We start from the raw sequence: 144,179 nt of genomic DNA, 5'->3' as shown, positions 1-144,179 counted from the left end.
GTCCCCCTGTTTGGGGCATTTGTTTTGTGTGCGCCCTGTGTTTCGTGGGGTGGCTTATGTTCACCGTTTGTGCATTAAATAGCACTACCCTGAACTCTCTGCTTCCTGCGCCTGACTTCGCACCCACTACACCCAGATCGTTACAGGAGGGAGATACATGTGTGTGCCTAAGAAATTACCAAGAACAATTAAACTGTGTTTGAACCGACCTGGCTAGAACTCTGAGAAACTTATGATAGGACAGGGAGTACTTCTCAAGGTTTCCCTAATCTCGGGGGAATGGAACTGTCGGCTGGGTAGTGATACACAGTGTTGAGAACTATGGAGAAGGATAAAACTCACCTACTGTTTGTGTGTATGTATGTGCGTAGGATATCTACTGTTTGTGTGAAAGTATGTGCATAAGTAAGGAGCAAGTATAAAATGGATGTTTTTGTATAATGGACTTCAGAGTGCTCTCGTGAATAAACATTTTGATTATTGTAAGCTGGGACTCTCGTCTGTTTCATTCAACCAGAATCTTACACACTCTGGGTTGCAGACTGAGTAGATTAATTGAAGTTTATGAACATTGATAACGAAATTCTCATAACACAGCCCCAGACCATTATGGCTCCTCCACCAAACTTTACAGTTGGCACTATGTATTTCGCATTTAGCGTTCTCCTGGCATCCGCCAAACCCAGATTGTTACGCGCTACGCATTTCCACTTCACAATAACAGCACTTACAGTTGACCGAGGCAGCTCTAGCAAGGAAAAAGTTTGATGAACTGACTTGTTAGAAGGTGGCATCCTATGACGATGCCACATTGAAAGTCACTGAGCTCTTCAGTAAGGCCGATTGGTCATATTGGTACCATAGCCGCGGGAAGTAGGGGTGCTGAGGGTCCTCCAGCACCCCTTGAAAATGTTGAATTACAAAATTATATATATTTTTTTATAAATTATAAAAATAAAAATAAAGTAGTGCACTGGGCCTTTACTAGTCCTGTACTAGTAGACCAGCATAGCGTCTGTAGCAAGGGATACTTTTTTTGATAGCACCCCTCTTCACCCGGTGAGATTTTTTTTTTTTTTTTAATCACGGCACCCTTAGCCCCAAACTATATACAGTGCATTCAGAAAGTATTCAACCCCTTGACTCTTTCCACATTTTGTTACATTACAGCCTTATTCTAAAATGTATTAAATTGGTTTTCTCATCAATCTACACACAATACCCCATAATGACCAAGTAAAAACAGTTTTTTAGAAAAAACTGAAATATCACATTTACATAAGTATTCAGACCCTTTACTCAGTACTTTGTTGAAGCACCTTTGGCAGCGATTACAGCCTCGAGTCTTCTTGGGTATGGCACACCTGTATTTTGGGAGTTTCTCCCATTAGTCTCTGCATATCCTCTCAAGCTCTGTCAGGTTAGATGGGGAGCATGGCTGCACAGCTATTTTCAGGTCTCTCCAGAGCTGTTCGATCGGGTTCAAGTCCGGGCTCTGGCTGGGCCACTCAATGACATTCAGAGACTTGTCCCGAAGCCACTCCTGCATTGTCTTGGCTGTGTGCTTAAGGTTGTTGTCCTGTTGGAAGGTGAACCTTCACAACCAGTCTGAGGTCCTGAGCACTTTGGAGCAGGTTTTCATCAAGGATCTCTCTGTACTTTGCACCGTTCATCTTTCCCTTGATCCTGACTAGACTCCTAGTCTCTGCCGCTAAAAAACATCCCCACAGCATGATGCTGCCACCACTGAGCTTCACTGTAGGGATGGTGCCAGGTTTCCTCCAGATGTCACACTTGGCATTCAGGCCAAAGAGTTGAATCTTGGTTTCATCAGACCAGAGAATCTTGTTTCTCATGGTCTGAGAGTCTTTAGGTGCCTTTTGGCAAACTCCAAGCGGGCTGTTATGTGCCTTTTACAGAGGAGTGGCGGCTGTCTGGCCATTCTACCATAAAGGCCTGATTGGTGGAGTGCTGCAGAGATGGTTGTCCTTCTGGAAGGTTCTCCCATCTCCACAGAGGAACTCTAGAGCTCTGCCAGAGTGACCATCTGGTTCTTGGTCACCTCCCTGACCAAGGCCCTTCTCCCCCGATTGCCTAGTTTGGCCGGCGTCCCAGCTCTAGGAAGAGTCTTGGTGGTTCCAAGCCTCTTCCATTTAAGAATGATGGAGGCCACTGTGTTCTTGGAGACCTTCAATGTTGCAGAAATGTTTGGTACCCTTCCCCAGATTTGTGCCTTGACACAATCCTGTCTAGGCGCTCAACGGACAATTCCTTTGACATCATGGCTTGGTTTTTGCTCTGACATGCACTTTCAACTGTGGGACCTTATATAGACAGGTGTGTGCCTTTCCAAATCATGTCCAATCAATTGAATTTACCACAGGTGGACTCCAATCAAGTTGTTGAAACATCTGAAGGATGATCAATGGAAACAGGAGGCAACTGAGCTCAATTTCAAGTCTCATAGCAAAGGGTCTGAATACTTATGGTATGTCATTATTTATTTATTTTAATTTTCAAACATTTCTTAAAACCTGTTTTCGCTTTGTCATTATGTGTATTGCTAAGGAAAAAATGCATGTAATCAATTTTAATCAATTTTATAATAAGGCTGTAACGTAACAAAATGTGGAAAAGGTCAAGAGGTCTGAATACTTTCTGAAGGCACTGTACTTCCCACGGCTATGATTGACACTCCCCAGAAAAAGCAGTCCTCTGCAATATTTCAATGACATTTTTCAAAAACAAAATAACATGTATTTAAGTATGTTTTTGATGTAGATGGGAGATTAACATTAGAACTTTAAAAAAATTATACTTTAAGGAAATGTTTTAAACATAGTGTAACGTCCTGACCAGAGTTCTTATGTGTTTTGCTTGTTTAGTGTTGGTCAGGACGTGAGCTGGGTAGGAATTCTATGTTGTGTCTAGTTTGTCTGTTTCTGTGTCCAGCCTAATATGGTTCTCAATCAGAGGCAGCTGTCAATCGTTGTCCCTGATTGAGAATCATATATAGGAGGCTTGTTTTGTGTTGGGACTTTGTTGGGTGATTGTTTCCTGTCTCTGTGTTTTGTCTGCACCAGATAGGGCTGTCTCGGTTTTCACATTTATTGTTTTGTTGTTTGTAGTGTTCACATATTCTTTATTAAATTATGTTCCTCTCCTTCATCCCAGGAAGAAAACCGTGACAGAATCACCCACCAAACTCGGACCAAGCAGCGTGGCAACGGGCAGCAGCGACAGCAGCAGAGAAAGGAGGAATGGACATGGGAGGACGAGCTGGACGGTAAAGGACCCTGGGCAGAGCCAGAGGAGTATCGCCGCCCCAAAGCAGAGCTGGAGGCAGCAAAAGCGGAGAGGCGGCGTTTTGAGGAGCTAGCTCGGCAGCGGGAGCCGGATCTGGGTTACACCACTTGGGAGGAAATAAACAGGTGGTCGGTTGACCCAGGGAGAGTGCCGGAGCCCGCCTGGGATTCCATGGAGCAATGTGCAGAGGGACCAGCCTTACGCATGGTGTCCCCGGTTCGCCAACACAGCCCAGTGCGGGTTATTCCACCTCCCCGCACTGGACGGGCTACGGGGAGCATTCAACCAGGTAAGGTTGGGCAGGCTCGGTGCTCAAGGGAGCCAGTACGCCTGCACGGTCCGGTATATCCGGCACCACCTCCCGCCCCAGCCCAGTACCACCAGTGCCTACACCACGCACCAGGCTTCCAGTGCGTCTCCAGAGCCCTGTTCCTCCTCCACGCACTCTCCCTATGGTGCGTGTCTCCAGCCCAGTGCCTCCAGTTCCGGCACAACGCACCAAGCCTCCTGTGCGTCTCCAGAGCCCTGTACGCACTGTTCCTTCTCCCCGCACTCGCCCTGAGGTGCGTGCCCTCAGCCCGGTACCACCAGTGCCGGTACCACGCACCAGGCCTGTAGTGCGCTTTGAGTATTCAGTGTGCCCTGTTCCTGCTCCCCGCACTAGCCTTAAGGTGCGTGTCCTTAGCCCGGTACCTCCAGTTCCGGTACCACGCACCAGGCCTACTGTGCGCCTCAGCAGGTCAGAGTCGGCCGTCTGTCCAACGCCGCCTGCACTGCTCGTCTGCTCAACGCCGCCTGCACTGCTCGTCTGCCCAGCGCCGTCTGAGCTGCCTGCCTGCCCAGTGCCGTCTGAGCCATCCGTCTGCCCAGTGCCGTCTGAGCCATCCGTCTGCCCAGTGCCGTCTGAGCCATCCGTCTGCCCAGTGCCGTCTGAGCCATCCGTCTGCCCAGCGCCGTTAGAGCCGCCCGTCTGTTCCGAGCCGTTAGAGCCGTCCGTCAGTCAGGAGCCGCTAGAGCCGTCCGTCAGTCAGGAGCTGCCAGAGCCGCCAGCCAGTCAGGAGCTGCCAGAGCCGCCAGCCAGTCAGGAGCTGCCAGAGCCGCCAGCCAGTCAGGAGCTGCCAGAGCCGCCAGCCAGTCAGGAGCTGCCAGAGCCGCCAGCCAGTCAGGAGCTGCCAGAGCCGCCAGCCAGTCAGGAGCTTCCAGAGCCGCCAGCCAGTCAGGAGCTGCCAGAGCCGCCAGCCAGTCATGAGCTGTCCTCCAGTCATGAGCTGCCCTCCAGTCATGAGCTGCCTTCCAGTCATGAGCTGTCTTCCAGTCATGAGCTGCCTTCCAGTCATGAGCTGTCCTCCAGTCATGAGCTGCCTTCCAGTCATGAGCTGCCTTCCAGTCATGAGCTGCCTTCCAGTCATGAGCTGCCCTCCAGTCATGAGCTGCCCTCCAGTCATGAGCTGCCCTCCAGTCATGAGCTGCCCTCCAGTCATGAGCTGCCCTCCAGTCATGAGCTGCCTTCCAGTCATGAGCTGCCTTCCAGTCATGAGCTGCCCTCCAGTCATGAGCTGCCCTCCAGTCATGAGCTGCCCTCCAGTCATGAGCTGCCCTCCAGTTATGAGCTGCCACTCAGTCATGAGCTGCCACTCAGTCATGAGCTGCCACTCAGTCCGGAGCTGCCACTCAGTCCGGAGCTGCCACTCAGTCCGGAGCTGCTACTCTGTCCTTAGCTACCTCTCTGTCTTGAGATACCTCTCTGTCTTGAGCTACCTCTCTGTTTTGAGCTACCCCTCTGTCTTGAGCTACCTCTCTGTCTTGAGCTACCTCTCTGTCTTGAGCTACCTCTCTGTCCTGAGCTATCTCCTCTATCTAGGGGGGGCCTTGGTGAAGGTTCCTAGACCAAGGTCGGGGGCGAGGGTCGCCACTCAAAGGACGCTAAGGAGGGGGACAAAGACAGTGGTAGAGTGGTGTCCTCGTCCTGCGCCGGAGCCGCCACCGCGGACAGATGCCCACCCAGACCCTCCTCTTGAGTTTTAGGGGTGCGTTCGGAGTCCCCACCTCAGGAGGGGGGTACTGTAACGTCCTGACCAGAGTTCTTATGTGTTTTGCTTGTTTAGTGTTGGTCAGGACGTGAGCTGGGTGGGAATTCTATGTTGTGTCTAGTTTGTCTGTTTCTGTGTCCAGCCTAATATGGTTCTCAATCAGAGGCAGCTGTCAATCGTTGTCCCTGATTGAGAATCATATATAGGAGGCTTGTTTTGTGTTGGGATTTTGTTGGGTGATTGTTTCCTGTCTCTGTGTTTTGTCTGCACCAGATAGGGCTGTCTCGGTTTTCACATTTATTGTTTTGTTGTTTGTAGTGTTCACATATTCTTTATTAAATTATGTTGAACACTAGCCGCGCTGCGTTTTGGTCCTCTCCTTCATCCCAGGAAGAAAACCGTGACACATAGTTCTTATTTGTTTTTATGTTTAGCTCACATAATATAATTTAAAAGTGTCTGTAATAGAATACATTTGTCAAAAACAAATGTAGACAGTAATAAATGCATCTCTATATCTTCCACCTCCGAGATGGAGGTGCGGTGTCTTCAAAACCCCTATCAGCCATAGTGTATATACAAATCATTGGTTATTAGCAATTGCAGGCGGGTGCGTGTGAAAAGCTGACCCGTGCACCACCATTAGTTATTTCATTTTCATTTTCTGATGCAGTGTATATTTATGCAATAAAACACAGAAATACAGTATTTCATTCAAATAAAATATTAGAAAAATAAACCATAAAAAAAATGAAGAATATAGGATACTGTCACGTTCTGACCTTAGTTCCTTTGTTATGTCTTTATTTTAGTTTGGTCAGGGCGTGAGTTGGGGTGGGCATTCTATGTTTTTTCTATGTTTTGTTCTATTTCTATGTGTTTGGCCTAGTATGGTTCTCAATCAGAGGCAGGTGTCAGTCGTTGTCTCTGATTGGGAGTCATATTTAGGTAGCCTGTTTTTCATTGTGTTTTGTGGGTGATTATTTTCTGTTCTGTGTTTTGTTTCCCCGTACAGGAGTGTTCGTTTGTCGTTTTATTGTTTTTGTTCAGTGTTCATTATTCGTATTAAAACAATATGGACACTTACCACGCTGCGCATTGGTCCTCCTCTTCTTCCAACCACGACAAGCGTTACAGATGCAGATGTAGTACACATTTAGATCAGTACAAAATTGTGTGCAGTACAAAAGTGTGCAGAATCTTTAATTTAAAAAGTCTGGTCATAACTGACTTGAACATAAGCTACGAATATAACCTAATAGTTACAGTTGATAATAAACAAATTATATTTTCGAGATAAGGCGGTGTGTATAGAGGAATTCAGCAGTTTCTGTTCACTACTTTATAAAGTAAAAACTTTTGCTATTTCTTCTTCTGTTTGCATTCTTTCACACAATTCAAATACATGACAATTCTTACAGCACTCCTTGATTTTTTGTCATAGAATAAATCAACAACACCTAAAACACCAAATTATCAGTTTGCAGAATGCAAAGAAATCTCTTTAAAATCTTGTTAAAATGACAATAGGCCTTACTACTGTAGTTAATTGACCTTGACCAGCTACAAGGAGGGCATCAGATTTCCTGAGAATCAGCTGGCTGACGGAAGGCCATTGACACAACTGATTGTTACGCCACAGGTCAGCGCTATGAACCGCTGTGCAGAAGAAGGGAAAAGTGGTAGATACCAGGTATTGTGCTGGTGGTTAATAACGCCCCTGACTCTGTGTTGTAATGGTTCCACCTGTTGTAGACAACCTGACAGAAAACTGTAAGTGTGAGGAAGGGGTCGGCCAGCTGGACAGAGAAGACAGAGAGCTGCTGGGTCCTTGGGGTCCGGGGGGCCTCACATCAGGGGATCTAGAAAGGAATACAGAAAAAGAGGGTGATGTTTGGAGAGAGTGGTGGATGGGTTATGGATGTATTAAATGTCACCTTGGTGCAGAAGTATTGAGTTATTAACGGATGTTGAACCAATTACCTCGTTGTCCTGGTCCGACTAGCACTGATGCTGTTGTTGTTGCTGTTGCTCCTGATCCTCCTCCTGGTTCTGGTTCTGCTGTCTCTCTCTCCAGGCTTGGAGGTTTAGTTGCGGGATACTGTTGCAGTTAATGAGTTTGTTCTTGCCTTGGATGAATTGGTCATTGGACACGACTGTTATGCCAGTGTTGTCACAGATGATCCGAGCCAAAGAGACACGACTCAGGGCAGCCCTCTGTGCTGAGGTAAAGACACCTGTGTTTTCATACCAGAGCCTGGGAATCAACAAACAAGAAGGGATATGAGAGACACGTTCATACATACTCTGATAAACATGCTGGAACAACCACTCTCTCTATTTCTCTTGATTTTCTCTCTCTTTCTCTTTATTTTTTCTTTCTTTCTCCCTCTCCTTCTATCTATCTTTCTTCCTTTCTTTCTTTCTTTCTCGCTCTCCTTCATTCTTTCTTTCTTTCTTTCTTTCTAGCTCTCCTCTCTCTCTCTCCATTCAATTTCAATTTAAGGGGCTTTATTGGCATGGGAAACACATGTTTACATTGAAATAGATAATAAACATAAGTGAAATAAACCATAAAAAATGAACAGTAAACATTGCACTCATAAAAGTTCCAAAGAATAACGACATTTCAAGTGTCATATTATGATAATATACAGAGTTGTAAAGATGTGCAAATAGTTAAAGTATGAAAAGGAAAATAAATAAACATAAATATAGGTTGTATTTACAATGGTGTTTGTTAAAACGGACAGATTCAGTCAGCTGATTCTAGCCATCCCTTCTCGTTAGTTCTAGTCGGATATCTTAGTCTCCCATTCAGAGGACCCCTACTTTTGTTAGAGTCTTATTGGTCAAGGTCACGCCAAATACTTATCACCACATCTCCTTCAGCCTATTAGTGGCCTGATTCCCAGGACTTCAGTGTCAGTTAGTCTATGACCCCAGCAAGCTGTGTGGTCAGAAAGTGCTAACCCAATCCTAATGAGCACTTCCACAGTTTTCCTCCTGCTGAACGTTTCCTCCTGTGGACTGAATCCCTGCATGTCTGATGTTTAATTGTGTGTGCATCAAAACGACCACATAGTTAATGTCAGTTATAACTGGACATGATTCTCAGTTATCTGAACCATGAGTGGTCAGATGTGTGTGTGATGTGTGTGTAAGTGTGGACATCTTCCATTAAACTCCCATTAACCTGGACATCCGCCTCATCCTTGTTCTGATCGGACATTCTGTAGTGGTTGCTACCGGCCTTGAGGTTTCTTAAAATATTCATGGTCCTTCGATTCTCTACAACCCCTATTTTTCAGTGTTTGTTCTTCACTGGTTGCACTTTTCTTGTGGCAACAGGTCATACATCTTGCTGCTGGGATTGCACACTGTGATATTTCACCCAATAGATTTGGGAGTTTATCAAAATTCGATTTGTTCCCAAATTCTTTGTGGGTCTGTGTAATCTGAGGGAAATATGTGTCTCTGATATGGTCATACATTTGACAGGAGATTACGAAGTGCAGATGAGTTTCCACCTAATTTTGTGTGCAGTTTGCACATAGCCTGTCTTCTCTTGAGAGCCATGTCTGCCTACGGCTCATGCTCTGCTGCGCAGTACAGTCATATCTGACTAGGGCTGTGGCGGTCACAAAATTTAGGATCGGTAGGATAGTCCGTTTTACGAGGGTATGTTTGGCAGCATGAGTGAAGGATGTTTTGTTGCAAAATAGGAAGCCGAATTCTAGATTTAATTTTGGATTGGAGATGCTTAATGTGAGTCTGGAAGGAGAGTTTAGAGTCTAACCAGAGACCTAGGTATTTTTAGTTGTCCACATATTCTTAGTCAGAACCGTCCAGAGTAGTGATGCTGGACGGGCGGGCAGGTGTGGGCAGCGATCGGTTAAAGAGCATGCATTTAGTTTTACTTGCATTTAAGAGCAGTTGGAGGCCACGGAAGGAGAGTTGTATGGCATTGAAGCTCGTCTGGAGGTTAGTTAACACAGTGTCCAAAGAAGGGCCAGATGTATACAGAATGGTGTCGTCTGCTTAGAGGTGGATCAGAGAATCACCAGCAGCAAGAGCGACATAATTGATGTATACAGAGAAGAGAGTCGGCCGAGAATTGAACCCTGTGGCACCCCCATAGAGACTGCCAGAGGTCCGGACAACAGGCCCTCCGATTTGACACACTGAACTCTGTCTGAGAAGTAGTTGGTGAACCAGGCGAGGCAGTCATTTGAGAAACCAAGGCTATTGAGTCTGCCGATAAGAATGTGGTGATTGACAGAGTCAAAAGCCTTCGCCAGGTCGATGAATACAGCTGCACAGTATTGTCTCTTATCAATGGCGGTTATGATATCGTTTAGGACCTTGAGTGTGGCTGAGGTACACCCATGACCAGCTCGGATAATGGAGAAGGTACAGTGGGATTCGAAATGGTCGGTGATCTGTTTGTTAACTTGGCTTTCGAAGACCTTAGAAAGGCAGGGTAGGATAGATATAGGTCTGTAGCAGTTTGGGTCTAGAGTGTCTCCCCCTTTGAAGAGGGGGATGACCGCAGCAGCTTTCCAATCTTTGGGGATCTCAGACGATACGAAAGAGAGGTTGACCAGGCTAGTAATAGGGGTTGCAACAATTTCGGCAGATAATTTTAGAAAGAGAGGGTCCAGATTGTCTAGCCCGGCTGATTTTTAGGGGTCCAGATTTTGCGGCTCTTTCAGAACATCAGCTATCTGGATTTGGGTGAAGGAGATATGGGGGAGGCTTGGGCGAGTTGCTGTGGGGGGTGCAGGGCTGTTGACAGGGGTAGGGGTAGCCAGGTGGAAAGCATATCCAGCCTCCAATGCTTATTGAAATTCTCAATTATCGTGGATTTATCGGTGGTGACGGTGTTTCCTAGCCTCCGTACAGTGGGCAGCTGGGAGGAGGTGCTCTTATTCTCCATGGACTTTACAGTGTCCCAGAACTTTTTGGAGTTTGTGCTACAGGATGCAAGTTTCTGTTTGAAAAAGCTAGCCTTTGCTTTCCTAACTGCCTGTGTATATTGGTTCCTAACTTCCCTGAAAAGTTGCATATCGCGGGGGCTATTCGATGCTAATGCAGTATGCCACAGGATGTTTTTGTGCTGGTCAAGGGCAGTCAGGTCTGGAGTGAACCAAGGGCTATATCTGTTCCTGGTTAAAAAAAAATTGAATGGGGCATGCATATTTAAGATGGTGAGGAAAGCACTTTTAAAGAATAACCAGGCATCCTCTACTGACGGAATGAGGTCAATATCTTTCCAGGATATCCGGGCCAGGTCGATTAGAAAGGCCTGCTCGCTGAAGTGTTTTAGGGAGCGTTTGACAGTGATGAGGGGTGGTCGTTTGACTGCGAACCCATTACGGATGCAGGAAATGAGTCAGTGATCACTGAGATCCTGGTTGAAGACAGCAGAGGTGTATTTGGAGGGCAGGTTGGTTAGGATGATATCAATGAGGATGCCCGTGTTTACGGATTTGGGGTTGTACCTGGTAGGTTCATTGATCATTTGTGTGAGATTGAGGGCATCAAGCTTAGATTGTAGGATGGTCGGGGTGTTAAGAATGTCCCAGTTTAGGTCACCTAACAGCACGAGCTCTGAAGATAGATGTGGGGCAATCAATTCACATATAGTGTCCAGGGCACAGCTGGGGGCTGTGGTCTATAGCAAGTGGCAACGGTGAGATACTTGTTTCTGGAAAGGTGAATTTTTAAAAGTAGAAGCTCAAATTGTTTGGGCACAGACCTGGATAGTAAGACAGAACTCTGCAGAATATCTCTGCTGTTGATTGCAACTTCACCCCCTTTGGCAGTTCTATCTTGTCGGAAAATGTTATAGTTAGGGATGGATATTTCTGGGTTTTTGGTGGTCTTCCTAAGCCAGGATTCAGACACGGGTAGGACATCCGGGTTGGAAGAGTGTGCTAAAGTAGTGAATAAAACAAACTTAGGGAGGAGGCTTCTAATGTTAGCATGCATGAAACCAAGGCTTTTACGGTTACAGAAGTAAAAAAATGAGAGCGCCTGGGGAATGGGAGTGGAGCTAGGCACTGCAGGGCCTGGATTAACCTCTACTTCACCAGAGGAACAGAGGAGGAGTAGGATAAGGGTACGGCTAAAGGCTATAAGAACTGGTCGTCTAGTACGTTCGGAGCAGAGAGTAAAAGGAGCAGGCTTCTGGGCACGGTAGAATAGATTCAAGGCATAATGTACAGACAAAGGTATGGTAAGATGTGAATACAGTGAAGGTAAACCTATGATGAGAGAGATTTTGTCTCTAGAACCATCATTTAAACCAGATGAGGTCACCGCATGTGTGGGATGTGGAACTAAAGGGTTAGCTAAGGCGTATTGAGCAGGGCTAGAGGCTCTACAGTGAGATAAGGCAATAATAATTTACCAAAACAGCAATGGACAAGGCATATTGAATTTAGGGAGAGACATGCGTAGCCGAGTGATCATAGGTCCAGTGACTAGCTAGGCGGGCTGGAGACACGGCGATTCAGACAGCAAGCGGGTCGGGGCTAGCAAGCTAGCAGAAGGGCCTTAGAAGGATGTCGCGACGGAATCAGTCTGTTGTAGCCCCCTCGTGCCGTTACGTCGGTAGACCAGTCGTGATGGATCAGCAGGGCTCAGTGTAGTAAAAGGGTCCAGGCCAATTGGCAAAATAGGTATAGTGGCCCAAGAAATTGGCCGATGGGCCTCTTCAGCTAACAGTCCGATATGCTCTAGACAGCTAGCGGGCCGTGGCTAGCAGGCTAGCAGATGGGCATTCAGGGGATGTCGCGACGGAGGAGCCAGTTGAAAAAACCCCTCGGGCAGATTAGGTTGGTAGTCCAGTCGTGATGGATCGGCGAGGCTTCGTATCGGCAGTAAAAGGGGTCCAGGCCAATTGGCAAAATAGGTATTGTTGGAGTTGCTGATGGACCTCTTCAGCTAGCCGGGAGATGGGTCTAGCATAGGCTAGCTCCAGGCTAATTGGTGCTTGCTTCGGGGCAGAGACGTTAGCCAGGAGTGGCCACTCGGATAGCAGCTAGCTAGCTGCAATGGTCCAGGTGAAAAGGTTCAGAGCTTGCGGTAGGAATCCGGAGATATGGAGAAAAATAAGTCTGATATGCTCTGGTTTGGATCGCGCTGTGCAGACTGGCGAGTTGTCTGGGCTAAGGTTAGTTGATGACCGCTAGCAGTGGCTAGCTGACTACTAGTTAGTTAGCTGGCTAGCTTCTGTTGGGGGTCCCGGTTCAAAAGTAAAGAAAATAGCATATCCATACCACATTGGGTGAGGCGGATTGTAGGAGAGTATGTTGAAGGTGAGGTTAACTTCTTTGGGCTGCAAGCCCGACGTCGGTACACTTATGACAACAGCCAGGCCAAGTGCAGGGTGCGAAATTCAAAATATATTTTTTAGAAATATTTAACTTTCACACATTAACAAGTCCAATACAGCAAATGAAAGATACACATCTTGTGAATCCAGCCAACATGTCCGATTTTTAAAATGTTTTACAGCGAAAACACCACGTATATTTATGTTAGCTCACCACCAAATACAAAAAAGCACAGACATTTTTCACAGCACAGGTAGCGTGCACAAAACCAACCTAACTAACCAAGAACCAACCAAACTAACCAAGAAACAACTTCATCAGATGACAGTCTTATAACATGTTATACAATAAATCTATGTTTTGTTCGAAAAATGTGCATATTTGAGGTATAAATCATAGTTTTACATTGCAGCTACAATCGGAAATAGCACCGAAGCAGCTAGAACAATTACAGAGACCAAATTGAAATACCTAAATACTCATCATAAAACATTTATGAAAAATACATGTTGTACAGCAAATGAAAGACAAACATCTTGTGAATCCAGCCAATATTTCCGATTCTTTAAGTGTTTTACAGCGAAAACACAATATAGCATTATATTAGCTTACTACAATAGCCAAAAACACAACAGCATTGATTCAAGCCAACAGTAGCGATAACGAATAAACCAGAAAAAGATATTAATTTTTTCACTAACCTTCTCAAAATTCATCAGATGACAGTCCTATAACATCATATTACACAATACATATATTGTTTGTTCGAAAATGTGCATATTTAGCGGCACAAATCGTGGTTATACAATGTGAATACTAGGCAAAATGCAATAACAATGTCCAGAGAAATCTTGGAGAGGCACCTAATCTAATCAAATAACTATTCATAAACGTTACTAAAAAATACATGTTGGACAGCAAATTAAAGATAGCTTAGTTCTTAATGCAATCGCCGTGTTAGAATTCAAAAAAAAACTTCAGTACGACATCCAGCTTACGTTATTGCGAGAGAGCGCCCAAAATCAAAGCGGAAAACACAACGACACATTTTCCACAGAAATAGGAAATAACATCATAAATGGGTCCTACTTTTGCTGATCTTCCATCAGAATGTTGTACAAGTGGTCCTTTGTCCAGAACAATCGTTGTTTGGATTTAGAATGTCATTTTTCCCACTCGAATGAGCAAGCAAAACTTGCCAAGTGGCGCGAAGCTGTCCATCGTGAACAAACGCAAAGAACGGAACACGCCAAAACTTCCGAAAAAAATTCAATATTCTGATTAAACTATATTGAAAAAACATACTTTACCGATGATATTGTCACATTTATCAAATAAAATCAAAGCCGGAGATAGTAGCCGTATATAACGACAGCTTTTCAGAAGGCAATCCCCGGTTCCTTCTCGCGCCTTCCTGAAAACAGGAAATTGGTGTCACGTCATGCCAAGAGCTCTTATTCGACCTCAGATCAAGCTATACACTCCATTTCTTCTCTCACTGCTTATTGACATCTAGTGGAAGGCGTATGAAGTGCATGTATACTAATAGATTTCAAGCAAAAGATTAGGTAGGCCCTGGAACAGAGCCTCGATTTGAGATTTTTCACTTTCTGACAGGAAGTTTGCTGCAAAATGAGTTCTGTTTTACTCACAGATATAATTCAAACGGTTTTAGAAACTTGAGAGTGTATTCTATCCAGTAGTAATAATAATATGCATATTGTACGAGCAAGAATTGAGTACGAGGCCGTTTGAAATGGGCACCTTTCATCCAAGTTACTCAATACTGCCCCTGCAGCCCAAAGAAGTTAAGGAAAATATTTTAAAAATATATATGCGAAGAAAAGGAACAAAAATATATATACACGGGACACGACAAGACGAAGACAAAGACGTCTGCTCCGCCATCTTGGATTAATAGGTTCTTAGCCGAAGGAATATAAGGGAGTAAGGTCAGAGGGAACCTGAGGGTTACAGGTTCCATGACGGACAAGGGCCACGGTTGGTCGGAGGGCCTACATTTATTTTTAATTATAATTTAGTTAATAAAAAAAAATGATCTGGCTATGCCATATGGCTGTGGGCTACATTAGTTCAATTAGCAGACAAGATTTGCTTAGCCAGAGCATTGTTTTATTGTATGAAGTATACAATTGAACACAGCTGAATTAAATACAAAGGATATTTTCTCCAAACAATTTGAGGGAGTGCGCACATGCGGCTATTCTGTGTTGAGCAGTTAATTAACAAAGAAACAGCTACTTCTATATGCTTAATTTAGAGTTATTTATTTAAGTTGTGATACAAACGTTGGGCTAAATGTTTTGATTTTTTATACATTCCAAGGTTGCATGATGCAACTCTAATGATGATTTGAAAAAGTTGCATGAAAGGCATAAGCTCTGCTTTGCTTTTTGTGCAGGCCGTACACATTTCAGTCTCTCATGAACATTTTGACAAGCACTTGATAATGCCTCGAATTTCCCAGCGGCATCGCCTTTGTGTGGCTGTAAATCCCCCTAAAAAAATCCATGCCTTTTGCGGCCAGTGGCCCTTGTGCCCTTGGGCTGAATCTAATAATTGTAATTCCCTTCTCCCTGCGTGCTGCGTGCTCCGAAGCACCTCTCACTCGCATGGCTCTCTGTCACTTGATCGGGTCTTTCTCACAGGCAACAAGACAGACACATCAGCGACGCAGCTACACACACCCTTATCCAATACCGAGGCGCAAATGGAAGATATTGGAAGAACTGTCCACATTTACTTTTCGGCAGCCAACAAGATGAGTAGGCCTAACGAAGAGCAAAAGCACTAACCTATGTCAATCTACTATCCCCCATAGCACCAAAGTTGACCTATTCTATTCTGTGCGAGAAATAAATATTTCAAACACAGTCTGGGACAGTTGTGGGATGCGATAGATTCCAAATTAAGACAACCACTAGCATCAAAAAAACTTTTTTATGCAATGAGGCTGACGCAACAGATCCGAAAGTTTAGCTTAAAATGTTGATAAACTATTAGGCTATTTCTTCACATTATAAGCGTAGCAATGCACACACAGCAGTAGGCTATAAGAGAAAAAAAATCCCATTAGCGGAAAACACCATTATCAAAAGTGACTGCAAATGTGATTATCCTTGTAATGTTTTTATTATAAAGGTGCATTTTTATGATGAAAATGATCTTCCCCAAACTTGAAACTCACGCGCTGCTTATGTATACCAGTTAGGCTCTACACCCCTTGTAAAGCGGATTAATGTGCTTCATTTTAAGAAGTTACTAGGCCACTTTAGTTGTGATACAAACCTTATTTAAACATATAGGCCTATGGGCTAGGCTACATGAGGTCTGGGACTATGATTAGAAAAACAAGCAAAAAAAAGGTATGCATTGTTTCTTGCCTTATGCTGGGCATTATTCACAAGTGATAATATATCATTCACGTGATAGGCTAATATTATCACCCAACAGACTATTATTGAATTCATCTTGTCTTTACATATACTAAATAATATATGTGTGAAATTTGTTTTGATTTAGAATAGACCATTATCATGCACCTGTCTTGAAACAAGGGCAGGGGGAAAAATGTATGTAATTTATGCACTTAAATAGCGAATAGAGGATGCTTTTGACGTGGTTCATTTTCATGCCAGCCAGGTAGGCTATAATTCTGTTGTAAAGAGAAGCAATGTGCTTAATATTAGGAAAGTTGAGAAATAAATATAGTAGGCCTAATATTAGGAAAGCTGATGGGTTCCTCCTCTTTTCAATAGAGGCCATCACTCTGTTTTCTCACTCAATTGCATAGCCTATAGAAATGTTGCGCAACATGAGCTCATGGGCTCTTATGAAGTGTTTGATTAGATTTTCGATTACATTTGCATTGATGTCAGAGTGATTACAGGGACAATAGAGTGCTGAGTAGGCAGTTATCAAGTTTGGTAGGCTACTAATGACCATCAGCAGCATCAGAGCTCGGAGAAGCCTAATTACCATGACTAAACGGTCACATGGAATTTGACTGCCTTCATGACTGCTGGTGTGGTGGTAATACAGTCAGCTCTATATCTGACCATGATCAAAACATGGTGTCAGAAGTGCTTCAACCTCGTCAAATATAGGACATGAGATATAATTTCACAGAAAATTATAATGTTCCTTGAGTTTTGCTTCGTCATTGAGTAGAGCAGCACAAGCGGAGTCGTTGCTCCTGGATTACTGCAACTCGCTGTTGGCTGGGCTCCCTGCCTGTGCCATTAAACCCCTACAACTCATCCAGAGCGCCGCAGCCCGTCTGGTGTTCAACTTTCCCAAGTTCTCTCACGTCACCCCGCTCCTCCGCTCTCTCCACTGGCTTCCAGTTGAAGCTCGCATCCGCTACAAGACCATGGTGCTTGCCTACGGAGCTGTGAGGGGAACGGCACCTCCGTACCTTCAGGCTCTGATCAGGCCCTACACCCAAACAAGGGCACTGCGTTCATCCACCTCTGGCCTGCTCGCCTCCCTACCTCTGAGGAAGTACAGTTCCCGCTCAGCCCAGTCAAAACTGTTCGCTGCTCTGGCACCCCAATGGTGGAACAAACTCCCTCACGACCCCAGGTCAGCGGAGTCAATCACCACCTTCCGGAGACACCTGAAACCCCACCTCTTTAAGGAATACCTAGGATAGGATAAAGTAATCCTTCTAACCCCCCCCCCCCCCTTAAAAGAGTTAGATGCACTATTGTAAAGTGGTTGTTCCACTGGATATCATAAGGTGAATGCACCAATTTGTAAGTCGCTCTGGATAAGAGCGTCTGCTAAATGACTTAAATGTAATGTAAATGTTGCTATGGATAATCACAGAAGCAGAGCCGCCATGAGCAGCGCGCATGCAGAGTGAGCAGCGCGTAGGGAGCAAGTGACAGAGAGGAGCAGCTTATGGATTTACTAACGAAGGAAGTTATTTCTGATTTTGGGTTTCGGGCAGGGCCTTAAATTATTATAATTTTTTAAAATATATATATATTTTTTAATTTGATCCCCTTTTCTCCCCAATTTTCGTGGTATCCAATCGCTAGTAATTACTATCTTGTCTCATCGCTACAACTCCCGTACGGGCTCGGGAGAGACGAAGGTCGAAAGCCACGCGTCCTCCGAAGCACAACCCAACCAAGCCGCACTGCTTCTTAACACAGCGCGCCTCCAACCCGGAAGCCAGCCGCACCAATGTGTCGGTGTTGAGGAAACACCGTGCACCTGGCCCCCTTGGTTAGCACGCACTGCGCCCGGCCCGCCACAGGAGTCGCTGGAGCGCGATGAGACAAGGATATCCCTACCGGCCAAACCCTCCCTAACCCGGACGACGCTAGCCCAATTGTGCGTCGCCCCACGGACCTCCCGGTCGCGGCCGGCTGCGACAGAGCCTGGGCGCGAACCCAGAGACTCTGGTGGCGCAGCTAGCACTGCAATGCAGTGCCCTAGACCACTGCGCCACCCGGGAGGCCCGCAGGGCCTTAAATTTGATGGAAGCAATCGGGCCTGGGTAGGGTAGGGCCTGACCGTCTTGGGCATGGGTAGGCGTCAGGCTTAAAATTCATACCCATGCAGGGCTCTAACACACACACACACACACCTGTCTCCCTGGCGGATCCTCTGGAACTGTGTGGCTATGAGGCAGGCGAAGAGAGGCCCGACGTGGCCTCCTCACACAAAAGGTTCAGCCACGCCCCCCATCCACACGTTAATGTTAGCTGTGGTGCCGTAGAGATTCAGTAGTCTGCTGGCCAGGTCTTCGTTGTTCAGAACCACAGCCTGCTCATCCTGGTTCCTTGGCGTTGAGAGTCCACAAAATGCACGCCAAGCATTGTAGCCTAGGTTGAGGGACAGAATGAAAAGAATGAGTGCATGGAATCAATCAATCAAATGTGTTTATAAAGCCCTTTTTACATCAGCTGATGTCACAAAGTGCTATACAGAAACCCAGCCTAAAACTCCAAACAGCAAGCAATGCAGATGTAGAAACACGGTGTTAAAATATTTTATCAAGGTTTAAGATAAATGATTAAATAATTCTACCCGGAAACTTAACCATTAGGATTAGAGGTTATGTAGCATGGACAAGGAGTAATTCAAGCTGATAACCATTGGGGAAGAAAGGAATGTATGTGTGTGCCGAAAGAAAGCAAAGAGACTCCTTAACCTATGTTTGAACCCAGCTATAACTCTGGGGAGATAAGATAGGACAGGCAGAGCCCCTCCAGGTTTTCTGTATCTGGGGGGGACTGGAACTGTCAGCTGAGTGGTAATAAACTGTGGTGAGACTTCAGGAGAAAATCCAAATATTAGTGTGTATGTATGTGCGTAGGTTAAGAGAATAGTATAAAATGAACGTTTTTGTATATGCACGGGAGAGCTCTCGCAAATAAAATTGGATTTGACTAATTGTGAGATGGGAATTCTGTCTGTTTCATTTAAACCAGAACTTTACAACCTCTGGGTTTCAGACCTAAAAAGATAATTGCAATTTATGAACATTAATTACTAAATTACATAACAACGGTGGCAAGGAAAAACTCCCTAGAAAGGCAGGAACCTAGGAAGAAACCTAGAGAGGAACATGGCTCTGAGGGGTGGCCAGTACTCTTCTGGCTGTGCCGGATGGAGATTATAACAGTACATGGCGAAGTTGTTCAAATGTTCATAGATGACCAGCAGGGTCAAATAATAATAATCACAGTGGTTGTAGAGGGCGTGACAGAGGGTGCAACAGGTCAGCACCTCAGGAGTAAATGTCAGTTGGCTTTTCATAGCCGAGCATTCAGAGTTCGAGCAGGTGCGGTAGACAGAGAGAGTGGAACAGATTGATAGAGCTATATTGAGGCAGAGAAAAATGATTTTTTTTTATCTTGAAGGCAAAATGTATTTCCCAACAGATTTGGTGTCAACAGACCTACTCTGCTGAGAAAAACATCATAGACTGGTCAGTGTGGTCACCAACCGTTGCTGTGTTTTGGACACTGGTGAAATAAAATGTAAATTAAATAAAACATTTGTTTGTCACATGCCGAATACAACGGGTGTGAACTTTACCATGAAATGCTTGCTTACAAGCCCATCCCAATGACGCAGAGTTAAAAAATTATATAACAAAAAAAAAAAGTGTTATCAGAATGGCGGTATGTGGACGTGCGTACCAGACCATGGTCACGTCCCCGCTGCATGTTGAGGGAGCCCAGGTCCAGTGCCAGGGCCAGACGGATTACCAGGATTTATACTCTGAGCACGCTCTGACCAACTGGCTAGTGTCTTCACTGACATTTTCAACCTGTCTCTGACCGAGCCTGACCAACATGTTTCAAGCAGACCACCGTAGTCCCTGTGCCCAAGAACACTAAGGTAACCTTCCTAAATGACTACCGACCTGTAGCACTCACGTCTGTAGCCATGAAGTGCTTTGAAAGGCTGGTCATGGCTCACATCAACACCATTATCCCAGAAACCCTAGACCCAATCCAATTTGCATCCTGCCCCAACAGATCCATAGATGACGCAATCTCTATTGCACTCCATACTGCCCATTCCCACCTGGACAAAATAAACACCTACGTGAGAATGCTATTCAAACAGCTCAGCGTTCAACACCATAGTACCCTCAAAGCTCATCACTAAGCTAAGGACCCTGCAACTAAACACCTCCCTCTGCAACTGGATCCTGGACTTCCTGATGTGCCGCCCCCTGGTGGTAAGGGTAGGTAACAACACATCTGCCACGCTGATCCTCAACACGGAGGGCCCCTCAGGGGTACGTGCTCAGTCCCCTCCTGTACACCCTGTTCACCCTCGACTGCATGGCCAGGCACGACTTCAACACCATCATTAAGTTTGCTGATGATACAACAGTGGTAGGCCTGATCACTGACAACGATGAGACAGCCTATAGGGAGGTCAGAGACGTTGCCGTGTGGTGCCAGGATAACACCCTCTCCCTCAACGTGATCAAGACAAAGAAGATGATCGTGGACTACAGGAAAAGGAGGACCGAGCACGCCACCATTCTCCAAAGTGGAGGAGAGGTTGACTTCATCACTACTTGTATTTGTGAGAGGTATTGACATGTTGAATGCCCATGCATACCCCACAAAACATGCCACCAGATGTCTCTTCACAGTCCCCAAGTCCAGAACAGTATATGGGAGGCGCACAGTACTACATAGAGCCATGACTACATGGAACTCTATTTCACATCAAGTAACTGATGCAAGAAGTAGAATCAGATTTTTGAAAACAGCACAGACACATGCATACACACACACGATAATATACGCACTATACACACATGTGGATTTTGTGTTGTAGATATGTGGTAGTGGAGTAGTGGCCTAAGAGCACACACTTAATGTGTTGTGAAATCTGTTGTGAATGTATTGTAATGTTTTAAAATGGTATAACTGCCTTAATTTTGCTGGACCCCAGGAAGAGGGGATCCATAATAATTACAAATACCACTCAAAGGACATCCAGCCAACTTGACACAACTGTAGGAAGCATTGGAGCCAATGTGGGCCAGCATCCCTGTGGAAAGCTTTCGACACCTTGTAGAGTCCATGCCCGACGAATAGAGGCTAATCTGAGGCCAAAATGGTGGGTGCAAATCAATATTAGGAAGGTGTTCCTAATGTTTGGTGTACTCAGTGTACATCCTTTCTTTGATGGCCTAATTATACCCTAACACAGTGGTGTTAGAAATCTCCTGCTTTACAGGCACATCAGGCCTGGAAGTCACATTATCATGGCTTGCAAAGTGATGTATAATTCCTATTGGAATCGAGACAGAGTTAGGATATCCAACAAGTAGAATTGTTAATCACCCACAACCTGCATTCAGAATGATTGCCAGGGTAGGGACGATTGAATACTGAGACTATCTCAATCATCTAAATCCAATTACTAATAGATTGGATTAGTTTAGAAAACTGTATGTTATTTATCTTTGTGTAGCATCAAATTAATCTACCAATCAATGTACTTGCAAAAACACAGACATTACAGTAAAACAGCAATTCTGAAAATCTCCCTGCAATAGAGCATGCTGGGAAATATTATATATGGTTCTATGTAAAACCCTCGTTCCAAACAATCCTTCTTGCCTTCCAAAGAATCATCAAAGAACCCGTTTTTCTGACCAAAACGGTTCTTGGTAGAACCATATCCCTCTGCAAAGAACCCATTTGTCGTAACAACTGTTGTTGTGAAGTCTTGTTGAAGATGTGTGGTGCTCTTCCTAACAGTTCTATTCATAGTTAATGTTGCAAAGCCCCGCCCCCTGTCATCTGTCATTTTTCAGATATGTCTGAAAATATATTTCCTTCTTCCTTCTTCCGACAAGTCTGCCCTTGCTTTGAATGATAATGTGGAGCAAATTGCATTTGATTGAGCATAAATAAATAAATAAATAACTTTACCCTCACCTATCTTTGCTTACTCTATATTCTGTCCTGTTTTTTCCTGCTGCAACTCTTTTGCAGTATCATGAGTTATATGACTGTGATGATTATGTCTGCATGGTCTGTGAATGAATTACTTTATTTTGAGCTGTGTACTCAGAGCCTCTTGATATTGGCACACTTACAACCAGCACAGGTTATAAATAGTTCACCACTCTTGTTTGCTTTCCATTTCTTCTGTGTAATGTCTTAATGAACAGTTATACAATATTTAAATTATTTAGGGAAATTGACATCATGCAACAGACTTGTGCATTGTGACAGAAACATCTGTTTTAGGATTTTATCGTAAAACACTTATCTCAAGTCACAATTAAACTTCACTTTTGTCAAAGTAAAATTGGTTCATTGGGAGCAGCTCTCCAGAGCTAGCTATAATAGTCTGTTGAAATCAGTCTTTAACACAAAGAGATTTCTGTTTGGCTTTTTGCCATTGCATACTGTATACAGTCACGTAAAAAATTATTGGCACCTTTGATAAAGATGAGCAAAAAAAAACTGTATGAAATAAATAATAGAACTACTGCTAAAGTGTTTTGGAAAATTATATTATTTTATTGTAGTACAATTGTTAGAGAAGGAGATTTTGTTTAACAAGACATATTTTTCCCCCAAAAAGACAGGTAAAATATTTTGGCATCCCTGTTCTCAATACCTTTCAATACCTCACCTTGCAAGGATAACGTGACTGAGACTTTTTCTAAAAGGTTTTATGAGATTGGAGAACACATTCGGAGTGATCGTAAACCATTTCTCCATACAGAATCTTTCTAGATCTTTCTGCCCTTCTCAGTTCAAACCACATGTGTTGAATGGGGTTCAAGTACGGAGACTGAGATGACCATTGCAAAATGTTGATATTGCGGTCAATTAACCATTTCTTTGTGGATTTTTATGTGTGCTTGTGGTTATTGTCTTGCTGGAAGATCCACTTAGCAGAGGCAACCAGGTTTTTGGCAAAAATGTACTTGTACTGGGTAAAGTTCAAGGGCCCCAGGACCAGTGGAAGCAAAATAGTCCCATAACATCAAAGATCCATCACCATTGTTTACAGTAGGTATGGGGTTATTTTCTGCCTATGCATCATTCTTTCTACGCGAAACCCACCACTGGTGTGTGTGGCCAAAGAGCTTTATTTTCGTGTCATCTGAACATAGCACTGGTTCCAGTCCAAGTGCCAATGGCGTTTATCAAACACCAGGCATTGACATTTGTTGGATGACATGAAAATGAAGCTCTTTGGCCACGCACACCAGTGGTGGGTTTCGCGTAGAAAGAATGATGCATAGGCAGAAAAGAACCAATAACTGTTTCTTGAGAAAGCTCCATTGGGAAGATTCTGAGTAAAAAAATTAGGTCATTAGCTCTTAACATGACTCATGTGTCATTTGAAATAAAATAGCCACACTAAAGCTTGGGATCTGGTTTACAAACTCACCATCATTCTTCCTTGTTTCAGGGAGTGACACTTTATTGATGTTATCTTAGGTCACAGTAACAATGTGTCGATGCAGTGCATTTGCATAGAAACATTTCTGGTATGCAACACAATTTGAAAACTATTTTGTGTTGTTCTTTGTGGAATAAGGGAAGGGAACAAAAAAAAAGCCATTGGTAATATTTTATCTGTGATGATGTTTGTTCCATGGTTAATCGTCCGAGTATAGGGTTTGTGTCTGGTCAAGGCATGAACGTTCAGACCCATCTCAAACAATGATACTGCAGTATTATCTGTTTCTGAACACATAGACCAACATAGAGTTTTGTTTTGCATGGCTGATTCCTAATTGCTCGGACCTGCCCATGTGACAGACACATAAGAGCATGGTTGCAACACACAGTGTTTCCTGAGGTATGCCGCTCTGTCATGTTCACCAGCCTCTATGGCACCATGCAGTCATGAGTCTTTTGTGTCACTGTTGCATTCGGGATCCTCAGAACACATGTTTTGCATAACCACTAACAGAAATATCTCTGGGGAAACTATGAGTCATTTTGTGATAGCCTACATGGCCCACACTGGAACGTGTTTAGCCAGTCAGGACCGGAAAGTTCACTTTGAGGTTTTAGTCAGATTTACCAATAAATTATTTATCTTTGGCCAATACCATGACACAGCGAAAACGAATTAGAGGCCACATGATTGCACCAGTGGTGAGAGGCTGGCAGACTGTGGAGCACTTAGGTTCCTCCTAGCCCCTACACCTTAGGCCGTATGCTTCCATGGCCTATTCAGTCCTCTCAGCATCCAGCCATCAAGAATCAATGTAAATACCTTGAACTATACTTGAGGTATGGCCCAAGAAGTGGGTCATTAGTGAGATAAAATGTATTCCGTTGCACAACATGGATAATCACCATATAGACCATATAGGTTCTACAATAAGGAAGTGCCCCTGAGAACAGCCTTAAAAAATGGACATCAACTATAATAGTTTATATTCTAATCAGACCTGGGTTCAAATACTATAAAGGGTATGTCAATTACATTCGAAGACATTCGGTAGTAATTATTTTGATATTTCTTCTTTGAAAATACAAGTAGTTGAGTATTGGAATGTATTTGGAAATTAACTTTGAAAGTATTGGCATGTATCAGAAAATACTCAAATACACAGACAAGTGTATTTTAAAATACAAATATGTAAACACTCCATCCATTTGAACCCTGGTCTGTTTGGTATGTGAAATAACATATTTGGAAATGGTTTCAAATAGTATGCTATTTATAGGACATTATTTTAAAATACAAAAAAATACTTCCAATAGAAATAGTTGATTCGGGCAACATTATTTGAAAAAACTCAAATACACAGAAAATAAGTATTTCAAATACAAATAATCAAATACAAATGTATTTCTATTTTAATATCATAACTGAATACATTTCTTATCGTATTATGCAAATTGTTAAAAAAGAAGACAACCTCCCCTGCAATGTCCACTATCGTTCAAAAGTTTGGGGTCACTTAGAAATGTCCTTGATTTGTAAGAAAATACATTTTTTGTCCATTAAAATAACATCAAATTGATCAGAAATACCAGTCTCAAGTCATCAGTGAAGAGGAAACTCCGGGATGCTGGCCTTCTAGGCAGAGTTCCTCTGTCCAGTGCCTGTGTTCTTTTGCCCATCTTAATCTTTTATTTTTATTGGCCAGTCTGAGATATGGCTTTTTCTTTGCAACTCTGCCTAGAAGGTCAGCATCCCAGAGTCACCTCTTCACTATTGACGTTGAGACTGGTGTTTTGCGGGTACTATTCAATGAAGCTGCCAGTTGAGGACATGTGAGGCATCTGTTTCTCAAACTAGACACTCTAATGTACTTTTCCACTTGCTCAGTTGTGCACCGGGGCCTAGCACTCCTCTTTCTATTCTGGTTAGGGCCAGTTTGCGTTGTTCTGTGAAGGGAGTAGTACACAGCGTTGTACGAGATCTTCAGTTTCTTGCCAGTTTCTCGCATGGAATAGCCTTCATTTCTCAGAACAAGAATAGACTGACAGGTTTCAGAAGAAAGGTCTTTGTTTCTGGCCCTTTTGAGGCTGTAATCAGACCCACAAATGCTGATGCTCCAGATACTCAACTAGTCTGAAGAAGGCCAGTTTGATTGCTTCTTTAATCAGGAATACAGTTTTCAGCTGTGCTAAAATAATTGCAAAAGGGTTTTCTAATGATCAATTAGCCTTTTAAAATGATAAACTTGGATTAGCTAACACAAAGTGCCATTGGAGTGATGGTTGCTGATAATGGGCCTCTGTACGCCTACGTAGATATTCCATAAAAAATCTGCCGTTTCCAGCTACAATAGTCCTTTACAATATTAACAATGTCAACATTGTATTTCGGATCAATATGATGTTATTTTAATGGACAATTTTTTAAATGTTCTTTCAATAACAAGGACATTTCTAAGTGACCCCAAACCTTTGAACGGTAGTATACGTCTGAAAACGAATAGAGCGAGATACTGAGGTCCAACCACCATAGCTGCTGTGATTTTAGTTGTACCGCATTCAGTGACGACCGAAAGGAATGTCTTTGTTCAGGGCCAGTCGAAAACAATTCCTCTTTATTTTGAGCAAAACATTGTGGAGAGTACAAGAATGTCAGTGTAGGAGCTCCTTGAGTTTTTATCCTCCATGCAACTGGAACTACATAAGGTGTGTAAACAACCTTATTGTAAGGTGGTGCGGTAGGTCTATTTTGAATTCATTATTTTGGTCTCACATAAAAGTTCCATAAGAAATTCTCCCCAATAGCAAATACTATAAATCAATAGACTTCAAAGAACATCAGGCATCAAGTGAGACATATCCATTCATTGTAATATCTTATATCCTTTGAAGTTCATACTCACTTTGCCTTTACCTCAATATAAAATAATAGAAAAAACAGAATATACTGCCATGTTGGCATTGTTACTTGACATGTCACATCAATGGTTTATGACCTTTCTGGAACTGATTATGGCTTTATTGCAGTACAAAGCATTACTTAGGAACAAGTAGTATTCCTGGTGCACTACTAGTAGTGATCCCCACTGTGCACATACCTTTCATCAGACCAGCAGAGAGCGCCACTTCAGCGCTCTGCAGCCAACCTTAACCAAACACAACATCCAAGCTGTGGCAATAATATCATATGGCACTGAGGTGCTGTTGAATATGCTAAATTGACCCTAATTGAACCTACCACCGGCATTAGTCAACGATGCTCCTATGCATCTGTTGTAAAACTTCTTATAAAAAAATGTGAAGGTTATTATATTTGCGTTTGTCATGGCAACTAGAGAGGATCAAAGTTCAAACAAGACAACATTTATTTACCTTAATTGTATGCACTTCAAGGGCCATCTCCAATTCTTAAAGGATTCAGTTATTCCCAACAAATGATTCAACAAAATGAAACATTTGCAAAATTCACAAACTTCCACAATCGTATTCACCTTACCTAAATCTAACCTTGACCCTATCCCTTTTGATGGATTCTGGGTTCTGACTCCTAAACTTGGAATAGTGTTAATTATCAGGTATCCTATTGAAATATTGAGTGCTATGGCCTAGGGCAGGTATTCCCAAACTGGGGTGTAATGACGTCGGGGGTACGCCAAATAAAAATGGGATTCACATAAAAAATGTTTTTTTTAAATAACCTTCACATTTTTGGACAGTCCATTTACACTACCGTTCAAAAGTTTGTGGTCACTTAGAAATGTCCTTGTTTTTGAAAGAAAAGCAAATTAAAATAAAATAACATCAAATTGATCAGAAATACAGTGTAGAAATTGTTAATGTTGTAAATTACTATTGTAGCTGGAAATGGCTGATTTGTTATGGAATATCTACATAGGCGTACAGAGGCCCATTATCAGCAACCATCCCTCCAATGGCACTTTATGTTAGCTAATCCAAGTTTATAATTTTAAAAGGCTAATTGATCATTAGAAAACCCTTTTGCAATTATGTTAGCACAGCTGAAAACTGTAGTCCTGATTAAAGAAGCAATACAACTGGCCTTCTTTAGAATAGTTGAGTATCAGGGGCATCAGCATTTGTGGGTTTGATTACAGGCTCAAAATGGCCAGAAAGAAAGCCCTTTTTCTGAAACCTGTCAGTCTATTCTTGTTCTGAGAAGTGAAGGCTATTCCATGAGAGAAATTGCCAAGAAACTGAAGATCTCGTACAACGCTGTGTACTACTCCCTTCACAGAACAGAGCAAACTGTCTCCAACCAGAATAGAAAGAGGAGTGGGAGGCCCCGGTGCACAACTAAGCAAGAGGACAAGTACATTAGAGTGTCTACTTTGAGAAACAGACGCCTCACATGTCTTCAACTGGCAGCTTCATTGAATAGTACCCGCAAAACACCAGTCTCAACATCAACAGTGAAGAGGTGACTCCTGGATCCTGGCTGGGATTATTTTTTTTTTTATAAAAAAAAGTTAAAAAATATAAATATAGGACAAAACACACATCACGACAAGAGAGACAACACAACACTACATAAAGAGTGATCTAAGACAACAACATAGAAAGGCAGCAAAACATGACAACAACATGGTAGCAGCACAAAACGTGGTACAAACATTATTGGACACAGACAACAGCACAAAGGGCAAGAAGGTAGAGACAACAATACTTCATGCAAAGCAGCCACATGTCACGATCGTCGTAGTGAGGAGACCAAGGCGCAGCGTGTGAGAAATACATCTTCCTTTAATTTTGAAGAATACGTAACACGAAACAAAACACTCTTACAACAAAACTAACAAAACAAAACAAACGTGAAGCTATAAACGAAAGTGCACACACACAAGCTACTAACGTTCAACATAGACAATTACCCACATAAACCTAGTGCCTATGGCTGCCTTAAATATGGCTCCCAATCAGATACAATTAATGACATCTGTCTCTGATTGAGAACCATTCAGGCAACCATAGACACAGCTAGACAACTATACTAAACACAAACCCATCTACTCTATTTAACCCCCTAAACCATACAACCACCTAGACACTACAAAAACACATACATTCCCCATGTCACACCCTGACCTAACTAAAATAATAAAGAAAACAAAGAATACTAAGGCCAGGGTGTGACAGTACCCCCCCCCCCCAAAGGTGCGGACTCCGGCCGCAGAACCTGAAACAGAAGGGGAGGGTCCGGGGTGGCCCCCATCATGGCGGCGGCTCGGGCGCGGGACGAGGCCCCCACTCCACCATTGTCAATACCCGCTTTGGTGGTGCCTCTGGAGCGGCGACCCTTGTAGCAAGTCCCGGACTGAAGACCATCCCAGAGGGCGCCACCGGACGGATGGGTAGCTCCGGACTGAGGGGTAGCTCCGGACTGAGGGGTAGCTCCGGACTGAGAGGTAGCTCCGGACTGAGGGGTAGCTCCGGACTGAGGGGCAGCTCATGACTGGGGGGCAGCTCATGACTGGAGGGCAGCTCATGACTGGAGGGCAGCTCATGACTGAGGGACGGCAGCTCCGGACTGAGGGACGGCAGCTCCGGACTGAGGGACGGCAGCTCCGGACTGGCTGACGGATCTGGCTGCTCATGGCTGGCTGACGGATCTGGCTGCTCATGGCTGGCTGACGGATCTGGCTGCTCATGGCTGGCTGACGGATCTGGCTGCTCATGGCTGGCTGACGGATCTGGCTGCTCATGGCTGGCTGACGGATCTGGCTGCTCATGGCTGGCTGACGGATCTGGCTGCTCATGGCTGACTGGCGGATCTGGCTGCTCATGGCTGACTGGCGGATCTGGCGGATCCTGGCTGGTTGGCGGCTCTGGCGGATCCTGGCTGGTTGGCGGCTCTGGCGGATCCTGGCTGGTTGGCGGCTCTGGCGGATCCTGGCTGGTTGGCGGCTCCTGGCTGGTTGGCGGCTCCTGGCTGGTTGGCGGCTCCTGGCTGGTTGGCGGCTCTGGCGGATCCTGACTGACGAACGGCTCTGACGGCTCCTGATTGACGAACGGCTCTGACGGCTCGGGACAGACGGGCGGCTCTAATGGCTCGGGGCAGACGGATGGCTCTAATGGCTCGGGGCAGACGGATGGCTCAGATGGCGCTGGGCAGACGGATGGCTCAGATGGCGCTGGGCAGACGGATGGCTCAGATGGCGCTGGGCAGACGGATGGCTCAGATGGCGCTGGGCAGAAGGATGGCTCAGATGGCGCTGGGCAGACGGATGGCTCAGATGGCGCTGGGCAGACGGATGGCTCAGATGGCGCTGGGCAGACGGATGGCTCAGATGGCGCTGGGCAGACGGATGGCTCAGATGGCGCTGGGCAGATGGATGGCTCAGATGGCGCTGGGCCGATGGCAGACTCTGGCCGGCTGAGGCGCACTGTAGGCCTGGTGCGTGGTACCGGAACTGGAGGTACCGGGCTAAGGACACGCACCTTCAGGCTAGTGCGCGGAGAAGGAACAGGGCATACTGGACCCTGGATAAGCACCTTAGACCTAGTGCGTGGTGCCGGCACTGGTGGTACCGGGCTGAAGACACGCATCTCAGGGCTAGTGCGGGGAGCAGCAACAGGACGCACAGGACTCTGGGAACACACAGGAGGCTTGGTGCGTGGCGTAGGCACAGGTGGTAATGGGCTGGAGACACGCACCACAGGGCTAGTGCGTGGAGGAGGAACAGGGCTCTGGAGACGCACTGGAAGCCTGGTGCGTGGTGTAGGCACTGGTGGTACTGGGCTGGGGCGGGGAGGTGGCGCCGGAAATACCGGACCGTGCAGGCGTACTGGCTCCCTTGAGCACTGAGCCTGCCCAACCTTACCTGGTTGTATGCTCCCCGTCACCCGACCAGTGCGGGGAGGTGGAATAACCCGCACCGGGCTATGTAGGCGAACCGGGGACACCATGCGTAAGGCTGGTGCCATGTAAGCCGGCCCGAGGAGACGCACTGGTGGCCAGATGCGTTGGGCCGGCTTCATGACATCCGGCTCAATCCTCAATCTAGCCCTACCAGTGCGGGGAGGTGGAATAACCCGCACCGGGCTATGAACACGTACAGGAGACACCATGCGCTCTACTGCGTAACATGGTGTCTGCCCGTACTCTCGCTCTCCACGGTAAGTACAGGGAGTATGCGCAGGTCTCCTACCTGACTTCGCCACACTCCCTTTCAGCCTCCCCCCAAGAAATTTTTGGGTTGTACTCACGGGCTTCCAGCCTTGCTTCCGTGCTGCCTCCTCATATCGCCTCCTCTCGGCTTTAGCTGCCTCCAGCTCTTCACGAGGGAGGCGATATTCTCCCGGTTGTGCCCAAGGTCCCTTACCATCCAGTATCTCCTCCCATGTCCAGAAATCCTTAGTAGGTTGTTCCTGTTGCTGCTTAACACGCTGCTTGGTCCGGGTTTGGTGGGTGATTCTGTCACGATCGTCGTAGTGAGGAGACCAAGGCGCAGTGTGTGAGAAATACATCTTCCTTTTATTTTGAAGAATACGTAACACGAAACGAAACACTCTTACAACAAAACTAACAAAACAAAACAAACGACCGTGAAGCTATATTGATGCTGACATCAACATGCTCAGGAAGGTCACACGCACGCACACACACACACACACACACACACACACACACACACACACACACACACACACACACACACACACACACACACACACACACACACACACACACACACACACACACACACACACACACACACACACACACACACACACACACACACACACACAAGCTACTAACATTCAACATAGACAATTACCCACATTAACCTAGTGCCTATGGCTGCCTTAAATATGGCTCCCAATCAGATACAATTAATGACATCTGTCTCTGATTGAGAACCATTCAGGCAACCATAGACACAGCTAGACAACTATACTAAACACAAACCCATCTACTCTATTTAACCCCCTAAACCATACAACCACCTAGACACTACAAAAACACATACATTCCCCATGTCACACCCTGACCTAACTAAAATAATAAAGAAAACAAAGAATACTAAGGCCAGGGTGTGACACCACAACTGTCAGTAAGAGTGTCCATGATTGAGTCTGAATGAAGAGATTGAGATAAAACTGTCCAGGTTGAGTGTTTGTTGCAGCTCGTTAGTCGCTAGCTGCAGCGAACTGAAAAGACGAGCGACCCCAGGGATGTGTGTGCTTTTGGGACCTTTAACAGAATGTGACTTGCAGAACGGGTGTTGTATGTGGAGGATGAGTGCTGCAGTAGATATCTCAGATAAGGGGGAGTGAGGCCTAAGAGGGTTTTATAAATAAGCATCAACCTATTGAGCTGTTGTGGGAGCAGCTTGACCGTATGGTACGTAAGAAGTGCCCATCAAGCCAATCCAACTTGTGGTAGGTGCTTCAGGAAGCATGGGGTGAAATCTCTTCTGATTACCACAACAAATTGACAACTAGAATGCCAAAGGTCTGCAAGGCTGTAATTGCTGCAAATGGAGGATTCTTTGACGAAAGAAGGACACAATTATTATTTCAATTAAAAATCATTATTTATAACCTTGTCAACGTCTTGACTATATATCCTATTCATTTTGCAACTCATTTCATGCATGTTTTCATGGAAAACAAGGACATTTCTAACTGACCCCAAACTTTTGAGCGGTAGTGTATATTTTTCAACGGGGCTATACATTTGGGTGAGGTTTTCTTCTCTCCTAAGTAGCCTCGTTTCACTGCCAAAAATAAAATGAAACCATTTAGTGTTCATCGAAATAACAACACAATGTCAAATACAGGTAGCCTAGTCAAATAATTAACATCCAATCACATTAATCGTTACTCTTTCGCGGGAATTCCACCAACGGTCCGTATGTAGCTGCTGCTCATTCCGTTTGCTCAGAAATTTACAAATGGTTCAAAAAAGTAAGGCCCGCGTCCATAGAGACACATACCAGCTCTACTGGTAATACTGCTACTACCAGCAGTACTACACCTGTACCTGTCAACGACCCAAGTTGTTCTGCTTCCACGAGCACATTCAATGCTAGCATCAGTAATTCTACATTTGTTGTTAGCCCAGCTAGCATGGACACTGACAGTTGTGAATCTGAGCTACTGCCCCCTTACCCGGGAAAGCACCGAACAACAGACAGGGATGTTGGACCATCGAAGAGGTGCAAATATGATGAAAACTACATTTATTTGGGGTTCACTTATATTGGGAGTAGTGCCTTTCCTCAGCCACAGTGTGTTATATGTGCAAAAGTACTATCTCACAACTTGATGAAACCTTCACTCTTGCGCAGACATTTAGAAACAAAACATGCCAATTTGAAAAATAAGCCGCAGGAGTTTTTTGAGCGAGAACCAAGACGACTTTCGAGTAGTAAGACATGTATGAAAGCAACAGATACCATTAATAAGAAGGGGCTAGAAGTGTCTTATATGGTAAGCTACCGAGTGTCTAGGACAGGCAAGCCCCATACTATTGTGGAGGACTTAATTATTCCTGTTGCCGTGGATATGGCTGGGACAATGGTGGGGGGAAAGGCCCAAAAAACTATACAGACAATGCCTTCATCAAACAACACTGTTTCACGACGCATCAGTGACATGGAAGGAGATGTTATGAAACAATTACTGCTTCGCATACAAGCCACCGAACACTGTTTGCTCAAAAACACGACTGGCCTATCTGGGTGATGTTTTTTCTCGCCTGAATGATCTGAATCTAGGATTACAGGGACTCTCCGCAACTATATTCAAAGTGCGGGACAAAATTGAGGCTATGATTAGGAAGTTGGAGCTCTTCTCTGTCTGCATTAACAAGGACAACACACACGTCTTTCCATCATTGTATGATTTGTTGTGCGCATATGAACTCAAGCTTACGGACAATGTCAAATGTGATATAGCGAAGCACCTGAGTGAGTTGGGTGCGCAATTACGCAGGTACTTTCCTGAAACGGATGACACAAACCACTGGATTCGTTATCCCTTTCATGCCCTGCCTCCAGTCCACTTACCGATATCTGAACAAGAGAGCCTCATAGAAATTACAATAAGCGGTTCTGTGAAAATGGAATTTAATCAGGAGCCACTGACAGATTTCTGGATTGGGCTGCGCTCAGAGTATCCTGCCTTGTCCAATCGCGCTGTTAAGACACTGATGCCCTTTCCAACCACGTACCTATGTGAGAGTGGATTCTCGGCCCTCACTAGCATGAAAACTAAATACAGGCACTGTATTTGGAAAATGTGTGGGAAATGATTTAAGACTGAGTCTCTCTCCAATACAACCCACCATTGCAAAGTTATGTGCATCCTTTCAAGCACACCCTTCTCATTAACCTGTGGTGAGTTAAGAGGGTCTACACCAGAAGTGAATGGTTATCTGTAGGAGGAATGTATATGGTGGAGGCAATTAAGCTTGGAATGTACTGAGTGCAGGGAAGATGATCACATGTTGGCAGGCACTGATAAGGGTGGAGAGCTGTGGATTAGTGAGGAAGGGGGTCCATATTAAGGGAGAAGGAACAGTTTATTGCCCATATCACTTAACTTCCTGCCAAGCAATAAAGATGTAATGTTGAGAGAAAAGGAGGAGACCACCCAAATCGGCGTATATACAGTATATTACCACTGGTGGAAATATGTTTTTGTCTTTTGCAGCTGTATTGACACAATGGGTGAATAAACTTGGTTTAAGTTTTACTGATTGTCCGTGAGATTTAATAGGTTCATTTAGAACCTAACACTTTCAAGCGTTCAGTCAGGGATGTCTAGTTGTAAATTAGTTTTGTTAGAGGATCCACATACTAAAATTACAGCTTCTATTGAATTGGGACCAACATTATGTTTGTACAACTCAGTTCCGCAATACCAAAGAGAATACAAAAAGCTTATCACACTTTTCTGTCAAGCTCTGATTGGTGAGGGCTTTATGTGGCAGGTGGACCCTGTCTATACCCCAGTTCTACATTGAGCGGGTATTCATTTTTCAAGTAGAGTCTTTAAGGGAGAGACTGACTTATGATGGCATTGTTCAAGCTTGTATTCGTTGTCTTCATTGCTTACCAGACCACAGGTACGAGTCCGCTATACAATTGCACACATTTTAGGTTGTTTACTCTATGAATGTGATGTTATAGTATTTTTTATTCAATGGACATTATTGACATATTAATTAATGTTTTAATTCAATTAAACATGTAATTAAAATGTGTAATCTTGTTCATGAGACATTTAGAACCATAAATGGAGTGCTCAATTATTTAATCATCTTTTAATATTTCCACAGCTCTGGCGAGGGTTGTCACTGGGGAGGAAACACAAAACGCCTGGGACAAGCTGAACGTAAGAACTATTGTTATTTTGGAACAATGATTCCCCCATTTAACCCCCAAAATATAGCCATACTAGTGTATGCAACATATTGTGCTGCCTACTGTACTAACAACCAACTGGCAAGGTTCAAAGCAGATTCAGAAAGCTAACAAATATGGTGAGAAAAAACAGAAATGTGTTTTACCGGTAGAAACTTACCAGATAATGTGCTCTCTCTCTCTCTCTCTCTCTCTCTATATATATATATATATATTTATGGGTACTTGTATATACATATAATTCAAGAAATATACAGTACCAGTCAAAGGTTTGGACACACCCAGGTTTTTTCTTTATTTGTACTATTTTCTACATTGTAGAATAATAGTGAAGACATTCAAACTATGAAATAACACATATGGAATCATGTAGTAACCGAAAAAGTGTTAAACAAATATATTTTAGATTATGCAAAGGAGCTCCCTTTGCCTTGATGAGAGCTTTGCACAGTCTTAACATTCTCTCAACCAGCTTCATGAGGTAGTCACCTGGAATGCGTTTGAATTAACAGATGTGACTTGTTAAAAGTTAATTTGTGCAATTTCTTTCATTGTTAGTACATTTGAGCCAATCAGTTGTGTTGTGACAAGGTAGTGGTGGTATACAGAAGATAGCCTTAATTGGTAAAAGGCCAAGTCCATATTATGGCAAGAACAGCTCAAATAAGCAAAGAGAAATGACAGTCCATCATTACTTTAAGACATGAAGGTCAGTCAATCCGGAAAATGGAAAAAACTTGGAACGTTTCTTCAAGTGCAGTCGCAAAAACCATCAAGCACTATGATGAAACTTGCTCTCATGAGGACCGCCACCGGAAAGGAAAACCCAGAGTTACCTCTGCTGCAGAGGATAAGTTCATTAGAGTTACCAGTCTCAGAAATTGCAGCCCAAATAAATGCTTCACAGAGTTCAAGTAACAGACATATCATCAACTGTTCAGAGGTGACTGCGTGAATCAGGCCTTCATGGTCAAATTTCTGCAAAGAAACCACTACTAAAGGACACCACCAACAAAAAGAAGAGACTTGCTTGGACCAAGAAACATGATGAATGGACATTCGTCTGGTGGAAATTTGTCCTTTGGTCTGATGAGTCCAAATTTGAGAATTATGCTTCCAGCCGCTGTGTCTTTGTGAGACGCAGAGTAGGTGAACGGATGATCTCCGCATGTGTGGTTCCCACCGTGAAGCATGAGGTGGGATGGTGTGGGGGTGCTTTGCTGGTGACACTGTCAGTGATTTATTTAGGATTCAAGGCACACCTAACCAGCATGGCTACCACAACATTCTGCAGTGATACGCCATCCCATCTGGCTTGCGCTAAGTGGGACTATAATTCATTTTTCAAGAGGACAATGACCCCAAACACACATCCAGGCTGTGTAATGGCTATTTGACCAAGAAGAGGGGTGATGAAGTGGTGCATCAGATGACCTGGCCTCAAAAATCACCCGACCTCAACCCAATTGAGATGGTTCAGGATGAGTTGGACTGCAGAGTGAAGGAAAAGCAGCCAACAAGTGCTCAGGATATGTGGGAAGTCCTTCAAGACTGTTGGAAATGCATTCCGGGTGAAGCTGGTTGAGAGAATGCCAAGAATGTGCAAAGCTGTCATCAAGGCAAAGGGTGGCTCCTTTGAAGAATCTAAAATCTAAAATCTAAAATATTTGTATAAAGATATAAAGAATAGTTCATCTCTTTTTTGGTTACGACATGATTCCATATGTGTATATTTCAATTTCATTTCTGTATTCTTGTTAAAGAAGAAGGTAGAAAACAGTCAGTTTATAAAATACGGAAATGTTTTGCAACACGAAAGAACAGTTAATCAAAATCAAGCACTGTTTTTCAGGCAGTACATTTTCAGGAATAATATAAATGTCCACTTATATACTGAGTAGAATAAATGGAGGTCTTTTCCTCAGTATCCCACCACAACTTTGTGTTAGCATTCTTCTCTTTTCCTCTCCTCCGCTCAGAAATGGGACAGCTGCCAGGACTGTGCCCAAATAATTGAACTCCTTACAGCCCTTCTCTCCAATCCAGACATGCAGGTGAATACATCAGCAGAACACCCCTGAACCATACATTTAATAATTCATAAAAACACCAATAAACACTCACAACCACCCATAAACACCCATAACAGTCTATAACCACCCATAAACACCCATAACCATCAGATCGCTACTATTTGCATGATGTCCATTCACCTGGTTCAGTTTTTGTTCCTGGTTGTCGAAGTAAGGTTTCTTTTGAGCAAACCAGAAGGTAACACAGACTTTCAGTTCCTGATATGGTTTTCACCTGTAACACCCCTACAACGGCCATCTCAAACCCTCACTCTACACTATAAGTGTACGTATGTGCATTTCTGTTCTGCACTGCTGTGGAATTAGAGACACCCTGTTTTCTATCTAAACATGAAAAGAAACTACTAAGTATTTTACTGTAGCTTTTGATACTTTCTTTAATACGTGTTAATGATTGTAGAACCCAATAAATATACTTAATGCATTTCAAAGTGATTTCAGGATCTTTCTCAAACTCTGCCACTCCTCCATCCCCAGACCAAGATCAGGAGCGAGCTGGAGAAACTGTGTGACTACATGCCAGGTCCTGCAGCACCTAAACTGTGCCAGGAGCAGGTGGATAAGAACCTCCCCCTGTCCTTCACCTTCTTGACCAGCTTCGTCGTAAGTGTTAGTGGGAGGTTGAGAAAGATCCTGGTTTGTACTTCTTCAAATACTTCTGACTGAATGTGAGCCTAAATTAAGCTTCTCTCCTCTCCCACAGAAACCAGCTCAGGTGTGCTCCGTGTTGGGACTGTGTGGCTCCCAGTCAGAGGGCCAGCAGCATAACCTGCTGACCAATCACATTCAAGACACTCTGAAGTCAGCCATGACAATGACAAAGGTGAGACAGAAAGAACAAGACTAATGCTCTCTCTCTGACCTATTCTGTGTCCTGCTGACTGTTTTTGTCTGTCTGAACCTGACGGTGTTTGTCTGTCTTCATCTTGTTTTCTTTCTCCTTGTCTACCAGGTGCAGTTCTCACCACAATGTACCTTCTGCGTTTATCTCATCAAGTTACTGAAGAGTATGCTGCCAAAAGTAAGGCATGCCTTAGAAATATAATTACTGTAGTGATTCCATTTATTTAAGGCATGCGTACACACAAACAGACACATGCCCTGTATCTGTTTCCCCTCCCAGATGGCTGTGATTGATATGCTGGGGAAGGTGTGTGGCATTCTGCCCTCATCTTACAGAGATCAGTGTGTGAACCTGATAGAGAAGTATGGTAAGATGCTGATGGACATGCTCCTGAGCTACATCACCCCTGAGGCCATCTGCACCCTCATCCAAGTCTGTCATGGCATGGAGACGCTTGTCAGTGGTGAGTTCATAACCACTTCCTCGTTCATCTCTCCTGCTCTGCACCACCACCGTATAGTCACTTTTCTCTCTATCCATTTCCTCTTTTATATTTCCTTGTTTTGAAATGACTTTCTCTCTCTCAGAGAGTGCTCCTCTGTCTGACTGTGAGTCCTGTCTGACCCTGGCGGTTTTGACTCATCTACAGTTGGGCTCCAACGCTTCAGAGCCCCAGACCGCCTCCTTCCTGGGCTCTGTCTGCCAGCTCCACCCCAACGCCCTCCCCAAGGTCAGCCCTGCCCCCTGGTCTACATCGCCCCTCATCTCACATAGGAGCCTTATAGAAGCCTCTGGGCTCATGTCTTATTTCTCTCTTTTCAGTGTGACGGCTTCACCCAGCTCCATGGCCACCAGCTGAAGGGGGTTCTGGGTAAACCAGAGTCTGCCCTTAATGTGTGTGAGGTATGTCATATTTAGATTCACTCAACTACATACAGTAACATAACATGAAAGTCACTTAAATCCAAGTTTCTATGGGTTGGGTGGGGATGTACTGTAAGTGGCTGTGAGAGTAACTCGAGACATTTGTTTCTCAGAGGGTGGGTCTGTGTGGGGGAGTGAGAGAGGCAGGAGAACAGAGAAAGGACCCATGCATTCTGGGCACCAGCTACAGGTGCAGAGACCTCAAGACTGCCCTGGAATGCGGGGTAAGGCCACCAAACAAACATAGTTTTATTTGACCTTTCGTTTAGCAGGGAGTCCGATTGAGACTAAGGTCTCTTTTTCAAGGGAGCCCTGCATTATATAACAAATTACACAATATAAAATACAAAAAGTATAGTACTCATTTCATAACAGAACAAAGGTGTTTAAATCTTGGCATACAATTTGTCTCATGCAGACAGTGTCCTTCTGCCAGAAGTTTGTGTGGAAGTAAGAACCTTCGCCCAGCACCTACTCACAAAGTGGATGGTAAGTTGATTTGACATACAATATTTGTTTCAGAAAACTGGTTGTTACACACAACTCAGGTAAATGTGGGTCCACTCTCTTTTCAGACTGATGATCCAAGATTTAGAGAGCCTGCAGCCTTTGCTACAATGAATGACCCCAAAGCTTTCATCAAATTGTAACTACTTGATATTTACTGTGTCAATATCAGATAACATTTCCTGCAGACATGGACATTGATTGCACTGAGTATTTTGCCAATGATATTTTATAAAGCTCTTTTGTCCTTTTATTTGCTGTACACAACATACTCTATATGAACCATACAGAGCAAGTCAATGAATTCCTAGGGCTGGGGATTTCTCAAGAGGACACAATAAAGATATTGAAACTAGACATTCTTTATATTAGCAGTAAAGGTGGCCTAGAAAGGTAGTGGGGAAATTATTAGATCAAACAAGAGCTGAGGTGTTGACACACCAACGTGTATGCTTGCAATTTTAGCTGTAGATGGTCATAAAATCCTTCTCAAATATATTAGCTGTGGTCATGCCCATTCTCTTTGTTACTGAAATGTTAAAAATAAGGTGTGATCAGAGCTAAACTACTATATCAAGTAATTTACTCAAATAAAAAACAGTTTCCTTTACAGCTACTGACCCTTTTGTTTAAATGGTGCAGTGCAATCCAAACACTGTACATTACATTGTCCTCATTAGGGACATGATATTCTACCTCTCCCAATTCAGTTGCTTCTCTGTTACAGTGCCCATGGAGGTTAGTGCTACAAGAGTAGCATGTTGACGAGAACAAACAAAGAGACACTTACATACAAAATGCCAGAATAGACTTTTATTCAAAGACTCCCCATGTGGGACAGCGTTTCAGGTCTTTCGGAAATGGAACATTTGAGACAAGGGAAGGGGTGTTTAGGGGTCAAGAGACGGGCTATATCACATGTGATGGGTTGGGGATGGTAGCAGTAGGCAGGGTTTGGGTGGCGAGGGAGGGAAAACACTAGAAAAGGCACTTTTTCACCTTCAGTAACCAGACTGACAAGAAAGCAGAGAAAACAAGAAAGACACAGTCCACACAGACCCACTAGAGAGCATTGTAAACAAGGCCGGTTTCTCTGTACAACACCAGCCAGACTTTTGCTTCCATCTGTAGGCCTACGGGAACAAAAATATTACATTTGTTTTACTTCTGGGAGGTCAGTCATCTCACAAACCCTTGTCGCTGAAATATAAATAACACTGGCGAATGCTTAGAGCACCACCTTGTGGCCGCAACCCAAAGTTTTTCTGTAGAACACTTCAGGAACCAGGCTAAAGACAGCCCCTCATCAGGAGTGACAAGCTGAGTTTCTCTGTAACCACAGTCTAAGGAGGGGGAGTGCCTCACATTACATCTTCAAGTGACAAAGAACACGATAGAGAACTAGAGATATGGAAGGTATATCCCAACAAGCCAGAGGTCATTAGCAGCTTCTGACTTCTCTGTAACACATCAGAAAACATGGTCTGAAGGGATTACGCTTCCAAACAAGGTACCATGTTTTACGACAAACTCACGTTCCTCTTCCCCAATTACATGTTTGGTTATGTCTAACAAAATGGCAAAAAGTTTAATTTTTATAAAATAGCTAAGGGGGACAAGAGTTGCATCCTAACTACCCAATTACTCCTAGCAATCTTCAACCCTAAATGTGCCATGACTTATTTGTCCCAATGGAGAAACATTGTGTGGGGGTTAGGTACAGAGAGGAGGGAAGGGGGTAGTCTTTAGCTAACATTCCACTCCTTGGCACATGACATGGAGTACAGGGAGTGGATTAGCTAAAGATATGGGTAGACAGGCTAGGGTGAGAATATATTTCTGTGAAGTCAAATCACTACAGAACAGTCAGAGGGAAAGACAGGGAAATGGATTTCAAGGAGTGTGCAAGCAATTTCAAGTGGGTAAAGAGGAGGGGACAGAGGTGTAACATTTTCAATAAGGGAGTAGATAGCGTTTTGGGGGGGGGGGCATTCTTCCCTCCCAGAGTGTGTTGGTTTTTCTGTAGTACACCTACAGCTCTGGGTGGGAAGGTTGGGGTTCAGTATTTGAGCTTTTTGGGGACCTCCCAGGGGAAGGCCTCCCGCCCAAAGTGGCCATAGGCAGCGGTCCGCTGGTAGATGGGCTTTTTCAGGTCCAGCTCCCTGGAACAGAGAAACACAATAAGGTGTTGGGTAAATAAATAAATGCATAGATTTACCAGAGGGCAAACCAAGCCGTCATCGCCATTTAAATGTAGAACCCCTCCACCAACGAGGACCAGCTTTGACCCCATGGAACCCCTTGCTGACAAAAAGTGTTGCCGGCAGCCACCATTGTTCCACACTACCTGACAATGACACCAGGGCGGAGGTCAAAGTTCTTCTTGACAATGTCCAGCAGCTCCCTCTCGCTCTTCTGGGAAGTCCCATAGTGGAAGATGGAGATGGACAGGGGATGGGCCACTCCAATGGCATAGGCTACCTGACAACACAGCCACTTATTAACAAAGGATCAAGATTTACATGACAGGTAACTATAACATATGCTACCTTTACTTTTCATCTCATTGCAATGCATAACAGCTAGAAGTGAATGACTTATATAGCATTCAAAACATGACTCCACATGCTGAAGACCACAAAACAAAAAGACAAACCGTTAGGTAACAGCCATTAGCTCATTCCTCACCTGGACCAGTACACGCTTGCAGAGCTCAGCTTTCACCAGGGACTTGGCCACCCAGCGGGCAGCATAGGCAGCAGAGCGGTCCACCTTAGTGTAGTCTTTCCCAGAGAAGGCCCCTCCACCATGGGCCCCCCAGCCTCCGTAGGTGTCCACAATAATCTTACGTCCTGTCAGGCCAGCATCACCCTGTGAAGGGGAGAGGAAGAGTAAGCCAAGTAGCCCAGGACAGCCTTGGAAGTGTCTGTATCTCGTGTTGATAAGAGTGCCTACTTTTTAATATCTGACTGACAATGTACCTACTTAATCACATCTCTATGGATCATTTTTTTCTTCCCCTACATCGTCTATGGGTCTAGAAAATATCTCACCTGAGGACCGCCGATGACGAAGCGGCCGCTGGGCTGCAGGTGGTAGATGGTGTCGTCGTCCAGGTACACGGTGGGCACCACAGCCTTCACAACCTGCTCCTTCAGCGCGTCCCGCATCTCATCCAGGCAAATTACCTCGTCGTGCTGCACAGACACCACAACAGTGTGCACACGCACTGGAAGCATGGCCCCACGGTCCTGCCTGTACTGAACAGTCACCTAGAGAGGGGGAGACGAGGTATGAAACGTAATTCAAAGTGTACAAACATGTCTTACAAGGTAAGGCACTAGGATATCTGCATACAAGTGGAGATAGCTGTGCCTCAAGTGTGCCTGAAAGGACTGCTTTATAACATACTTCCGGAAAAGGAATTTCCATGAGTTGTCAGGAGATAATTGTTTTACTTGATTACAACCAAAATGAAAAGAATTCCACCAGAATAGTCTTTCTGGTTCCACCCCTGTGTACGTACATCATTTTTTAAATTATTATTATTATTTTAAAAATATGTCCTTTTCCGCCAAGTGAACATAATCTTCTGGTAACCAAAGAAATACTCCTGCCTTATTCAATGGGTGAGTGCATTTCAGACCTTAACCCATAAGAGTCTAAACCAGGAGGGGTGGGGGTACTACTAAGCTATATGGAATGGTTTTAAGGTCATACCAAGGATAATTTTGCTATTTGATTAAGATTTGTAAGACTCCTTTAGTACATTTAAAAAATATATCTAAAACAATTATTTGATGAAAAACTATTTATGGCCTTACTGCTATTAGCCCATACCAACACCTTAAATAACACATTCCCTAAATGGAAAAGATAGTGTGGTGGATGAATCAGAATTAGTTGGGTAACATAGATAATTAAGATGTCTTATCTGCATAATATGCTTATGTGATAAGAATGTATCCCTTCGGACTCTGGTGTTGGCAGTTGCACTTCTTCCCTCAGCTGGGGCTCAGTCACCTGGGGCCCAGAGAGGGGAGAGGTCAGGCTTGTCTTTCACATGTCCCTGGTGCTATATGCAGAATATCAGAAAGGGAAGAGGACAGGAGGGAACATTGTCTTCATATGTGAATGTATCTGTTAAACCATGTGAAGGGATGGTGTTATTAATGGGAACCAATTACTGGTTTCCACAATGTCTGTGCGCCAGTCAGTCCCTCCTTTGGCCTTGGGGGATGTGTGGTAGTGTCTAGAGTTGACAATTTATTTATGCCATTGGATGAGTTGGTGTTTTTGTGTTGGAGTAACAGGTACAAGATAGCAACCTCGTCTTAGGGGCCAAACTGAACGATAATTTATAGCGAATGCCATCTGGCTACAGGATACTCCTTTCTCATTTATAAAGTCTCACTTTGTGAACTGTTCCTAATATCTGTGGTTTGTTATGTCGACTAGGGGGTGGATCTTTGCTATAACAGATCTCAGTAGCCATTGTGTTGCCACTCAACAGATCATTAGAAATGGTGAATCGTTGAAAGTCATTGCTATTGCAAAGCACTTATTATTAAAGATGTAGTTTAAGTATAACTCTGACTTGTGTGATAAGTTTGTCTCTCCTCATTTGATAATACAGAAATTAACCACCACAATAGCCCCCCAAAAAAGTATTTTCTGAAGAGTCTGTCCTATATCTGAGAGGTATAAGATCAGGAATGTTTTTCTACATGTATTTAACCCCTTATTTTTGGCACTAAACAATCTAAGCAGAGGGTTCTACTAAGCTATATAGAATTGCTTTAAGAAGGTCATTCCAAGGACAATTTTTCCATTTGATTTTGAATTTTAAATGTCAATCCCTGCCGTATTTGGTGTATAGACTGCGGTGCTGAATCTAACCTGAGTTTTGGAGTCTGGCCTCAGCCAGGGCAGGGTTCCGTTGCGGCGCAGTTCAGCCATCTTGGCATTGAGCTTGTGGGCGAGGACGATGGTGAGGGGCATACACTCCTCAGTCTCATCAGTGGCATAACCAAACATCAGACCCTGTAACGCAAAACACAGTCAAGCACTTGGTGCGGAAACAAAAACCATAAACACTAATATGCAGTTGAGCATGAGGTCCAGTCAATTAGTCACTGACTCAAACGGTCAATGACAAGAGCCTTCTAACCTGGTCTCCAGCCCCCACATCCTCCTCTTTGCGGTCCAGGTGAACACCCTGAGCGATGTCAGGCGATTGCTGCTCCAGGGCCACCAGGACATTGCAGGTCTTATAGTCAAAGCCTATGAGAAGGGAATAGAGTCAAACCTCAGTGTTACTTACTGTCTGTATCGCTTTGCCAAAGCTAATCCTGTGACTTCTTAAAACCATGTATTCAATTCAATCAAATTTGCCATAATACCCTTGGATGAGTCATCATAGCCAATGTGCTTGATGGTGTCCCTGACAACCTTCTGGTAATCTACGTTGGCCCTGGAGGTCACCTCTCCTGCCAGCAGAATCATCCCAGTCTTAGCCACTGTCTCTGAAAAGATGCAGACAGAAAGATAAAGCATGTGAGCAAAAGACTGGGGACAGATGGAGGGAAATCAAGTGAAGGAAAGTGAGTGAGACTAAGGTAAACGTGTGCATTAGCTAACTAGGATGACGAAGGGGGGGCAGAAGCAAGGGCATGTTACAGCATCAGACAGTGCAACATGGACAAACCTACATACAAAAACAGTAAAAAAATTTATAGACGTGATTGATCCTTACCGCATGCCACTTTGGCATCAGGGTCCTGTTTGAGATGCGCATCGAGCACAGCATCGCTGATCTGGTCACAAAGCTTATCTGTCAAACAAGAGAAACGAGAGTTATGGACTGTATCCTGCAGCAAAAAAATATCCTGTTAAACAATTCCCCAGACAGGTTATTCCTGCAAAACCAAGAACCTTATGGACCAAACTTGCAACACAAGGCAGACTCCGCAGCCAAGTATACAGTGCATTCGGAAAGTATTCAGACCTCTCCACATTGTTACATTACAGCCGTAATCTAAAATGGATTAAATTGTTTCCCCCCCCCTCATCAATCGACACACAATACCCCATAATGACAAAGCAAAAACCGGTTCAGACATTTTAGCCAAAAAAACTGAAATATCAAATTTACAGAAGTATTCAGACCCTTTACTCAGTACTAGAGGTCGACCGATTAATCGGAATGGCCGATTAATTAGGGCCGATTTCAAGTTTTCATAACAATCGGTAATCGGCATTTTTGGACACCGATTGTGGCCGATGTAAAAAGATTTTTTAAACACTTATTTAACTAGGCAAGTCAGTTAAGAACACATTCTTATTTTCAATGACGGCCTAGGAACGGTGGGTTAACTGCCTTGTTCAGGGGCAGAATGACAGATTTTTACCTTGTCAGCTCGGGGATTTGTTTTTGCAACCTTCTGGTTACTAGTCCAACGCTCTAACCACCTGCCTTACATTGCACTCCATGAGGAGCCTGCGTGGCAGGCTGACTACCTGTTACGCGAGGGCAGCAAGAAGCCAAGGTAAGTTGCTAGCTAGCATTAAACTTATAAAAAACAATAAATCTTAACATAATCACTAGTTAACTACACATGGTTGATGATATTACTAGTTTATCTAGCGTGTCCTGCGTTGCATATAATCGATGCGGTGGCTGTTAATTTCTCATCGAATCACAGCCTACTTTGCCAAACAGGTGATGATTTAACAAGCACATTCACGAAAAAAGCACTGTCGTTGCGCCAATGTGTACCTAACCATAAACATCAATGCCTTTCTTTAAAATCAATACACAATATGTTTTTAAACCTGCATATTTAGTTAATATTGCCTGCTAACATGAATTTCTTATAACTAGGGAAACTGTGTCACTTCTCTTGCGTCCCGTGCAAGCAGTCAGGGTATATGCAGCAGTTTGGGGCGCCTGGCTCGTTGCGAACTGTGTGAAGTCCATTTATTCCTAACAAAGACCTTAATTATGTACAATTCTGGCAAATTAATTATGATTTACATTGTACAACCTTCAATGTTATCAGTAATATTTAAACTTAGGGATGCCATCCGTTAGCTAAAATACGGAACGGTTCCGTATTTCACTGAAAGAATAAACGTTCTGTTTTCGAAATGATAGTTTCCGAATTCGACCATATTAATGACCAAAGGCTCGTATTTCTGTGTGTTATGTTATAATTAAGTCTATGATTTGATAGAGCAGTCTGACTGAGCGATGGTAGGCAGCAGCAGGCTCGTAAGCATTCATTCAAACAGCACTTTCGTGCGTTTGCCAGCAGCTCTTCGCTGTGCTTCAAGCATTGAGCTGTTTATGACTTCAAGCCTATCAACTCCCGAGATCAAGCTGGTGTAACCGATGTGAAATGGCTAGCTAGTAGCGGGGTGCGCGCTAATAGTGTTTCAAACGTCACTCGCTCTGAGACTTGGAGTAGCTGTTCCCCTTGCTCTGCAAGGGCCGCGGCTTTTGTGTAGCGATGGGTAACGATGCTTCGAGCGCAGGTAGGGGCGAGGAGAGGGACGGAAGCTATACTGTTACACCGGCAATACGAAAGTGCCTATAAGAACATCCAATAGTCAAAGGTTAATGAAATAAAAATGGTATAGAGAGAAATAGTCCTATAATTCTTATAATAACAACAACCTAAAACTTCTTACCTGGGAATATTGAAGACTCATGTTAAAAGGAACCACCAGCTTTCATATGTTCTCATGTTCTGAGCAAGGAACTTAAACGTTAGCTTTCTTACATGGCACATATTGCACTTTCACTTTCTTCCCCAACACTTTGTTTTTGCATTATTTAAGCAAAATTGAACATGTTTCATTATTTATTTGAGGCTATATTGATTTTATTGATGTATTATAATAAGTTAAATAAGTGTTCATTCAGTATTGTTGTAATTGTCATTATTACAAATACATTTGTTTGTTTCTGGTCCTCCAATAATCGGTATCGGCGTTGAAAAATCATAATCGGTCGATCATAAAATCATAAACCATCTCTGCAGCACTCTACCAATCAGCCCTTTATGGTAGAGTGACCAGACAGACACCACTCCTCAGTAAAAGTCACATGACAGCCCACTTGGAGTTTGCCAAAAGGCACCTAAAAGGACTGACCATGAGAAACAAGATTCTCTGGTCTAATGAAAACAAGATTGAACTAATTTGCTTGAAAGCCAATCTTCACATGGAGGAAACCTGACACCATCCTTACGGTGAAGCACGGTGGTGGCAGCATTATGCTGTTCTCACATCAACACCATTATCCCAGAAACCCTAGACCCCACTCCAATTTGCATACTGCCCCAACAGATCCACAGATGACACAATCTCTATTGCACTCCACACTGCCCTTACCCACCTGGATAAAATGAACACCTATGTGAGAATGCTACATTGAACCCTGAGCTGTAGTCAACACCATAGTGCCCTCAAAGCTCATCAACAAGCTAAGGACCCTGGGACTAAACACCTCCCTCTGCAACTGGATCCTGGACTTCAACGGGCCACCCTCAGGTGGTAAGGGTAGGTAACAACACATCCGCGACACTGATCCTCAACACAGGGGCCCCTCAAGGGTGCGTGCTCAGTCCCCTCCTGTACTCCCTGTTCACTCATGAATGCATGGGGGGGGGGGGGGGGGGCACGGCTCCAACACCATCATTAAGTTTGCCGATGACAACAGTGGTAGGCCTGATCACCGACAACGACGAGACAGCCTATAGGAAGGAGGTCAGAGACCTGGTCGTGTGGTCCAGGACAACAACCTCTCCCTCAAAGTGATCAAGACAAAGGAGATGATTGTGGACTACAGGAAAAAGAGGACCGAGCACACCCCCATTCTCATCAACGGGGCTGGAGTGGAGCAGGTTGAGAGCTAAGTTCAGGAGACTGAAAAGATATGGCATGGGTCCTCAGATCCTCAAAAGGTTCTACAGCTGCACCATCGAGAGCATCTTGACTGGTTGCATCACTGCCTGGTATGGCAACTGCTCAACCTCCGACAGCAAGGCAAGGCACTACAGAGGGTAGTGCGAACGGCCCAGTACATCACTGGGGCCAAGAGGCTTCTAAACAGCTTCTATCCCCAAGCAATACGACTCCTGAACACCTAATCAAATGGCTACCCAGACTATTTGCACCCCCCCTTTACACTGCTGCTACTCTGCTGTTATCATCTACGCATAGTCACTTTAATAACTCTACCTACATGTACATATTACCTCAACTAACCGGTGCCCGTGCACATTGACTCTGTACCGGTACCCCTCCGTATTAAGTCTATTGTTATTTTACTGCTGCGCTTAAATTACTAGTTACTTTTATTTCTTATCCATATAATTTTTAACTGCATTGTTGGTCAGGGGCTCGTAAGTTAGCATTACACTAATACCTGTTGTATTCGGCACATGTAACTAATAAAATTTGATTTGATGTTTTTCAACAGCAGGCACTGGGAGACTAGTCAGGATCGAAGGATAAGTTAATGTAGCAAAGTAGAACGATCCTTGATAAACACCTGCTCCAGAACGCTCAGGACCTAGTCCTGTTGGAAGGTGAACCTTCGCCCCAGTCTAACTCCCCTAAGCACACAGCCAAAATAAAGCAGGATTGGCTTTGCGACAAGTCTCTCTGAATGTCCTTGAGCTGCCCAGCCAGAGCACGGTCTTGAACCCAATCGAAAATCTCTGGAGACCTGAAAAAAGCTGTGTAGCAACACTCCCTATCCAACCTAACAGAGCTTGCGAGGATCTGCAGAAAAGAATGGGAGAAACTCCCCAAATACAGGTGTGCCAAGCTTGTAGTGTCATACCCAGGAAGACTCGCAGCTGTAATCGCTGCCAAAGGTGCTTCAACAAAGTACTGAGTAAAGGGTCTGAATACTTATGTAAATAAGGCCTAAGTTTGTTATATTTTCATAAATTTGCTAAAATGTCTAAAAACTTGTTTGCTTTGTCATTATTGGGTATTGTGTGTAGATTGACAAGGGGAAAAAACTATTTAATACATTTTAGAATAAGACTGTAGCATTACAAAATGTGGAAAAAGGGAAGGGGTGTGAATACTTTCCAAATTACCTGTATTTCATAGGCTTTGGTTATGTACAAAAGCTTCAAACAGCATAACATACAATATGTTTGGTTATGGAAAATATATTTCACAGCGGTTTAGATGGTATAGTGATTCACTATACTTGCTTTTGTTGTCAAACTGAAATTAGGCTAACTATTAGAATTGTAGCAATTAGAGGTCGACCGATTACGATTTTTCAACGCCGATACTGATTATCGGAGGACCAAAAAAGCCGATACCGATTAATCGGCCGATTTTTATTTATTCGTAATAATGACAATTACAATAATACTGAAATAGCACTTATTTTAACTTAATATAATACATCAATAAAAATATATTTAGCCTCAAATAAATAATGAAACATGTTAAATTTGGTTTAAATAATGCAAAAACAAAGTTTTGCAGAAGAAAGTAAAAGTGCAATATGTGCCATGTAGAAAAGCTAACGTTTAAGTTCCTTGCTCAGAACATGAAAACATATGAAAGCTGGGGCTTCCTTTTAACATGAGACTTCAATAGTCAAAGGTATATGGAATAAATATGGTATAGAGAGAAATAGTCCTATAAATACTTTATTAACTACAACCTAAAACCTCTTACCTTGGAATATTGAAGTCTCATGTTAAAAGGATGTTAGGTGGGACGTTCTTTGAAAAACTGGACATGTATGCCATATTGTTTTTATATATTCGTTTCTTACAGTAAATGTATTCGTACATTTGCCCGAGTCGAACACAGGTGTTGCATCAATAGACAGCGAGCTCGTTCAAGTGACACATCTTTCACGACTACGCGTGAAGAGTACAGTAGGTTGTTATCCGGTCACTGGGTTAGCTGAGCTTTCCAACTGTCAATACTAGGTCATTACAGTGCGGTTCAGTTGTGTAAGTGATATTTTGATTGGCAGAAGCAAGGGGCCGCATAACATATAATAACAACGCTGGTGTATTTACACGGCAAAATTGCTCCCTATTTAGGATATCCGTTCAAATACGCATACTCCTCTAAGAAAACCAATGGTCATAACTGCATGTCTCTATCATAATCCGTCAAACGTTAGTGGAGTTTTTATCCTTGTAGGGTGTCAAAATTAGAGTGACTAATTTAACAATCCAGACAAGTAATTTAGTGACCTACTTTTGAATTAGCATTATCTGCTACTAGCTAGCTAACTAGACACCACACGCTAGGGCAAAGGCATCCCGCGTGGCCTGAACATAAACTGTAAAGAAATGGGCCTGACCCTATCGCGTGTTCCCCATTCATAATATCGTCCGTCTCAAAGATCAGAAAATGTGAAAACATTGTCAATTAGCTAGCTGGCGAGCCATACAAACAGTATACTAAGTAACGTTATGCGTGTTCGTAAAAATGACTGGCACCCATTTTTTAGCAATTTGTTACTGTAGTTGTTACTGAATCTACGCCATGACCTTGTGTCGAAAAATAGAAACTAGCTAACGTTACCTAGCTAGCTAAAATAAGACCGACGCATTGCGAACTCACCTGGATGACCTTCTCCAACAGATTCAGAGGTGAACAAAAAGCAGTCTTCATCAATGAGCGAGTTATGGAAACCGTTCAATTGCCGGTTCATTTTAAAGGAATTGTTATTTGCCGAGTTATAACTAGCTGGCTACCTAAAATGTGTCAACTGTGGTTTAAGAAAATATGATTTATCTGATAGTAATTATAATTCCCAATTTAAAAAAATACCAATACCAGCCTCTGAAGACTAGTTATTTGCCCGGTGTTCTCAAAAAGAAAATAATTGGTGGTGGTGATAGTGATATTTATCCTTTTTCGCGCGTCTTCTTCTTCGGGTTTGGGTTGGCGGATCGCATTCAACTTTCAAAGTGCATACACTGCCACCTACTGGAGTGTGAGGCCAATCACAGCCTAACTACATAAAATTATCTTCTTTAATCATGTTCCTCTAAGAAAGTAAAATAGAGCCCTAGACACCACTTCCCTACACCACCCAAACCCCAATCCAGCCTCTCTAACCCTTTCACACAGTCTCTCCCTATCTACGTCATACAATTCACAAATATCAACACGTGCTCCACCGTTTCCTTCTCTAAACACTCATCACACAGACCTGTTTCATGTCTCCCTATCATCCACAATGTGGCAATCAAACCTGTACTCCCAAACCATAGTCTACTCCACACAACGTCCTCTCTAGTACATCCCATACTGACCGATGCATGCAATACAATTGCCTCCCCTTACTACTAGTATCCCATTCCCTGCCAAAGATCGAGCCCTTTTGCCCAGATTAAGGACATGACTTCCCTACGACCCAGCGGGACCTGAATAGCACAGGAGGTTGATGGCACCTTAGTTGGGAGGACGGGCTCGTGGTAATGGCTGGAGCGGAATGAGTGGAATGGTATCCTGGTTTCCATGTGTTTGATGCCATTCCATTCGTTCTGTTCCAGCCATTATTATGAGCCGTCCTCCCCTCAGCAGCCACTGCTGAATATCTACCCCTTCTCTCCTCATAGCACTCTTAGCCACCACATTGACCTTCTCATTACCCTCCACACCCACATGGGCAGGAACCCAACAAAAGCTAACCTCCACTCCCATCCTCTCCAATCCCATTAACAGCACCATCATCCACAACCAAGTCTCCCCTATTCAACCTGCGCTTCTTCACACTACTCAACACTGCAGCCGAATCAGAGCAGATCACCACTCTGAGTGTTTTCACCTCCTCTACCCATCTCCAACCTATAATCATGGCCATCAACTCTGCCGTATACACTGACACATAATCAGTTAACCACTTACATACTCTAATGTAAACACCCCAGCCCCCACCCTTCCACTGACTGGATCCTTTGAACCATCTGTACATATCCTTAAAAAGGAATAAAACCGATGATCTATATATCTCTCCACACACCATCTCATGTCCTCACCCCATTCTCTCCTGCCCTCAAACATGTCCACATCTACACTTGGTTTTGGAAACAGCCACAGAGGAATGTTCCCCAATGCAATTGCCAGCCCTATCTCTCTCTCCCCCAGTCCATATTCTACAACCGTCTGTCTGATTGTCCATCTGTATGCTTTCTGCTTACCCCCTCCTCGCTCCCAGTATTCCCTAGTTGCCGTGACTGCAGGATGTCATTCTAATTTCCCTTTCAACCTCGCCCAGTACGGTGATGCAAGTTTGTCCCACCTTATCCTCAGTGGCAGTTCCCCACTATCCACCTGCAATCTATCAACAGGTGTCGTCCTGAAGGCACACACAATCTCAGGGCCCTTGACTGTATCCTATCCAGGCTCTGTAGTACCGTTTTGGCTGCCGATCCATATACAAAGCACCCATAATCCAAAAATGTCCTGATCAATGCCTGCTACATATACAACAGTGTTTGTCTATCTGACCCACAATCATATCCTGCCTCTGCCCCCATGAGGTTCAGCACCTTCCTACACTTAATTTCAATATACGCAATGTCTCTTCCACATAAGCCTCTCATCAAACCACATACCTAAATACTTGAACTCAAGACACCCTACCTATATCCTGACTGTATATTTGCAGCTTAACATCTTTAACCTTCCTCCTAGAAAACACCATAAGCAGGACTTGGCCACTGACATCCTAAACTCCCACGTTAAAGACAAATCTTCCACAACTCCCACAGCTTCTTGTATCTTCCTCATCACATATTTCACATTCCCACCTCTCTTCCATACAGCCCCTTCATCAGCATACAAGGCCAGACCCACTCCCTGTCCCAACTCCTTAAATATGTCATCCATCATCAGGGTGAACAACACCGGACTAACTACACTTCCCTGAGGAGTACCATTGTCCACTTCAAACCGCATTGACAATTCTGACCCACCTTCACCCATATGACTTGATTGAACAGGAAGTCCATGATCCAGTTATACAGATGTCTCCCAATACCCAATGCACTCAACTTGATCAACAACCCTTCCCTCCACATGGTATCGTAAGCTTTCTCAACATCAAAATACACAACACTCATCACCTCTTTTATTGTCAAGGCCTTGGCTATCTCTGTACTAACTGTCACCAGGGCATCCATGGCAGAACTCCCTCTCCTGAAACCACTCTGTGCTCTGCTCATCAAACCCCTAACTTCCAAGAAATACATAATCCTACTCACTATCATCTTTTCATCAACTTACACATGTTGGATGTCAGTGCGATAAGCCTATAACTGCCCGCCCTAGCGGAATCTTGGTTTTACAAACGACAACACCACCGCACGTTTCCACCCAGCAGATATCACCCCAGTCCTCCACACTTTATTATACAACCCTAACACTGCTTCCAACTCACTGTTCGGTGCATGCTTAAACATCACATAACCCACCCTATCTTCTCCAGGAGCCCTTGTCATCTCAAACATAGAAAACTCTGCATCCATAGCTTCTACTGACTCCCCTTCTTTCTTTAAAACATTTCCATGCTCCTTTAACTTTTCCCCACGTCTCCTCCTACTCTCATCACACAGGTGATAACATATTTGAACCGCTGCAAATGCACCACCTAGGACATTTTCCTTTCCTTTACTTGATACAGCTGTGACGTTTCCTTCTACAGACACTGAAATTCCAGCAGTTTTACTGTTCCCCATCATTTTTTGAAACGTTTTCCAAACCTCACCAATTTCGGTCCCTCTACCAATAGTGGAGTAAAATTCCCGCCATGCCTCCCTTTTAGCCCTCTTAATCGTTCTTTATCGCTCTCTTCCTCTGATACTCCATGAGATTCCTTTTCTGTCAATCAATTCACTCTTAAGTACCCGTAGAGCTATATACCCTTCCTGCACCACATTTGAGCAGTCATCTGTCCACCATGGCACCACCCTCCGTCTTCCTCCCCCCGAACACACTAGAAAAGTCACATCTGCAGCTGATATAATTACAGACGGTTACTGCCTCAGCGTTCTCATCCACAGACCCCTCCATTGATAACGTTTGCCGCTCACACAGGTACATGAACATCTTCCAGTTAGCGTTCTCAAAGCACCACCTAACGTAATTGCCTCTACTCTGCACACACACACCCATATTGACCTCACATCGAACCGGAAAATGATCACTCATCACTTCCCATTCACACCTCCCTGCCTCCGCCACAGGTACCAACATCAAGTCCAAGCATGACTCCGCATTGATTCTTGTCCCCCTCCCATCATTAACACACACTAATCCCCTTTCACCCATAAATTCTTCAGCTCTACTCCCATTGTTATCTTTAGGCGTACTTCCCTAGAATTCATTATGGGCATTAAAATCACCACACCATATTACCTTCCTACCCCTACATGTCCTATCAATCCCTTCTAACTATGCTAACATGAACGGTTTGCAGGGGTTATAGAAATGAGCTATTACAATCTTACCCCTACTCCTACATACTTCTATTCCCACACATTCCAATTCCTGTAGCTCCAATACTCTGTACGCCATCCCCTCTTTAACGAACGTAACACAACCCCCACCCGACCCCTCCACTCTATTATACCATACCGAACTGAATCCCGGAATCACAAACTCCAGTTGAGGTTTGAGCCATGTCTCTTGTATACACACTACATCTGGTACTACATCAATGTCATATACAAACTTCTTAAACTCCTGCCCGTTAGCTATTAAGCTTCTAGCGTTTCACTGAAGGACCTCAAAAACCATACCAAAAAGGATGTTCCAACCATCACCTCTTGGCTGATTCAACATCTCATGTATCATTACTCCAGTTGCTTCTGTAATTCCCAGGAAATCTTTAGCCTAGCGTACCACCACGTCTATGCGTGCAGACTGTTCCTTAACCTGATCACTCATATTCATCACCCTACACATGAACGCCAAGAAATCAACCCTGTTCACCACCAACGATTATTTTGTAACCGCACACTGATATTTCATGGAAACCAAGTTTGTGCGACTCTCTCACCTCCCCCTTCCATCGGACGCCCCTGCGCCAATTTCTTCACAGATTCTGTACTTTGAAATCTCCGTGCTGCTTCAGCATATGCTACCTTGTTTGTGATCTTATATCTCAGTATCTCCGCTTCCTGCTTCAGTACTATACAGCACCCAAATGCAGCACTATGTTCCCCGACACAGTTACAGAACCTTGCCTTAACCTCAACTCCACACTTGCCATATTCATGCGGTCCCCCACACTTCGCACAACGTCTCTGCCCCTTACAGACGCCAGCCACATGTCCCATGCGTTGGCACTTAAAGCACCGAAGCGACTCTGGCACAAACTCCATAACATACAAGCTGATGAATCCTAGATGTGCTCGTCTCGTAAGATTCACTTCAAACTCTAGCAGCATCGTAGTGCGCATTTAAGAAATGTATGGGCATAACAGGCCCGGCTCTGGACGTTCTGCTGCCCTAGGTGAGATGCAAAATTGCCACCCCCTCCTATCCCCGCTAAACTAGAACAGGTAATAATTGGCAGAACAGAACATACTAGCAATACATTTTTAACACATCTGGATAGTAGGCTATATATCAGATCAATGTCAATAACATAACATATACAAATATTTGTGTTAACTTAATTTATTCACTTATAGCACCACCTGAACCTCCTGCCTCCCCTCCAACTGCACGACGGGGTAGGAAGAAAAAGGCCGAAATGGCTCTTCTGGCTCCCCTGGTGGCATATCCAAACCCTCAGCCACGGCTACACACTAACAACGCGGCAGCCTATACAGCATGGGACCCCGTGCTGTGGATTCAAAAGACTTGGCAACATGATGAAATTAATGACATTGCAAAAGATCTTCCCGATCCCAGTCAGGACTCTGTCAAATTCTGTGTTGATTGTGAACAATTGATGAGACAATGCAAAGCCTCTTCCGCTGAAATTGCCCACATCTGTCGAAAAAATAAGGGTTTGAGATGGGGTGATGTAGAGGGTGGGTTTGACTCCAATTTATTTTGGCAGAATGACGGTGAGTTCCAGAACCAACTGGGACAGTTACTTCAGAGGATAAAATATCAATATCCCCCTAAAACAGACTGACCAGCGATTCAGACATGTACACAAGGTGACGAAAAGTGCCTGGAAGATTACAGGAAATGCCTGGAAACCTGCTTTCGCCAATTTAGCATGTTGAATAGGCAAGAAGCTGGGTATGAACATTTGTTAAAAAGCGCCTTGGTGTCTGGCTTGCGCTCTGAAATAGGGAAGATGGTGAAAACAACCTGTATCAGATGGGAAACTACGTCACTTACAACAGTGGTGGAACCTTGCAAGCACGCCGAACGACAACTGACACAAAAAACGAGTGAGACGCAGAAAGCTAAAACTGATAAACTACATGTGGCCAAACTGACTTTTTACCAGGGTAAAGTAGAGGGGAGAGGGAGGGGACATGAAGGAAGAGGAACGTACAGATGGAGAGGACGTGGAGGACCAGGGGGAGATCGGTGCTGTTTCAACTGCGGGAAACCAGGACACTTTGCTGTTCCTTGTAATGAGCAACCAGCCACAGAAGATAGAGCCTGGCAGAACAACCAACAACCAGGCAGAGGATGAGGGGCGCCGAGGGGAAGGGGAGCCTATTCAACCTGGCAGACGGGACCACCTGCCCAGAGAGACGGAGGACGAAAAGCAAAAAAAGGCAGTTGGAAAGAAAGAAACAGGGGAAGTAGAGAAAACTGGACACAGTCATGAGGAGCACACTATTTTCCTTAGTAGTTGTAGTTCTTTGTCTCTGAGTGTTTGTTAGACTGAATACATCAGACGTACCACAATGGTGATGATAGGGAAATGTTATTCTTTTCTCGTCTTCGGTTGAGTTTCCTAGACTACGTTACATGCAGAGCTGCAGGCGGTGCATGTCTTAGTCTAGTCTTCTTCTTCTCTGTTGAATGTTTCAGAGTTTCTAACAATTTTGTAACGTATTCAGCTCGCGCTGCACGTATACTGGTCTTGTAGTTTTAAACCATTTCAACGTGTAGCCACCGCTCCACGCCTTCTGGTCTGATATGTTAATTCTTCAGCGAGCCCTTTTAACTTCTTACGGATCATTGGGACGCTAGCGTCTCACCTCGACAACATCCGGTGAAATTGCAGAGCGCAAAATTTCAAATGACAGAAATCGTAATATTAAACATTCATGAAAATACAAGTGTCATACATCATTTAAAAGATGAACTTCTTGTTAATCCAGCCGCGTTGTCAGATTTCAAAAAGGCTTTATGGCGAAAGCACACCATGCGATTATCTGAGGACAGCGCCCCGCACACAAAAGCATTACATACATTTTCCAACCAAGCAGAGGCATCACGAAAGTCAGAAATAACGATAAAATAAATCACTTACCTTTGAATATCTTCATCTGGTTGCAATCACAAGGGTCCCAGCTACATAACAAATGGTTTCCCTCGTTCAAAATGCATACAAATGAAGTTACCAATAAACGTCTTCCAAACATATCAAACAACGTTCCTAATCAATCCTCAAGTACCCTAATATGTAAATAAACGATAAAATTTATGACGGAGAACACCGGAGACCATTACCGGAGATAAATAACGAAGTACGAGCATTCACCGGAACGCGCAACAAATACTACAGCCAAAATGGGAGCCACTTACTAAAACTACAAATTTTAGCTAATTTTTTGCGCGTAATAAACAAACCTAAAACTCTTTTTAAAGACTGTTGACATCTAGTGGAAGACCAAGGAACTGCAATCTGGGAGGTCTTCCTTTTATATTCCCATTGACAGCCATAGTAATCAAGGGTGAGCTGAATTTTTTTTTCCTGGATGGATTGTCCTCGGGTTTTTGCCCGCCATATCAGTTCTGTTATACTCACAGACATATTTTAACAGTTTTCGAAACTTTAGAGTGTTTTCTATCCAATACTACCAATTATATGCATATCCTAACTTCTGGGCCTGAGTAACAGGCAGTTTACTTTGGGCACCTCATTCATCCAAACTTCCGACTACTGCCCCCTAGCCCGAAGAAGTTAAGCACTCGCCTTGGAAGGCGGTTCCATCATGTTGCCACAATGTCTGTGGTCACGTGGGCATGGTCACTGACTCGGCAAAAGCTTACATGAAAAACTATTCTCCTCTAGAAGGCTAAAATCACATTTAATCTTTACAGAAATAGTTTAATATTTAATCATATAACTTTTACAACATTTTGATGTAAATCTGATAACTGGGATGTATACATTTGTAGAGTTACAGTTATTTAGTTATACAATCCTTAATGATATCACAAAACAATACATTTTTGACAGGATTTATTGTTTGGATCCCCACCAACCATTCCAGACATTTGGATTTGAAAACTAATGTTCCAATTCCCAATCTTTTGATGTTTGAAGTTTTGGCAAGATTTTCTCTCTACACACAAAGGATTTTTGACTCCTCCATACTGCAATGCAAAAGAGAGAAAGTTTACGACCGGCCATTAAAGTCATACAACCGGCCCCACTCCCCCCTTCCTCTCTGGTGGGAGAGAGGGGGGGGCTCTCTTTGATTCTCACACAGGAGGGAAAGTTATGACATGATGCTGTGCATGCGAGAACCCCAATTGTTCCAAACCAGACTACACTGCTATCAGCGGTACCAGCAACAGCAAATTGGTTTTCAGTTGTTGACCTGGCTAATGCTTTTTTCAGCATTCCCGTCGCACCAGAGTCACAGTTCTGGCTTGCATTTACGTTCTTAAATCGCCACTGAACTTGGACGGTGGCGCCGATGGGGTACACCGAATCCCCCGCATGTTTTCTGCTGCATTGGCACAACATTTTGAGGGTTTCATGCCCCCCGAGGGGAGCAAGCTGATACAGTACGTCGACGATTTGTTACTGTGCTCTGAAACCTTTGAAGCATGCGAAATTGACACCAGAGCTCTGTTCATGTTTTTAGCAGAAAATGGCCATAAAGTCTCATAGATAAAGTTGCAACTTGTCTCCCAATCAGTACAATATCTGGGGCATGACATTATTCCAAATGGTAGGCAGCTGGGCTCAGAGAGAGTCAATGCAATTCTGTCTGTGCCACAGCCAGTAACAAAGCAGCATATGATGACACTTACTGGAATAGCAGGGTACTGCAGGGCATGGCTGCCTGAATATGCAGAGGTTGTCCAGCCATTGTCTGATCTAATTTACGGTCACAAGATGACAATGAATGACAAGATAAAATGGACCCCTGAAGGACTGGACTCTATTGACAGACTGAAACAATTGTTGACTTCTTCTCCCTGTTTAGGATTGCCTAACCACTCTAAACCTTTTAACGTTTTTGTTTGGGAAAATAATGGGTTCATGTTGTCTGTCCTTACACAGGAACATGGTGGAAAGCAGAGACCTGTGGGATACTACTCCAAGAGACTTGACAGTGTGGTGAGGGGGCTGGTGTGTTGTCTTAGGGAAGTAGCAGCTGCTACAGAAGTGCCTACTAACTGTTCATGTCCCCCATGCTGTTCACACTCTGATTTCACAGCCCAAGACTGCTCACTTGACTCCTGCACGGTTGCTTCACTATCCGATGTGTTGTTAACCATGTCTCATGTTACCCTAAAGAGATTTTTTTCGTTTTGAACCCAGCAACTCTGTTGTCTACCGCGGTACCAGCAGTACCAGCAACAGCAAATTAGTTTTCAGTTGTTGACCTGGCTAATGCTTTTTTCAGCATTCCCGTCGCACCAGAGTCACAGTTCTGGCTTGCATTTACGTTCTTAAATCGCCGCTCTGATGGAGCTGGTGTCAAAACCATGTTCTGACCTATCGGATATGCCACTACTTAATGCTGATTTAGATTTTTTTGTAGATGGCTCTGCACAGCGATCAGATAATGGACAGCCATTGGTGGCATATGCAGTAACATCTGCTTCCACTACACTGGAGAGCGTTAACCTTTTTCAGCTAGGGGGCAGAATTTTTATGTTTGGAAAAATAACGTTCCCAAGGTAAACGGACTATTTCTCAGGTGCAGATGCTAGAATATGCATATAATTGACAGATTAGGATAGAAAACACTCTAAAGTTTCCAAAACTGTCAAAATATTGTCTGTGAGTATAACAGAACTGATTTTGCAGGCGAAAACTTGAGGAAATCCAACCCGGACGTGCCTTTTATTTTGAGAAATCCCTGTTCCATTGCCTGCCCCTCCTCCATTTAAAGGGGTATCAACCAGATTCATTTTCCAATGGCTTCCTCAGGCTGTGACCAGGCTTTAGACATAGTGTCAAGCTTTTATTTTGAAAACTGAGCGAGATTTTTCAAAAGTAGTCAGGTGTCCTTTGATTAGTTCCTGCGCGCGAGAGGGGTAGCTCTCCATTTTCTTTCTCTCTTTTATTGAATAAGTTACGGTCCGGTTGAAATTATTGAAATTATTGCATTCTTTGCCAGCCTCTTCGTCTCGATGACTGTTTGGACCCTGCAGAGATGGGAACAGGCAAGAGGGGAGGAAGGCCTAAATGCTACCGCAGTCCGACAGCGGGAATTAAATAACAGCCGCTCCAGCTCGAGCCAAAGCCAGGCTCAGGACAGGAGTCCAATAAACAATAGCCGCTCCGATACCAGAAGAAGCAGGAGGTCGATGCATCCTCCTGTTATGTATGTAGTCTTTTTCCACACTCAGAGATCTCGCCGTTCTTACAGTGTTCAGTAGAGGCCAGCATTAATGACACTCTATGTGCACTGGAAGTGCTCTCATTGAATGAAACTTCGTGGGGTAAACCTTCACAGGGTTAAACTTTGAAGGAAAAATGCCTTAATGGTGATTTGGCATCGACAAAAGATATGAGAGACGGATTTGAATGTAAACGTTGGTGTACCAAAATTATTTTAGAACCTAGACACCATGTACCAGAACCAATTCTAATCCAACCCCGGGGAACCCCATTCCGAACCTGCCATTGTCACAACCCAAGTAATACCTCCATACCACAATCTAATGAATCCCATTTGTGTCACGGTCGTTTGTATAATTAACGGACCAAGGCGCAGCGTGCGTAGAGTTCCACATGTTTAATTAAAGAAACTCACCAAAACAATACAGAACAGAAACGAAACGTGAAGTCAAATGCAGTGCAACTGGCAACTACACACAAACAAACAAGATCCCACAAAAACCCAGTGGATAAAGGCTGCCTAAATATGATCCCCAATCAGAGACAACGATAAACAGCTGCCTCTGATTGGGAACCATACCAGGCCAACATAGACAAATAATAACCTAGATAACCCACCCTAGTCACACCCCGACCTAACCAACATAGAGAATAAAAGGATCTCTATGGTCAGGGCGTAACAATTTGGGAATGTCAACATATGTTAGTTATAGAGTCTTCCCAATAGGATGTAGCTGGATAAATGGAACATGCGATTCTAACTGGCCCGGTAAACTGAATGTGGGGCAGACCACTATTTGGACAGAAACAGACAAGTGATCTCCACATCAATACGGCTCAGCCACGTTTACTGATCATTATTGGATCTGTGGTGATAAGGCATACCTTTATTTAGCAACAATTGGACAGGGTGCTGTGTTTTTGATAACTAAATATCTCCATTGTTGTAATGCATAAAACGAACTATCCCATTCAAAGCAGATTAAGACGGATTAGGAGGAGCATTTCACAATTGAATGACGTTTCAATTGAGTCCCGACAATCCTTGAAACTTGAGATGTTTTGGCGTGGGTTAATTCCTTGGTAGGGGGCATCGGAAAATGCACGTGAGTTAGACCAATTGGGATATAATTTAGAATCATTGGTAAATTTAACCACTTCAGGATTTTCAATAATGAGACTGGAATTGCAAGCCGCTCGCCTCACGGCTATACAGAATAGAGTAGCGCTTGACATGTTACTAGCACGAGAAGGGGGTGTGTGCCAAATGATACGTGAACATTGTTGTACATTTAACAATGAGGGTAACTTCACAATTGTAGTGGAACATCTGAAAGAGCTCAGTGGAGTGGCAATCTCGCAAAGGAACACCAACCAGACAACGATTGGAATCCGTTTGGATGGGTTCAGTCATTATTTGGTGTTATGGGAGCAACAGTTTTCCATTGGCTCATTTATGGACTAGTAATCTTTTTTGCTGTGCTATTTCTCATTGTCAGTGTTAAAAATCTTTGTTGTGTCAGTGTTAAAGTGCTGGATACTGCCCTCACTATGCCATTGCTTGATGATCATGCTTTATCTGAGGATGATGATGAGAATAATGATGATGTATCTATAAATGATAGAAGGCCTGATTTTCAAGACCAATTTCCTATTCCTGATTACATATCTGATGATGAGGACCCCAACCCTGATTTTAGGGCTGAGGGTATTGAACGAATGGTCCACTCAGTTTATAGAAAATGTCCCAAGAAAGGTAGATGTTCTTGGTGTAAAAACTCAATGAATGTTAAGGATGGACATTTTCATCATGCTGACCCATACCATCGTACCAGTGTGATGACTGTCCTATTTGCTATTTGCTTGTGTGTGAGTTTTTTAAATGTTTACTTTTCTGTTCCAGATTGACTGTGTTTTGATAAGAAAGGTCTAAAACTCAGCAACCCAAAGGAAGGTTGTTTACCATGGATGAAATGTCAGGCGCCAGAAATATGTATTTGGTTTGTTTAAATGTATGTTTAACAATAATTATGTAGTGCTTGTACCCTTACATTTTTATAGAAGAAACTGACTTTCTTGAGAGGGGAATGTGGGAGAAAATGACGTATTTACCAGATTTGTTTGATATTAATAGTTAACAATTATATACTTAACAAATAGTAAGACATTTCTATTCTGTTTAATTCTGTGTTTCTGTAAAGGGATGGATTCCACTCTAGCTTCCTGAAATTGGGTTTTGCTAGAGATAGCTTGTTTCATTATTGCAATAATTAATCGATATTAAATGAAGATGATTGTTCGAAGTCTCTGTCACTTGGTTAGAATTTCCACCACAAAGTCTGATTTAATTTGATACTAATTTTAGAATTTCAATTGAAATATTTTCAATGTTATGTTTAACTCAGGCCTTTTCATTAGGGGAGCAATGCTAAAAAGTATTAGAAATATTGATTTGTTTATTACTTTTTGGACTTCGAAAACTGTCACGGTAATGGAAATTTAGTGAAAATGTTTTAGTGAATATTTGAAATGCATAATATCTGATCAAAAACATAAAAATAATTATGAAACAGATAAGCACACATCTTAATTAATATCAGTGATTCAAGAGAACATTTCGTGAAAAATTACACTTTTTTTTACAGTTTCGTGAGAATGACCGATTTATCTAGGCTAGCTACACATACAGATATAGAATTAGAAAAAAATATGTGCTTGTGTTACAATGCATAATTGTCCCTTGATGTCATGAAGTCTAAAGAGTCTTAATGAATTGACTTGGAACTGAGAGGAAATAATGCCCAAATATTCTAATATACTGAATGAGAGGTAACATCTGAACAGCGCCTGTCCTGTGCCATTAAGGTCCAGACCCCAATTGGCTGGGGTGGAAGGCCTACTTAAAGCTTTGATGCTGTTTCCCTACTCCACGAGTAGGCAGGCTACCCTTTGTTATTGTGAGATATCATCAATCATCCTGTTTTCATCAACATCTCCTGGTACCTTCTAATCCACACAAGAAAATCTGCCCTTGCCTTTTCCTACTAGCACTGACTTTGCTGATAACTACTTTGTTGAGGGAAAATGTACTTGCTACAACTGTAGTGTTGTCAACAAATCACAATTATTACTTTTGTAATAAAGTAAATAGCCTAGTTAAGGCTATCGTACAAGTTAAGGCTATCGTACAAACTAATGCAACAGTACTTATTCAACTTCAAAATGAGTAACACATCCTTGGCCACATTCTGAGGTTACTGTAACATTGAATGTCTTCTTATGTAATCATAGAAAGTGTGCATGTTCAAGATAGAGTATAAATGTCACAGATTTGTTGAGATATTCACAATTACTATAATAATCTGCGTAGAATCTCTAACGGCATTGACCACTAGCACCATGTACATTACATAATCTCAATTGCGATCAAGGTAATTTGGCTGTGCTAGTAGATGATCACAGTGATAACACATTAAGATGTTGTATAAATAAACAAAATATCTAACATTGTATTCCCATTTTAACTTTGTTGAGCTTTTAAATGTTTGGAAGTGCAGTGATAACACATTTAAGTGACAACTAAACCAAAAATCTGACATTGATTTTCCATTGGAATTTGGTGGTGCTTTTAGATGGTTGAAAGCATGGTAATAACACATTGGGAATTCAACAAGCTTTCGACTGTCTTTTTGAGTGGGACCAATGGTATGTGGACACCTGCATATCAAACTTCTCATTACAAAATCATGGGCATTAATATGGAGTTGGTGCTATAACAACCTCCACTCTTCTGGGAAGGCTTTCCACTAGATGTTGGAACATTGCTGCGGGGACTTGCTTCCATTCAGCCACAAGAGCATTTGTGATGTTGGGCACTGATGTTGGGCGATTTGGCCTCTGTGCAGGCCAGTCAAGTTCTTCCACACCGATCTCGACAAACCATTCATTTATGGACCTCACCTTGTGCACGGGGGGATTCTCATGCTGAAACAGGAAAGGGCCTTTCCCAAACTGTTGCCACAAAGTTGGAAGCACAGAATCGTCTAGAATGTCATTGTATGCTGTAGTGTTAAGATTTCCCTTCACTGGAACTAAGGGGCCTAGACCGAGCCATGAAAAACAGCCCCAGACCTTTATTCCTCCTCCACCAAACTTTACAGTTGCCACTATGCATTGGAGCAAGTAGCGCTCTCCTGGCATCCTCCCAACCCAGATTCGTCCGTTGGGCTGCCAGATGGTGAAGAATGATTCATCACTCCAGAGAACACGCTTTCACTGCTCCAGAGTCCAATGGCGGCAAGCTTAACAACACTCCAGCCGACGCTTGGCATTGCGCATGGTGATCTTAGGCTTGTGTGTGGCTGCTCGGCCATGGAAACCCATTTCATGAAGCTGCCGACGAGCAGTTATTATGTTAATGTTGCTTCCAGAGGCAGTTTGGAACTTGGTAGTGAGTGTTGGATGATTTTTACGCACTTCAGCACTCGCCGGTCCCGTTCTCTGAGCTTGTGTGGCCTACCACTTTGTGGCTCAGTTGTTGCTCCTAGACGTTTCCACTTCACAATAACAGCACTTACAGTTGACCGGGGCAGCTGTAGTAGGGCAGAAATTTGACCTACTGACTTGTTGGAAAGGTGGCATCCTATGACGGTGCCATGTTGAATGTCACTGAGCTCTTCAGTACGAGCCATTCTACTGTCAGCGTTTGTCTATGGAGATTTCATGGCTGTGTGCTCGATTTTATAAACCTGTTAGCAACAGGTGTGGCTAAAATACACTATTTTGAAGACGTGTGCACATACTTTTGGCCATGTAGTGTAGGTTGTAATCTCATTATGAATCAACATATCAACCAAATATTACCCAATTCTCCACGTTGAAATTACGTGGTGTGCCGAGTGGGTAGCTACTCTAACTTCATTGATATGTGACTATACACCCAATTATGTCTCTTGCCGCTTGGTCTACTAGATTAAGATTCATATATGTAAAGAACATTTCCCACCCTCAGTGCACATTAAGTTCACATTATTTGTCAATTGCACAGAAGGTCTAATCGAAATGAGATTTTCACTTTTAACCCAACCCTCCCGAAAGACACAAATGTTTTGGGGAGGTGCAGGGGGCTGCCACATTGGGCACCCAGGGAGCTGTTGTGGGGGTTAAGTGCCTGGCAATGGCATCTAGGATTTAATACAAGCAACCCTCCGGTTGCCAGTTCACTTCCCATCAGATTTTTCTTGTTGGACCTGGGATTCGAACAACAACCCTCCAGCTGTTGGCTCAACTCTCTAACAGCTAGACTACCTGTCACACAGAGCTCAGAGTTTTAGTCTCAGTTGATAATCTTTCTAATCCTCAGAGTAATTATTCTGATTGCTAAAGAACAGGGGAACCTACGGCTACCACACAGCTTGTGTGCATGTATCTCTCAGTCATGGAGTCATGACAGTGACTCCTTTCTCTGCTATGTGTAACACCTGGGGCTGCAACTGTCAGATTCATTTTGACTGTCTGCCATGTCAAGGTGTGACTGTGTAGCCTACAGTAGCTTTTTAATTGGGAGACAGTACGTGTGTTTGTGTTTGTGGGAGAAGCCTTCTCAGCATATTCATCCTCCAGCATGACCGGTTTGGCGGTGGGTCAGTCATGGTGTGGGGTGGCATTTCTTTGTGGGGCCGCACAGCCCTCCATGTGCTCGCCAGAGGTAGCCTGACTGCCATTAGGTACCGAGATGAGATCCTCAGACCCCTTGTGAGACCATATGCTGACACATGCACATTTGTGGCCTGCTGGAGGTCATTTTGCAGGGCTCTGGCAGTGCTCCTCCTTGCACAAAGGCGGAGGTAGCGGTCCTGCTGTTGGGTTGTTGCCCTCCTACGGCCTCCTCCACGTCTCCTGATGTACTGGCCTGTCTCCTGGTAGCGCCTCCATGCTCTGGACACTACGCTGACAGACACAGCAAACCTTCTTGCCACAGCTCGCATTGATGTGCCATCCTGGATGAGCTGCACTACCTGAGCCACTTGTGTGGGTTGTCGACTCCGTCTCATGCTACCACTAGAGTGAAAGCACCGCCAGCATTCAAAAGTGACCAAAACATCAGCCAGGAAGCATAGGAACTGAGAAGTGGTCTGTGGTCACCACCTGCAGAACCACTCCTTTATTGGGGGTGTCTTGCTAATTGCCTATAATTTCCACCTTTTGTCTATTCCATTTGCACAACAGCATGTGAAATTTATTGTCAATCAGTGTTGCTTCCTAAGTGGACAGTTTGATTTCACAGAAGTGTGATTGACTTGGAGTTACATTGTGTTGTTTAAGTGTTCCCTTTATTTTTTTGAGCAGTGTATAAAGATCCAGTCCATTAAAAAAATTGGAGGCCCCTTACACCTCAGTGTTGTGATGGGAAAATTATAGCAAAGTGCATAGTACTTATAATTCAAAAAGTTATGTTATCATCCTAATCTGGAAACAATAGAACACTGGAAACAGTACTGGGAACAATAGAACACTATGAAAAATCTGGGAAACCAGGCCTGGTATTCATAGCCGACTTTGAAAAGGATTTTGATTAAGTACGACTGGATTTTATATAGAAATGCCTGGAATATTTCAATTTTGAAGAATCTCTTATACAATGGGTTAAAGTTATGTATAGCAACCCTGGGTGCAAAAAAAAAAATAATGTCTACTTCTCAGAAAGTAGCCACTATTGTCAAGAGGAGTAAAACATGGTTGTCCGCTATCGGCATATCTATTTATTATGGCCATCTAAATGTTAGAAATAATATCAAGGGCCTAGAATTCCAGGGCTTAAAAACAAATGTGTCATTGTATGCTGATGATTCATGTTTTATTTTAAATCCACAGCCTCATAGATGGTCTAGATACTTTTTCTAACCTCTCTGGATTACAACCAAATTATAAGTGTACTATATTACGTATTGGATCAATAAAAAATAAAACTTTTACATTACCATGTAGTTTACCAATAAAATGTTCTGATGGTGAAGTGGAAATACTCCTTATTCATATCCCGAAAGAAAGAAGTTATCTCATTACAATACATTTGAATAGAAAGTTAGCAAGAATAGATAAGATGTTGCTTCCGTGGAAAGGAAAATCCCTGTCAATTTGTGGAAAAATCACCCTGATTAACTATTTAGTCATAGCCCAGTTTACCATTTGTTTATGGTCTTGCCTAGACCTAGCGACTTGTTTTTTAAATTATATGACCAAAAAAATCAACGAGATCTTCAGTTTCTTGGCAATTTCTCGCATGGAATGGCCTTGATTTCTCAGAACAAGAATAGACTGATGAGTTTCAGAAGAAAGTTTTTTTGTTTCTGGCCATTTTGAGCCTGTAATCGAACTCACAAATGCTGATGCTCCAGATACTCAACTAGACTAAAGAAGGCCAGTTTGATTGCTTCTTTAATCAGAACAACAGTTTTCAGCTGTGCTAACATAATTGCAAAATGGTTTTCTAATGCTCAATTAGCCTATTTAAAAAGATAAACTTGGATTAGCTAACACAACGTGCCATTGGAACACAGGAGTGATGGTTGCTGATAATGGGCCTCTGCACGCCTACGTAGATATTCCATATACAATCAGCCGTTTCCAGCTATAATAGTAATTTACAACATTAACAATGTCTACACTGTATTTCTGATCAAATTGGTGTTATTTTAATGGACAATTTTTTAAATTTTCTTTCAAAAACAAGGACATTTCTAAGTGAACACGAACTCTTGAACGGTAGTGTATATATATACAGTTGAAGTCGGAAGTTTACATACACTTAGGTTGGAGTCATTAAAACTTGTTTTTCAACCACTCCACAAATTTCTTGTTAACAAACTATAGTTTTGGCAAGTCAGTTAGGACATCTACTTTGTGCATGACACAAGTAATTTTTCCAACAATTGTTTACAGACAGATTATATCACTTATAATTCACTGTATCACAATTGCAGTGGGTCAGAAGTTTACATACACTTAGTTGACTGTGCCTTTAAACAGCTTGGAAATTTCCAGAAAATGATGTCATGGCTTTAGAAGCTTCTGATAGGCTAATTGACATCATTTGAGTCAATTGGAGGTGTACCTGTGGATGTATTTCAAGGCCTACCTTCAAACTCAGTGCCTCTTTGCTTGACATCATGGGGAAATCAAAATATATCAGGTAGGTACCACATTCATCTGTACAAACAACAGTAAGCAAGTACAAACACCATGGGACGACGCAGCCGTCCTACTGCTCAGGAAGGAGACGTGTTCTGTCTCCTAGAGATGAATGTACTTTGGTGCGAAAAGTGCAAATCAATCCCAGAACAACAGCAAAGGATCTTGTGAAGATGCTGGAGGAAACAGGTACAAACGTATCTATATCCACAGTAAAACGAGTCCTATATCGACATAACCTGAAAGGCCGCTCAGCAAGGAAGAAGCCACTGCTCCAAAACTGCCATAAAAAAGACAGACTACGGTTTGCAACTGCACATTGGGTCAAAAATCATACTTTTTGGAGAAATGTCCTCTGGTCTGATGAAACAAAAATACAACTTTTTGGCTATAAAAAACATGTTATGTTTGGAGGAAAAGGGGGAAGCTCGCAAGCCGAAGAACACCATCCAAACCGTGAAGCACGGGGGTGGCAGCATCATGTTGTGGGGGTGCTTTGCTGCAGGAGGGTCTGGTGCACTTAACCACAATAGATGGCATCATGAGGAAAGACAATTATGTGGATATATTGAAGCAACATCTCAAGACATCAGTCAGGAAGTTGAAGCTTGGTCGCAAATGGGTTTTCCAAATGGACAAGACCCCAAGCATACTTCCAAAGTTGTGGCAAAATGGCTTAAGGACAACAAAGTCAAGGTATTGGAGTGGCCATCACAAAGCCCTGACCTCAATCCCATCGGAAATTTGTGGGCAGAACTGAAAAAGCGTGTGCGAGCATGGAGGCCTCCATCACTACTCAGTTACACCAGCTCTGTCAGGAGGAATGGGCCAAAATTCACCCAACGTATTGTGGGAAGCTTGTGGAAGGCTACCCGAAACATTTGACCCAAGTTACACAATTTAAAGGCAATGTTACCAAATACTAATTGAGTGTATGTAAACTTCTGACCCACTGGGAATGTGATGAAAGAAATAAAAGATGAAAGAAATAATTCTCTACTATTATTCTGACATGTCACATTCTGAAAATAAAGTGGTGATCATAACTGACTGAGTTTAAATGTATTTGGCTAAGGTGTATGTAAACTTCCGACTTCAACTGTATTTCCCAAAGAATATATGTGTCACGCCCTGACCTTAGAGATCCTTTTTATGTCTCTATTTGGTATGGTCAGGGTGTGATTTGGGGTGGGTATTCTATGTTCTTTAGTTCTATTATTTTGTTTTTCTATGTTTTGGCCGGGTAGGGTTCTCAATTAGGGACAGCTGTCTATCGTTGTCTCTGATTGAGAACCATACTTAGGTAGCCCTTTTTCACACCTGTCTTTGTGGGAGGTTGACTTTGTTAGTGGCACTTATGCCCTGTAAGCTTCACGGTCGTTTTTGTTATTTATTGTTTTGTTGACGACATTTTAACAAATAAAAAGAAAATGTACGCCTACCACGCTGCACCTTGGTCCACTTCCTTTGAAGGCCGTGACAATATGGGGGATTGGAAATGATGCAGACAATTACATTGATGGAATCCATAATCTATCTGCAATATTGAAGTTGATCTCCTGAAAAAAGAAGAAGAAAAATCCTAATAACATCAGAAAAATTTGGAACATGTGTAGGTTACACCAAACATTGTGTGACAGACTGTGTGAAAAAGAAGAAGCTGACCAGGAGATGGCATTTACAGTTACATATTAACCTTCTAGTTTGCTGAAGATATGATGACAAAGAGTTGAACCTCACATGTGCAATATGAAAATATATAGATCATTGTTACAAAACCTGTGGACTCTTTGCACATAATGATTATGAGCTGTCCAATTGAATGTTCTGTGCATGATAATACAAAATCAAGTCTCTTTTTCATGTTGTTCATTTTATTTTCTTCACACACCCTCACACAACCAATATTTCAACAACCAAAGCAAACCACTAAACCATTAGAGGTCTTTACTCTCTGAAAATAAGACAATATCTTTTTCTCAAACATGTACAGTGCTACACATACACACACAAGATGGGAAGATTCAGAAACAAACCACTTTAATATAAGTTGGAGCTTGGGAGTATAGAAAGACAGATATCATACCACACCAAGTGATCCAGGCCGATAGGTAGAGCATATTTATAGACATCCCTTCAACTTACTATATAACAACAATAATGTACATTGCAGATTTACTCTTGCTTTGGTTTTACATTTGTGTACGTACAGTATTGATACGAGTCTGTATAGCACTTCTTGGGGTAACGCTTCAACTTTTAGCGATTTGGACTAGCCCCCTACAGGATGGAGTCACTGATAAGTAGATTGCTCTTAGATGTAAAGTCTCATATTTAGGGGACTTTGAGCAGTTCTGGACCGGTTCCGAGCAACATTTTTGTGTACAGAGCGCTCTGTGAACGGCGCAACATCAATTGCTGTGCACTCCGTGAAAGCTCTGGTTGTCCCTCTTCTCATGCCGCTCTCTGCCCTCAGCTGACATGCAGTATGTGAAATTGCATATTAAACGGAGAGCCTAGCGATTGCAGATAAAGCGGTCTCATCTTGCTGTTATGTTCTAAGATGGATTTAGAGCTCACAACATTAAAAAATACAAAATAATTTAGTAGATTTTAAATAATGGCACTTTCTCTTGGTCACAGAGGGACGAAATCACTTTGTGCTTAAAGCTGGCGTCACGAGTCTGCTGGAATTTGCATGGCGTCTCTGCGTCGCTCAGGGGATGTTTGTGTGAAAAGTCTCTGTCGTCAGTTATTTGAAATGGTGCCAATTTTGTATGATCATATTTATTTTAGTTATAAGGTGAAATCTTAGAGTAAGTCGTTTATAATTTCATTGTTACTATATTTTGAAAGCATTTCAATAATTAAAATCCACATTCCCCCACTTTTGTTGAATAGGAAAACAAATACACACATATATATATATACATGATGTTTCATATTTTCATATTTGCACTGTGTACTTGAGCTTGTATCCTCAGTGACTACACCTCAGCAATTTATAACTATTTTTACCAGAATGGTGAGATTGTAATCTTTCTGGCAGTATAAGCATTAGCTGGTATTGTTTATGGCCCTCTCATGATAAATAATTACTTTTGGGTATGTCTATTTAGGCGGAAATCTACATTTTGACATTAGATTTAACAGGTTTTAAGAAATAGAGACAACTGGTTGACCACCATGTGGAATGTTGCAAACTACAACTCGTACAATGCACTGCTTTTATGAGTGCAGTGACAGTGTGAGGTCAGATCAGCATAGAAATAATGGACCATATCAGCCCTAGATACTATCATCATATGGTCTTTACTGGCCTCATTTCAACAGTCTTATCTTAGGGCTAGATTCAATCTGTATCGCAGAAACAAATTTAAGGGTCATTTCCGATTGAGCCGACATATGCAGCGTTTTCCGTGAACACAGTCTCCGTGAAAGCGGGAACATTGCCTTTAAATTTCGAGCAATAATGCTACAATAATTCTTCAATATGGATTGAATTCAACCTTTAATGTCTCTGCATATTCATGACACCACAGATATAGTTGGTTGGGCTCCTCATAAACTTGTCTCTCCAGTCTTGCCTGGTGACCTGCCCCCTGTGGGGGTGACCTGAGTTTGTCTATGCTCCCCCAGGATGGCAGCGATTAGAGCCTCTGGGGCTGAGACCCCGCCTCCAGGGGACACAGGGCTGCGGGGGGTGAGCGGGCTGATGGGCGACGGCAGGGTGTCCTGGGGGGACACCAGGCGCTCCTTCTTAGCAGCAGAGCAGGGCGAGCGGCTGCTTGGGAGCCCCTCTAGGGGACGAGGATGCAGGCTGAGGCCCTGAAGGGAGGGCATGGGGGTGTTGGAGTGAGCAGGACTACGGCTGCCGCGGTGGCGATGGTGGTGTTTTCTTTTTCCAGGGCTTGGGCTGCGGGAGCTAGCAGGGGCCAGCAGGACCAGTGTGCTGTCATCCTCCGAGCTGACGTCAGAACTGTCTGAGCGGCATACTGGTGGGGCTGTCGGGCTGCGCACAGGAACATGGATCTATGGGAGATGGGAGAAGAGAGTAAGAGAAAAGGAGAAATATCCAGCAGAACTGAATGGCAGACAGCAACTGCTATATTCTCTGTTCATTGAACAACACAGGAAGGAAAATGTCAGGAAGGGTCCTTACCTGAAAGGGCGATGTCACACCGATAATAGTGTTCATGTTATTACTGTAGAAACCCAAAATGTATTCCCCTTCATCCCTGGGTAAATCCTCCTCTGTAAATGTCACCTGAGAGAAAGGGGAAGAGTGAAGAAAAGTACAAATAGAGAAAATGGAAACATAGTAAGTAGATGTGTGGATAAATGTTTTCTCATCTCAATGGATAAATGTTTTCTCATCTCAATGGATAAATGTTTTCTCATCTCAATGGATAAATGTTTTCTCATCTCAATGGATAAATGTTTTCTCATCTCAATGGATAAATGAGGTTGAGTTTGTGGGAGTATGTTTGTCAGGCTTTGTATCATACCTGTGACCCATGATCTGCTTTGGCCCACATATATGTTACATAGTCCTTGTGATGTTTGAACCCAACCTGTGTAGACAAATCACAGACTTCAATTGACCATGGAACAATTACGCATAGCCCTAATAACCTATAGATATTGTGTGAGAGAAGATATGAAATCTCACTGCTTTGAAGTTGAAGTCACAGTTACCTTGTATATTGCAACCCAGTCCCATGAGCTGCGCTGGAAGTTGGACATCACAGTGAATCTGACCGTAGCGTCAGAAACCTTAGTCCACTCCTTCACATACTCTAACGTTACAAGAGGAAGGTCCACTTTAAATGGGAACTGAGGGAGAGAGCATGAGAGTGAAAAATAAACAGAGAGATAGAAAGATAATTTCAGAGGGTGATTCTTATGTGATGAATTTCTAAGGCTATAATGTAACAGTAACTGTGAAGCTTTTTCACCATATCTGGATAAACATCAAACAGTGACTGCTGGGGTGAGAGTCCAGGGGTCACAGGAGGTTGGACTTACATGTAATGAGAAGACAGCAGAGACAGGCTTGTGGTCGCTGCAGGTGTAGCCCATGTGACTGCGGTAGGAGTGTTGCACCACCTTGGTTGCCCCACCCAGCCAAGAGGTCAGGCCGCGCTGCAGCGCCGCATTGTGGGTAGGAACAGGGGAGCCCGTACAACGCAGACGCCACAGGATACGGTCTGTCCATGCTGGCTTTCGCTTCTTACTGCTGTGAGAGGAACAGAGAGAGAGATAATAGTGGGAATTGGAGGTCAGTGAATCAGTCAATAGAGGTGTTATTATGAAACCAATAACTTGCCAATTTTGCTGCACTCATTATGTCTAAGGCCTAGCTACAAGGTCTGTAACCTGATTTGATGTGTGCATAAATGTGAGAAGTAAGCGTATGCAACCAGGTGTTGAATGCATGTACCCGGGATACAGAAACCTTCCCTTAGGTTCAGGGCCACCTCAGTCATGACTCCCATAGTCGGCTAATCCAAGCAGATTAGTATACGTTCAAAGTGGTAACCCAAAATAAATAAAAACAAAAGAAAACTACAAAGAATGTATGAATGTTTATATACATATGTATATGGGTATGTGTATGTATGTATATAGATATATATATTTACCCCAAAAATATATGGGGGATTGGAAATGATGCAGACAATTACATTGATGGAAGCAACAATCTATCCGCAATATTAAAGCTGATCCAACCCCCCCCCAAAAAAAAACTACAAAGAGGCATGCCTAAAATAAAGAGGCTAACTAACACAAAACACTGACAGGCCGAGAAGCATCTGGTCACACACACACACACACACACACACACACACACACACACACACACACACACACACACACACACACACACACACACACGTCATCCTGATTGCTCACACCTGTCAACTTCTCCAGGCTTCCTGGCAGAGAAAAGCCCTTGACCCGGTTGGTGCTGCCACCTGGGGATGGAGTGTGGACGTGTATCCTGGTAGTGCGTTGCCTAACTGTGTCCTAACACTAAACTACCCCCCATATCATAGCAAGTCAGTAAAAAGGGAGCATCACATCAATCACAAACCATTTATTGCTCTACACAGTATCACGTACCTGGTGTCGTATGTGTGTGTCCCCACATCAAACTTATATGTGGGGGGGAATTTGAGAGGGCCTTCTAAGAAACCGTCTAAGATGGACTCACTGTTTTTGGCTATGTTGAGCTGCAAAACAAACATGTGAGAATGAAGAGAGAGAGAGCGAGAGAGAGAGGGAGAGACACAGACAATATAATTGAATCATCAAAGTAGCTTGCTTGACTTGATGCAGCCACTGTGTGATTGAATATTATTGGGTGTAGGTTCATTTTTGTTGGTGCTATAGCTATCTCTGCAGGTAATTAATCAACAGTCATTGTTTTCAAAGATAAACATGACTTCCATTTGGTACTCTGTTTTCAAAGAAAATTCCATTTGGACTCTTTTTTTAAATGTCAAATAACTGGCAGATTTCTCACCTGGTCTCTCTCCCACAGCAAAGGTAGTTTATTGCTGTCAATGGCACTCTTCACCACATGAATGTCATAGTCCTCTATGCGGAAGTTAAGATCTCCAAACCAGAACACCACGCTGGGAGAAGAACACAGGACCATTTCACCACTCTATGAGCCAACAACTGATCATCAGAACACCAGGCTCAAAGATGGCGCCGGAGGGTAGGGCTGCCGTCTTTTCGGCTCTTAAGCAACCATGCTATTTTGTTAGTTTTTTCCGCGTAGTTCGTAACTTGTTTTGTACATAATGTTGCTGCTACCGTCTCTTATGACCGAAAAGAGCTCAGAACTGGGATTACTCACCTCAAATTGGACAAGGAGTTCTTCTTCAACGAGTCGGTCGCGAGGGATATACTATGGACACCCGACCAGGCCCAGATCCCTGTGATTCGCTGGAAAAGGAAACGTAGGTTTCGCGGAAAGAGATCAGGATGCCTTGTGAGGATCAGGCGACGAGTGGCTAATCTGCCCTTCCATTCTGCTAGCTAACATTCAATCGCTGGAAAATAAATGGGACGAACTGAAAGCACGTATATCCTACCAACGGGACATTAAAAACTGTAATATCTTATGTTTCACCGAGTCGTGGCTGAACGACGACATTAAGAACATACAGCTGGCGGGTTATACAGTCTATCGGCAGGACAGAACAGCAGCCTCTGGTAAGACACGGGGCGGGGGCCTGTGCATATTTGTAAACAATAGCTGGTGCACGATATCTAAGGAAGTCTCAGGGTTTTGCTCGCCTGAGGTAGAGTATATCATGATAAGCTGTAGACCACACTATCTACCTAGAGAGTTTTCATCTGTATTTCATCTGTACACTAAAACCGCACTGAGCTGTATTCCGCCATAAGCAAACAGGAAAACGCTCATCCAGAGGCGGCGCTCCTAGTGGCCAGGGACTTTAATGCAGGGAAACTTAAATCAGTTTTACCTCATTTCTATCAGCATGTTAAATGTGCAACCAGAGGGGGAAAAATTAGAGACCAGCTTTACCCCACACACAACGACACGTACAAAGCTCTCCCTCGCCCTCCATTTGGCAAATCTGACCATAACTCTATCTTCCTGATTCCTGCTTACAAGCAAAAATTAAAGCAGGAAGCACCAGTGACTCGGTCTATAAAAAAATGGTCAGATGAAGCAGATGCTAAACTACAGGACTGTTTTGCTAGCACAGACTAGAATATGTTCCCGGGATTCCTCCGATGGCATTGAGGAGTACACCACATCAGTCACTGGCTTTATCAATAAGTACATCGAGGATATCGTCCCCACAGTGACCGTATGTACATACCCCAACCAGAAGCTATGGATTACAGGCAACATTCGCACTGAGCGAAAGGGTAGAGCTGCCGCTTTCATGGAGCGGGAGCTTATAAGAAATCCTGCTATGCCCTCCGATGAACCATCAAACAGGCACAGCGTCTATACAGGACTTAGGTCGAATCGTACAACACCGGCTCCGACACTCGGCGGATGTGGCAGGGCTTGCAAACTATTACAGACTACAAAGGGAAGCACAGCCAACAGCTGCCCAGTGACACAAGCCTACCAGACGAGCTAAATAATGTCTATGCTCGCTTCGAGGCAAGTAACGCTGAAACATGCATGAGAGCATCAGCTGTTCCGGACGACTGTGTGATCACGCTCTCTGCAGCCGATGTGAGTAAGACCTTTAAACAGGTCAACATTCACAGGCCATTGGGCCAGACGGATTACCAGGACATGTACTCCGAGCATGCACTGACCAACTTGCAAGTGTCTTCACTGATATTTTCAACCTCTCCCTGTCTGAGTCTGTAATACCAACATGTTTCTTGCAGACCACCATAGTCCTTGTGCCCAAGAACACTAAGGTAACCTGCCTAAATGACTACCGACCCGTAGCACTCACGTCTGGAGCCATAAAATGCTTTGAAAGGCTGGTCATGGCTCACATCAACACCATTATCCCAGAAACCCTAGACACACTCCAATTTGCATACCTAATCCAACAGATCCACAGATGATGCAATCTCTATTGCACTCCACTCTGTCCTTTCCCACCTGGACAAAAGGAACACCTATGTGATAATGCTATTCATTGACTACAGCTCAGCATTCAACACCCTAGTGCCCACAAAGCTCATTACTAAGCTAAGGACCCTGGGACTAAACACCTCCCTCTGCAACTGGATCCTGGACTTCCTGATAGGCCGCCCCCAGGTTGGAAGGGTAGGTAACAACACATCCGCCACGTTGATCCTCAACATGGGGGCCCCTCAGGGGTGTGTGCTCAGTCCCCTCCTGTACTCTCTGTTCACTCATGACTGCACGGCCAGGCACGACCCCAACACCATCATTAAATTTGCTGATGACACAACAGTGGTAGGCCTGATCACTGAAAATGATGAGACAGCCTATAGGGAGGAGGTCAGAGACCTGAATGTGTGGAGCAAGGACAGCAACCTCTCCCTCAACGTGATCAAGACAAAGGAGATGATTGTGGACTACAGGAAAAGGAGGACCGAGCATGCCCCCATTCTCATCGATGGGGCTGTAGTGGAGCAGGTTGAGAGCTTCAAGTTCCTTGGCGTCCACATCACCAACAGACTAACATGGTCCAAGCACACCAAGACAGTCGTGAAGAGGGCACGACAAAACCTATTCCCCCACAGGAGACTGAAAAGATTTGGCATGGGTCCTCAGATCCTCAAAAGGTTTTACAGCACCATCGAGAGCATCCTGACCGGTTGCATCACTGCCTGGTATGGCAACTGCTCGGCCTCCAACTGCAAGGCACTACAGAGGGTAGTGCGTACGGCCCAGTACATGACCTCTATACCAGGTGGTATAGACCTCTATACCAGGACCTCTATACCAGGTGGTGTCAGAGGAAGGCCCTAAAAATTGTCAAAGACTCCAGCTATCCTAATCATAGACTGTTCTCTCTGCTACCGCACGGCAAGCGGTACCAGAGCGCCAGGTCTAGGTCCAAGAGGCTTCTAAACAGCTTCTACCCCAAGCCATAAGACTCCTGAACAGCTAATGGCTACCCAGACTATTTGCATTGCCACCCCCCCCCCCCCCCCCCCCCCCCACGCTGCTGCTACTCTCTGTTATTATCTATGCATAGCCACTTTAATAACTCTACCTACATGTACATAATTACCTGAATTACCTTGACACCGGTGCCCCCCGCACATTGGCACATTGACTCTGTACCGGTACACCCTGTATATAGCCCCGCTATTGTCATTTACTGCTGCTCTTTAATTATTTGTTATTCTTATCTTTTACTTTTTTAGGGATTTTCTTGAAACTGCATTGATGGTTAAAAGGGCTTGTAAGTAAGCATTTCACTGTAAGGTCTACACCTGTTGTATTCCGGGCATGTGACAAATAACATTTCATTTGATTTGATAATTAGGACCAGGAGTATTTCCTGACCACCTGACCTGACCACATGACCTGAACAAGAAAAAATTGTGACACTTTACTTGAAACCCAGTGTCATAGCATGTTATGACACGGGCATTACCATGTCATAATATGTCATAACAGCTGATGTAACTTGTCATAATCTGTCATAATATCGTCCTAACATTGTCATTACATATATTTTTACACATATATTGCGTTATTTTATGGCTGGTTATGACACCTACATAAGAGTGTCAAAACCCATATTTATTCAAATTATTTTTTTCCCTGCCAAGAAGTTTCCTTTCATTTGAAAGTTTGTTTCTTAAATAATTTCTTGTTGTAATTAATGTTTTTTCATTATATTTTAAATAACTTGTAGAAAATACACTTTATGACACTGTCATGAAGCATTATGACCATCCTGTGTCATTTTACTTAGACAAAGAAAATACACTTCATGACACTGTCAAGAAGCATTATTACATATAATCCTCTTTAGGTTTCTTCCTAAATTCCTGCCTTTCTAGGGAGCTTTTCCCAGCCACCGTGCTTCTACTGTACATCTGCATTGCTTGCTTTTTGGGGGTTTTAGGCTGGGTTTCTGTATAAGCACTTTGTGACATCTGCTGATGTAACATTTATAAATACATTTGATTGATTGAGATAGGCCTATCTCGTACATGCTCTTATGTCAGTCATCAGTCAAAAAGAGGATGTCTTGTCCTGCTACTGAAATATACTCCTGTATTCATCCCAGTCATCAGCAACAGTGCATTGGGGTAGGTGAATGTCTGATATCAATGTGTGCGCATATACAAAGCTAATTTAATATGGTCAAAAAAATAATAATGGTATAACATAAACATACTGTTGACACGTAGGCTGTGGTGTAATGGAATGTTTTGCCTTGTGTGGTAGGTTTTGTGGGTTTTGCCACTCTTATGTAGGTGTCATAACCAGCCATAAAAAACGCAATATATGTCACAACAGGTTTAAATATATATCTTATGACAAGTTATGTCAGCTTTTATTACATGGTTATGACTGTGTCATAACGTGATGATGCTGGGTGTCAAGTAAAACGTCACCAAAAAAACTCCCATAGGTGGCCAGGTGGGATAAACTCCTGGCCCTAGACATACTGTTTACATCAGCCCTCCCCCATCCAAATGACCCACTCGTGGTCCAGCACACCCGAGGCGGTCCCGCCCTCAAACTGCTGTTGATGCAGAATGCTCCCAAAGTCCTCCATGCGCTGCTCCAGGTTCCGCATGTGAGCCGGCAGGTGACAGTTCAGGAAACACACCGGGTGGCCGAACATCGTCATCCTCGCACTTACACCCCCTTTATTACCCTGGGGGAGGGGAATAGAGAGATAGTATGAAAATGTAACACACACTGATGGATAAAAGATGGATGCTCTACCAGCCTTTGTAATCAAACATCCACTGTGATAAGGATGAAAGGACAGATGGCATTTTGGTATCGTCTGTATCAAAGAGCCAGGCAGTCAGACAGTCCTGCTGCACTGACCTCAGAGAGAAGGAGACTGCTCCGGCAGCCAGTATTGATGCTGACATCAACATGCTCAGGAAGGTCAACACGCACGCACACACACACACACACACACACACACACACACACACACACACACACACACACACACACACACACACACACACACACACACACACACACACACACACACACACACACACACACACACACACACCTCTTTTCTCTCTCCCTGGCATATTAACATATTTTGATGCAATTTAAAAGCTACAGTGCATTCAGAAAGTATTCAGACCTCTTAACTTTTTCCATATTTTGTTACGTTACAGCCTTATTATAAAATTGATTACATTTATTTATTTCCTTATCAATCTACACACAATACCCTATAATCACAAATCAAAAAATGTTTTTTAGGAATTTTTGCAAATGTATTACAGATAAAAAACCGAAATACGTTATTTACATAAGTATTCATACCCTTTGCTATGAGACTCAAACTTGAGCTCAGGTGCATCATGTTTCCAATGATCATCCTTGAGATGTTTCTACAACTAGATTGGAGTCCACCTGTGGAAAATTCAATTGATTGGACATGATTTGGAAAGGCACACACCTGTCTATATAAGGTCCAACAGTTGACAATGCATGTCAGAGCAAAAACCAAGACATGAGGTCGAAGGAATTGTCCATAGAGCTCTGAGACAGGATTGTGTGGAGGCACAGATCTGGGGAAGGGTATCAAAAAATGTCTGCAGCATTGAAGGTCCCCAAGAACACAGTGGCCTCCATCATTCTTAATGGAAGAAGGTTAGAACCACCAAGACTCTTCCTAGAGCTATTCGCCCGGCCAAACTGAGCAATCGGGGGAGAAGGGCCTTGGTCAGGGAGGTGACCAAGAACCTGATGGTCACTGACAGACCTCCAGAGTTCCTCTGTGGAGATGGGAGAACCTTTCAGAAGGACAACCATCTCTGCAGGACTCCACCAATCAGGCCTTTGTGGTACAGTGGCCACTCCTGAGTAAAAGGCACATGACAGCCCGCTTGGAGTTTGCCAAAAGGCACCTAAAGGACTCTCAGACCATGAGAAACAAGATTCTCTGGTCTGATGAAACCAAGATTGAACTCTTTGGCCTGAATGCCAAGCGTCACGTCTGGAAGAAACCTGGAACAATCCCTACAGTGAAGCAAGGTGGTGGCAGCATCATGCTGTGTGGATGTTTTTCAGCGGCAGGGACTTGGAGACAAGTCACGATCGAGGGAAAGATGAACAGCTCAAAGTACAGAGAGATCCTTGATGAAAACCTGCTTTAAAGTGCTCAGGACCTCAGACTGGGGCAAAGGTTCACCTTCCAATAGGACAACAACCCTAAGCACACAGTCAAGACAACGCAGGAGTGGCTTCGGGGCAAGTCTTTGAATGTCCTCGAGTGACCCAGCCAGAGCACAGACTTGAAACCCGATCAAACTTTTCTTGAAAGACCTGAAATAGCTGTGCAGTGACGCTCCCCATCCAACCTGACAGAGCTTGAGAGGATCTGCAGAGAAGAATGGGAGAAATTCTTGAAATACAGGTGTGCCAAGCTTGTAGCATCATATCCAAGAAGACTCAAGGCTGTAATCGCTGCCAAAGGTGCTTCAACAAAGTTCTGAGTAAAGGGTTTGAATACTTATATAAATGTCATATTTAAGTTATTTATTTTTTATAAATTTGCCAAAATGTCTAAAAATCTATTTCGGCTTTGTCATTATGGGGTATTGTGTGTAGATTGCTGAAAAAAACAACAACAATTTAATACATTTTAGAAAAAGGCTGTAACATAACAAAATATGGAAAAAGGCAAGGGGTCTGAATACTTTCCTTATACACTGTACGTATTTAACAAGTGTTTTTGGACTCTGCATTTACCAACAAGCTCCTATTTTAGAGCAGGGGTTGCCAGGGTGACACTCACCCAGTAGCCCCCGAGGCCTGTGCGTGTTTTCTCTGTCTGCAAACCCCTCAGAAATGGAAGATGACAAAATTTTGAGAACACCAGCAACAGCACCCCCTGCATACGCTGGGACGTCACCTACAGCGATAGAGGGGGAGGTGAGAGCGAGAGAGAGAGGGAGAGAGAGAAATAGAGAGTAACTGTATCCACAGAGATTGAGACAGTGACTGGCCTGGCACAACATTGCGAGTTAACTCTTTACTGACCAGCACATATCCAAATCGACTCAGTGTGTCCATGCAGAGTTCACTCCACTGGTCGGTGAAGAGAGCATCCTTCAGCCGCTTGTTAATCATAGAGTTCACTTCCTGTAGCCTGAGTGGGGAGGAAAAGAGGAAGAACAACTCATAACTCAGTGGGAGGAGAAGAGGAATAAGAAGAATGTTTGGATGATAAGATGTGGTGACATCAGTAGTAGAGGAGAGATCAGAACAGTGATAGAGGTATGATGGAGGAGACATTGAATGCTGGCACCGTTTTGATTGGAGCAGAAGCTCACCCAATGATAAACATGTCTGTGCTCCCATCGCCAGCATGCGGCCCAAACAGAGAGGTGATGTCATCAGGAGGAAGAGCAGAGCCCACATTCCATGTGACAATGTGAACCCTATTAGAGGACGACACAGGGGGTAATGCACATCCTACATTATCAGTAAAACTACATACATTAGTTAAACTTTACATACATTACATGCCCAAAATTATGGGGACACCTGCTCGTCGAACATCTCATTCCAAAATCATGGGCAGTAATATGGAGTTGGTCCCCCCTTTGCTGCTATAACAGCCTCCACTCTTCTGGGAAGGCTTTCCACTAGATGTTAGAACATTGCTGCAGGGACTTGCTTGGGCGATTAGGCCTAGCTCGCAGTCAGCATTCCAATTCATCTCAAAGGTATTCGAAGGTGCTGAGGTCAGGGCTCTGTGCAGGCCAGTCAAGTTCTTCCACACCGATCTCGACAAACCATTTCTGTATGGACCTCGCTTTGTGCACGGGGGCATTGTCATGCTGAAACAGGAAAGGGCCTTCCCCAAACTGTTGCCACAAAATTAAAAGCACAGAATCGTCCATAATGTAATTGCATGCTGTAACGTTAAGATATCCCTTCACCTGAACTAAGAGGCCTAGCCCGAACCATGAAAAACTGCCCCAGACCATTATTCGTCCTCCACCAAACTTTACAGTTGGCACTATGCATTGAGGCAAGTAGCGTTCTCCTGGCATCCTCCAAATTCAGATTTGTCCGTTAGACTGCCAGATGGTGAAGTGTGATTCATCACTCCAGAGAACACTGCTCTAGAGTCCAATGGTGGTGAGCTTTACACCACTCAAGCCGACGCTTGGCATTGCGCATGGTGATCTGAGGCTTGCATGCGGCTGCTTGGCCATGGAAATCCATTTCATTAAGTTCCCGACGAATAGTTATTGTGCTGAAGTTGCTTCCAGAGACATTTTGGAACTTGGTAGTGAGTGTTACAACCGAGGACTGATGCTTTTTACATGCTACGCGCTTCAGCACTCAGCGGCCCTGTTCTGTGGGCTTGTGTGGCCTACCACTTCGCTGCAGAGCCGTTGTTGCTCCTAGACGCTTCCACTTCACAATAACAGCACTTACAGTTGACCGGGGCTGCTCTAGCAGGGCAGAAATTTGACGAACTGACTTGTTGGAAAGGTGGCATCCTATGACAGTGGCACGTTGAAAGTCACTGAGCTCTTCAGTACGGGCCATTCTATTGCCAATGTTTGTCTATGGAGATTGCATGGCTGTGTGCTCGATTGTATACACCTGTCAGCAACGGTTGTGGCTGAAATAGCCGAATCCACTAATTGGAAGGGGTGTCTACATACTTTTGTAGTGTAGATTTGCAATCATAACTGTGTAGTAATGTAATGATTATGTAATAATGTATAGCTCAATGTTATGGAGACTATAAACTGCACCTACAGGAACAATCCAATCGAATATCAGTAAAAGTGATTTTAGTGGTTGTGAATGAACAGAAGGAGAGAGAGAGAGAGGTCTGGGACCTCTGTCAAGGAAATGTGCAGCCTGTATGCATTCTGTCTAGTTCAGATGGTTCTTACTGAGATGTATGGCATTTAATTCACATGACACATTCTGGCTCATATCAACCCATCATCCTGCAAATGGCTTCTATACCTGAGGCTGGGTTCTGCCTAGCTCGTTTGTCATGCCAAGGACGGAAAGAGAGAACAATCTCCATGGAGACAACAACATGTTACTGTATTTAGTCAAGGAGTAGAAAGAAAAACTGGAACAAATGTAATATATGGTTGGCATGCTACTGAAATAGTACTTGGCGTCATCATTCGTGATCTGTCTCACCTAAAGCCGTAATCTGTTTCTCCTTCAGTCTTGTCAGTCTGTGGCTGGTTCTTCACAGCGCCCCCAGGGGATCTGGTCCTCTGGGGTTGTGGACTGGAGCCTGGTTTGGGGCTGAGGCTGGATGGCGGGGTGAGGCAAGGCTGAGGCAGGTTAGGCTGTGGGATGAGGTAAGACTGGCCGGTGTAAGGCTGAGTGCTATGAGGACTCTGAGGGCTGCGGGACAACAGGGAAGACTCTGTGGGGGACTGGGACAGGGAGATGGGGCTGTGTGGTCCAGGAATGCGGTTTGGAATAAAGGCCTTATCCTTCATATCAGCCTCTGGACCTCTGGAGGAATTCAGTGCAGTAGGTCTGGGACGGCTGATATTGACTGGAACTGTAGCACTGGACCCAGGCTGTACATTCTCCAGCCTCACCGGGTCTGGCATCTCACGTACACCTGAGGCCTGAACTGGACCCATTCCTGGGAGTTTCCCAGACCCCACTATGGGACAGGTTATAAAGGTGTCCTGGGCTGTTGGTTGCAGGGGTAGAGCAGGTCCTGGAACAGCATTCAACCCAGGTTGTCCAGATAGTCTTGCTGGATCTATGCTGCTTTGTTTCTGCTGCATTTGATCCATTAACCTGATTAGTAACCACAAATCATGTGGAAGGGATGGGAGAGCGTTTGTTAGATAAAGAGATTGAACAGATGGGAGAGCAATTACAAGAGAGAGGAATGTGCAGTCTGCTGGGCTGGTTGTGTAACCGATGTAAATGTAGAATGAGAAGATGAGAGACCTGTGTTTGTTTTTCCTTCACAACCCCTTCCCTCATCCCCCCTCTTGTCACAGACTGTCTCCATCTAACACAGAACCCTGTGGCCCGACTGGGAGGGGGAATTGGCATGGAGCCAGAAGGGGGTGAGGGAACTGGCTCACACTGAGTACCTGTCCACCTCCTGCCCCCCAGTCCCCAGACATCACAGCTGACATCATAACCATACTAAACCATAGGCAGTCGGTGGGAACCAACTTTCTACCCTAATCCATGTCTACTTTCCTGTTGCTTAGCAACACATTTCAGTCCCCTAGTCCAACCCCCTTTCTATCCCATTACTCCCTGCTCCATTCCCTCCTTGCATCTTCCCTTTCAACTACTGTATGTTATGGAAGGGAAGGGTGGGCTTTTCTACTCTTCAAACTAATCTATCATGCCCCCTCTGCCTCAGAAAATCCAGGTAGAACAATGTATATCTCTAACACACTCTAACACACACACTATGTGTGGCAGCGAGATAGTCTCAGACAGAACACTAACCCACTGCAGCAGTAAATACAGAGCAAGAACACAATGGGTCACATGACATTAAGTAGGCTACTCACTCTATGAGAATCAGCCTATAAGATGCCAGTGACAGCAAGAACAGCTCACTTACCAAACGCATTGTTTGTCCGCCGACCTCCATAAATGAAATACCCTCCCTGATTTATTCATGACATTCAGAGTGGCTATGGAAACTGAAAGGTACATGTGACCACTTGAATGTGGAAGGGTAGCCTAAACATAATAGATTGTGGTTGTGGTCATGGAAGGTGTGTCACTGTGAATAACGCAATACCTTGGAAAGAAAAAAGCCATCACAAATGTTGTTGTTAGTGGCTATATACATGTTGATTCAGCCATTGAATGGACAGCCATCGATCACGTGACACCAATCATTCCTATGTGAAGACTCAATAGCACATTGAAGCCAAATGGTGCCGGTTAAGATGGCATCTCATGGATACATAACATGCACAGTTTGAGGTACTCCAGGAAGTGACATTGCAGGCTAGCTCATTGCTGCCCCCTCTCATTGAGTAACTCCAGTTGAAGGTGGCTGGGGTACTGCAGGCTGCTATTAGCAATTCAATAATCCTTATAATTTATTTTGTGTGCAATTTTAAAATAATCGGTTGAAGAACATACATATGTTGTATTAGAAGCAATTACGTACCATGATTGTCTTCGGGAAAAAAATTATTTTCACAAAGATTGCCCTTTTCCCATTCACTACAGTGTTTGCTGACAATGTCTGCAGTACCGTGGTCGGCCTTGAACTTCCATGGCTTCAATGAGAGGGAAGCCACGGAAGCCCTCATTCTCCCCTGGAAGCCCTCGTTATCCCCTGGTTTCAGAAGAGGTGGAGTTACATAGGTGGACTACAAGTGACCTACAGCAGCTGTAAGAAAGCCTGTCCCTTTAAGAACTCAGTGATGATGTCACAGCTATCGCAAACTGGCACAGTGTTTAGTTCATTACCAAGCGCAGCTTGCCACCTACAGCTGTGAACACAACTCTCAGTTTTGGACATTATTTATTTTCTGACCAATGTATTCATCACTGTGCGTGAATACCAAAACTGTAAGTAAGGTTTATGTTTTCCCCCTGTTTTACTGATGAAGTTGTCAATAGTTTAAGAATATTTTCATCATTATTACAGCATTATGTGTTTTTTTTATGCTGCATGTGCCTTATCTTAGTATTGATGCTTATTATTTTCAGACCACATCTTGTATGGATAAATGGACAGTTAATTGGATAATCAAATCTGAATGACATGGCACAAAATTGCAAACATTGTTAATCTCCAATTAACATTAAAGAATCCTAAACTGAGGATTCTGTCTCTCTCACCATCTCTCTAATAGGAGTACAATCTCCATAACTTCACCTACTCAATCACTGAATAAATTCCAGAGGCACCATCCTCTAATTCATGGTCCTTAGAGTTGGATTGAGTAAACCACCTGAAGATATGGATCCGACACATACGGACCCATCCAAGAAAGACATCCCCCAGCTCACCTGGGCGATTATGCTGTTCAATATCTCCCCACCACTCAGGCACCCCCCTCATTAGGACAAAGGAGTAGTCAAGCGGACATCCAATTAGAGAGGAGTGTTACCAGATCCAGATATAGTGCCAGTTTATCGGTGAGCCGCTTCCCAGATCTATCCCACTTCCAAGCAGCTATGTTGGAGGAAAGAATGAAGCTACCTACAATGCCAGCTAGAGCAAGATCACTACGTCGACGTAGTGTCGACGCATAGCAGCCGAAGCCAGAGAAGCTCAGCGACAACAGGAAGAGACTCAGCGTCGACAGGAGGAAGCTCATCGGGCCCGAGAAGCAATAGCTACACAATTGAACAGGCAGTGGCATCTACAGAAGGTAGCTAATGAGCTAGATCTAGCCAAGCTTGTCACATCCTTTCTTAAAGAAAGAGATGAACGCATTGATGCAGCCAGAATCCAGATGACTCAGTCAGAGCAGAGGAGCCCCTCACCAGCACTGTCTGATGAATCATGTGACAGCTTTGCGTCTATCCCACTCACACAACCACAACACGCCAACCTAGGAGAAAGAGGCGGAGCCTATGAAGACTCACATCATCTTTTCCCTGCCTACCCGAGGCACTCATCAGCAGCTCCGTGGTTCTGCACCCAGCTCCAGCTCCCATGGTTCTGCACCTTTCTCCATCTCCCGTGGTTCCACACCATGCTCTAACTCCCATGGTTCCGCACCCTGCTCCAGCTCCTGTGGTTTCCGTACCCAGCTACAGCTCCTGTGGTTCCGCACCCTGCTACAGCTCCTGTGGTTCCTCACCCAGCTCCAGCGGTTCCGCACCCAGGATCAACACCTACGGCTCCATACTCCGGACCAGCACCTGCGGCTTCATACCCTGGACCAGCATCCGCAGCGGCATATCCTGCACCAGGATTTACACCATACCCTGTTCCTTGTGAACCCTACTTAACTACGGGACAAAACATACCTCATCCAGTCCCAGCAGCACCAAGCTTCCATCCAGGTTTAAGCGTGCCCTATCCCAATCCAGCAGCACCCTATCCTGCTCCATCATACGGCATGCCGAAGCCATCGTTGCCCTACTTTGAGAGCGGTAGAGAGAGTGACTTTGCCCTCCTCAAGATAGCCCTAGATACCTGATAAGCAGTCACAGACACCTAAACGAGAGGTATAAGTATCAAGTCCAACTGGTCCACCTGAAACTACAGAGTGCAGTCCAGCTCACTAAGGCCTACATGCACGACCCGAGACTTTACACTGTTTCCTTAAAAACCTTGCAGGACAAGTACGGTCAGCCCCGCCAACTCATCCAGTGTGAGCTAGCCACCATCCTAAACTCCCCTGCCATCAGGTTCGGAGATGCAGAAGCCTTCGACATCTTTTCCCTATCTATCCACTCACTGGTAGGCATGCCCAGGACCCTTGAGGGGTAGAATGGCTATGAGCTCAGATGTGGATCCCACGTCGACCATCTCTTGAGCAAGCTACCGGGATGAATTCGTTGAGTACTGCTGAGACCGCGGCATCCTTAGGACTGGCACGGAACAGACATACACCCTACACGACTTGGCAGCCTGGTTGCAGAAGAAGTCCCAGGCTAACCGCAAATCAAGCAGAGCCACAGCCCTCTATCAATGTGATATGCCTTAGCCATTCAAGAAAGACTCCCGTGCCTTAACGAGACAGAAGGAGAAATCTGCTTCAATCCTTTTCAAAGCAAGTGAAGATTCAAACCCAAAGGAGACTGCTCATTCCAAGGGAGAAATCCAAACCCAAGCCATACTGTGACAATAAAGAACACTTTCTCAACTCATGTGAAGAGTTCAAGAAGCTGAACACAGGACAAATCGTCAAGTGGTTTTAAGGGATGGAAAAAGGAGGAAGCGTGGACAATCCCACAAAGCTGATGCTTGCACCCTCCGACGACCTTGCAAGACATGTAAAGAGCAACACCTAACGATCCTTCATGATGCCATACAGGAAAACCAGAAAAGCGTGATCATGGTGAGTGTCCCGAAGACCAAGGTGTACCTGGACAGACCCAACCGATCAGCGAAAGTAATGCCACAGTCTGTTCAACAACTTAACCTCAATTCTAAGCCTGAGACCTTCACCCTCAGGACAGTTCGACAAGACGTTGTGCAACTGCAAAGTGCCTCAGTTACCTTTGACGTGTTCCCCCTGCTCAATCCTTTCAAGAAGTATCAGATAAGACCGCAGACAACCTAGGTCTTTCCAAACACTCCCACCAAAAGCTCAAGCTCAACCTCTGCTGCTGATTGGTTCAGACATGCCTCACCTCCTGATACCCATACAGCTACAGTGTACAGGTCCGCCTGGTGGACCCATTGCCGTCCACACCGAACTCGGCTGGTCCTTGCAAGGCCCTACTAGCTTAGTCCATACAGCACCAGCGGATTTTGTTTTTTTACATAAAATATATTTGTGGTCATATTTGCAGGGAATATAACAAATTAAAGGCCTATTATTATTATTGTTAAAAATGTGTTTGTGAAAAGTAATGTAAAATTGCTTATAACACCATTATACTTAAATGGTGTATAAAAAATTATCTAAAAATAAAGTATTTAAAACAATTCACGGACCACCTGCAGTACCCCCATGGACCACAGGTTGGAAACCACTGACCTAGAGATTATTTTCTACCCATCTGTCATACATCAAAGATTACATATGATCTATAACATCACTTGATACAGGTCTACTCAGCCATGCACCTCTTTGCTACCGCACACTGAACTATGAAAAATAAAAAACAAGAATGCATGATCAATCAACAAGCAATAATAATCACATACAGACATGCTGTGGGGTTGCGCACACTCTCGGTGACAAATAATTTACCTTTCATCTGCAAGGTGAAATGTTTCGCCAGTGAATCGGTTTCAATCTGGCGCAAGGCAGGGCATGATGAAATACTTATCCAATTGAATTAGTCCATGATATGGGACAAATATCTACAGGTTTTCAATCGTCAAAACACCAGCACTTTACGGTTAACGGCTTTCTTCTAGACTCATCGGAAATATACTACGCCCCGGGGAATGACAAATCGATACCGTGGCGTATGACAGCCCGTGAGTGACACTAGCGCGACCTGTCAAAGGTGAAAAACCGGGCGCTGTTCCCGGTACGCGAGTTTAATGTCTTAAAACGTGAAAAACAGTAGACTAGTGCCTGATGTCCAGTCAACACAGCATCCTTGAGATAGACTACTGGTGGAGCTTCTGTGCGCGTGATACCGACTGTCCAGTTAACGGGACAGTTGCCCGCGCCTCGATCCTGCTATCTGACCAGTGCAACTGTTTTCCTAGAGAGGAACCAACATCACTTACACACCGTCCTGAGACTGTCTGATTAAGAATAGAGTCAGAGCTGGCGACCGTAATAAAGGCACCCAAAATGAATCTCAACCTCCAAATTCAGCTGACGTTGTGACTAGGATTACATAAATGAATTGAGCATCTGTCGTGTCAATTATATAATTAATCCGAGAGTTAGTCGTACACCGCCATACAGAGAATTAAAATGTCACAACGTCAGGCAGGTTGCTAGGCTACCTTAAAGCGTAGACTAGTGTAATGATATCGTTATTACAGGACACTGCGCAAGAGCGCCCGGAGTTGGTGCCCCACGTGACCACTATGCTTGAGCGCAGTTAATCATATTTCAAGTAAAATCATTCTGACAGGATTGGCAGAGATGACATAACTTAACTGTTATGTGAACTATGATTGCCCGTTTAAACCGTAAAATGTAGGCTACTGGGATGGATCTGATTAATATATCTGGTAAAACAGAGTAGGCTTAAGTCATTAAACAGATTTTCAACATTTTGATGCTACCTTTATAATTATATAAAATATATGCGACAAATTGTCCACCAACAGGTTTTTGTGACAATGCACCACACAACCAATAAGCAAAGGATGCGGACTTCGGGCACTTCAACATCATGGTTTGCGTTTTCACCACCACAATCAAATAGACTATGTAAATTTCAACAAACAGAAACTACATCCCTCCCTTGTACCCAGTATCGAAGGCTTAGTTTGAAAATCTCTTAATGTCATACATTTTTTTGGTGTTTTGTAGCAGATGTCTATTTCCATTCATCAAATTACGTTTGGATGCTGGAATTATATTTTGGACAAAGGTGCGCAGGTAGCCTACAGGAGACTTTTGAAGTAGCCTAATCAGATTAAAACATTGTTACTGGTTGTGTTTATGCCACACATAAAAGGTAATACATTTTAAATGTGAAATGACAAATACTTAGGCTATATTGAATATTTAGGTTCTAAGGTGCTCAAGGAATTGCCTCAGAGAGGAGGCAAGAGCCTGATTAAAGGAAAATTCCACTCAAAAACTTTAGGTATTTGTTTCATTAGTCCACTTTTGATACAGTTCCAAAATGTTTTGCATGTCAGCAATCAAGTTTTCAAGATCTTTAACTTTCAAAATATTAAAAAGTGTCACAGTATGATGCGTTTAGCACTTTCTGTATTTTGAAAGTTCTATATCTAGAATATTGATTGCTGATAAGCAAAACGATTTGGGACTGTATCAATACTGGACTAATGAAATAAATAGCAAGAGTGATATTTTCCTATAAAGATCCAATGCAGTCGTTTTTACTTCAATATCAAATAATTTAAGTACCTTACTGTGATAGTTTTCAATAAAAATTGTAAAAAAAAGTTTAAACAGCTTCTTTGCAAAGAGCAATTTGTCAAGCAAGAATTTTGCTAGGACTGTCTGGTAGTGATCTGAGTGTCACCAGGCAGGCCAAAATAGGCTGAAATTTCAGTCGGCCTTTTAAAACAACTCATGCACTAACAGAGAATTATAATCATTTTCACAATTTCACAGTATTATTCAAACCTCAGAGTGTGCAAATATACATAAAACACAGGAAAATCTAGGTTTTGACTGCACTGGGCCTTTAAGCTTTACTGAATAACTGGGCCTTCTGGGAGGATATGTAACCACATTATTATAAGACGACTTGTTGGGAGAATGATGATTTACAACAGAGTGCATTTCAGTATCACAAAATCAAAATACAGCCAGACTGGCTTGCTACTGTCCCTTTCCAGACCTTAGAAACTGTCGAGGGTACACCCACAACTGATCCAAATGGAATAAAACATTCAAATCACAGGGCGTTGTGCCATTATTCAAATTACATTTTAACTGCAGTTTACAGCTTAGAGTAGAATTTTGTACTTACCATAATACAAGTTTTCATTGCATTGTGGCATTCTAGGCTACACTAGATACTTTTATTGTCCCTAAACAAGATCAGGACAAACAATCCACCTACCACTATTGTCACTATGAATGGTAGATAGAGGGCAGGATATACAGTTAGACTTGTAGACTATATTGACCTGTGGTATAGTTAGCTGGCGGAAAAGTACCAAACTACCTTGCTAGAGGAGGTGCATGCAAGCAGAAGAGTAAATTACCCTCCCCTGTGCCCAATAAAAAAAACACACAACTCTCCCCAAAACAAAACCCTCCCCTATTTTGCACCCCCCAACCCATTCACAGTGAAAATAAAGATATTGCATCTCTGTGTTTATATAGTAGGATTCTAGTCTGTCCCTGAGCACATGGTGGAATTAATCAGTCTTACTGTGAGCCACAGTCTTAGAATAGACTTCAGCGATATTTGCCATTTTTTGACAGTTACCAAACAGGGTAATGATTGGGCAACAATCAGGCTTTCAGACTGAAAATGGTATAGGTTCCCCATAATAGAAATGGGGTAGGCTAGGCCTACTCTAAAATGTGATCAGAACAAAATAAATGTTCACAAATCAAATCACATCATTCACATTATATTTGACCTCATGCACAGTATCTTTAATCCATACATAGCCTACACACAAAAAGGCATTATAGTCAGGGCTCAGCACCTCAGCACCCCAAAAAGCCATTCACAGATTCACTATGGCTCTGACTGAGATTAATGTAGATGTGTAATCTCAGTGGAATATACTGATCCTAAGTGCCATCTGTCTTTTGAAAACATACACAGATAAGTGTAAGCACACACAAAACAATACAAAGACACCCACACACAAATAATCAAAATCCCAGCTATGTGCTTACAAGCTGCTGCAGCAAGTTGCAAACTTTTATATCCCCTCCCCATGGCACGTGAACGCAACATATATTTAAGTATATTGTGAAACAGTGTATTTAGAGTTTCTTTTTAGTTTTAACTAGGCCCTTCTCCACCAGGCATCGGTAGAACTCCTGGATGTATGTGTACACACACTTCCAGTCAGGCTCATGCATCCGGAGCAAGTCTTCAACGTCCAGCAGAGGGGGGCAATCTGCCAGCCTCCTGCAGCCAAAAGAGAGAAGAGGAGAGAGACACAGGCCTCAGCAATCACAATCCTTATGTCCCCAGGCAGGATCTACTGGCAGCTGAGCTAGAGGACACTACAGGGGAGTTTTTTCAGAAAAAGCGTTTTTGTCAAGTGTAATCTATCCCTGCACAGCCCTTTGGGCCTTCATGTGCATAAAGTAGGAGAAAGCACATTTTGACAGAGTAGGTTTCTGTGGCTATGTGTGTGTTTCAATGTTTGTTTAGAACAGATATAGGGAACTTACTCTGCAGTACTGAAGGCCAGCTCAAAGTTGTCCTTGCGTGCGTTGGGGTTGAGGATGGAGTACTCAAATGCATCTGGGAAGAACCTGTGCACCAGCGCACAGAACGCTATGCCATCACTCCAACTGGAGGAGAAGTTGTGGATTTCCACCCCCTGCATGGAATAAGGGAGGAAGGGACAGAGAAAGAGAAAAACAAAGAGAGCAGGGAGAGTGTGGATTTACAAAGACAATTATATAGTGAAGTAAGGTTGGTATGCTGGGTACACAACAGGACATTCATGTAGACATAAGATGGAGAGTGTACATATTCCCTGCCGTTCTGGGTGCCATCTTGTTTATGCACAACATTTGCATATCCTCCGGTGAGAACCTGCCCGAACTTGTTGAGTGCTCAACACATTTCCCCCTGGTGCACCTTGCCTTTTGTTGTTTCCTTACTGATAATAACTTTGTACATGTGTGCGTTCATGCAACAAAACCACACACACACACACACATACACACACAGTTTTCAACATCATTTGCCATTAGACATCATAACTGCCTGGAACTGGAGTTGTTGACATCTTTCCTAATTAAGATTGAGGCCAGCTTTTGTATGACTAGCAACATTTAGTGAGCATATGCTCCTTTACAAGTTGTCCCTAGAGACGGATTAGTACATCAGCTGCGCTAAGGCATACTCCAGTGACTATTATGATGGAAAACAACGGCCAACACAGAGTCCCCGTCCCAGCAGGGCCCGGTGAGTCTGACACATCTGGATGACTATGTGTTGATTTTCTCTCCACATCAAGGGATCCCGAGTGGCACGGTGGTCTAAGGCACTGCCTCTCAGTGCTAGAGGTGTCACTACAGACCCTGGTTTGATTCCAGACTGTATCACAACTGGCTGGGATTGGGAGTCCCATAGGGTGGCGCAGTGTCGTCCGGGTTAGGGTTTGGCCGGGGTAGGCCGTCATTGTAAATAAGAATTTGTTCTTAACTGACTTGCCTACAGTGGTTAAATAAAACATTTGAAAATAAAAATCCCCACGTTCCACCAGCGATGATGGAGGCATCCTACATGACAACAACAGCGGCATCACTCCCCAGTCAGTAGTGCTGAACTGAAATTTCAGTTATTTTTTGTTTTTTAAACAACTAATTGACCTACTTTGGTTCAATTATTTGAATTCCATTTCGTTCTTTTTTTTCCTGTGAGCTCAATGTGCAGTCTCTCTAGAGACAAATCAGATCAAGCCCGGACTGTGCAATGTAGTAGGGAGTTGTAGCTTCCAACAGGCCAATATTCTACATAGTTTAGTGCATAAAACGTGGTAATTAACGACAATGACCATAATCCATTGCATGCTTACTTGTCCGGTCTGTGAAAGGGAGATAACAGACAATGAAAGGGAGATAAGAGACAAAAGACATGCGATCGAGAGGGAGATGCTTCGTGAGGTATCTGTAACTGAAAATACAAGATCTAAGTGATTAATAGTTGGTATTCAGCAGTCATAAAAGTATGCCTTATTTACTTTGAATAACTACTAAAATAGTGATTTTGTCAGACAGCATAGGCAGCAGCTCTATAGAGATGAGATGATGACTTGGAATTAAATAATAAAGTCATCAAATAAAACACATGTATTATACACAACAATTGACATATTTTATTAGGGTAAAGTAATGCGATTAAATGATGGTTAATAAGTGATAAGCAGTAATGAGCAGTCACTACCATCATGGTACTTTTATTAATTGTTTTATTTTGCGTTATTACAGTATTCAACCCACATAATGCATAGTGCATTTAATGTTTAAAAAGATTCTCGAAACCGAAATCAAAAACCGTGAATCATTTTTTTTTTTACAATCGAACTCAAACTGAACCGACCTCAAAACGCACCAATTGCTCAGCACTACCAGCCAGGGGACCTGAGTCAACTATTCAACTCCCCACGTCCAGGAGAACATGAGGACGAGAGATAGTGATGCATGGAGGCATGTGTTATGGACATGAGCAAGCATATGAAGGAACTCTCAGTTGTTATGGGCAATGCAGCACGAGCGCCCTATCCCCACAACTACACGTATCCTTATATCAACAGCCCATACCAATATCCCTCCTACATCTCGCAATACAACAGCTTTCCTCACCTGGAGCCTATTCCCAACCCTATCAAACACTCATCCAGTCAAACACTCATCCAGTCAGCCCAATTCACTCCTCAGTGAGAACTACTTAAGTTGAACTGACACAGCTGGTTCCAGCTCCTCAGCCCGGGCCCCAGCCAGCTCCTCAACCCGAGCCCCAGCCAGCTCCTCAGCCCGGGCCCCAGCCAGCTCCTCAACCCGAGCCCCAGCCAGCTCCTCAGCCCGAGCCCCAGCCAGCTCCTCAACCCGGGCCCCAGCCATTCCAGCCATCGCGGACAGCATCACCGATAGGTCCAGCTCAGCATGCCCAGACACCTCCACATCCTGGGTCACAGCCCCTAGATCCAGCGCAGCCTGCCAAGTCACCTCAGCCCAGGCCACAACCAGCGTCACAACCCGGGCCACAGCCAGCTCCTCAACCCGGGCCACAGCCAGCTCCTCAACCCGGGCCACAGCCAGCTCCTCAACCTGGGCCACAACCAGCTCCTCAGCCACAGGCTCCCACAACATATCCGGTGCCACAGTATCCAGTGCCACCCTACTGTCCACAGATAGCACCACAGTATCCAGTGCCACCCTACTGTCCGCAGACAGCACCACAGTATCCAGTGCCTCCATTTGTACCTCAGCCTCAGCCTATGCCACCTATGCCGCATAATGGAGATGGCCATTGCGTCATTCTATTCGGGATTCCCAAGCCTAAACTCACCATCTTCAGCTCCGGCAAGGAGAGTGACTTTGTCATGTTAAAGAAGGGACTGGACAGTGTACTTGGCCCACATAGGTACCTAACAAAGGACTATAAATAACAGATGCTGCTGGATCCCCACAGCTTCCCAGCGCCTACCAGGTGGCTAAACGGTATGTGAATGACCCAACACCATATATCAAGTCTAAGCAGGCCCTTTAGCAGAGGTACTGTAAAACCCAGAAAACTGGTCCATGGAGAACTAAAGGCTATCCTGAACTCTCCTGCTATCAAGCCCGCCGTCGCCCAGGGGTTTGAAGATTTTGCTTCAGCTGCCAACACACTAATGGGGATGTTAAGCACCATGACCGGGTCATCTAGATCTGAACTAAGTTGTGGTTCCCACGTTCACACACTGCTCACCAAGCTTCCCTCCAGCTACAGAGACAGTTTTGCTGAGAAACTATATATCCCGGGGCATCATCAGTGGCAAAGACCAAATATACACACTACCCGGATTCTGCACAGTGGCTCGCGAATAAGTCCCAGGCTATTCAAGTCTCCCGGTGAGCTACAGAGGATAGCCAGCCAGACCCTTCACGAGTGGACTTCAGAGAGCAGAGATCAAGTAAGCTACAGAAACCCAAGATGGCTACCATCTACCTCAACAGTGAACAGGAGACAGAGAGCGTTTCTCCTCCAACATGCAGTTCTTCATTCCCTACCTCCGGTTCTACTTCCACACCCAGGAGGAGTAAGTACAAGCTTTTCTGCCCTTACTGTAGTTCTGAGGAGCCCTTCCTAAACTCCTGCGCAGACCTCATTAAGTTAAACCCTGCTCAATGGGCTACATGGGTCCAGGAAAAAGGCTACTGCTGGCGTTGTGGAAGAGGCCACAAACCAGAAGACTGCACCCTTAAGAAATCCTGTCTAGCCTGTGGCCACTTGCACCTGATTATCCTACACGACATGACCATGACACAGAGAGAACCATCATTCTCCTGGAGGTGGGACACCAACTCGGTCTACAGGGCCCAGAGGAGAAGTTGGCCCTACAAATAGAGTGGGATGTTGTCCAGCTCAAGGGACTTCTCAGCTACCGCTTGGAAGCACCGATGCGTGCACCTGCAAGGACTGCCTCTCCAAACTTTTGAAAGGACCAGTCCCTGATAGGTTAAGACAATCCGCACGTAATCACCCCTACTCAGCCTGTGGACCCGGGCCCACCAGAGAGTCCTGTCGCAGTATGTTCTGCGCTGGGTTGGGCTGTTGAGGGCCCTACCGACCACCTCCCTGACTCAAGCCCTGAGCACCGGCCTCCTCCGAGATCCACCACTAGACTACCTCCGGGTTCCTCCAAGCCTGGGGACTCCAGTGCTGCAGTAAATTGGCCCACATTCTGTGGCCTCATAGTAACAGAGCCCTGCTACAAGAACAGCCAGCAGTGTCGTCAAGGGGCAGCTGGCCTCCGTCCTCCGTCCTCTGCCCCTCAGGGTCTGCCTAAGCAAGGCAGGAGAGAGTGCAGATAGCTACACTAACACAGACAGCGTGGACTCCTCCCACGCAATCCTAGACCTCCTAACACTGTTGCCGATGGGGCAGCCACGGTTGAGAACCCCCAGCTAACAACAAACACTCCCACAACTTTAGAAAACGTTCCCTTTTATGAGTCTCATTAGGTCATTAACTAGTATTTTCATAGGAAAGTTCCTGTGATGTGCCTGAAATGTTTCCAAGAGACCATTCCCTTAATGTCAAATATAACTTATCTCAGAATGTAAGATATTAATGTTCGAAACACGTTTTATGGGAACGTTGTAGGAACATTTCTGTGTATCAGTTGTCAGGACAACGCCAGGTGGAACCAAAGAAACGTTCTTCCCAAAAAAGTAACATGCATTGTAACTGTTGCTGAGCCAATCAAGGCCCTGATTACTTTTTGGGGGAGAACGTTTCTTTGGTTCCATCACGTGATGTCCTGACAACTAATACACAGAAATGTTCTTGCAATATTCCCTTGAAATGTGTCTAGAACATTATTATCTTATATTCTGAGAACATGGCAACCATGTTCTGCGTATGTTTGATGTGACGTTGATGGAATATTCTCGAAACACTCAGAAAACTAGACACATGTTCTTGCAAGGTCCCATAAAATGCATATAGAACATTAACGTTGTATATTCTGAGAACATTGTAAACAAGTTCTAGATAAAGTCTACTTGACATTAAAGGGATTGTTCTCCTAACTTCAACGACAAAACATGCTAAAAAGGATCTCAGAAGGTTTTTACTAACTTAGAATGTTCCCCTAACTCACGGAAAACTAGACACTCAAACATTAGGGGAACATGACTGGTAACATTGCAAACATGTTCTCTCTCCCTAGAATTGTTAGCTGGTCAAATCCTCCCAATGCAGAGGAACTCTTTTTCACAGCCCTTACCTATACCTGACCAGCTCCAGTGTTGGTTGAGTTAATCATATACAGCCCCCCAGAACTCTGTAGGAACTTTACATTTAATTACAAATATGCCTATGTAATTGGGGGCAGTTGTATAATATTCCCTGCTGTTCTGAGTGCTACCTCACTCACCTGTTTCTGTGCATGAGTAGATATGTTTTTGCATATCCTTCGGTCAGAACCTGCCCAAACTTCTTGAATGTAGCAACATATTTCCCCCTGGCGCACCTTGCCTTTTCTTGTTTCCTTACCGATAATAACTCTGTACATGTGTGCGTTCATGCAACAAAACCACACACACACGCTTACAAACAGTGTTCAACACAATTTGCCATTAAACATCATAACTGGAACTGGAGTTGTTGACATCTTTCCTAACTAAGATTAAGGCCAGCTTATGTATGACTAGCAGCATTTAGTGAACGTACACCCCTTTACAGAGCGACCTCAGATGCTTACCTCATATGGTTCGGTTTTGGCCCTGCACCAATCCAGTAACATCTGCTTGACATTTTTCATGTTGGGTGCTGCAGCGACAGGGGAAGACTGATGGGCTGTTGCGATAGCTGGGTTGGCCATGCTAGGGAGAGAGGATAAACATGTTATTTAACACATTCTTAGTGTCACCATGCTGAACAGACATAGACCTGCAGAATTTGATCAATCACACGTGAAGCATGGCTGACTGTTAGCTCAATGACTCACTCACCTGCTAGTTGTCTTAGACAAGGAGCTGGTGGTTGATGCAGGAAATTGGCTGTGCACTGTAGAGAAACAGAAGGGGATAGCAAGAAAGAGGTCGGGAGTCATTTTGAGTAGGGGAAAAGTTAATCTCTCACAATTCCACTTTGATTTGAAAGCTTGAAGCTTGAAGTGTGTGTTTGTGTGTGTGTGTGTGTGTGTGTGTGGCACGCATGTGTGTGTGATGTGTCCTGGTGAGGATATGATACACACTGTGGGATTTAGGCTGGTGATTGCTGGTCTGGCCTCTGTTCATTCCCATTCGTCCTGTGCCTGCTTTACTCAAAGCCTGCTGTTTCAGGTCATCTTGCCGTGACCCCCGCTCTTTCTCTCGCTTCTCTTTAGAGAGGAGGAGAGAAGTAGAGGGAGAAATAGCATTGTCGTATAGAAGAAGGACAGCGAGTAGACATTAGAAACGATTGTCAGTAGTTATAGGTACTAGAAGAGATGGGAGAGTGAGAAACGAAAGATGTGATCCTGTCAAATTTCACATTGAAGTTCTCCCTGACCTTACCTCTCTTCTTCTTGAGCAGGTCCCTCAATGCAGCGCGGATCATTCGCCTTTCATCAAAATCCACAGCCTTATCCAACTGTCAGAGGTAAACACACGTAGAAACCAATAGATGAGAAGGCCAAAATCAACCCAACTACTGCATGTCTATGTGAACTACGCACCGCAAGTGCCCCACCAGTTTATTCAGGACTTCTTCATCCTCAATAGCAGCTAGCTGCTGACTGGTCAGTGTGCCTGACGACGTGTCGCTGGGCGTCGTCTTGGCAGACGCAGCCCTCATTGCTCCCTCATCAGGTCCCGCCTCCATGTCCAATATACTGTATGGGACTTATAAAGAAGGTGGATAATGTAGATAATGGGGTTCCAATGGCAAGAACTCCTACAAAAATATCTAAAGAGCCAGAGCAAATAACGTTGTTAGTTTGATTATCATCCATCATTGATGGATCCATGGAAAGCAGTTGCATAGTTGGCAGACATACATGGGCCTACATAAAACATAGGATCATCCATCAACCATCTCTTTTCCCATGTGGCAAGTCACGTGGTCAGAGGAGGAGGACAAAGTTGAATCATTTGGTGGGGGCTTATATTGGTCCTCTTTCACACATGCACAATTTTGTATTAATACACGTGTGAATTGGAAATGTGTTTTTTTGCATATCCCAGAGAAACGCTCAGAGAGTGGTTTCAGAACCAGGGTCTGCCATTATCAATGGTGACCCTGGAGCAATTAGATGCCTTGCTCTATGGCACATCACCAGATGTTTCAACTTGCCAGCTCAGGGATTCAAACTAGCGACCTTTTGGTTACTGGCCCAACACTCGAACCGCTAGGCTACCTGCCACCCTGTGTTTGTGACACGTGTGCGTGTGTGTGTTTACAGTATTTATGTGCTAGAGAGGAAAAAGATGTGTAGGTGTGTGGAGAGGAGAGGGATAATTCTATCTATAGTAGCCATTATCAGTACATACTGTACCATCATTCATAAAATATAGTTTAGAATTACTTTCATAAAACTAACAGGGTTATGCAGCATTGGCATTTTAAGTTTCAACTCCCAGTGATGTGCAGAGAGCAGAATTGTCATAATGTAAATGCATAACACCATCTGTTCAACCTGTAGTCTGTTCAGCGATCTGAATATAAACACTGGGGGGGTCAAAACTGACATAAACTATGCTGCTCTCGAGAACTGTTTGATTTAACACTGAAGTGCCCTTCTTATTCTCTCAGCAACCGGCCTAGAGCAGCACACAAACAGTATAAAACAAATATAGTAATAATATGTACAAATATAGTAATGTAGCTTCGCTCATTTTAACATCAATCATCCCAAGTACATAGAATGAGAAAAATAGATGGATAAAAACACAGACGCACAGACTGACATAAATATCCAAAAAGCAACTACACAAAAAGTAGACAAAGCATAACGTCAAATCATATCGAGGAAGATAAAACCACTGGGCACACCACGTCATTTCAACATGGATAATTGGGTCATATTTGGTTGAGAGGTTGATCAATGACATTACAACCTATATTCACCCACTCAAAAGAGACAGCCAAGAGTTAGTTGAATTCCCAATGTGTTATCACTATGCCTTCAACCATCTAAAAGCACAACCAAATTCCAATGGAAAAACAGTGTTTGATGTTTGGTTAAGTTTTCGCTGTGCTTTCAAGCAAGTTCAAATGGGAATACAATGTCAGATATTTTGTTTATCCCTGTGCTTCATCTAATAGCAGAACCAAATGACATGGTGCAAGTGATCAATAACATTTGAAATACTGCACAGATTATTACAGCAATTGTGAATTTCTCCATACTGCCCTACCAAGCAAAAAGGCAGTAACTGCTCATTTGGTCGAAAATTAGTTGTAATTTTCCTACATTAAATACATGCTTAATCATGTGGACATGTATCCTTCCTCTGTTGTATTGTGTTTTGGAGAAAATGGGGGTCGTGTTAGCAGTAACTGCATAAAGTTACTGTGAAACCAAGGTAAATAAAAGCCATTTTTCTCAGTTCCACGCTATGAGGAGTTACTGTCTTTTTGATTGGTAGGGCATCATAGACCTGCGATGACCTATGCATTCTGCCTTGAACATGCATGCTTTATATGACTACATAAGAAGACATTTGTAGTTACAGTATCCTCAAAATGTGACCATGGATGTGTTACTCATTTTAAGGTTAAATGTTTCATTCGTTTGGAGTTTGCCTTAACTTCAGGCCTTTCACTGTATTAAAAAAGTAATATTGAATTGAATTTGGTTGTCAACGCAACCAAATATCAACGTTTGATGGAGATTCATCTTCTGCTTGGATCGTTCCATCTATACCACTGACTTAGTCTGGCTTTAATTCCAGTTTGTCTACAAATTAATAATTTATATGTTGGATTCAGGTCTCCATCTCAACCACACATCTAAGCCCTTTCCTGCAGTCAATGAGCACCCTCTTTGGCCTCATGGGTGGAATGTTATTCATATTTTTCATAATTTTTATAACTAATAAATATATATTAACAATGAATATCTGGTGTTTCTATGTCAAACAGTTTTGTTATATTTCAGTCTTCTGTGATGTATATAAAATGTAATATTGAGGTGCAAACTCAACATTGAATAGATTTGAACTCTATATCTGACGTAGTAAACTTGTCTTCTTTTTATAAGCCCGTAACCATGTGTGTGAGGTGTATACTTTTGTTTCAAAATAGATTTGTTGAAGACCCTGATTTAGACCACTGCAGTAAAAAGTTAAAGAATCAGACTAAATCAAATCAAAGTTTAAATCCACATTAAATGCTACTATGTATATAGGCCTAAATAGCATCTTTGATGATCTATGAGTGATCAAGTATGGTCACATTTCATTTCATGGGGCGGCAAGGTAGCCTAGTGGTTAGAGCGTTGGACTAGTAACCGAAAGGTTGCAAGTTTGAATCCCTGAGCTGACAAGGTACAATCTGTCGTTCTGCCCTTGAACAGGCAGTTAACCCACTGTTCATAAGCCGTCATTGAAAATAAGAATTTGTTCTCAACTGACTTGCCTAGTTACATAAAAAAAATCAAAATTTGTTCTGTTAACCCTACCCTTTGGAATGACTTCAATAGCAACAATTAATCTATTTTATTTTTAAGCAGAGATTTCACAACAATCATTCTCATCATAGAACATTGGCAATAATCAGTGTTAAACATCATGGCTAAGCAGGGCTGAGCTTGGTTAAAACCCTGGATGGGAGACTAAATGGTACTATAGCTGTAGATATATAAATTCTCCAGTAGGTGCTTCTCAGCCTGTAGTTTTTCTTATGATAGTGGACGTAACGTTGAAGATCTGACATTGATGTAAAGGTACAAATTCAACATATTTTATGCAAAAAGTAACCACCCGCAACCGCAGGGCTCTCCAGAGGGTGGTGCAGTCTGCCCAACGCATCACCGGGGGAAAACCACCTGTCCTCCAGGACACCTACAGCACCCGATGTCACAGGAAGGCCAAAAAGATCATCAACGACAACAATCACCCGAGCCACTGCCTGTTCACCAGTACAGGTTTATCAAAGCTTGGACCGAGAGACTGAAGAACAGCTTCTATCTCAAGGCCATCAGACTGTTAAGCAGCCATCACTAGGCGGCTTCCACCCGGGTTACGTAACCCTGCACCTTAGAGGCTGCTGCCCCATATACAGTGGGGAGAACAAGTATTTGATACACTGCCGATTTTGCAGGTTTTCCTACTTACAAAGCATGTAGAGGTCTGTCATTTTTATCATAGGTACACTTCAACTGTGAGAGACGGAATCTAAAACAAAAATCCAGAAAATCACATTGTATGATTTTTAAGTAATTAATTTGCATTTTATTGCATGACATAAGTATTTGATCACCTACCAACCAGTAAGAATTCCGGCTCTCACAGACCTGTTAGTTTTTCTTTAAGAAGCCCTCCTGTTCTCCACTCATTACCTGTATTAACTGCACATGTTTGAACTCGTTACCTGTATAAAAGACACCTGTCCACACACTCAATCAAACAGACTCCAACCTCTCCACAATGGCCAAGACCAGAGAGCTGTGTAAGGACATCAGGGATGAAATTGTAGACCTGCACAAGGCTGGGAGGGGCTACAGGACAATAGGCAAGCAGCTTGGTGAGAAGGCAACAGCTGTTGGTGCAATTATAAAAAAATGGAAGAAGTTCAAGATGATGGTCAATCACCCTCGGTCTGGGGCTCCATGCAAGATCTCACCTCGTGGGGAATCAATGATCATGAGGAAGGTGAGGGATCAGCCCAGAACTACACGGCAGGACCTGGTCAATGACCTGAAGAGAGCTGGGACCACAGTCTCAAAGAAAACCATTAGTAACACACTACGCCGCCATGGATTAAAATCCTGCAGCGCACGCAAGGTCCCCCTGCTCAAGCCAGCGCATGTCCAGGTTCGTCTGAAGTTTGCCAATGACCATCTGGATGATCCAGAGGAGGAATGGGAGAAGGTCATGTGGTTTGATGTGACAAAAATAGAGCTTTTTGGTCTAAACTCCACTCGCCGTGTTTGGAGGAAGAAGAAGGATGAGTACAACCCCAAGAACACCATCCCAACCGTGAGGCATGGAGGTGGAAACATCATTCTTTGGGGATGCTTTTCTGCAAAGGGCACAGGGCGGCTGCACTGTATTGAGGGGAGGATGGATGGGGCCATGTATCGCGAGATCTTGGCCAACAACCTCCTTCCCTCAGTAAGAGCATTGAGATGGGTCGTGGCTGGGTCTTCCAGCATGACAACGACCCAAAACACACAGCCAGGGCAACTAAGGAGTTGCTCCGTAAGAAGCATCTCAAGGTCCTGGAGTGGCCTAGCCAGTCTCCAGACCTGAACCCAATAGAAAATCTTTGGAGGGAGCTGAAAGTCCGTATTGCCCAGCGACAGCCCCGAAACCTGAAGGATCTGGAGAACGTCTGTATGGAGGAGTGGGCCAAAATCCCTGCTGCAGTGTGTACAAACCTGGTCAAGAACTACAGGAAACGTATGATCTCTGTAATTGCAAACAAAGGTTTCTGTACCCAATATTAAGTTCTGCTTTTCTGATGTATCAAATACTTATGTCATGCAATAAAATGCAAATTAATTACTTAAAAATCATACAATGTGATTTTCTGGATTTTTGTTTTAGATTCTGTCTCTCACAGTTGAAGTGTATCTATGATAAAAATTACAGACCTCTACATGCTTTGTAAGTAGGAAAACCTGCAAAATCGGCAGTGTATCAAATACTTGTTCTCCCCACTGTACATAGACATGAAATCACCGGCCACTTTAATAATGTTTACATGTTTTCATATACTGTCTATGCCACTCTGACATTGCTCATCCTAATATTTATATATTCCTTAATTCCATTCTTTTACTTTTAGGTTGTGTGTATTGTTGTGAATTTTTAGATATCACTGCACTGTTGGAGCTAGAAACACAAGCATTTCGCTACACCCGCAATAACATATGCTAAACATGTGTGTGACAAATACATTTGATTTGATTTTGATTTGATTACAAGGTTTTTCTATGTTGACATTTGGTTACCATGACATAATCCTGTGGTTGAAATTTCACCCTCAAAACAACCGTTGCTGAGTTTTTAAAATCCATATATTTTTCACAATACGTCGACAAATTACATGGAAACTATGTTGATTCAACCAGTTTGTGCCCAGTGGGAAAGCTGTTATAGTAATTAAGACTAGAAGAGACAGCAAGGGAGTTATAGTGAAAGTGTCACAGACCTACCTGTTCACTGGGTTCTGTCGGTGCGTCTTAGGGGACAACGCAGCAGCTGTTTGCGGCAGGTGATGAAGACTTGCGTTTTCCCTCGATGTTCAGTACCCCTGTCCCACTCTCTCCTCTTCCTCAGACTTGCACAAGGGAGTGCTGAGAAGTAACACCACACCCCTTGCCTCAGCGTTGGACCAGAATGGATGTTTTGGGGGGGAGAGGGGTACTAGTGAAAATAACTACTCAGGGCAAGGAGGAGGGAGGAGAACAGACTGAATCGTGGGACTGTGTCCTCCCTTCCCTTGTAAAACTTTATGAGGCTTAACTAGATAGATGACCATGTCTTTGTAATGACCCCATTTTGAACCAAAGCTGTTTATCAACTCAGGGGGGTGAGTGAAATGTTGTTTAGAGAGCCCTATATACAAATGATTTGAGAGTGAGGGAAAGGGTGAACTGCTGAGCAGAAGGGGGAGCAACAACACTACCTTATTCAGGCAAAAAAGCCAAGGAGTTGTTCAGCGACATCACTCTGAGCCAAGACATCTCTGTATGGGAAGAAAGAACACACACACATTTGGCAGAGAATTTAGATAGAAAAAATAATCTATTCTCATGATGTTATTTTCATACAACAAGGTTGACTGGGGGATGTTGAGGTCAAACATATCAGTAACCAGGGAAATAGCTCCACCATGTATGTGGCAAACTGAAAACAAATCATACAGTATTGTATACAGGTAGTCTGGCTATTTATTTTACTACAGTGTGTTTGGGCTGTTTGTTCTGTGTCTAGACATGCCATTGTCCATTTTGCTAAACTAAAATAAGACAGGAGACACATATGTTTTTGAACCAGTATATTTGAGCCAGCTTTCCATGATTGTAAAATCAATACAATAAAATAATTATTTACATGTAACGTTTTCAGACAACATCAACAGTATATACATAAGAGCCATACACTGTAAAGGCAGCATCTCCAAAACTCGTCAGTGCAATATGTGCGTTGCTCTGCCCTTATAGCCAGTCAAAGACAACCTCTGTGTGAACAAGCAGCCTGACTAGTCAAACCCAGAGTTGTCAAACTGACTCAGTCTGACAAATCAAACCCAGATCTGTGACGCTGGTACAGTTTAAATGCTGTGTGATTAAAAAGTATCTTATCATAAATTCAAAGTTGCTAAACAAAATTGGCCTTTCGATCAGTAGGCTATTTAACAAACAAATTATAACAGTTGACCAGTAGACAAACCGTGGTTGTGGGCAGACATGCTTTCAGCTATTTGATCTCGCTTCAACTGCCAACTTACTTAAGTCATTAAACAAATGGGCTGCAACAAACTATGTTGAAGACTGAGGTATTTAACTACCATCAATAACATGATCCTCTCAATAGAACTCTGTGTTACATTTTTGGGGAATGGCATTCATCTTATCTTCATTCAAATGACTAATTTATCAGGTTGAGGCTGGATACAAATCATTCTGTGTCTACTGCTGTGCATATGACAACATATTGGGGGAAAAACATCAGGCGGGTATAACAAAAAATATATAACAATTTCCAAATAGTCTATCAAAGGCTGAACTGGGGGGCTAAGTCTCACACCGGAAGGTTCTTTGACTGGGGAAGGAAGATTAGAAACATCTTCATTCAACATCTTCATAAGGTCCTTTCAGTAGCAATGGCCTTAAGATGGGTGTAATTGAATGACTGTATATGAATGGACAAAGCCATTGATCACGTGACACTATTCATTCCTATGTGAAGACTCAATAGCGCATTTGAAGCCAAATTAAGTCGGTTAAAGGGCCTCCCGAGTGTCTAAGGCACAGCATCACAGTGCTAGCTGTGCCACTAGAAATTCTGGGTTCGAGTCCAGACTCTGTCGCAGCCGGCCGCGATCGGGAGACCCATGGGGTGGCACACAATTGGCCCAGCGTCGTCCAGGTTAGGGGAGGGTTTGGCCGGCAGGGATGTCCTTGTCCCATCGCGCACTAGTGACTCCTGTGGCGGGCCGGGTGCAGTGCACGCTGACGCGGTTGCCAGGTGTACAGTGTTTCCTCCGACACATTGGTGCGGCTGGCTTCCGGGTTAAGTTGGCATTGTGTCAAAAAGCAGTGCGGCTTGGTTGGGTTGTGTTTCGGAGCACGCACGGCTCTCAACCTTCGCCTCTCCCGAGTCCGTACGGGAGTTGCAGCAATGAGAAAAGACTGTAACTACCAATTGGATACCACAAAATTGAGCAGAAAAAGGGGTACATTTTTTATTTTATTTTAATTATGTCGGTTAAGATGGCGTCTCATGGAAACATATCATGTGCAGTTTGAGATACTCCAGGAAGTGACGTTGCAGGCTAGCTCAGTGCTGCTCCCTCGCAATGAGTAACTTTGAAGGCCGACGGGGGTACTGCAGGCTGCCATTAGCAACTAAATTATCTGGATAACTTCTTCTGTGTGTGATTTTAAAATAATAAATTCAAGAACATACAATAATAATATAAGCAGTTATTGTTACCATTTTTATTTAGACAAAGATTACCCACGAAGATTGTCATTTTCCCATACACTATAATAGAGGATCCTGTTTTCGGCAAACAATGCCTGCAGTACCGTGGTCAGCCTTGAACTTTGTGGCTTCAATGAAAGTGGGCCCTCGTTCTCCCCTGGTGTAAATACATCAGATTCGGTTCCAACAGACAAAGATCTACAGTAACTTGTTGGAATGCAATCTCACGCCTGAGTCTGAGAGTTACGCTCGAACTCCAGTCACAGAACATACACTACCGTTCAAAAGTTTGGGGTCACTTAGAAATGTCCTTGTTTTTGAAAGAAAAGCACATTTTTTGTCCATTAAAATAACATCAAATTGATCCGAAATACAGTGTAGACATTGTTAATGTTGTAAATAACTATTGTAGCTGGAAACGGCTGATTTTGTATGGAATATCTACATAGGTGTACAGAGGCCCATTATCAGCAACCATCACTCCTGTGTTCCAATGGCACGTTGTGTTAGCTAATCCAAGTTTATAATTTTAAAAGGCTAATTGATCATTAGAAAACCCTTTTTGAAATATGTTAGCACAGCTGAAAACTGTGGTGCTGATTAAAGAAGCAATAAAACTGGTCTTCTTTAGACTAGTTGAGTATCTGGATCATTAGCATTTGTGGGTTTGATTACAGGCTCAAAATGGCCAGAAACACTTTAATTACTTTCTTCTGAAACTCGTCAGTCTATTCTTGTTCTAAGAAATGAAGGCTATTCCATGTGAGAAATTGCCAAGAAACTGAAGATCTGGTACAATGCTGTGTACTACTCCCTTCATAGAACAGCACAAACTGTCTCTAACCAGAATAGAAAGACGAGTGGGAGGCCCCGGTGCATAACTGAGCAAGAGGACAAGTACATTAGCGTGTATAGTTTGAGAAACAGACGTCTCACAAGTCCTCAACTGGCAGCTTCATTAAATAGTACCCGCAAAACACCAGTCTCAACGTCAACAGTGGAGAGGCGACTCCGGGATGCTGGCCTTCTAGGCAGAGTTGCAAAGAAAAAGCCATATCTCAGACTGGCCAATAAAATTAAAGAACACAGACACTGGACAGAGGAACTCTGCCTAGAAGTCCAGCATCCCGGAGTCGCCTCTCCACTGTTGACGTTGAGACTGGTGTTTTGCGGGTACTATTTAGAGTTTTTCTATCAAAAACAAGTACATTTCTAAGTGACCGCAAACTTTTGAACGGTAGTGTACATTAGCTGGCCAAGTGACAGACCAGTTGACTAGACCTCCAGTTACTGAGTGACTTCTGACAGATGTCAGTGCTCTGGACACATCATGTAAGAGCTTTCCAACTTCAATTAAATCGTTTTAGTTTCTGATCAAGGTCAATTCTGGTAAGAGACATACTACAGCTTTTGTATTCAATTTAGTAGGTGGCAAAACAGAAATCCAATAACAACTTCCTCTTTGTCCTGTGTAAGAATCATAAACAGGACAAAAAATAGTGTTGCTTACAGAAGAAAAAAGAAAGAAGAAAATACCATTGCATCATAAATATTCAAAAGTGCAAATGAAGTTACAATAACACTGTCCAGCAGAGGTCAGTTATAAAGACTAAATGTAAAGGTTGAAAACAGTGGCACACTCTGAGTGGAGAAGACATTTCTGTTCGAGTGGCGGTAAGGAGAGGATGATGAAATACTTTTTATGGAGTGTGCTAAAGATGAGTGAGACTCCTTAGAGAGTGGATAGGCCTTATAATAGACATTTGCTGCAGTGAGAACTGCTGTAAAGGTAGGAGGTTATTAAACTGATTATAATAGGTTCCTATTATTAAGAGGAAATGAAGGGAAATACAATAAGGGGTCGTTGACTGGGACAAGGTGGCTGCCCTCAGATCTATGCCTCACTATGCAGTAGATTAACATTGTGGCTTACTGGCCGCCATGCCTACAAACAGCCAGGAGAAATGATATGCTGAACCTGTTAGCTTGAATGTTTCCACCATTGTAAACTTCATCTAGACAAAAGCTATAGCACTATAACAAATGCGGAACCCCCATTTTAAGATCCCCAAATAAAAAGCTGCCAGAAAACCTCTTTCCTACTGATAAGAGACCAGGGGAAGGTTAGGTAACAGTACCATACGTTTTAAAAACGTTTTTTGTTGTTGTGCCCATCCATATGAGGAGTGTTCCTTGTCCTTCCCACCCAACCATCCCACTGAGCACTCACTCAGAGAGAACATTTTCACAGTGGAGTAGTGTGAGTAACAGTGCGTGATATCTCATAAGATATATCACATAGTTTGTGTGCTCATGCATGCATACCAGTATGTGTGCATGTATGGGTATTAGAACAGTACAAACTAAACTGTCACTTTCCTAAAGGCATCTGTTTTTTTAGTCAGCTGGCCTAGACTGACTTCTGTTCCATGAGACCATGGCTAAAATAAATACATTGGCACAGTGAAGAGGTAAAAACAACCCAACCAAACAAGTTCTGTCACTCATGTCGTCATCATCAACTATGACATCATGAACCACCTAACTAACCCTAAGGGCAGGAAAGCCTATTTTTTTTCTCTCTCTCTCTCTCTCTCTCTCTCTCTCTCTCTCTCTCTCTCTCTCTCTCTCTCTCTCTCTCTCTCTCTCTCTCTCTCTCTCTCTCTCTCTCTCTCTCTCTCTCTCTCTCTCTCTCTCTCTCTCTCTCTCTCTCTCTCTCTCTCTCTCTCTCTCTCTCTCTCTCTCTCTCTCTCTCTCTCTCTCTCTCTCTCTCTCTCTCTCTCTCTCTCTCTCTCTCTCTCTCTCTCTCTCTCTCTCTCTCTCTCTCTCTCTCTCTCTCTCTCTCTCTCTCTCTCTCTCTCTCTCTCTCAGTCCATCTTGTCCTCTCGCTTGCCGCCAGCGTGTACCCTCTCCTGCTGTTCTTGGGGGGGCGGTTGGAATGGGCCAGCAATATCCTCCTCCCTCACTCGGCTGAGCTCCCTGGCATTAGCTCGCCGTGCATCCAGGTAGTTGGAGATGAACTCAGAGTTCTGGTAGATGAGCATGCCAGAGAGAGTAAGAGCCACACCGGCACAGCTGAGCGCTGACATCTCGTTGCCGAACAGCAGCTGGGAGAGCAGCAGGTTGCCCACCACGCTCAGGTTCCCCAATATGTGCAGGGTGACGGCGGAGGTGAGGGTGATGATGCAGCAGCTGGCCAGGTTGTACATGACAGAGCCCAGGCAGCTGAGCAGAATGAAGAGCCACAGGTTGTGGTCGTAGTGCATTGGAGACTCCAGCACGGCCCAGTTCTCCAGGGCCAGAGCAGCTACGGCCAGGATGCAGAAACTGGGGATAGACATCAGGTACAGCAGGAACACAGAGTTGATTTTCTCCTCCTGGAGCAAGATACCTGAGAGACACACACAAAGAAAAGCATTTAAATATAATCTACATAGAGAGAAGCAGAATACACACAAAAGTAGGCTTAAATACAAAGTAGTCTCATGACAGGATTTGGATAGATTTGGTTTTGGGTGGCGGGATTAAATACAAAGATAAGAGAGGATAGAGAGAAATAAAACCTAATCATACAAAACAACACTGTAGTTCCACATTCATATCACTGAGATGTGTTATATTTGTGAAACAACACGTCAGATAATTGCATGGATACCAAGGGAGTGAGCCGCCTGTAGCAAAATAACAAGACACGTGCACCACTGATATGTGTCATATAAAGTAAACAAGTGAGACCTTTACGAGGGTAGTTTGAAAATAGCTGCTGAAACACGACACGACACCATCCAACTACATTGGTATTTCAGGGTGGTGGTTCTGAGAGTAGAAAATCCAGACCAAGAGTCATTATTTTAACATAAGGTCAAATCTGCCATGGTCAGAACATGGAAATGTCATAGGTTTGTTTAATTAGAATGGATTTCACATCATGAGACTAGCAGGTTCATTATCAGTACAGCACTATACAGTACACTAACAAAACAAGTAGAGAAAATATATGAACAAATTCATACTGTTCAAATACAGGAACGAAATTAAGGAAGTCTCGAGAGTTTTAATCTATATATTTCATAGCTGTCTATTTACCACCACAAACCGATGCTGGAACTAAGACATAAACAAATGAGAAAATGCTCATCCAGATGCATTATTTTCCACCATAATTTGCAAATAAATTCATTAAGAATCCTACAATGTGATTTTCTGGATTTTTTTTCTAATTTTGTCTGTCATAGTTGAAGTGTACCTATGATGAAAATTACAGGCCTCTCTCATCTTTTTAAGTGGGAGAACTTGCACAATTGGTGGCTGACTAAATACTTTTTTGCCCCACTGTACGTTTTAGCTTAGACCATATTTTACATCATCTGAGGTGTTTGTGTTATGCCTGCCATCAGATGAGACACAGCATACTCTTGAATACAGGGTGAGTGTCATGTTTTGGCTGATAATGTACTAAAATGTGAAAAAAGTTGAAATGTAAACTTTCAAATGGTATAGTACCACAAAGATGGTTGGAGGTCTACAACCATCATTAAATTATCATAAAAGCATAGCCTACCCTATTCCCCACTAAAATGTACTGCACACAACAAACCACCGAACATATTCAAAATAGTATTGTAGGCCTACGTAAATCCATGACTCTTATATTTACCATGCGACTCACATAGACCTACACATAATAAACCATAGACCTATAATTAAAAGACTATGAGACTAGAACATAATTGAAATTTCAACTTTCAAATGATACCACAAAGATGGTTGGAGGTCTACACATCAAAGAACGTTGACTTGAGTGAGAATATCCATTGTTATAAATTAAACTATCAATCTTCCATTGGAAACCTATTGAAATCCTAGAAATATAGATAATAGGATAGACTATTATAGATTCCCATTCAAGTTGACATTCAACGGTGGGTGGACCATCAGCCATCTTACTGGTAGTAATTTTAAGTTTCAATTCAATTTAAATGTCAATTGTGTAGCAGCTAAATTGTAGCAAAGATTGTCTATTATGCAGTATTAACAAGAAATTCGAGTGACTGCTCTAGCAATGGAAATACATGTCCTCAAACATAGAAAGCAGGCGAGAGGAGGCGAGATCAGGTGGGACCATTCTAGCCAATGAGAGGGCAGATATGTGTGTGAATACCAGGCCAAAGAGATTACTCATCTTTCTATGTGTGCCATTATAGCATGGGCGGTGCCATTGAAGCTAGCTATCTCCATTTTAAACAAGTACATTTTCTTCTCCATTTGCTGATTGCTCCCAACTCATAGGAATCCCCACCCAGTGGACTACTTTAAAATGGGGGAAGTCCTCAACGGCAATGTCCATGCTAAAACAGATTATATCCATGATGAGTCCTCTATCTCTCTCTCTATGACAACAGGCACAATTCCAACAATGTTTCTTTCAAAATGCCACGTGCATCCACCTATATCAGTGCATTTGTAACTAACAACCAAACCATTACAAAACTTATATTTGCTCAAATAAGCCTCACATAGCAAATTAGCAATTACATTTTCCTTTGACCAAATACAACACTCTTTCACTGACCATACAAAACTTCCTCACTTCGTGGGCTTATTTTTTTGGACAGATTTTGGGTGGAGTAAAACCTTTCTCTTCGTGTCTTCTGATTGCAGGGGTCTGAAGGGATAGGTCCATTCTATGAATTATATTTCTATGATTGAAATTATACTCAAGAGTATGCTGTCTCTCAATCGATGATGGGCACTACACAAATACTTCAGATGATGAAAAATAGGATCTAAGCTACAACATTTGTGAAAATGAGAAACATCTGAGTTTACACGTTTTTAGATAATTGACGTTAAAACTTAAAATTATATATTTATTTTTTAATATTTCTAGAAATCATAAAATAGTTTGACAACCCTGTTTGTAAACTTTCAAATTATATCAAACTGAATCTTTTTCAGTGATGAAGACATGGACGTCTCATGGTAGGGTAGGGTATGCAAAATGGGTAATCTTTGAACACCTCCATCTCCTAAATGTTTTGGCATTCAGGCCAAAAATGTAACTTTCTGACCACTTCCACCATCGGCAAACATGTAAGAAAGGTTATGTTCAAATCAAAAGTCAGAAAGTGATTGAAATCCTTAGGAACGACCCCTAGGGCTACAACAGAAGTCTATTATACAGAAGTTATTATACAACATTTATAAAGTGACCATCATCAGAGATGCAACATAACAACTATCATAAAGACAATTTGAAGGTAGCAGCTGTGACTCACCTTGCTGGATGGTTTTGACACCTCTCAACATTGTTGCAGCGAATACAAAGAAGCAGCCTGTCTGGTCATACTGGACCTCGCCCATGATGCTGAACGAGGCTCCCAGACAGATGGGCATCATGGCTGTGTATTTGAGGATGTGGTGTTGCTTGCCCAGGATCAGAGTGGAGATGGCCAGGGTGAAGATTGGCGTGGTGGTGTAGATCATTTGGGCAAATGACAGCTGGACATAGTTTAGACCCATGTTGCCAAATGCGATGCTGGCACAAAATGTCAAGCTCAATAGAAACACCTTGCATTTGGCGCTGGTGGTAAGGTCCTTCTGGTTGTCAACCCCACCGTTTTGCTGGAGAATTCGCAGTTTAATAAGCCCATAGTCCACCACTATCGCTGTCAACATGTGCAGGGCCGACAGCAGTAAGGGGTACCTGAAGTTGTACACTGCAAAAATCCATTTGTTAAGACTGGAGATGGTTGTCCCCGTCACAAGCCAGACAACGACAGCGGACAGAAGGTGCAACATCTCCGCCTGTGGCCTTTTCCCAGTCTCGCGCCAGGTCGCCTCGCATTTAGAGAGGCCATCGGTGCTAATCATGTTGGTTTCATCCTCGTTTCTGTAAGGCAAACACATCTTGACTTGGTTAAGCAATAATTAGCCAACTAAACTCCACTCCATGATTCACGATGGAGTTGAGCAGTGACTGTGTGGGCGGACTGGAGCTCCAACGTCACATAAAATTAAGTTTTTATCAAAACATTTATTTTTATTTTTATCAAAACATCAAAACACAGCATTGTTCTGTGTAATTGCGGGCTATTCTTTGGGTGCTGAAAACAGTAGTTTTTGATAAAAACTTAATTTGTCATTCAATCTTCTCGGAGGAAGAAAGTATTCACACCCCTTCACTTTTCCCACATTTTGTTGTGTTAGAAAGTGGGATGAAAATGGATGAAATTTTTTTTTAAATATAAATGATCTACACAAAAAATTCTAACATTTGTAAAAAAAAAAAAAAATATGAAAAATAAAACACTAATATATCTTGATTACATAAGTATTCAACCCCCTGAGTCAATACAGGTTAGAATCACATTTGGCAGCGATTACAGCTGTGAGTCTTTCTGGGTAAGTCTCTAAGGGCTTTGCACAACTCGATTGTACAATATTTGCACATTATCCTTTAACAAATTATTCAACCTCTGTCAAGTTGGTTGTTGATCATTGCTACACAGCCATTTCCAAGTCAATTTAGGACAAAACGGTTACTAGGCCACTCAGGAACATTCCAACATTTTTAAAAACATAATTCCTTTATGAGGAACTTTATGAGTCAAAATGCAAGCCGAGTGCAATTCTCTGCAGGACGCGGGAGATCAAGTGCACCTACAATGTATTGTGTGACATCAATTCAATGCATGGGCGGAGAAAAGTTATAGTGGGCAAAGTTCGATTTCCAATACTAAAAATGATAGGCTCATTACATTGACTGGAAATAAATGGGCAAGACAAAATACTTAAGTGCCTTTGAATGGAGTATGTTAGTAGTTGTGTTAGTTTGTGTCAAGAACTGCACCGCTGCTGGGTTTTTCACGCTCAGTTTCCCGTGTGTCAAGAATGGTTCACCATCCAAAGGACATCCAGCCAACTTGACAAAACTGTGAGAAGCATTGGTGTCAACATGGCCAGCATCCCTGTCGAATGCTTTCGACACATTGTAGAGTCCATGCCCCAACGTATTGAGGCTGTTCTGAGGCTGTTCTGAAGCTGTTTAACTCAATATTAGGGAAAGGGGATACCTAGTTAGTTGCACAACTGAATGCATTCAACTAAAATGTGTCTTCCGCATTTAACCCAACGCCTCCGAATCAGAGAGGTGTGGAAGGTGTTCTTAATGTTTTGTACACTCGGTGTAGTGGCGACCCGTCATTCAGGGCAGGTGGAGTTGCCTGTTTTGTATGTTATTTTGGAATTAATAGGTGTCACATATCAGTTTGCAAAGAATGTAAAATAAAATAAAAAACATTGAGTTAATAAAGCCACATACAAACATGGTCTCTTTTTTGTTTTCTTGAAAATTCAAGCCCATTGGGTGCTGCTATAGAGTTACATTAGGAGTGCCCATCCAAGAAGGCGCAAGGCAAACACCACATACAACAACACACCACTCCAACGAGGGACCACGAGCAGACGCACTGTGAGTGGAATTAATTACTCTCACAGCAAGACCAGCAGCAGCTACCCTCCTGTACAAGATGAGAGAGAAACCCGTTCTTCTTCCAGAACAGTCGTAATGTTCCTGAAGCTGATAGGAGAGGGAATGGAGAAGTTGACACGGGAGATACTGGAGCTATCGGATGAGCTAAATTAATCCGCTTCAATTGGTCCCAAACAGTTCAAGTCACTAACTACCCAGGCACTCGCAACAATGAGGATGGAGCCTCACCTTCATTAATAATGGCCAACTCACCGGCCCCCCATAGCAGGCGCATCTCGACTAGTCAGCCTGAGTGGGCACAGCTGATGTCAACCAAAGATGATAAACTGCAGTCACAAAGGCAGTGTGATAAGATAGAGCAGCTCATTGAAAACCTTAGGATCAGAGGGCTCTCCTTCTCAGACCAGTCATCCTCATCATCATCATCTACTCAGTCAACCCCTCGACATCGTGAGTCATCGCACTAGCGAAACCGGTCGACTTCTCATTTCAGAACTCGGAGCCCTAAAGCGTCACCCAGAGGGCTGACTTCACGTCAGCCCTAACCTAACCGCTGCGGTCAGCCTACAGCTGATCGTAGTCGTCAGCCCACAACTGATTGCGCCGTCGCGACTACTCACCTGACCGTTACGGTCAGCCTACACCTGATTGCCGTCATCAGCCCACACCTGACTGTCACCGCCGCAACTACTCACCTGACCGACGCTGCTGCGACTACTTACCTACGCCTGATTGTCGTTGTAAATCCTCAACTGATTGCCATTGTCAGCCCACGTCTGACTGTTGCCCCCGCAACTACTCACCTGACCACCGCCACTGCGACTACTCGCCTGACCGTCGCCGCCCGGCCTACTCACCTGATCGTTATTGGCACTCACCTGTCCGCTACCGCACACCTTCTCCACCCAGCCGGGAGTGCGTCTACCGTGGACCAACTCCTACCATCCCCAACTTCATCAATGAAGACCCACAAGAGTTTGCGAGGCTGAAGTTGGCCCTCAACAATGTGCTGCCTGTAGAGCAGCTAGGCCTCCTAGGCAATCCTGAGGACTTGGCACTTTGTACGGTGCGTCAAGATATCCTAGTCGTCCATGGAGCTTCTGTGTGAGTGGCCCCTGTTAGTCAACCAAACAGGTCCTTTGACATCCACAGAGCCTTCACAGCTGAAGAGTTGGGCGTTGCACCGCATACCTACCCGGACAAAGCTGTTCAGAAAAGATATTGGCACCTCAAAGACCTCTTCAACCGCTGGATCAGGTGCAGTCGTTAATGCACATCAGATCAGACTATCCCCATCTAATCACCCCAACAGAACCAGTGCATTTGGGTCACCCTGCCAAAGCTGCCACCATCAAGACTCAGCTCAGATGGACCCTTTATTTCACTACGCAAATCAGTTAAGAACAAATTCTTATTTACAATGACAGCCTACCGGGGAACAGTGGGTTGGTTAACTTCTCTTGGGTAGGGGGCAGCATTCAGAATTTTGGATGAAAAGCATGCCCAAAGTTTTCATTGGGAAACCAGATTTCTAAGGGACCTTCTTGCAGTTCCTACCACTTCCACTGGATGTCAACAGTCTTTAGAAATTGGTTGAGGTTATTCCTTTGTGTAATGAAGAAGTACGGCCATCTTGAAGGAGGGTCACTCGAAGTGTCCTGTTTGTTAGAAGCGCATGACCAGAAAGCTAGCTACATTTGGTTTTAGTCCTGTATTGAACACAGATCATCCCGTCTTCAATTTGATCGATTATTTACGTAAAAAAATACCTAAAGTTGTATTACAAAAGTAGTTTGACATTTTTTGGCAAAGTTTACAGGTAACCTTTGAGATATTTTGTAGTCACGTTTCACAATTTGGAACCGGTGTTTTTCTGGATCAAACGCGCCAAATAAATTGACATTTTGGATATATATCGAAGGAATTAAACGAAATTAACCCAATTGTTTATGGGACATATTGGTGTGCCAACAACAGAAGCTCGTCAAAGGTAAGGCATGAATTACATTTTTATTTCTGCGTTTTGTGTCGCGCCTGCAGGGTTGAAATATTCTTCTCTCTCTTTGTTTACAATGGTGCTATCCTCAGATAATAGCATCGTTTGCTTTCGCCGAAAAGCCTATTTGAATTCTGACATGTTGGCTGGATTCACAACCAGTGTAGCTTTAATTTGGTATCTTTCATGTGTGATTTAATGAAAGTTAGATTTTTATAGTAACTTTTATAGTAATTAATTTGAATTTGGTGCTCTGCATTTTCTGTCTTTTTGCCAAGTGAGAGGGTAGCGTCACGCCTAAACTCAGATTTTTGGATATAAATAGGAACTTTACCGAACAAAACATACATGTATTCTGTAACATGAAGTCCTATGAGTGTCATCTGATGAAGATCATCAAAGGTTAGTGATTAATTTTATCTCTATTTCTGCTTTTTGTTACTCCTCTCTTTGGCTGGAAAAAATGTATTTTTCTGTGACTTGGCTCTAACATAATCGTTTGGTGTGCTTTCGTCGTAAAACCTTTTTGAAATCGGACACTTTGGCTGGATTTACAACAAGTGTATCTTTAAAATGGTGTAAAAAAATTGTATGTTTGAGGAATTTAAATTATGGGATTTCTGTTGTTTTGAATTTGGCGCCCTGCAGTTTCACTGGCTGTTGACAAGGTGGGACGCTACCGTCCCACATACCCTAGTAAGGTTAACTGCCTTGTTCAGGAGCAGAACAACAGATTTTTACCTTGTCAGCCCGGGGATTCGATCCAGCAACCTCCTGGTTACTGGCCCAATGCTCTAACCACTAGGCTACCTGCCACCCCTTCAAGGGTCTTCAAAGGGTCTTCAAACTTCCACAGATGTCTCAGGTCACACTGCTAAGGTGTTACGTCAAGTATTCACGTCTTCAGTGATGCCTCAGAACATGTGTACGGTGCCGTCGCGTACCTCCGTACTGAAGACACCAATGGACGGCTCCAAGTGGCATTCCTTGCAGCAAGATCAAGAGTGGCCCCAAAACGAGAACAGTCAATGCCAAGACTCAAGCTCTGTGCTGCACTCACCGGTGCCCAGCTGGCCGTGGTCATCAGAAAAGAACTCACCTTGGAAATCCATGAGGTCATGTGCTGGTCGGATTCTACAACAGTCTTAACCTGGCTACAGTCAGACTCCTGTAGGTAGAAAGTATTTGAAGGCACAAGAGTCACAGAACAACAGGAGCTCACGGACCCCCAGGCCAGGCATTACATGGACACGGAGAGAAATTCAGCTGACGATATCACACGCGGCAAGACGCTGTCTCAGCTTTCAGAACACAACCTTTGGAGTCCAGGTCCTCCATTCCTGTGGCAGGCCCAGTCATCCTGGCTGAGAAGACCAGACCAAGTACCCCCTGACGAAGCAGAGGAGCTGTGAAAGCCTACCATCTGTGGGCTCCTGTCAGCGGACACCAAGTCGTCTCTCCCTGATGTTGCCCAGTTCAACACTTTCCATGAGCTGGTGGAAGCCAGAGTTGCTACACGGGGCAGCCAGTAGTGCCGACAGCCCTTCAGTCTACAATTTCAAGCAAGCAGCAACTCAAAGTACTCAGACATGCTCAGTCTGAGATCTTTGCAGAGACTTCTCCCTACTAGAAGCAGGCAAGCCAATCCCTCTGAGCAGCTGTCTGGTGACGCTGACACCGGAGCGTGACAACGACACCAGACTGATTCGTGTTTGAGGTCGTCTTCAGAGGTGTGACCTGTTGGGCCTTGACGTTCTTCACCCAGTGGTTCTGGACCCAGGTCATCCGCTCACCAGGTTGTTGATCAAGAAATATGATGAGCAGCTGAGGCACCCGGGCCCAGAGAGGGTGTCCGATCGAGGAACAAATTTCAAGGGAGGGGAGCGAGAACTACACAAGGCCTTCATGACTCTCCACCAACAGCTGGAACAGTTAGCCAGTCAGAAGATTACCAAATATATGAATTATTAATTTTTAAATGCTGATTACTTCACTTTGCCATTATCATTCACTTGATGATAATACATGCAGGGCCGGCTCTAACCTTTTGGGGGCACTAAGCTAGATTTGATTGGGGGGCCCCACCACCAAGCGGAGAGAAACATTTATGTTTTAAAGTACATTTCCTGCAGTTCTACACATTTTGCCATGGGGCGGAGAAAATATTCTGCAATTTTATAACACATTTCATGCAATTCTACACATTTTGCCATGACTTGTGCTATCTTAATATCTGAGTGAGAGAGACAAACAAAATCAATGGGGGCCCCGTGGAGGTCAGGGCACCTGGGCACATGCCCTGTGTGCCAGCTCGGTATTCGACCATGATTACTACTGTACAAGTTTAGATAAATGGCTAGACTAACTTACCAAACTACAAATTGTTAGCTGACATGGCCAATTAACTGACTGTCAGGGACTTACAAAAGAAGAGAAAAACTGCTGATGCACAACCACATTTCAAACTTGCACCTTGTGTATTCTACTATTCTAAAAGCCAATTTAGGCTTGATCCAAACATGTGGTCGGAGGCTTCGTATGGAGGGTGTGATGCAATTGCGGAGCCATGCAGAGGCCAGATCAAGCTCTGTACCGCATCGCCGTGCGCCTCTCAAATTTTGTAACAATGCGGAGGGCTCCGTATTAACATGATTGGTTGATGGTAGGTGGGGGCGGTACATCCTGTAATAACAGGAACTTCCTTGACAACTCCCTTCACAATAGCTCTGCTAATTGCAAGAAGTATGAAAGCCCTGAAGTCTACATCACAGTATTCATTTTATCTTTATTTAACTAGGCAAGTCAGTTAAGAACAAGTTCTTATTTTCAATGACAGTCTAGGAACAGTGGGTTAACTGCCTTGTTCAGAACGACAGATTTGTACCTTGTCAGCTCAGGGACTTGATCTTGCAACCTTTCGGTTACTAGTCCAACGCTCTAACCACTAGGCTACGTGCCCTGCCCTCCCAAGGCTGCCTGCCGTCCCAAGGCTACCTGCCGCCCCAAGGCTACCCTGCCACCCTAAGGCTACCCTACCCGCCGCTGTACGGCCACTTCAGACGTCGGATTGACCATGAAAAGCATTTTACTCTCAACAGTAAGTTGAGACCCGACTGAGTTCCTAAAAAAAATATTATATATATAAATGTGGGTCAGGGGGCCCCATAGCGGCCGGGGGCCCTACGCGACCGTTTATGTCGCTTATGCCTGGAGCCGGCCCTGAAGATATTATTGGGGTGGTCCCTGGGTCACCAGTTTGCCTGGGAGGAGGATTCCTGGGCAAGAAAAGGTTTAAGACCCATACCTTTGAAAACTGCTGACTCTTCTACTTCCTCTACAGGTGTGTCTGTAATTGGTTACAATTTCAAATCCAAAAGTTATGACAGAGAAAAGTTTCCAAAGAGTATTACATTCGCTACATTCAACTGCATAGCCAGCGGTGGAGATGCTGTAAATCTTTTTGCCTGAGCTGGCCCTGCAAATTGATATCTGTCCATATCTGTCAGCTAATACAGGACTATTAAAGTTCCCAGTGCCCAATTTTTTTATTAATATATATTTTTTTATTCCGATTTTTCAGGGGGCACCATTACTTCCTGCGGCTATATTTAGCTGGCTACATATCTCCTACTGTTGTTAGCCAGAATGAAGTCGCCAGTCAGGAATGTAAGCAAGCCTCCGCTCTAGCAGCTGCTGTCGCAAGTAGCTATCAAAGATGAATTCATGCGAGGGGTCTCATGATTAATAGTAGCAGAACTACGACGATTAATTTAACCCACTCAACATCTAGGATACACATGAGACATGAATCAGAAGGGGGTAATTGTTCACTTCATTGACCGTGGGTCATTACGATGCAAATAAATTGTTGTCAGCCCCGCAGAGTCCTACACAGCGTATTTAGTGCACGGATCTAGCGTCATCATGCTTTGCTATCATCCAGTGCGATCGCAGTGTAGAAAATCATGACGTGTCTATCAACTGAAGTTATTATAACCTACCCTGTTCTACCCGTATACATAGGGCGGCAGGAAGCCGTCCTAACGGTTAAGAGCGTTGGACCAATACCAGGAAGGTCGCTTGTTCAAATCCCCGAGCCGAGTAGGTAAAACATCTGTCGATGTTCCACGGAGCAAGGCACTTAACCCCAAATGCTCTGGATAAGAGCGTCTGCTAAATGATGTACATGTAAACCTAAAACAAAGTCGGAATAAAATATTAGACCTGATAAACGACGAAACACAGAATCGTCAGCTACCACTGCAATGACAGACCAGATTAAACACTAAGTGAAACATCCTCACCATACGCACATTTAACATCACGCGGCAGCATAACGCTATTGCCTATGCTTTTTGATTACATTTACCTCTTTCTTTGTGGATCTTTGGCTTGGTAACATCACAAAAACATCCCGGGCGCACATAGCGGAATGCTTGTCTGCCTCGTTATCGTCCGATCAGCTGTGCGGTTCACGTCACTGCAATCACCCTCTCTTCATTCACTGGGACAGTCACTAAGAAAAGATGACCTCGGCTAGGACAAAAGCTGACAGCGGAAGAAGAAGCATTACTCTATTATGCAGTGTAAGCACACATGGCACACCTCTAAAGGCGTTTTTATATAACACTTCATAAAGCATGTCTGCACAAATTTGAATTACATATAACCTAAACAGAGCACTCAATGTACACAGTGAACAAATGTTGACCTACTGCTGACTATTAAAAAACAAACAGTCCACCAACGCAAATATAGCTTATGGGGAAGAAATCACAGTGAGAGATTGTTCCCCTCTCACACCCACCCTGCTCTCCCACCCCCAAGTGAGGAGTTGTAGTGTGAAGTATGCATGAGTAGGACACTTTTTGGTAGATTGCTATGTAGACAATCAGAATCAGTTATTTAAGTGATGTGTATTTCCATTAATTAATGATGAAACAACTTGATAATGTATTATTCAGTGGATGCTACAACCCCTAAAACAACATCAGACCCATACTTTTGCTAAAGGGTCTCTTTCAGTGGGACACTTTAGTAAACTAACTGGGACACTATTTTCTCATTAGAAATACATTAGTGTCCCACTTCACCTCACACTTGTTACGAATTCATCAATACGACTTTGTAGAAGCTTGTAGATAACACACTGTGAGGGAATACACTCCTATTTAACTAGTCTGTGACTCACTGAAAAACTTTCCTGGTCAGAGTAATAAGGCAACCTCACAGAGTCAACACACACAGGAACTTTATTGCCAAACAGGGGTATGGACATGGAAATGGCTTTTACCCATGAACTCCATGAACACACTGCCATATATCCTCCTCTGATCTTGCACTGGAAGGTTAAAGACGATTGGCAATATGTTCTATTTATAGGGCTAGCCAGTGCAGGACCAGCTAGATGTCCTTAACCAATCAAGAGGGTGCATGATCAGCTCATGTATAGAGTGTGGGGAAAGTGGGCACCAGCTGATTTAGCTGAGACCACTGGCCATGCCCTGATCGATATCTCCTCACGTGAGGAGAGCTAGACTCAGCGGAGCCAGCCAAACATAAACAGATGTGCACATAAACAAGTAGAAATGTGAAATAGGGTCCTGTAATGCCCTCAACAGGGGGAATTCTGGACACACTCTGTTTTTACAATTTTATGACAATAACCTTTAACTAAACCATCTCCATGACCTTGGAAAATATATTTGGGGACATTCCAAGGTCTTGGTGAAAATCTAACTAAAGGAGTTTGCACAGCTTTTACTTGATTCTGAAACACCTCTACTATCCCCCAAATTCTGTCCCCTTTCATAAATGTACCCTCTTTTCTATCCTCCCTTTGTTATTACATCTCATTGTGCTTCCTTTCCTACCCTTGTTATTCCTCTCTAATTTCTTCCACGGTCATCCTATGCTGTTTATTTGCTATATAACATCTACAATTGTTTCAGAGATCTTATGAACAACTAAAACAACATATTTCAATGTATTTTAGAATATCAAATGAATGAAAATACATTTAAATTGATTAAAGGTTCATTTTGTGCATTTTAATAGCTAAAATGGTACGTGTCCCACTATCCAAACACCATTCAGGGGAAGTGGGACAGTATTCTAAGTCTGATTTAGTAAAGTGTGTGTGGCGTACAGCAGGTCAGCCACCAGGGGGAGACTCGTCGAGGCCTGGTGACAGACCGAGTATACATCACGAGGCGATGGCTCCATCTGCTGGAAGTGCCAGGTCTCGACGGGCTCTCCAGCCAGGACTAATTGGGGCTGATTGCGGATTGGTGGGTAATCAAGGGCTGATTGCTCACCAGCTGGTTTGCGCTATCATTTGTTTTTCAACAGGACAATGACCCAAAACACACCTCCAGGATGTCTAAGGGCTATTTGACCAAAAAGGAGTGATGGAGTCCTGCATCAGATGACCTGGCCTCCAAAATCACCCGACTTCAACCCAATTGAGATGGTTTGGGATGAGTTGGACCGCAGAGTGAAGGAAAAGCAGCCAACAAGTGCTCAGCATATGTGGGAGCTACTTAAAGACTGTTGGAAAAGCATTCCTCATGAAGCTGGTTGAGAGAATGCCAAAGCTGTCATCAAGGCAAAGCGTGGCTACTTTGAAGAATCTATAAACTATACAAATAAAGAGAGTCACACACTACATATATAAACTCCGTAATTTATTGGGTAAATCACCAACATTTCGGCGTCACCGTGCCTTCTTCAGGGTAATGTCATAAATACTTGAACCAGGTTATGTAGACAAACAGTGCAATTAGTGCAACCAATGATAATAGTGAGGGGTGTGTCATAATGATTAAGTTAATTAGAATGAATTGAGTGAAACTGTTAAGAAACAATAGTTTATGGCAAAAGTTTAGTTTATTGTTCATAAGAAGGGCCTGAGATCAAAGTCAATATTCAGACCAGTTTTTATTCTACTTTGAAGAATCTAAAATATATTTCGATTTGTTTAACACTTTTTTGTTACTACATGAATCCATATGTGTTATTTTATAGTTTTGATGTCTTCACTATTATTCTACAAAGTAGAAAAATAAACCTTGAGTAAAAAACCTTGAGAAGGTGTGTCCAAACTTTTGACTGATACTGTACATCCAGGATATTTCACATCAGTGTATCAGGTGAAGAACAAGGAATGACCTATTCACTGTTCGCAATGCAATTTCCTTTTCCTTTTCCTTTTTCCATTCATGTGTATAGCCTAGCCCATTAATACTTGTAATTGAATTATTAGACTACCTGAATACTGAACTTGTAGCCACACCAATCAGCTCAATAGAAAACTCATTATTTGTATCCTTGGACAAAAAATGGACACGATGACCATAGATCTGCACTCAAAGGCATGCCAAAAGTCTGCACAGTGCCAGTTAATCTCTTACTGTAGTGGGCTAAATTAGGGCCATACAGAGTGATTCTTAGTAGTCTTCAACAAATCTACTTTGAAACATAAGTATACACCTCACAAACATGGTTATGGGCTTAAGAAAATAAGACGTCTGTACCCTGTCAGATATAGAGTTGAAATGTATTCAATTTTGAGTTTGCTTCACAATATTACAGTTTATATACATCACAGAAGACTGAAATGTAACAAAACTGTTTGACATAGAAACACCAGATTTCCATTGTTAGAAAAATAATATACATTTATGAATTATACATTTATGAAAAATATGAATAACATTCCACCCATGAGGCCAAAGACGGAGTTTTTGGTCATTGACTGCAGGAAAGGGCTACACCCCCAAGATTAGATTAGCAGGTTTTTTCTTACTGTAAGTGAACATGGCATTACAGCAGCAATATTAGAATTTAAACTATGTGGCACCTGCTGTATGTAAGTGCTACTGCAGCAACAAATACGTATTTGGTGGGTGCTTATCTTTGTCCTATTTCACACATGTAAAAGTGTGTATTAATATTGTAATGACCTGACTAGATCATAAAGGAACAATTGTCCAGACAGAGGGTTGAGTTTACGAATTGACGGTTTATTAACCCAACTTTACACAGGCTACTGTTTGGCCGTAGCCCACGCCAAATAAATGAAAGATACCCCACAAGCCAACCGTGACCTTCTCTTGTGAAGCCCAGACGTAAGAGAGAACAATGGCTAAACCTCGTCTTAACTTCCAATGCTCCATCCCCCTGCCCAACCCCCCTCCACGCCACTCCGCCAACCGCCAGGATGCCCGGCATCAGAACATTCCAGGCATCCCCGTGATTGGCAGATAGCAGGTTGATTGGCATGTCGGACCCCGCGAACACTGGTAAGTACAACCCAACCCACTAATAGCCTACCACATAACACACCGCTGTCTGTGCGGGTCGCTACAATATGCATGTGTAAATTAAGGAAAAATCTGTTTTTGCATATCACAATTCTCCTTAAGACACCCTCCGAGAGTGGAGTCACGACCGGGGTCTACCCATTATCAATGGAGACTCTGAAGCAATTAGGGAAAATTTCAACATTTTCATATTCATAATCTCCATCAACACCCCAACATGTCATTGGAAACACTTGTCTTCCTATATATTTTTATTTACTACAAAACATAGAAACGCACCATTTTCACATATGTAGATGTTGGAGTGGTGCTGGAGATGATGAATATAACATTTAAAAATTGTGAAATGTCCTTTAAGTGCGTTGCTCATGGGCACCTTTGACAGATTTTTCACCTTGTCGTCTCGGGGAATAGAACTAGTGACCTTTCGGTTACTGGCCCAACGCTCTAACCTTCAGAGAGGTCAGTTTAGGGTGAAACATTGATCAAGATAAGCCAATAAAGTGCACATAGGTAGATTTATTTGTGTTTATTGAGTGTTACACCTTGAATACATGTGTGTGCTAGAGACAAGGTGACATCAAACGAGTAGCCTAAAGTGGAGTGTGCAGCCCTCAGTGTCCTTTCACTACCCCATCATGAGACCCCAGGGCTTCTGCTGCTCCTTCATCCAACCAGCAAGCCCATATCAGACAGATAGTCCCAGTGGAAATCTCCTCTTGGCTATGGGTCTTCAGGGAACATCATCCTTCCTGAAGGCTTGTCTCATTTATTTCTCATCTTTGTCTTGAGTTGAGAACTGACACCAAAGCCGATTACAACATTATAGACCATCTCTAATGACATTGCGAGTGTTTGAAAGACTACATTGAGACACTTTGTGTTTGAGCTAAAAAAAGAAAATATTTCCAAAGGCCTAGGGCACAAGAGGTGAATTCACATGTTCTTCTGTGAATGAAGTCTAGAAACAACTAATTGATACTAATGAATGCCTAATTAATACTAGATAACAGTGTATGAGCACACTAAACCATGCATGAGCTACATGTGGTGCCACAACACTAGTTTGAGTTCATTGATTGTGCATGTTTAAATGCCTGCAGTCAAACACAAAGATGTGTAATAATTGAATTACCCACCTCAATTGCACCGTGAAACTCGCCATTACACATGTTATAGTATAATTCATATGATTTCTTAACATTTAAAAAAATATAAGACTTTGAAACATTTCATTGCACAGGGAGGAATCATGAAACAATTGAAGATTTTGTCTGTACACAATTAGGCACTCAAACGAGTGCCTAGTGAAAGTCTACACACCCCTTATAAAGTCTTCACATTTTGCTGCCTTAAAATACAGTACATCTAAAAATTGATTCAATTGGATTTTTGTTCCTACTGCCTACTTCACATTTCCAAAGTGAAAGAAAAATTATAGAATTTTCCAAATTACAAAACAAAAAAATAGAACGAAGATGTCCTGATTGTGTATGTCTTTAGACCCCAGAGTTAATACTTGGTGGAAGCACCTTTGGCTGCCATTACAGCTGTGAAACATTTTGAATAAGATTCTACCAATTTTGCACAACTATTAGGGCAACATATATCCATACTTTGTCAAAATTGCTCAAGCCCAGTAAATTTGGTTGGGAGTCGTTGGATGGACAGCAATATTCAAACCTAGTCTTAGATTGTTAAGCATATTTAAGTCAGGACTGAGACTGGATCATTCAGGAACACTCAAGACCTAAACGCCAATCTGGTGTGTCTTTCCCATCAACATTAACTCCTCAGTCCCTGCCAGTTACCAGCATACCCATAACATGATGCTGCCACCACAATACTCGAAAATAGAAAAGGATCAACAATATTGCATTCACACCCACATTACTGACCTGTATGACAAAGTGAAAAGAATAAAGCCTGTTTTAAAAAATCCACTCCATATCATCCATTCTGTTTGCAACAAGGCTGTTAAGTAATACTGCAAGACAACACGGCAGACATGGACTTTTTTGCCCAAATTAAAAACTACAGGCTTGGGTCAAATCCATTACAACACAACACTGAGTGAAACCCTCAGTTTTTTCAAGTAGTGTGGTGGCAGCAACATGTTATGGGTATGCTTGTCACCGGCAGGGACTGGGGAGTTTGTCAGGATAAAATAAAATAGAAAGGAGCAAAGCCCAGGTTGAAATTTAGAGGAAAACCCACCTCAGTCTTCTGAAAAGCTAACCCTGGGATAGTTTTATTATTGTGGGATGATTACACAATTTAAAACGTCAAAAACACCAGAATGGATTTCTAAGAGGTGTTGAGTGTTCCTGACTTAAATTTGAGGTTTGAATATTGCTGTCCATCAATGACTCCCACCCAAATTTATTGAGCATGAGCAATTTTGATAAAAACAATGGATAAATGTTGCCCAAAGGTGCTTCCACCAAGCATTAACTCTGGGCTGTGAAGACATACGCAAAGAAGACATCTTTGTTTTTTATATAGTATTAATTTGGATATTTTTCTAGAATTCTCTTTAACTTAAAAATGTGGATACGGTTGTGTAGATCGGTAGGAAATAAATCAAATGTATTCCCTTTTGAGATTACATTTTAAGGCAGCAAAATTAATTCACAAAATGTGAAGACTGTGCAAGGGAGGTGTAGACTTTCACTAGCGACTGTATGACCAACATTTGAGAAATCAAGACATTTGAACAAAATCGATATAATCGTGGGTAGCTTGTTACATCCTCAAAATTCCCCTAATTATTTTAGGTCTGTACTAATCTCGTGGACAGACACACGTAACATAACTGGTATAGATTTTAGTTCTGGGTCTCAGAGATTATGTCTGTACAGATATTAAATCAAAAGTGCCCATAGTGATACCAGCGTCCTCTACACCTGTGTTTTCATGCACTGCAGAAAAGCAGTTTGTTACAAACCTGGGGAGTGCCTAGTTGTTGCATGGAAGGAAACATAATGTTCCATATAGATATGTAAAGTATATTGGAGATACTTGAAGTAGAGAGTCGTGTCTGTTCTGGTTACTCTATTTCTATGTGCAGCTTTTTGTTTCATTACCTTTCAGTTAGACAAACATGGGGAGCTTTATCTCCTGACATTCCTATTGGCCAGTGCAACATAAATGCAGGCCTCTATATCTCCAGCAGGAGGAACACTCTGTTCCTAACCAGCTCAGAGGAACAGGACATCCTATCCTATCCTAGCACCAAAACCCAAACTCTTTCACTTTCCTTCTGGCCTCTGCCTATTATTGTATAATATTATATACTTACGCTAGTTATTACCTTATTACCAGATCAATGGGGCACCAGGCACCACCATACATACCAGCTCAAAAACATATGGTTTTCCATGCAGTAGCTATTTTCTAACTCTTTCCCTCACACTCAAAATATTCTGTCATAAATAGTTATTTGTCCGACTCACTCACGCTGTTGCACACACACTCACACACTCACTCAGTGAGTGAGATACACACAGGTGTTATGATACAGAGCCTGTTTGATTAGAGAACTACATCGGGGAGGGGGACAGATTATGTTTATATCTCAGTTCTTGAAGTATGGGAAGTTTACATTATTCTCAATGGAGGGCTCTGTCTTTCTGGAACACACACAAATACACATACACAGACAAAGAGCTGTCCACATCTCCATGCGTCTTCAGCGTGTGGATCCTCCCTTTGCTTGTCGATCAGTCCCTCAGCTCGGCCCTCCAGTGATGATGTCACAGTCCCAGGGGCAGAGTCTTAGAAGATATCAGGGCATTGGCTCCAGTCCTGTCTGTCTTTGGACTCCCAGTATCCACCCCTGTACACGTAAGTGCTCTCCCCCGTTGAATCATCTGTCCTCCTCTCGAACCACAGCGGCTGGAAGCCCTCAAAGTCTTGCCCTAAGGAGTCAGAGACACAAACGTACACAGATGTTCCTCAATATGGGTAACATTTTGCTGACATACACTGTATCACAATTGTCAAACTTTCTCCTCCTAGTCTCTATACTGTAATCTCTCTTGAGATATCTTATCTAGTCCTTTCACTCCCCTCCTCACCTTCTTCCAGGGCCTGTGTGGCCTGTGCCTCCCTCTTCCTTCTCTCCAGCCTCTGTCGTTCCTCCAGACGCTGTTTGTGGGCGTTGGCCTCGTCCCACAGCCCCGACTCCATCAGCCGTTGGTCGGGCCTCAGGCGGCTGTCAGTGGGGGCCACGCCCTCCTCAGGCTCGTTCAGGGTCAAGGCCAGGGAGGAAAAGAAGTGCATGTTCTCAGCATTCTCCCTGGTGGGTGGAGAAGGCACTGAGGTGAGACAGATAGGATGGACAGAGAGGGAGAGGGCGAGTAGCAACGGGTAGAGAGGTGGAAGTAAGATAATGTGCGAGGATGCAAGAGGAATCAAATAACTTGTATAAATAGGTTAGCGTGCATTATGTGCTATAAGGCTGACTTCATAATATGCAGGCAGGCTGATCTTACGGAAGTGGGTATTTCTTCCACAGCAGTTTGGGCTGGAGGGTCTGGTAGACAGTCTTTTGTTTGCCCTCTGACCCTCCACATCCCCGGCTGCTTTCTACTATCTTGGCACTCTCCATCTTCTCGTCCCAGGTCCCAGACAGGATATGGTGGGCCGTGCCCTCGCTGTCTGCTACCACACCTGTCACCTGGAGACACAACACCAGAAGAGGGAGGAGACATTGAAAATGGTAAGGACTGCCAGTTTGTTTCTACATGATCTTTTTCAAATTGTTCCGCATGCAGCACAGAGACCCAAAGGGCAGAGGGCAAACCATGGATTTACCTTGCGTGGGAGGTCTCTGGAGAAGTAACTGTAAGGGACAAACTTGAGGTGGCAGGTGTCCTTGGTCCTGTGGTTGACAATTTCAATGTCCCCAGACTACAGAGAGAAAAACACAGGCTATTTTATTTCAAGCCTCAGGCTGATGATTCTCCTAGCTTTAGCAATATTTACATACTTTCCACAACATGCCAACATGCCTTATGTCCACAACATGCAATATTTCTAGTTTATCAATGTTAGCAGTCTATCGTAATAATTTACTATGGATGTCAATAATCATAGTACGGGACATTGTTTAGAGTGAGAATAGCAGAGCAGTGCATAAAGGGATGGAGACAAATGGGAGAAAACAGATATGATGAGTATTGCAGACATAATGAGAGACAGTAGAGGAAGGCAGAAACCACGGGGCAGATTCTGCAAAACACCGCACACATCTACAAACAGTATGGACAAACAGATCAACACAAATATACAAACACACATTAAATATGTGAAACACACACCTGGTCAATCCACAGTTTTCCTACTATGATGTTGTGCACCGTGGAGGTAACTTTGCCCCACACATAGTGATTCCCACTGGAGTGGAACTGCAGGTGGATACAGCCTAGAGAGAAAGAGATAATTAAAATAATCAGCCAGTGGAGGCACCTTAGAGGAGGAAGGAATGTACCATCCTCCTCTGGAAATTTCATTAAAAAAGAAATTGTGAAACATAAAACAAAGTTATCCGTTTTAGATAAAACTATACTAAATATATTCAAATTTCACCAAATAGTTGACTAAAACACACTGAAGGTGTACAGTAGCCTCAACAGAACTCTCTGGGGTAGCACCATGGTGTAGCCGGAGGACAGCTAGCTTCCGTCCTCCTCAGGGTACATGGACTTCAATACAAAACCTAGGAGGCTCATGGTTCTCACCCCCTTCCATAGACTTAGACAGTAATTATGACAATTTCCGGAGGACGTCCTCCAACCTATCAGAGCTTTTGCAGCATGAACTGAATGTTGTTCACCCAATCAAAGGACCAGAGAATGAAACTAGTACAAAAAGCATAAGCTACAGCTAGCACTGCAGTGGGTAAAATGTGGTGAGTAGTTGACTTAAAAGACAGAGAAATACAATAGTCGAACAAATTAATTTCTTCACAAATGAAAAAGAAGCAAGAGAGAGAGCTAGCTATATTTTGTTGAATTTTTTACACTTTCACTTACTTAGCTGGGGAATGCAGCTAGCTAGTTTAGCCTACTCAAACACCCAACTCAAAGAGAGAAGGATGCTATGTTAGCTAGCTGGCTATGGCTATGGCTATCCAACACTGAAAATCTTCCAAGTCAAGGAAAGCTTTTCGTTTTATTAATTTATTGCCAATGGGGCCCACCGATGTAACTGCTAAACTGCTTGCTTTACACTGTACTGCATGACTGTAGTGGGTTTACTAAAGCGTTAGTTCTAGTAGCTATGTTGACTATGACGTTAGCTAATATGGTGACACAGCGATGTAGACTGTGTAGCAGTTAGCAGTTATGATATGTAGGTTTGACTTGGAGAGGTTTTTTCGCCTGGTCACAGACAGCTGTTGTGTTGTGCAATGAGTGAAGTGAAGGAAAAAGGTGAGAGGAGAGCGCGTAGAATCGATAAGGAATTATACAATGAGCAAAGTGATCATGCTGTTTGTATGTAGCTGCTATGAAAGTGAACTGTGTTTTGCGGGTGATCAGGGGTGTATTCATTCCGTCGATTCTGTTGAAAAACATTCCTTAAATGGAAGCAAACGGAACGGGGATAAACATACCTGAATTTGTCCAATAGAAACACTCGTTAGCAACTGTTTGGATTAATGATTACACCCTAGGTCAGCTAGATGCAAGCAAGCATGTGCAAGGCAGTATTGAATGTGTCACTATTTGTCATCTTGATTACTCACATTTTTCTCTCGACCTATGAACCTACATTGTAAACTTTCATTCGTAGGCTAGGTTGTAACAGCCTCATGATGGGTCTAGGGAATATTTGAGAATGTACAGTAGTAGCCTAAACCTATCAATGTTACATTGAGCTGGGTGAATGGAATATGAATGACAGTCATCCAATATGCTGTAATAGAAATAAGTCCATGCTCATTAAAAAAACATTTGTCCTCCCTCATCTTAAGCGGCACTGACCACCACTTGCAAAATGTGCATTTTTTTTAAATAGCTATGTGACATGCTTCTGTATGTGTAACCAGCAATTATTGCATATCGGAGGAACATTCATGTACTGGGTATGCATGGCTCACCTAATGGCATGACAGAAATGTATTTGCCTCTGAACTTGCTGTCGATAGTGATCTCCTGCCACAGGGTCCAGCCTCGCTGTGAAGTCACATGGTGGGCGGCGGCTGGGGGGTGGTGACTGACCTGAGAGAGCAGGAGGAGGATGACATCGTCAGTACGTAGGGGTGTGAACCTTGAAATAAAATTGGGATCCTAAACATTAAGAAAAATCTCTAACTGAAAAACAATGTTTTTGTTTTTTTCCTCCCACAAAATTAAAATCACAGTGCAGTTATCACAAAAAACATTATTTTCCGTGTTATAGCCCAACTAGACGATAAGCTATAAAGGCCTGGGGAAAGTTGTGTAATTTAAATAAAACCAGAGAGGAAGAGGTGAACTTTAGGCTACTTTGGTGAATTTGCGAGGCTTCCAAGACATATGCCCCTTCTTCTCTCTCCCTCGCTCTGGCTCACCTGCTCTTTCTCTTCACTAATGATGCGAGTGTGTGTTCAGTCTTCGGTCTTCCGTGTAGAATATCCTATTCATTGATAATAGGCCATGCTTTACTGAAGCTGCAAGCCAAGAAATTGCGAGTTACAGCAATCCATTACGAGATAGTGGTTTTGATTGCCGAAAGATATGCCTAGTGAATGGTTCTGCCTCAGTCTGCCTGGTGGCTGACCTGCCTATACTGTGCGACTCCCTTCTTTTTATGAAAGATGCGAGGGTTTGTGTTCTCGAAAGTATGGCAAATAATCAGTCTTCTCCGTTCCAAAAATACTGAATCTTAGCAGTTGATTCCTAGTGCAATCGAATCTTGACACTCAGAGAAATGAGAGTCGATGTGCAAGGAGTCGAGGAATCAATTATTTTGGCGTCGACTCTCCACCAATACGTCATCGTCGTTAAGAGTTGGAAAAATGATAGAGCAACAGCAGCGAAGTCCTGTATGGCAATACTTCGAGAAGTTAAATGAGATGAAAATGAAAACTTTGCGAGGTGGAATTGACGACCAGTATTGGTAGTACAGGTGTTAGTACAGGTGTTAGTACAGGTGTTACAGCAACTTGTTACAGCATTTAATAAGTTATTGATAAAAAATGTCATGTCATTACATTAAGATAAAGGGGGATCACAGCTATATTCAATAAAAGTCACAAGTTGATTTAAAACCTATGTTTAACCCTTTATCATGGTGGGTGTCTTGATGGATTTAAACAAAATTGGGTGACATAAAACATAACTTTTCTGTCCTTGCATTTATGGCAGTGTAAGTTGTCGAAATATCATACATTAATCATTAATCAGTTAAATTAGACATTGAACTTGAACCCTGTAAGAATCCTGGATCTAGCTTTCGGACAGTTTTGAAAACAGTGAAAACAGTTGTCTTGAGCACACAAATCCGAAATAATGTATGCGATTGCAAAATCTAAGTCACCTTTCCTTGATACTTGATACTTAAAAACCTAAATCGATACTGTCATTAACGTGGTTCTTCAATAATTATGCATAGTACTTGTTGGATGCGCATTTGGTGTCCAGCTGATTAGTTACAGCGTGAAGATTCCTTCCTGATACATGAAGGAATCTTCCGAATGACAGTCAAGTGACGAAAAGCTGTTGTGATAGCACAAGTGCTGGAAAAAAGGTGGTCGCGAAGAATGTCCAGAATATTCTGGTGTCTCATTCCTTACGCCGGTGAAGACAGTTGTGGCTGGATCCACGTTGGATCGAATACCCCTAGCGAATTGATGTTGATCATCTGTTATTTTCTGCTTGATTTACAGCAGGGTCTCGTTAGATTTATCAGGGAAAGCATCAAGGTAATGAGTTCGTGTTTTCATATGTTTTTGTCTACTGTGCGCAATTGTTAGGATAGACTCTATTCCCATTAATTATTCTGGATATATTGACAACAAAATAAATAGTGGGCTTATTCACAATATGATCTGGTAATGTAATAACAAAATTATAGTACTGGAATAGGCCTAGTACTGAAACAGACATTTCCTCAATTTGGTGCTTAAAGTTCTTGTAATTATTGTTGCCAATTTATACGTTCTCCTGCTCCTTTATAATTACTCATGATTTCATTTTTTATCTGTTTTTGTGAGAGATGTGGCCACTTTCGTTTGTTTCCCGCAACTTCAATATTGTCGTCCTCATATTAAGTGCTTGAAAAGGTTCCATGAAGTCCTTGAATTTGACTTACCATTGTCTGTATGAACCCTGCTTAAAAGATGTATAGTCCTTGTTGTATAGGTGGAGTTATGGGCCAATTTGGATATATTTTCACTTTTAGTACATGTGGAACTGCATGAAAATCCTTTTTATTTTCATTTCAAACCATTTAGAAATGTCACCCATTGGCCCCATTGTTTATAGAAAGATGTGCATCTCAGTGCATCTCTGTGCATCTCAGACATATGTTTCAGAGAGAGAGAGTCTGTGTGTTTGCGTGCGTGCGTTGTGTCTGACCTGCTCGCAGATGGAGCGGTAGCCCAAGTCGTCCAGGCGGTCCAGCTCGTAGGTCTCCCCCAGCAGGGGGTTGAAGGGCTTGGCAGTGCGGTGGATGGTGGTGGAGTAGGAGGACACAGAGAAGGCTGCCACCAGGCACATCTGCTCCAGGGACGATTCACAGCGAGACGCCCGGTCCAGCAGGTCACTGTACTCCAGATCCTCAGTCAGACGCTGCAGCATCGACAGGGGCTCGTTGAAGTTCACCTGAGGTTACACACACAGGAACGCACGCACACACACACACACACACACACACACACACACACATTGGAGTTAGACCCAACTGAGTTGCTGAACTGTTGCACCATCTATAGCCCTCAAATTCAAATCTGGACTTGGAAGCCAGTTCCACTGCTTTGTTTCATTCTTCTCCTCTAATCAGGGTCTGATTTAGACCTGGGACACCAGGTGGGTGCAATTAACTATCAGGTAGAAAAGAAAACCAGCAGATTTGAATACCTGTGCTCTATAGCCACCATGGTTATTATTTTACCCTGCTGGTCATCTATGAACCAGTCTTTAAATCTCCAACCGGTACAGCCAGAAGAGGACTAGCCACCCCATGGAGCCTGGTTCCTGCCTTCTACAGTTATTCCTAACCACTGTGCTTCTGCATCTGCATTACTTGCTCTTTAGGGTTTTAGGCTGGGTATCTGTAAAGCACTTAGTGACAACTTCTGATGTAAAAAAGGCTTTATAAAATACATGTGATTGATTGCTAGAGCTTGCATTTAATACGCACACACTACATAGTGCAAATACTAGTACAGACCGCAGAATCACTTCTCGTTTCTCTTACAGGCATGGGGATCTTGGACAGCTCCTTGCCGATGCAGTTCTTCATGATGCTCCACAAGTTGAGGGAGTAGTTGGGTTTGTCTGGGATGCGGGTGCGTCTAACTCTGCGCAGCTGCATGTTGTCAGAGCCAGCGTCCTGAGAACAAATACATGTCAAACAGTCAGGTAAGCTGAGGTATTATAGGATAGATCTCACCATTAAATATTGTATCATACAATCCCTTAGGCCCTAAGGTAAGATACAGTTGTCCATGGTTTACTACGGCTGGGTATGTAAAGGTGTGGTAAAGAGCAGAAGCCTGCAGACTCACCTTCTCGTCGTGGCTCCATTCATTATTGGGTAATCGTCCGCTCATGATACTCTGGTTACTGGCTGAGCGTCTGAAACACAAACGCACTATGACTACTGTATACACAAAACACAGTATAATGAATTCATTAGACATAAAGAAGTATAATGAATTATACTAGCGTCGTCATATTACATAGCTATATGAATGAGCTCTACTTGGCCCCATGATCAGTAGAAATTAGGTCAGCGACCCTGACTGAGAAAAGAAAAGCCATATACTCTCGCAGTTCCGATGCAAAATACATTAAACTAATGTTTCAACAGCAAACCTTCCTTCATCAGGGTTTCATCCCAGCGACCCTGACTGACCTGTGCTGGGTGTGGTCAGTGGCAGTCACTGTGATGAAAGCAGGGGAGTCCTCCATGGCATCAAAAAATTCTGTGTCCTCATTCTCATCACTGGCATCCCCCTCCCGCCTCCTCTCACCTCCGTCTGCCAGGGACACAAGATCATTCAAATCAAATCAAATTGTATTGGTCACAAATAATTGAAGTCGGGAGTTTACATACTGTCACGATCGTCGTATGGTGGAAGAGAGGAGGACCAAGGTGCAGCGTGATAACAATACATTATTTTTATTGAAGACGAAAACGAAGAACACTATACAAACTAAACAAAACAACAAACCGACGAACGTGAAGCTATATAAACAATGTGCTAACATGCAACATTATACATAGACATAGACAATCACCCACGAACTACCTAATGAATATGGCTGCCTAAATATGGTTCCCAATCAGAGACAACGATAGACAGCTGTCTCTAATTGAGAACCAATCTAGGCAACCATAGACATACATACACCTAGACTAGACACTGCTCCATAAACATACAAAACCCCTAGACAATACAAAACACATACATCCCCCATGTCACACCCTGACCTAACTAAAATAATAAAGAAAACAAAGATAACTAAGGCCAGGGCGTAACACATACACCTTAGCCAAATACATTTAAACTCAGTTTTCACAATTCCTGAGATTTAATCTCAGTAAACATTCCCTGTTTTAGGTCAGTTAGGATCACCACTTTATTTTAAGAATGTGAAATGTCAGAATAATAGTAGAGATAATAATTTATTTCAGTTTTTATTTATTTCATCACATTCCCAGTGGGTCAGAAGTTTACATACACTTAATTAGTATTTGGTAGCATTGCGTTTAAATTGTTTAACTTGGGTCAAACGTTTCGTGTAGCCTTCCAAAAGCTTCCCAAAATAAGTTTTATTTTATATGAATTTTGGTCCATTCCTCTTGACAGAGCTGGTGTAACTGATTCAGGTTTGTAGACCTCCTTGCTCACACAGACAGCGTGTGGGTGGACCATTTCAGTTTGTCCGTGATGTGTACTCCGAGGAACTTAAAACTTTCCACTTTCTCCACTACTGTCCCGTCGATGTGGATGGGGGGATGCTCCCTCTGCTGTTTCCTGAAGTCCACGATCATCTCCTTTGTTTTGTTGACGTTGAGTGAGAGGTTATTTTCCTGACACCACACTCCGAGGGCCCTCATCTCCTCCCTGTAGGCCGTCTCGTCATTGTTGGTAATCAAGCCTACCACTGTAGTGTCATCTGCAAACTTGATGATTGAGTTGGAGGCGTGCATGTACACATAGTCATGGGTGAACAGGGAGTACAAGAGAGGGCTGAGAACGCACGTCGTGGGGCCCCAGTGTTGAGGATCAGCGGGGTGGAGATGTTGTTTCCTACCCTCACCACCTGGGGGCGGACCCAGTTGCACAGGGCGGGGTCGTGTTTTGTGTTTTTGTTTGTGTAGATCTGATTTTCTAACCTGAGTGCGTGTATGATACAAATGAAATTCTGAAAGACAAACCAGCGACATAATCAAACTGATACAGTGCCTACTTTGCGTGCAGTGCCAGGGATGACCAGAGGAGGGCCAGCTTCTTGTGAGATTCCAATCCACACCAAGCAATAAACTGCACCAAACTACCTTCACAGTAAGAGCTTAAACCATTGACAGTGTTTTCTAATCAGTTGCACTATCAAATATGAAAGGAGAGAACAGACTGTGTGTGTGTGTGTGTGTGTGTGTGTGTGTGTGTGTGTGTGTGTGTGTGTGTCAAATCAAATCAAATCAAATTTTATTAGTCACATACACATGGTTAGCAGATGTTAATGCGAGTGTAGCGAAATGCTTGTGCTTCTAGTTCCGACAATGCAGTAATAACCAACAAGTAATCTAACCTAACAATTCCACAACTACTACCTTATACACACACACAAGTGTAAAGGGATAAAGAATATGTACATAAAGATATATGAATGAGTGGTGGTACAGAACGGCATGGCAAGATGCAGTAGATGGTATAGAGTACGGTATATACATATGAGATGAGTACTGTAGGGTATGTAAACATAAAGTGGCATAGTTTAAAGTGGCTAGTGGTACATGTATTACATAAAGATGGCAAGATGCAGTAGATGATATAGAGTACAGTATATACATATGAGATGGGTAATGTAGGGTATGTAAACATTATATTAAGTGGCATTGTTTAAAGTGGCTAGTGGTACATTTTTACATAATTTCCATCAATTCCCATTTTTAAAGTGGCTGGAGTTGAGTCAGTATGTTGGCAGCGGCCGCTAAATGTTAGTGGTGGCTGTTTAACAGTCTGATGGCCTTGAGATAGAAGCTGTTTTTCAGTCTCTCGGTCCCTGCTTTGATGCACCTGTACTGACCTCGCCTTCTGGATGATAGCGGGGTGAACAGGCAGTGGCTTGGGTGGTTGTTGTCCTTGATGATCTTTATGGCCTTCCTGTGACATCGGGTGGTGTAGGTGTCCTGGAGGGCAGGTAGTTTGCCCCCGGTGATGCGTTCTGCAGACCTCACTACCCTGTGTGTGTGTGTGTGTGTGTGTGTGTGTGTGTGTGTGTGTGTGTGTGTGTGTGTGTGTGTGTGTGTGTGTGTGTGTGTATATGTGTATATGTGTGTGTGTGTGTGTGTGTGCCTCTGACCTGGGTGTGTGCTGGGAGCCTCTCTCCAGGCCCTCTCCAGGCTGTTGTGCTGCTTGGCTAGCTGTTCAATAGTCTCCTCCAGGTGGTGGCGCTGTTCTCTCTCATACTGCAGGGCTCTCTGCCACTTTCGGCTGTGTGTCTCAGCTACATCCAGGAAGTCCCGACAGGCCTGCAGTCACAGAGGTGACAATACATCCATAACACATCTACAGAGCTTAGCTACACCACACAGTCAATATGTAATAAACACTTCTATTGATCGTGGTATTGAGAGTTTTTATTGTTGTATTGATTAAAGCATTAGATTGACTACTAGCATTGGTCATACAGAAAGATCGACTGAAGTAGCCAGTAGGCGTTGTACTGAAATGTTAGCAAAGTGTTAGCAGCAGTGAGTCGGTCCTCACATTGATCATAGCATTGGAGGTGATGCGGAAGAGCGTGGCACGCTCGTTGACGGTCTTGAGTTTGTCGGTGCCGTCGGTGGCCGTGCGTAGGTCCTCGAGCTCGCTGAGGGATCGCTGCAGGGCGGTGCCGTGTTTGCCGATTAGCTCGTTGCAGGTGCTCAGGTCGTCCAGCTTACTGGCCAGAGTCTTCAGAGCCCCCTGGGTCAGGGCCCGGTCTGGCTGGGGCACGGGGGCCTCGTCTCCAGAGTCATCTGCAGACCAGCCACGGTGGAAGGCAGAGTCAGAGGGCACTGAGTTACCATGCATTCAGGCATTTGCTTACAAAGCCAGATTCTTAGAATAGCACTTATAGCTTGATTCAGTCTGTAAGTGGAAGACATTATGATTGATTTTGAGGGTGGAAAGTGTTATTTTCTTTCATGCCGTAGGACGGTCACACTCATTTAAGTTTCCATTATGTTCCAAGAAGGTGAGGCATAGATACTGTGGACACTTATAATTGTGACGCACGCAGATATAAAACAACTTCACACTGACAAATAGACATGGAGACAAAGGGAGGGATCGATGGAGAGCTATTACGTGAAGTCATGTATGGGAATAGATGGAGAGAGTGTGAGGGATGGAAAGATATATTAACTCTACACACTGTCGTTGCCCCCCCCCCCCCCCCCCGCCACATTCCCCTCCCCCTCGCCAGCAGAAAGCTGTGAATGACATTTCCATCGTTGCCGTGGAAACACAGGCCCATGCAGTTGCAGGTCTAGGTTATTTTTAGCAGCGGGAGGGAGAAAAAAAGATGACGCACTTCACTTCCCTCTGCTCTTCCCCGTGTTGGTATGAACGGGGCCATCAGTCACAGGCAGCTGAGAGGAAATAAATAGGCCAGTAGCAGCAGAGACAGACATATTCCTGGGGAGGGATCATTATATGGACCTTAAGGCACCCAGAGACAGGGACAAAGGACTTTTCAGTGAGAGAAAGAGCAGCAGTGTTACAGACATCTCAGAGCTGCTGGAGTCTGGTGTCTGACCACCCGCCACGGTCTCCTAGGTCCCCGCGACCCTGCCATCTGCATCCGACAACAACAACAACGTCACCTAGAGTCTACATCATTGACACCTCAGAACTCTTACATACTAATGACACTACAAGTGATCTATAAATAACGTTCTAAAACCATGACACTTTAAATAGAGAGATATAAATAGTAGGTTTCTCATTTCCATGGGGATATTTCTACAACTGGGTCAAACTGTTGTGACTCTAGTGGTTGTGAGTAAATTTGAGCATAAACAATGTAAATATCACAAATGCCTACAGTAGATCCTACTGGGCCAAATCCATCAGCTCCTGCATTTGCCTGCTTCACGTGACACATGCATTCATGTATAAGCTACAATCTCCCATTCAGGCAGGTAGGTTTTCTGAATCTAGGCCAGTGTCAGGCAGAGCAGCCGTGGAGCTCCAGTGCACAGTGAAGAACTCCCATGGTGTCCAGAACACCAACAAACTAACATGGTCCAAGCACACCAAGACAGTCGTGAAGAGGGCACGACAAAACCTATTCATCCTCAGGAGACTGAAAAGATTTTGCATGGGTCCTCAGATCCTCAAAAGGTTCTACAGCTGCACCATCGAGAGCATCCTGACGGGTTGCATCAATGCCTGGTATGGCAACTGCTCGGCCTCCGACCGCAATGCACAAGCTTCCTGCCATCCAGGACCTCTATA

General features: G+C 43.5%; 6 protein-coding genes across 8 annotated transcripts in view; 1 reads left to right on the top strand and 5 right to left on the bottom strand.

Annotated features, from left to right (window-relative positions):
• Nucleotides 1-34,621: 34,621 nt before the first annotated feature.
• Nucleotides 34,622-39,992, top strand: LOC139544664 (prosaposin-like). Its single transcript, XM_071351969.1, has 12 exons — nt 34,622-34,714; nt 34,928-34,983; nt 36,992-37,066; nt 37,583-37,708; nt 37,809-37,928; nt 38,058-38,126; nt 38,229-38,412; nt 38,537-38,679; nt 38,772-38,852; nt 38,987-39,097; nt 39,292-39,362; nt 39,449-39,992. The coding sequence occupies exons 1-11, from the start codon at nt 34,660-34,662 to the stop codon at nt 39,325-39,327; spliced, it is 1,056 nt and encodes a 351-aa protein (XP_071208070.1). The 5' UTR covers nt 34,622-34,659; the 3' UTR covers nt 39,328-39,362; nt 39,449-39,992.
• Nucleotides 39,993-40,178: 186 nt separating this feature from the next.
• LOC139543889 (S-adenosylmethionine synthase-like) lies at nt 40,179-51,265 on the bottom strand. The gene is made up of 10 exons (XM_071350399.1): nt 51,003-51,265; nt 45,136-45,213; nt 44,783-44,905; nt 44,551-44,663; nt 44,280-44,423; nt 42,434-42,652; nt 42,069-42,251; nt 41,728-41,861; nt 41,416-41,542; nt 40,179-40,513 (listed from the first exon to the last, which is right to left on the bottom strand). Exons 1-9 carry the CDS (start codon nt 51,091-51,093, stop codon nt 41,440-41,442), a joined length of 1,188 nt encoding a protein of 395 aa, XP_071206500.1. The 5' UTR covers nt 51,094-51,265; the 3' UTR covers nt 40,179-40,513; nt 41,416-41,439.
• A 20,070-nt stretch (nt 51,266-71,335) lies between these two features.
• Nucleotides 71,336-91,632, bottom strand: LOC139543887 (inositol polyphosphate 5-phosphatase K-like). Its single transcript, XM_071350396.1, has 13 exons — nt 90,844-91,632; nt 85,148-85,771; nt 83,299-83,406; nt 83,006-83,114; nt 82,761-82,877; nt 80,467-80,642; nt 75,842-75,953; nt 75,439-75,548; nt 74,341-74,551; nt 74,011-74,148; nt 73,821-73,886; nt 73,475-73,579; nt 71,336-73,344 (listed from the first exon to the last, which is right to left on the bottom strand). The coding sequence occupies exons 2-13, from the start codon at nt 85,765-85,767 to the stop codon at nt 72,874-72,876; spliced, it is 2,343 nt and encodes a 780-aa protein (XP_071206497.1). The 5' UTR covers nt 85,768-85,771; nt 90,844-91,632; the 3' UTR covers nt 71,336-72,873.
• A 2,217-nt stretch (nt 91,633-93,849) lies between these two features.
• Nucleotides 93,850-107,251, bottom strand: LOC139543888 (smoothelin-like protein 1). Of its 2 annotated transcripts, XM_071350397.1 has the most exons (8): nt 106,983-107,251; nt 101,351-101,502; nt 101,176-101,251; nt 100,875-101,000; nt 100,630-100,684; nt 100,380-100,500; nt 94,627-94,778; nt 93,850-94,357 (listed from the first exon to the last, which is right to left on the bottom strand). In XM_071350397.1, exons 2-8 carry the CDS (start codon nt 101,480-101,482, stop codon nt 94,210-94,212), a joined length of 810 nt encoding a protein of 269 aa, XP_071206498.1. In that variant the 5' UTR covers nt 101,483-101,502; nt 106,983-107,251; the 3' UTR covers nt 93,850-94,209. The 2 variants fall into 2 exon arrangements, with proteins under 2 accessions (XP_071206498.1, XP_071206499.1); XM_071350398.1 differs by lacking the exon at nt 106,983-107,251 and having other exon boundaries at nt 101,337-101,474.
• Nucleotides 107,252-112,236: 4,985 nt separating this feature from the next.
• On the bottom strand, nt 112,237-124,519 carry LOC139543885 (solute carrier family 35 member E4-like). Its single transcript, XM_071350395.1, has 3 exons — nt 124,339-124,519; nt 115,758-116,371; nt 112,237-112,870 (listed from the first exon to the last, which is right to left on the bottom strand). Exons 2-3 carry the CDS (start codon nt 116,350-116,352, stop codon nt 112,347-112,349), a joined length of 1,119 nt encoding a protein of 372 aa, XP_071206496.1. The 5' UTR covers nt 116,353-116,371; nt 124,339-124,519; the 3' UTR covers nt 112,237-112,346.
• Nucleotides 124,520-128,807: 4,288 nt separating this feature from the next.
• Nucleotides 128,808-144,179, bottom strand: part of LOC139543884 (oxysterol-binding protein 2-like) — a 25,173-nt gene continuing 9,801 nt past the window's right edge. The window contains exons 3-14 of one of the 2 annotated variants that reach the window (XM_071350393.1): nt 142,446-142,696; nt 142,039-142,207; nt 139,361-139,484; nt 139,011-139,080; nt 138,701-138,835; nt 137,860-138,105; nt 135,399-135,519; nt 133,618-133,721; nt 133,112-133,207; nt 132,790-132,974; nt 132,373-132,593; nt 128,808-132,213 (exon numbers count right to left, since the gene is read on the bottom strand). In XM_071350393.1, the coding sequence (XP_071206494.1) occupies nt 132,071-132,213; nt 132,373-132,593; nt 132,790-132,974; nt 133,112-133,207; nt 133,618-133,721; nt 135,399-135,519; nt 137,860-138,105; nt 138,701-138,835; nt 139,011-139,080; nt 139,361-139,484; nt 142,039-142,207; nt 142,446-142,696 (1,865 nt within the window). In that variant the 3' untranslated portion in view covers nt 128,808-132,070. Of the gene's footprint in view, nt 132,214-132,372; nt 132,613-132,789; nt 132,975-133,111; nt 133,208-133,617; nt 133,722-135,398; nt 135,520-137,859; nt 138,106-138,700; nt 138,836-139,010; nt 139,081-139,360; nt 139,485-142,038; nt 142,208-142,445; nt 142,697-144,179 lie in introns of those variants that run through there. The other variant, XM_071350394.1, reaches the window with a different exon arrangement.

This window comes from Salvelinus alpinus, chromosome 18 (genome assembly GCF_045679555.1).
Source record: "Salvelinus alpinus chromosome 18, SLU_Salpinus.1, whole genome shotgun sequence".
NCBI lineage: Eukaryota > Metazoa > Chordata > Actinopteri > Salmoniformes > Salmonidae > Salvelinus > Salvelinus alpinus.
This window is presented reverse-complemented; position numbering and strand designations above follow the sequence as displayed.

What these genes read in the sequence shown, in the direction of transcription:
- LOC139543885 (XM_071350395.1), bottom strand. Translation starts at nt 116,352, where the DNA reads ATGATTAGCACCGATGGCCTCTCTAAATGCGAGGCGACCTGGCGCGAG. An exon ending in TGTCAAAACCATCCAGCAAG is followed by an intron (nt 112,871 to 115,757) that starts GTGAGTCACAGC and finishes TGTGTCTCTCAG; the next exon opens with GTATCTTGCTCCAGGAGGAG.
- LOC139544664 (XM_071351969.1), top strand. Translation starts at nt 34,660, where the DNA reads ATGATGGCATTGTTCAAGCTTGTATTCGTTGTCTTCATTGCTTACCAG. An exon ending in CAGCCATGACAATGACAAAG is followed by an intron (nt 37,929 to 38,057) that starts GTGAGACAGAAA and finishes CTTGTCTACCAG; the next exon opens with GTGCAGTTCTCACCACAATG. An exon ending in ACCCCAACGCCCTCCCCAAG is followed by an intron (nt 38,680 to 38,771) that starts GTCAGCCCTGCC and finishes CTCTCTTTTCAG; the next exon opens with TGTGACGGCTTCACCCAGCT.
- LOC139543887 (XM_071350396.1), bottom strand. Translation starts at nt 85,767, where the DNA reads ATGGATCAAATGCAGCAGAAACAAAGCAGCATAGATCCAGCAAGACTA. An exon ending in ACTGGGTTGCAATATACAAG is followed by an intron (nt 73,887 to 74,010) that starts GTAACTGTGACT and finishes TTGTCTACACAG; the next exon opens with GTTGGGTTCAAACATCACAA. An exon ending in AAGCAGATCATGGGTCACAG is followed by an intron (nt 73,580 to 73,820) that starts GTATGATACAAA and finishes CCTTTCTCTCAG; the next exon opens with GTGACATTTACAGAGGAGGA.
- LOC139543888 (XM_071350397.1), bottom strand. Translation starts at nt 101,482, where the DNA reads ATGGAGGCGGGACCTGATGAGGGAGCAATGAGGGCTGCGTCTGCCAAG. An exon ending in TCACCAGCCTAAATCCCACA is followed by an intron (nt 100,685 to 100,874) that starts GTGTGTATCATA and finishes GTTTCTCTACAG; the next exon opens with TGCACAGCCAATTTCCTGCA. An exon ending in TTGTCTAAGACAACTAGCAG is followed by an intron (nt 100,501 to 100,629) that starts GTGAGTGAGTCA and finishes CTCTCTCCCTAG; the next exon opens with CATGGCCAACCCAGCTATCG.
- LOC139543889 (XM_071350399.1), bottom strand. Translation starts at nt 51,093, where the DNA reads ATGAACCGGCAATTGAACGGTTTCCATAACTCGCTCATTGATGAAGAC. An exon ending in CTATGATGACTCATCCAAGG is followed by an intron (nt 44,664 to 44,782) that starts GTATTATGGCAA and finishes CCCTTCTCATAG; the next exon opens with GCTTTGACTATAAGACCTGC. An exon ending in GGCCAGACTCCAAAACTCAG is followed by an intron (nt 42,653 to 44,279) that starts GTTAGATTCAGC and finishes CCCCCTCTCTAG; the next exon opens with GTGACTGTTCAGTACAGGCA.